Here is a 144179-nt window from a genome sequence, read left to right on the forward strand (position 1 = left end):
AAATGAAAAAAAAACGATGGGTTATAGCCCATCGTTTTTTGAATTTTTGAATTAATTTTTTTATCCTCGTTTTTCATCATTTTGGACCATGGGCTATAGCCCACATCGTACGGCATACTATAGCACAGCGTTTTTCATCATTTTTGAGGATTTGAAAAAAAGTGAAAAAATGAAATGAATTTTTGAATAAAATAAAATATCCTCGTTTTTCATCATTTTTGACCATGGGCTATAACCCATATCGTACGGCATACTACAGCACGCCGTTTTTCATCATTTTTGAGGATTTGAAAAAAATGAAAAAATGAAAAAAGCAACTGCCTATGGCTCAGCCATAGGCAGTTGCTTTGGCTTAGTGGTTAAGATGTTGGCCTTCAGTGCAGGGGACCTGTGTTCGATTACTGGGTGTTACACTCTGATGAACGTGAGTCTATGTTCAACTCTTGATTCTTTCAACTTTACTATCTGAAGGCTAACATACAAATGATCGCTTCAACAGTACAAAGAGGCAGATGTTACTGAGTGATGGTGTAGTAGGGGCTATTCAGCACAGAGAGTTGTTCAAATCCCACACTTCCTAAAGTGTAATGCTAGTTATTGAGCTTCATTTACTGCTATTCTAGCAGTGGCTCACAGCCTCAGCCTGCCTACCTCAAAACTCTAATTGTCGTAGTGGTTAAGATGTTGGCTTTCCACGTGGGAGACCAGGGTTCGATTCCCGGCTGTTACACTATCATACAAAAGAAGACCTCAACAACAGCGCTAAGAAACATCTGATTAATATGAGTCTGTGTTATTTAAACTTTACTGAAGGCTAACGCACAAAAGATCACTTCAAAATTACCAGGAGACTTTGCCTGAGAGTGTCTGACTGATGGTGCAGTGGTCTAATCATCAGGCTTTCAGTACAGACATTCCATGTTCAAGTCCTGTTCCTCCTACAGCTCAATGCTGCAGTAATTTGAACTTTTCAAGGCTTGAATAAAAAAGAAAAACTCAAAAGCACCAGGAGACATCTGCTGATTGCCCAAAGGTGCCTTGGCTCAATGGTGTGGAGCGCTTGACCTGTTGCCTCTGCTACAGACAGTTGGCAGGTTCAAGTCCCATGTCATGACATCAAGGTGCTGGAGGACCATCGGGAGATGGTGCTCTCTCCCCCTGTTTCCTGAGATGTAATGGTTGGGGCTTATGTCTGAAAGAACCCTGTCCAGCTAACCTTTTACCATGAAAATGTCCAATTTAACATAAATGGTGAATGGTGCATGCACAATCTCTGTAAAGCACCTTGGATAAAGGCGCGTATTGTGCATTACATTCACCCATTCATACACCGATGGCAGCGGAAACCATGCAAGGCACCAACTAGCACATCGGGAGCAATTAGGGGTTCAGTGTCTTGCTCAAGGACACTTTGACAGTAACTCTGGGGGAGCCCGGGTTTGAACTGGCAACCTTACGGTTACCATCCAGGCACTCTACCCCTGAGCCACTGCCGCCCCACAAGGCACCTTGGGGCATTCAGCAGATGTCTCCTGGTGCTTTTGAGTTTTTATTTTTTATTCAAGCCTTGAAAAGTTCAAATTACTGCAGCATTGAGCTGTAGGAGGAACAGGACTTGAACATGGAATGTCTGTACTGAAAGCCTGATGATTAGACCACTGCACCATCAGTCAGACACTCTCAGGCAAAGTCTCCTGGTAATTTTGAAGTGATCTTTTGTGCGTTAGCCTTCAGTAAAGTTTAAATAACACAGACTCATATTAATCAGATGTTTCTTAGCGCTGTTGTTGAGGTCTTCTTTTGTATGATAGTGTAATAGCCGGGAATCGAACCCTGGTCTCCCACGTGGAAAGCCAACATCTTAACCACTACGACAATTAGAGTTTTGAGGTAGTCAGGCTGAGGCTGTGAGCCACTGCTAGAATAGCAGTAAATGAAGCTCAATAACTAGCATTAAACTTTAGGAAGAGTGGGATTTGAACATGAACTCTCTGTGCTGAATAGCCCCTACTACAACATCACTCAGTAACATCTGCCTCTTTGTACTGTTGAAGCGATCTTTTGTATGTTAGCCTTCAGATAGTAAAGTTGAAAGAATCAAGAGTTGAACATAGACTCACGTTCATCAGAGTGTAACACCCAGGAATCGAACACAGGTCCCCTGCACTGAAGGCCAACATCTTAACCACTAAGCCAAAGCAACTGCCTATGGCTCAGGGGAGATATGAGACTTTTGAGGTTATCAGGCTGAGGCTGTGAGCCTTCAGTTAATACATCTCTAAATGTTCAAATCCCTGTTCTCCTATAGCTTTATAATGCTGGAGTGTTTCAACTTTACCAACTGAGGGCTAACACACACAATTACCAGGAGATGTTCACTGTGTGTCTGACTGATGGTGCAATGGTCTAATGATCAGTCTCTCTGTACGGACATTCTATGTTCAAGTCCCATTGCTCCTATAGCACAATGTTAATGTTTCTCATCCTCCGCAACACCCATTCTCATACACCGCTATACTTTTAAGTATGTTGCGGTAGAGAGAACGTCATCATTTTGGACCATGGGCTATAGCCCATACGATCATACGATAGCACGCCGTTTTTCATCATTTTTGAGGATTTGAAAAAAATGAAAAAATGAAAAAAAAACGATGGGTTATAGCCCATCGTTTTTTGAATTTTTGAATTAATTTTTTTATCCTCGTTTTTCATCATTTTGGACCATGGGCTATAGCCCACATCGTACGGCATACTATAGCACAGCGTTTTTCATCATTTTTGAGGATTTGAAAAAAAGTGAAAAAATGAAATGAATTTTTGAATAAAATAAAATATCCTCGTTTTTCATCATTTTTGACCATGGGCTATAACCCATATCGTACGGCATACTACAGCACGCCGTTTTTCATCATTTTTGAGGATTTGAAAAAAATGAAAAAATGAAAAAAGCAACTGCCTATGGCTCAGCCATAGGCAGTTGCTTTGGCTTAGTGGTTAAGATGTTGGCCTTCAGTGCAGGGGACCTGTGTTCGATTACTGGGTGTTACACTCTGATGAACGTGAGTCTATGTTCAACTCTTGATTCTTTCAACTTTACTATCTGAAGGCTAACATACAAATGATCGCTTCAACAGTACAAAGAGGCAGATGTTACTGAGTGATGGTGTAGTAGGGGCTATTCAGCACAGAGAGTTGTTCAAATCCCACACTTCCTAAAGTGTAATGCTAGTTATTGAGCTTCATTTACTGCTATTCTAGCAGTGGCTCACAGCCTCAGCCTGCCTACCTCAAAACTCTAATTGTCGTAGTGGTTAAGATGTTGGCTTTCCACGTGGGAGACCAGGGTTCGATTCCCGGCTGTTACACTATCATACAAAAGAAGACCTCAACAACAGTGCTAAGAAACATCTGATTAATATGAGTCTGTGTTATTTAAACTTTACTGAAGGCTAACGCACAAAAGATCACTTCAAAATTACCAGGAGACTTTGCCTGAGAGTGTCTGACTGATGGTGCAGTGGTCTAATCATCAGGCTTTCAGTACAGACATTCCATGTTCAAGTCCTGTTCCTCCTACAGCTCAATGCTGCAGTAATTTGAACTTTTCAAGGCTTGAATAAAAAATAAAAACTCAAAAGCACCAGGAGACATCTGCTGATTGCCCAAAGGTGCCTTGGCTCAATGGTGTGGAGCGCTTGACCTGTTGCCTCTGCTACAGACAGTTGGCAGGTTCAAGTCCCATGTCATGACATCAAGGTGCTGGAGGACCATCGGGAGATGGTGCTCTCTCCCCCTGTTTCCTGAGATGTAATGGTTGGGGCTTATGTCTGAAAGAACCCTGTCCAGCTAACCTTTTACCATGAAAATGTCCAATTTAACATAAATGGTAAATGGTGCATGCACAATCTCTGTAAAGCACCTTGGATAAAGGCGCTACGCGCCTTTATCCAAGGTGCTTTACAGAGATTGTGCATTACATTCACCCATTCATACACCGATGGCAGCGGAAACCATGCAAGGCACCAACTAGCACATCAGGAGCAATTAGGGGTTCAGTGTCTTGCTCAAGGACACTTTGACAGTAACTCTGGGGGAGCCCGGGTTTGAACTGGCAACCTTACGGTTACCATCCAGGCACTCTACCCCTGAGCCACTGCCGCCCCACAAGGCACCTTGGGGCATTCAGCAGATGTCTCCTGGTGCTTTTGAGTTTTTATTTTTTATTCAAGCCTTGAAAAGTTCAAATTACTGCAGCATTGAGCTGTAGGAGGAACAGGACTTGAACATGGAATGTCTGTACTGAAAGCCTGATGATTAGACCACTGCACCATCAGTCAGACACTCTCAGGCAAAGTCTCCTGGTAATTTTGAAGTGATCTTTTGTGCGTTAGCCTTCAGTAAAGTTTAAATAACACAGACTCATATTAATCAGATGTTTCTTAGCACTGTTGTTGAGGTCTTCTTTTGTATGATAGTGTAACAGCCAGGAATCGAACCCTGGTCTCCCACGTGGAAAGCCAACATCTTAACCACTACGACAATTAGAGTTTTGAGGTAGTCAGGCTGAGGCTGTGAGCCACTGCTAGAATAGCAGTAAATGAAGCTCAATAACTAGCATTAAACTTTAGGAAGAGTGGGATTTGAACATGAAGTCTCTGTGCTGAATAGCCCCTACTACACCATCACTCAGTAACATCTGCCTCTTTGTACTGTTGAAGCGATCATTTGTATGTTAGCCTTCAGATAGTAAAGTTGAAAGAATCAAGAGTTGAACATAGACTCACGTTCATCAGAGTGTAACACCCAGGAATCGAACACAGGTCCCCTGCACTGAAGGCCAACATCTTAACCACTAAGCCAAAGCAACTGCCTATGGCTCAGGGGAGATATGAGACTTTTGAGGTTATCAGGCTGAGGCTGTGAGCCTTCAGTTAATACACCTCTAAATGTTCAAATCCCTGTTCTCCTATAGCTTTATAATGCTGGAGTGTTTCAACTTTACCAACTGAGGGCTAACACACACAATTACCAGGAGATGTTCACTGTGTGTCTGACTGATGGTGCAATGGTCTAATGATCAGTCTCTCTGTACGGACATTCTATGTTCAAGTCCCATTGCTCCTATAGCACAATGTTAATGTTTCTCATCCTCCGCAACACCCATTCTCATACACCGCTATACTTTTAAGTATGTTGCGGTAGAGAGAACGTCATCATTTTGGACCATGGGCTATAGCCCATACGATCATACGATAGCACGCCGTTTTTCATCATTTTTGAGGATTTGAAAAAAATGAAAAAATGAAAAAAAAACGATGGGTTATAGCCCATCGTTTTTTGAATTAATTTTTTTATCCTCGTTTTTCATCATTTTGGACCATGGGCTATAGCCCACATCGTACGGCATACTATAGCACAGCGTTTTTCATCATTTTTGAGGATTTGAAAAAAAGTGAAAAAATGAAATGAATTTTTGAATAAAATAAAATATCCTCGTTTTTCATCATTTTTGACCATGGGCTATAACCCATATCGTACGGCATACTACAGCACGCCGTTTTTCATCATTTTTGAGGATTTGAAAAAAATGAAAAAATGAAAAAAGCAACTGCCTATGGCTCAGCCATAGGCAGTTGCTTTGGCTTAGTGGTTAAGATGTTGGCCTTCAGTGCAGGGGACCTGTGTTCGATTACTGGGTGTTACACTCTGATGAACGTGAGTCTATGTTCAACTCTTGATTCTTTCAACTTTACTATCTGAAGGCTAACATACAAATGATCGCTTCAACAGTACAAAGAGGCAGATGTTACTGAGTGATGGTGTAGTAGGGGCTATTCAGCACAGAGAGTTGTTCAAATCCCACACTTCCTAAAGTGTAATGCTAGTTATTGAGCTTCATTTACTGCTATTCTAGCAGTGGCTCACAGCCTCAGCCTGCCTACCTCAAAACTCTAATTGTCGTAGTGGTTAAGATGTTGGCTTTCCACGTGGGAGACCAGGGTTCGATTCCCGGCTGTTACACTATCATACAAAAGAAGACCTCAACAACAGCGCTAAGAAACATCTGATTAATATGAGTCTGTGTTATTTAAACTTTACTGAAGGCTAACGCACAAAAGATCACTTCAAAATTACCAGGAGACTTTGCCTGAGAGTGTCTGACTGATGGTGCAGTGGTCTAATCATCAGGCTTTCAGTACAGACATTCCATGTTCAAGTCCTGTTCCTCCTACAGCTCAATGCTGCAGTAATTTGAACTTTTCAAGGCTTGAATAAAAAAGAAAAACTCAAAAGCACCAGGAGACATCTGCTGATTGCCCAAAGGTGCCTTGGCTCAATGGTGTGGAGCGCTTGACCTGTTGCCTCTGCTACAGACAGTTGGCAGGTTCAAGTCCCATGTCATGACATCAAGGTGCTGGAGGACCATCGGGAGATGGTGCTCTCTCCCCCTGTTTCCTGAGATGTAATGGTTGGGGCTTATGTCTGAAAGAACCCTGTCCAGCTAACCTTTTACCATGAAAATGTCCAATTTAACATAAATGGTAAATGGTGCATGCACAATCTCTGTAAAGCACCTTGGATAAAGGCGCTACGCGCCTTTATCCAAGGTGCTTTACAGAGATTGTGCATTACATTCACCCATTCATACACCGATGGCAGCGGAAACCATGCAAGGCACCAACTAGCACATCGGGAGCAATTAGGGGTTCAGTGTCTTGCTCAAGGACACTTTGACAGTAACTCTGGGGGAGCCCGGGTTTGAACTGGCAACCTTACGGTTACCATCCAGGCACTCTACCCCTGAGCCACTGCCGCCCCACAAGGCACCTTGGGGCATTCAGCAGATGTCTCCTGGTGCTTTTGAGTTTTTATTTTTTATTCAAGCCTTGAAAAGTTCAAATTACTGCAGCATTGAGCTGTAGGAGGAACAGGACTTGAACATGGAATGTCTGTACTGAAAGCCTGATGATTAGACCACTGCACCATCAGTCAGACACTCTCAGGCAAAGTCTCCTGGTAATTTTGAAGTGATCTTTTGTGCGTTAGCCTTCAGTAAAGTTTAAATAACACAGACTCATATTAATCAGATGTTTCTTAGCGCTGTTGTTGAGGTCTTCTTTTGTATGATAGTGTAATAGCCGGGAATCGAACCCTGGTCTCCCACGTGGAAAGCCAACATCTTAACCACTACGACAATTAGAGTTTTGAGGTAGTCAGGCTGAGGCTGTGAGCCACTGCTAGAATAGCAGTAAATGAAGCTCAATAACTAGCATTAAACTTTAGGAAGAGTGGGATTTGAACATGAACTCTCTGTGCTGAATAGCCCCTACTACAACATCACTCAGTAACATCTGCCTCTTTGTACTGTTGAAGCGATCTTTTGTATGTTAGCCTTCAGATAGTAAAGTTGAAAGAATCAAGAGTTGAACATAGACTCACGTTCATCAGAGTGTAACACCCAGGAATCGAACACAGGTCCCCTGCACTGAAGGCCAACATCTTAACCACTAAGCCAAAGCAACTGCCTATGGCTCAGGGGAGATATGAGACTTTTGAGGTTATCAGGCTGAGGCTGTGAGCCTTCAGTTAATACATCTCTAAATGTTCAAATCCCTGTTCTCCTATAGCTTTATAATGCTGGAGTGTTTCAACTTTACCAACTGAGGGCTAACACACACAATTACCAGGAGATGTTCACTGTGTGTCTGACTGATGGTGCAATGGTCTAATGATCAGTCTCTCTGTACGGACATTCTATGTTCAAGTCCCATTGCTCCTATAGCACAATGTTAATGTTTCTCATCCTCCGCAACACCCATTCTCATACACCGCTATACTTTTAAGTATGTTGCGGTAGAGAGAACGTCATCATTTTGGACCATGGGCTATAGCCCATACGATCATACGATAGCACGCCGTTTTTCATCATTTTTGAGGATTTGAAAAAAATGAAAAAATGAAAAAAAAACGATGGGTTATAGCCCATCGTTTTTTGAATTTTTGAATTAATTTTTTTATCCTCGTTTTTCATCATTTTGGACCATGGGCTATAGCCCACATCGTACGGCATACTATAGCACAGCGTTTTTCATCATTTTTGAGGATTTGAAAAAAAGTGAAAAAATGAAATGAATTTTTGAATAAAATAAAATATCCTCGTTTTTCATCATTTTTGACCATGGGCTATAACCCATATCGTACGGCATACTACAGCACGCCGTTTTTCATCATTTTTGAGGATTTGAAAAAAATGAAAAAATGAAAAAAGCAACTGCCTATGGCTCAGCCATAGGCAGTTGCTTTGGCTTAGTGGTTAAGATGTTGGCCTTCAGTGCAGGGGACCTGTGTTCGATTACTGGGTGTTACACTCTGATGAACGTGAGTCTATGTTCAACTCTTGATTCTTTCAACTTTACTATCTGAAGGCTAACATACAAATGATCGCTTCAACAGTACAAAGAGGCAGATGTTACTGAGTGATGGTGTAGTAGGGGCTATTCAGCACAGAGAGTTGTTCAAATCCCACACTTCCTAAAGTGTAATGCTAGTTATTGAGCTTCATTTACTGCTATTCTAGCAGTGGCTCACAGCCTCAGCCTGCCTACCTCAAAACTCTAATTGTCGTAGTGGTTAAGATGTTGGCTTTCCACGTGGGAGACCAGGGTTCGATTCCCGGCTGTTACACTATCATACAAAAGAAGACCTCAACAACAGCGCTAAGAAACATCTGATTAATATGAGTCTGTGTTATTTAAACTTTACTGAAGGCTAACGCACAAAAGATCACTTCAAAATTACCAGGAGACTTTGCCTGAGAGTGTCTGACTGATGGTGCAGTGGTCTAATCATCAGGCTTTCAGTACAGACATTCCATGTTCAAGTCCTGTTCCTCCTACAGCTCAATGCTGCAGTAATTTGAACTTTTCAAGGCTTGAATAAAAAAGAAAAACTCAAAAGCACCAGGAGACATCTGCTGATTGCCCAAAGGTGCCTTGGCTCAATGGTGTGGAGCGCTTGACCTGTTGCCTCTGCTACAGACAGTTGGCAGGTTCAAGTCCCATGTCATGACATCAAGGTGCTGGAGGACCATCGGGAGATGGTGCTCTCTCCCCCTGTTTCCTGAGATGTAATGGTTGGGGCTTATGTCTGAAAGAACCCTGTCCAGCTAACCTTTTACCATGAAAATGTCCAATTTAACATAAATGGTGAATGGTGCATGCACAATCTCTGTAAAGCACCTTGGATAAAGGCGCGTATTGTGCATTACATTCACCCATTCATACACCGATGGCAGCGGAAACCATGCAAGGCACCAACTAGCACATCGGGAGCAATTAGGGGTTCAGTGTCTTGCTCAAGGACACTTTGACAGTAACTCTGGGGGAGCCCGGGTTTGAACTGGCAACCTTACGGTTACCATCCAGGCACTCTACCCCTGAGCCACTGCCGCCCCACAAGGCACCTTGGGGCATTCAGCAGATGTCTCCTGGTGCTTTTGAGTTTTTATTTTTTATTCAAGCCTTGAAAAGTTCAAATTACTGCAGCATTGAGCTGTAGGAGGAACAGGACTTGAACATGGAATGTCTGTACTGAAAGCCTGATGATTAGACCACTGCACCATCAGTCAGACACTCTCAGGCAAAGTCTCCTGGTAATTTTGAAGTGATCTTTTGTGCGTTAGCCTTCAGTAAAGTTTAAATAACACAGACTCATATTAATCAGATGTTTCTTAGCGCTGTTGTTGAGGTCTTCTTTTGTATGATAGTGTAATAGCCGGGAATCGAACCCTGGTCTCCCACGTGGAAAGCCAACATCTTAACCACTACGACAATTAGAGTTTTGAGGTAGTCAGGCTGAGGCTGTGAGCCACTGCTAGAATAGCAGTAAATGAAGCTCAATAACTAGCATTAAACTTTAGGAAGAGTGGGATTTGAACATGAACTCTCTGTGCTGAATAGCCCCTACTACAACATCACTCAGTAACATCTGCCTCTTTGTACTGTTGAAGCGATCTTTTGTATGTTAGCCTTCAGATAGTAAAGTTGAAAGAATCAAGAGTTGAACATAGACTCACGTTCATCAGAGTGTAACACCCAGGAATCGAACACAGGTCCCCTGCACTGAAGGCCAACATCTTAACCACTAAGCCAAAGCAACTGCCTATGGCTCAGGGGAGATATGAGACTTTTGAGGTTATCAGGCTGAGGCTGTGAGCCTTCAGTTAATACATCTCTAAATGTTCAAATCCCTGTTCTCCTATAGCTTTATAATGCTGGAGTGTTTCAACTTTACCAACTGAGGGCTAACACACACAATTACCAGGAGATGTTCACTGTGTGTCTGACTGATGGTGCAATGGTCTAATGATCAGTCTCTCTGTACGGACATTCTATGTTCAAGTCCCATTGCTCCTATAGCACAATGTTAATGTTTCTCATCCTCCGCAACACCCATTCTCATACACCGCTATACTTTTAAGTATGTTGCGGTAGAGAGAACGTCATCATTTTGGACCATGGGCTATAGCCCATACGATCATACGATAGCACGCCGTTTTTCATCATTTTTGAGGATTTGAAAAAAATGAAAAAATGAAAAAAAAACGATGGGTTATAGCCCATCGTTTTTTGAATTTTTGAATTAAATTTTTTATCCTCGTTTTTCATCATTTTGGACCATGGGCTATAGCCCACATCGTACGGCATACTATAGCACAGCGTTTTTCATCATTTTTGAGGATTTGAAAAAAAGTGAAAAAATGAAATGAATTTTTGAATAAAATAAAATATCCTCGTTTTTCATCATTTTTGACCATGGGCTATAACCCATATCGTACGGCATACTACAGCACGCCGTTTTTCATCATTTTTGAGGATTTGAAAAAAATGAAAAAATGAAAAAAGCAACTGCCTATGGCTCAGCCATAGGCAGTTGCTTTGGCTTAGTGGTTAAGATGTTGGCCTTCAGTGCAGGGGACCTGTGTTCGATTACTGGGTGTTACACTCTGATGAACGTGAGTCTATGTTCAACTCTTGATTCTTTCAACTTTACTATCTGAAGGCTAACATACAAATGATCGCTTCAACAGTACAAAGAGGCAGATGTTACTGAGTGATGGTGTAGTAGGGGCTATTCAGCACAGAGAGTTGTTCAAATCCCACACTTCCTAAAGTGTAATGCTAGTTATTGAGCTTCATTTACTGCTATTCTAGCAGTGGCTCACAGCCTCAGCCTGCCTACCTCAAAACTCTAATTGTCGTAGTGGTTAAGATGTTGGCTTTCCACGTGGGAGACCAGGGTTCGATTCCCGGCTGTTACACTATCATACAAAAGAAGACCTCAACAACAGCGCTAAGAAACATCTGATTAATATGAGTCTGTGTTATTTAAACTTTACTGAAGGCTAACGCACAAAAGATAACTTCAAAATTACCAGGAGACTTTGCCTGAGAGTGTCTGACTGATGGTGCAGTGGTCTAATCATCAGGCTTTCAGTACAGACATTCCATGTTCAAGTCCTGTTCCTCCTACAGCTCAATGCTGCAGTAATTTGAACTTTTCAAGGCTTGAATAAAAAATAAAAACTCAAAAGCACCAGGAGACATCTGCTGATTGCCCAAAGGTGCCTTGGCTCAATGGTGTGGAGCGCTTGACCTGTTGCCTCTGCTACAGACAGTTGGCAGGTTCAAGTCCCATGTCATGACATCAAGGTGCTGGAGGACCATCGGGAGATGGTGCTCTCTCCCCCTGTTTCCTGAGATGTAATGGTTGGGGCTTATGTCTGAAAGAACCCTGTCCAGCTAACCTTTTACCATGAAAATGTCCAATTTAACATAAATGGTAAATGGTGCATGCACAATCTCTGTAAAGCACCTTGGATAAAGGCGCTACGCGCCTTTATCCAAGGTGCTTTACAGAGATTGTGCATTACATTCACCCATTCATACACCGATGGCAGCGGAAACCATGCAAGGCACCAACTAGCACATCGGGAGCAATTAGGGGTTCAGTGTCTTGCTCAAGGACACTTTGACAGTAACTCTGGGGGAGCCCGGGTTTGAACTGGCAACCTTACGGTTACCATCCAGGCACTCTACCCCTGAGCCACTGCCGCCCCACAAGGCACCTTGGGGCATTCAGCAGATGTCTCCTGGTGCTTTTGAGTTTTTATTTTTTATTCAAGCCTTGAAAAGTTCAAATTACTGCAGCATTGAGCTGTAGGAGGAACAGGACTTGAACATGGAATGTCTGTACTGAAAGCCTGATGATTAGACCACTGCACCATCAGTCAGACACTCTCAGGCAAAGTCTCCTGGTAATTTTGAAGTGATCTTTTGTGCGTTAGCCTTCAGTAAAGTTTAAATAACACAGACTCATATTAATCAGATGTTTCTTAGCGCTGTTGTTGAGGTCTTCTTTTGTATGATAGTGTAATAGCCGGGAATCGAACCCTGGTCTCCCACGTGGAAAGCCAACATCTTAACCACTACGACAATTAGAGTTTTGAGGTAGTCAGGCTGAGGCTGTGAGCCACTGCTAGAATAGCAGTAAATGAAGCTCAATAACTAGCATTAAACTTTAGGAAGAGTGGGATTTGAATTTTGAACATGAACTCTCTGTGCTGAATAGCCCCTACTACAACATCACTCAGTAACATCTGCCTCTTTGTACTGTTGAAGCGATCTTTTGTATGTTAGCCTTCAGATAGTAAAGTTGAAAGAATCAAGAGTTGAACATAGACTCACGTTCATCAGAGTGTAACACCCAGGAATCGAACACAGGTCCCCTGCACTGAAGGCCAACATCTTAACCACTAAGCCAAAGCAACTGCCTATGGCTCAGGGGAGATATGAGACTTTTGAGGTTATCAGGCTGAGGCTGTGAGCCTTCAGTTAATACATCTCTAAATGTTCAAATCCCTGTTCTCCTATAGCTTTATAATGCTGGAGTGTTTCAACTTTACCAACTGAGGGCTAACACACACAATTACCAGGAGATGTTCACTGTGTGTCTGACTGATGGTGCAATGGTCTAATGATCAGTCTCTCTGTACGGACATTCTATGTTCAAGTCCCATTGCTCCTATAGCACAATGTTAATGTTTCTCATCCTCCGCAACACCCATTCTCATACACCGCTATACTTTTAAGTATGTTGCGGTAGAGAGAACATCATCATTTTGGACCATGGGCTATAGCCCATACGATCATACGATAGCACGCCGTTTTTCATCATTTTTGAGGATTTGAAAAAAATGAAAAAATGAAAAAAAAACGATGGGTTATAGCCCATCGTTTTTTGAATTTTTGAATTAATTTTTTTATCCTCGTTTTTCATCATTTTGGACCATGGGCTATAGCCCACATCGTACGGCATACTATAGCACAGCGTTTTTCATCATTTTTGAGGATTTGAAAAAAATGAAAAAATGAAAAAAGCAACTGCCTATGGCTCAGCCATAGGCAGTTGCTTTGGCTTAGTGGTTAAGATGTTGGCCTTCAGTGCAGGGGACCTGTGTTCGATTACTGGGTGTTACACTCTGATGAACGTGAGTCTATGTTCAACTCTTGATTCTTTCAACTTTACTATCTGAAGGCTAACATACAAATGATCGCTTCAACAGTACAAAGAGGCAGATGTTACTGAGTGATGGTGTAGTAGGGGCTATTCAGCACAGAGAGTTGTTCAAATCCCACACTTCCTAAAGTGTAATGCTAGTTATTGAGCTTCATTTACTGCTATTCTAGCAGTGGCTCACAGCCTCAGCCTGCCTACCTCAAAACTCTAATTGTCGTAGTGGTTAAGATGTTGGCTTTCCACGTGGGAGACCAGGGTTCGATTCCCGGCTGTTACACTATCATACAAAAGAAGACCTCAACAACAGCGCTAAGAAACATCTGATTAATATGAGTCTGTGTTATTTAAACTTTACTGAAGGCTAACGCACAAAAGATAACTTCAAAATTACCAGGAGACTTTGCCTGAGAGTGTCTGACTGATGGTGCAGTGGTCTAATCATCAGGCTTTCAGTACAGACATTCCATGTTCAAGTCCTGTTCCTCCTACAGCTCAATGCTGCAGTAATTTGAACTTTTCAAGGCTTGAATAAAAAATAAAAACTCAAAAGCACCAGGAGACATCTGCTGATTGCCCAAAGGTGCCTTGGCTCAATGGTGTGGAGCGCTTGACCTGTTGCCTCTGCTACAGACAGTTGGCAGGTTCAAGTCCCATGTCATGACATCAAGGTGCTGGAGGACCATCGGGAGATGGTGCTCTCTCCCCCTGTTTCCTGAGATGTAATGGTTGGGGCTTATGTCTGAAAGAACCCTGTCCAGCTAACCTTTTACCATGAAAATGTCCAATTTAACATAAATGGTAAATGGTGCATGCACAATCTCTGTAAAGCACCTTGGATAAAGGCGCTACGCGCCTTTATCCAAGGTGCTTTACAGAGATTGTGCATTACATTCACCCATTCATACACCGATGGCAGCGGAAACCATGCAAGGCACCAACTAGCACATCGGGAGCAATTAGGGGTTCAGTGTCTTGCTCAAGGACACTTTGACAGTAACTCTGGGGGAGCCCGGGTTTGAACTGGCAACCTTACGGTTACCATCCAGGCACTCTACCCCTGAGCCACTGCCGCCCCACAAGGCACCTTGGGGCATTCAGCAGATGTCTCCTGGTGCTTTTGAGTTTTTATTTTTTATTCAAGCCTTGAAAAGTTCAAATTACTGCAGCATTGAGCTGTAGGAGGAACAGGACTTGAACATGGAATGTCTGTACTGAAAGCCTGATGATTAGACCACTGCACCATCAGTCAGACACTCTCAGGCAAAGTCTCCTGGTAATTTTGAAGTGATCTTTTGTGCGTTAGCCTTCAGTAAAGTTTAAATAACACAGACTCATATTAATCAGATGTTTCTTAGCGCTGTTGTTGAGGTCTTCTTTTGTATGATAGTGTAATAGCCGGGAATCGAACCCTGGTCTCCCACGTGGAAAGCCAACATCTTAACCACTACGACAATTAGAGTTTTGAGGTAGTCAGGCTGAGGCTGTGAGCCACTGCTAGAATAGCAGTAAATGAAGCTCAATAACTAGCATTAAACTTTAGGAAGAGTGGGATTTGAACATGAACTCTCTGTGCTGAATAGCCCCTACTACAACATCACTCAGTAACATCTGCCTCTTTGTACTGTTGAAGCGATCTTTTGTATGTTAGCCTTCAGATAGTAAAGTTGAAAGAATCAAGAGTTGAACATAGACTCACGTTCATCAGAGTGTAACACCCAGGAATCGAACACAGGTCCCCTGCACTGAAGGCCAACATCTTAACCACTAAGCCAAAGCAACTGCCTATGGCTCAGGGGAGATATGAGACTTTTGAGGTTATCAGGCTGAGGCTGTGAGCCTTCAGTTAATACATCTCTAAATGTTCAAATCCCTGTTCTCCTATAGCTTTATAATGCTGGAGTGTTTCAACTTTACCAACTGAGGGCTAACACACACAATTACCAGGAGATGTTCACTGTGTGTCTGACTGATGGTGCAATGGTCTAATGATCAGTCTCTCTGTACGGACATTCTATGTTCAAGTCCCATTGCTCCTATAGCACAATGTTAATGTTTCTCATCCTCCGCAACACCCATTCTCATACACCGCTATACTTTTAAGTATGTTGCGGTAGAGAGAACATCATCATTTTGGACCATGGGCTATAGCCCATACGATCATACGATAGCACGCCGTTTTTCATCATTTTTGAGGATTTGAAAAAAATGAAAAAATGAAAAAAAAACGATGGGTTATAGCCCATCGTTTTTTGAATTTTTGAATTAATTTTTTTATCCTCGTTTTTCATCATTTTGGACCATGGGCTATAGCCCACATCGTACGGCATACTATAGCACAGCGTTTTTCATCATTTTTGAGGATTTGAAAAAAATGAAAAAATGAAAAAAGCAACTGCCTATGGCTCAGCCATAGGCAGTTGCTTTGGCTTAGTGGTTAAGATGTTGGCCTTCAGTGCAGGGGACCTGTGTTCGATTACTGGGTGTTACACTCTGATGAACGTGAGTCTATGTTCAACTCTTGATTCTTTCAACTTTACTATCTGAAGGCTAACATACAAATGATCGCTTCAACAGTACAAAGAGGCAGATGTTACTGAGTGATGGTGTAGTAGGGGCTATTCAGCACAGAGAGTTGTTCAAATCCCACACTTCCTAAAGTGTAATGCTAGTTATTGAGCTTCATTTACTGCTATTCTAGCAGTGGCTCACAGCCTCAGCCTGCCTACCTCAAAACTCTAATTGTCGTAGTGGTTAAGATGTTGGCTTTCCACGTGGGAGACCAGGGTTCGATTCCCGGCTGTTACACTATCATACAAAAGAAGACCTCAACAACAGCGCTAAGAAACATCTGATTAATATGAGTCTGTGTTATTTAAACTTTACTGAAGGCTAACGCACAAAAGATAACTTCAAAATTACCAGGAGACTTTGCCTGAGAGTGTCTGACTGATGGTGCAGTGGTCTAATCATCAGGCTTTCAGTACAGACATTCCATGTTCAAGTCCTGTTCCTCCTACAGCTCAATGCTGCAGTAATTTGAACTTTTCAAGGCTTGAATAAAAAATAAAAACTCAAAAGCACCAGGAGACATCTGCTGATTGCCCAAAGGTGCCTTGGCTCAATGGTGTGGAGCGCTTGACCTGTTGCCTCTGCTACAGACAGTTGGCAGGTTCAAGTCCCATGTCATGACATCAAGGTGCTGGAGGACCATCGGGAGATGGTGCTCTCTCCCCCTGTTTCCTGAGATGTAATGGTTGGGGCTTATGTCTGAAAGAACCCTGTCCAGCTAACCTTTTACCATGAAAATGTCCAATTTAACATAAATGGTAAATGGTGCATGCACAATCTCTGTAAAGCACCTTGGATAAAGGCGCTACGCGCCTTTATCCAAGGTGCTTTACAGAGATTGTGCATTACATTCACCCATTCATACACCGATGGCAGCGGAAACCATGCAAGGCACCAACTAGCACATCGGGAGCAATTAGGGGTTCAGTGTCTTGCTCAAGGACACTTTGACAGTAACTCTGGGGGAGCCCGGGTTTGAACTGGCAACCTTACGGTTACCATCCAGGCACTCTACCCCTGAGCCACTGCCGCCCCACAAGGCACCTTGGGGCATTCAGCAGATGTCTCCTGGTGCTTTTGAGTTTTTATTTTTTATTCAAGCCTTGAAAAGTTCAAATTACTGCAGCATTGAGCTGTAGGAGGAACAGGACTTGAACATGGAATGTCTGTACTGAAAGCCTGATGATTAGACCACTGCACCATCAGTCAGACACTCTCAGGCAAAGTCTCCTGGTAATTTTGAAGTGATCTTTTGTGCGTTAGCCTTCAGTAAAGTTTAAATAACACAGACTCATATTAATCAGATGTTTCTTAGCGCTGTTGTTGAGGTCTTCTTTTGTATGATAGTGTAATAGCCGGGAATCGAACCCTGGTCTCCCACGTGGAAAGCCAACATCTTAACCACTACGACAATTAGAGTTTTGAGGTAGTCAGGCTGAGGCTGTGAGCCACTGCTAGAATAGCAGTAAATGAAGCTCAATAACTAGCATTAAACTTTAGGAAGAGTGGGATTTGAACATGAACTCTCTGTGCTGAATAGCCCCTACTACAACATCACTCAGTAACATCTGCCTCTTTGTACTGTTGAAGCGATCTTTTGTATGTTAGCCTTCAGATAGTAAAGTTGAAAGAATCAAGAGTTGAACATAGACTCACGTTCATCAGAGTGTAACACCCAGGAATCGAACACAGGTCCCCTGCACTGAAGGCCAACATCTTAACCACTAAGCCAAAGCAACTGCCTATGGCTCAGGGGAGATATGAGACTTTTGAGGTTATCAGGCTGAGGCTGTGAGCCTTCAGTTAATACATCTCTAAATGTTCAAATCCCTGTTCTCCTATAGCTTTATAATGCTGGAGTGTTTCAACTTTACCAACTGAGGGCTAACACACACAATTACCAGGAGATGTTCACTGTGTGTCTGACTGATGGTGCAATGGTCTAATGATCAGTCTCTCTGTACGGACATTCTATGTTCAAGTCCCATTGCTCCTATAGCACAATGTTAATGTTTCTCATCCTCCGCAACACCCATTCTCATACACCGCTATACTTTTAAGTATGTTGCGGTAGAGAGAACATCATCATTTTGGACCATGGGCTATAGCCCATACGATCATACGATAGCACGCCGTTTTTCATCATTTTTGAGGATTTGAAAAAAATGAAAAAATGAAAAAAAAACGATGGGTTATAGCCCATCGTTTTTTGAATTTTTGAATTAATTTTTTTATCCTCGTTTTTCATCATTTTGGACCATGGGCTATAGCCCACATCGTACGGCATACTATAGCACAGCGTTTTTCATCATTTTTGAGGATTTGAAAAAAAGTGAAAAAATGAAATGAATTTTTGAATAAAATAAAATATCCTCGTTTTTCATCATTTTTGACCATGGGCTATAACCCATATCGTACGGCATACTACAGCACGCCGTTTTTCATCATTTTTGAGGATTTGAAAAAAATGAAAAAATGAAAAAAGCAACTGCCTATGGCTCAGCCATAGGCAGTTGCTTTGGCTTAGTGGTTAAGATGTTGGCCTTCAGTGCAGGGGACCTGTGTTCGATTACTGGGTGTTACACTCTGATGAACGTGAGTCTATGTTCAACTCTTGATTCTTTCAACTTTACTATCTGAAGGCTAACATACAAATGATCGCTTCAACAGTACAAAGAGGCAGATGTTACTGAGTGATGGTGTAGTAGGGGCTATTCAGCACAGAGAGTTGTTCAAATCCCACACTTCCTAAAGTGTAATGCTAGTTATTGAGCTTCATTTACTGCTATTCTAGCAGTGGCTCACAGCCTCAGCCTGCCTACCTCAAAACTCTAATTGTCGTAGTGGTTAAGATGTTGGCTTTCCACGTGGGAGACCAGGGTTCGATTCCCGGCTGTTACACTATCATACAAAAGAAGACCTCAACAACAGCGCTAAGAAACATCTGATTAATATGAGTCTGTGTTATTTAAACTTTACTGAAGGCTAACGCACAAAAGATCACTTCAAAATTACCAGGAGACTTTGCCTGAGAGTGTCTGACTGATGGTGCAGTGGTCTAATCATCAGGCTTTCAGTACAGACATTCCATGTTCAAGTCCTGTTCCTCCTACAGCTCAATGCTGCAGTAATTTGAACTTTTCAAGGCTTGAATAAAAAAGAAAAACTCAAAAGCACCAGGAGACATCTGCTGATTGCCCAAAGGTGCCTTGGCTCAATGGTGTGGAGCGCTTGACCTGTTGCCTCTGCTACAGACAGTTGGCAGGTTCAAGTCCCATGTCATGACATCAAGGTGCTGGAGGACCATCGGGAGATGGTGCTCTCTCCCCCTGTTTCCTGAGATGTAATGGTTGGGGCTTATGTCTGAAAGAACCCTGTCCAGCTAACCTTTTACCATGAAAATGTCCAATTTAACATAAATGGTAAATGGTGCATGCACAATCTCTGTAAAGCACCTTGGATAAAGGCGCTACGCGCCTTTATCCAAGGTGCTTTACAGAGATTGTGCATTACATTCACCCATTCATACACCGATGGCAGCGGAAACCATGCAAGGCACCAACTAGCACATCGGGAGCAATTAGGGGTTCAGTGTCTTGCTCAAGGACACTTTGACAGTAACTCTGGGGGAGCCCGGGTTTGAACTGGCAACCTTACGGTTACCATCCAGGCACTCTACCCCTGAGCCACTGCCGCCCCACAAGGCACCTTGGGGCATTCAGCAGATGTCTCCTGGTGCTTTTGAGTTTTTATTTTTTATTCAAGCCTTGAAAAGTTCAAATTACTGCAGCATTGAGCTGTAGGAGGAACAGGACTTGAACATGGAATGTCTGTACTGAAAGCCTGATGATTAGACCACTGCACCATCAGTCAGACACTCTCAGGCAAAGTCTCCTGGTAATTTTGAAGTGATCTTTTGTGCGTTAGCCTTCAGTAAAGTTTAAATAACACAGACTCATATTAATCAGATGTTTCTTAGCGCTGTTGTTGAGGTCTTCTTTTGTATGATAGTGTAATAGACGGGAATCGAACCCTGGTCTCCCACGTGGAAAGCCAACATCTTAACCACTACGACAATTAGAGTTTTGAGGTAGTCAGGCTGAGGCTGTGAGCCACTGCTAGAATAGCAGTAAATGAAGCTCAATAACTAGCATTAAACTTTAGGAAGAGTGGGATTTGAACATGAACTCTCTGTGCTGAATAGCCCCTACTACAACATCACTCAGTAACATCTGCCTCTTTGTACTGTTGAAGCGATCTTTTGTATGTTAGCCTTCAGATAGTAAAGTTGAAAGAATCAAGAGTTGAACATAGACTCACGTTCATCAGAGTGTAACACCCAGGAATCGAACACAGGTCCCCTGCACTGAAGGCCAACATCTTAACCACTAAGCCAAAGCAACTGCCTATGGCTCAGGGGAGATATGAGACTTTTGAGGTTATCAGGCTGAGGCTGTGAGCCTTCAGTTAATACATCTCTAAATGTTCAAATCCCTGTTCTCCTATAGCTTTATAATGCTGGAGTGTTTCAACTTTACCAACTGAGGGCTAACACACACAATTACCAGGAGATGTTCACTGTGTGTCTGACTGATGGTGCAATGGTCTAATGATCAGTCTCTCTGTACGGACATTCTATGTTCAAGTCCCATTGCTCCTATAGCACAATGTTAATGTTTCTCATCCTCCGCAACACCCATTCTCATACACCGCTATACTTTTAAGTATGTTGCGGTAGAGAGAACGTCATCATTTTGGACCATGGGCTATAGCCCATACGATCATACGATAGCACGCCGTTTTTCATCATTTTTGAGGATTTGAAAAAAATGAAAAAATGAAAAAAAAACGATGGGTTATAGCCCATCGTTTTTTGAATTTTTGAATTAATTTTTTTATCCTCGTTTTTCATCATTTTGGACCATGGGCTATAGCCCACATCGTACGGCATACTATAGCACAGCGTTTTTCATCATTTTTGAGGATTTGAAAAAAAGTGAAAAAATGAAATGAATTTTTGAATAAAATAAAATATCCTCGTTTTTCATCATTTTTGACCATGGGCTATAACCCATATCGTACGGCATACTACAGCACGCCGTTTTTCATCATTTTTGAGGATTTGAAAAAAATGAAAAAATGAAAAAAGCAACTGCCTATGGCTCAGCCATAGGCAGTTGCTTTGGCTTAGTGGTTAAGATGTTGGCCTTCAGTGCAGGGGACCTGTGTTCGATTACTGGGTGTTACACTCTGATGAACGTGAGTCTATGTTCAACTCTTGATTCTTTCAACTTTACTATCTGAAGGCTAACATACAAATGATCGCTTCAACAGTACAAAGAGGCAGATGTTACTGAGTGATGGTGTAGTAGGGGCTATTCAGCACAGAGAGTTGTTCAAATCCCACACTTCCTAAAGTGTAATGCTAGTTATTGAGCTTCATTTACTGCTATTCTAGCAGTGGCTCACAGCCTCAGCCTGCCTACCTCAAAACTCTAATTGTCGTAGTGGTTAAGATGTTGGCTTTCCACGTGGGAGACCAGGGTTCGATTCCCGGCTGTTACACTATCATACAAAAGAAGACCTCAACAACAGCGCTAAGAAACATCTGATTAATATGAGTCTGTGTTATTTAAACTTTACTGAAGGCTAACGCACAAAAGATCACTTCAAAATTACCAGGAGACTTTGCCTGAGAGTGTCTGACTGATGGTGCAGTGGTCTAATCATCAGGCTTTCAGTACAGACATTCCATGTTCAAGTCCTGTTCCTCCTACAGCTCAATGCTGCAGTAATTTGAACTTTTCAAGGCTTGAATAAAAAATAAAAACTCAAAAGCACCAGGAGACATCTGCTGATTGCCCAAAGGTGCCTTGGCTCAATGGTGTGGAGCGCTTGACCTGTTGCCTCTGCTACAGACAGTTGGCAGGTTCAAGTCCCATGTCATGACATCAAGGTGCTGGAGGACCATCGGGAGATGGTGCTCTCTCCCCCTGTTTCCTGAGATGTAATGGTTGGGGCTTATGTCTGAAAGAACCCTGTCCAGCTAACCTTTTACCATGAAAATGTCCAATTTAACATAAATGGTAAATGGTGCATGCACAATCTCTGTAAAGCACCTTGGATAAAGGCGCTACGCGCCTTTATCCAAGGTGCTTTACAGAGATTGTGCATTACATTCACCCATTCATACACCGATGGCAGCGGAAACCATGCAAGGCACCAACTAGCACATCGGGAGCAATTAGGGGTTCAGTGTCTTGCTCAAGGACACTTTGACAGTAACTCTGGGGGAGCCCGGGTTTGAACTGGCAACCTTACGGTTACCATCCAGGCACTCTACCCCTGAGCCACTGCCGCCCCACAAGGCACCTTGGGGCATTCAGCAGATGTCTCCTGGTGCTTTTGAGTTTTTATTTTTTATTCAAGCCTTGAAAAGTTCAAATTACTGCAGCATTGAGCTGTAGGAGGAACAGGACTTGAACATGGAATGTCTGTACTGAAAGCCTGATGATTAGACCACTGCACCATCAGTCAGACACTCTCAGGCAAAGTCTCCTGGTAATTTTGAAGTGATCTTTTGTGCGTTAGCCTTCAGTAAAGTTTAAATAACACAGACTCATATTAATCAGATGTTTCTTAGCGCTGTTGTTGAGGTCTTCTTTTGTATGATAGTGTAATAGCCGGGAATCGAACCCTGGTCTCCCACGTGGAAAGCCAACATCTTAACCACTACGACAATTAGAGTCTTGAGGTAGTCAGGCTGAGGCTGTGAGCCACTGCTAGAATAGCAGTAAATGAAGCTCAATAACTAGCATTAAACTTTAGGAAGAGTGGGATTTGAACATGAACTCTCTGTGCTGAATAGCCCCTACTACAACATCACTCAGTAACATCTGCCTCTTTGTACTGTTGAAGCGATCTTTTGTATGTTAGCCTTCAGATAGTAAAGTTGAAAGAATCAAGAGTTGAACATAGACTCACGTTCATCAGAGTGTAACACCCAGGAATCGAACACAGGTCCCCTGCACTGAAGGCCAACATCTTAACCACTAAGCCAAAGCAACTGCCTATGGCTCAGGGGAGATATGAGACTTTTGAGGTTATCAGGCTGAGGCTGTGAGCCTTCAGTTAATACATCTCTAAATGTTCAAATCCCTGTTCTCCTATAGCTTTATAATGCTGGAGTGTTTCAACTTTACCAACTGAGGGCTAACACACACAATTACCAGGAGATGTTCACTGTGTGTCTGACTGATGGTGCAATGGTCTAATGATCAGTCTCTCTGTACGGACATTCTATGTTCAAGTCCCATTGCTCCTATAGCACAATGTTAATGTTTCTCATCCTCCGCAACACCCATTCTCATACACCGCTACACTTTTAAGTATGTTGCGGTAGAGAGAACGTCATCATTTTGGACCATGGGCTATAGCCCATACGATCATACGATAGCACGCCGTTTTTCATCATTTTTGAGGATTTGAAAAAAATGAAAAAATGAAAAAAAACGATGGGTTATAGCCCATCGTTTTTTGAATTTTTGAATTAAATTTTTTATCCTCGTTTTTCATCATTTTGGACCATGGGCTATAGCCCACATCGTACGGCATACTATAGCACAGCGTTTTTCATCATTTTTGAGGATTTGAAAAAAAGTGAAAAAATGAAATGAATTTTTGAATAAAATAAAATATCCTCGTTTTTCATCATTTTTGACCATGGGCTATAACCCATATCGTACGGCATACTACAGCACGCCGTTTTTCATCATTTTTGAGGATTTGAAAAAAATGAAAAAAACGATGGGTTATAGCCCATCGTTTTTATTTATTTTTTAAATCCTCGTTTTTCATCATTTTGGACCATCCCACTGAGCAATAGCCGGCTATTAGACGTGTGAGCACTAGATCACTGCACTATCACAGCTTGTCTCTTAGTACTGTTGTTGATTACTTAATGCCACTGTGCAACTGGTCTCAAGAGGTAATATTTATAGCATATTGGGCTGACAAGGAAGCAAATGAGTACAACATAATTATAGCTTTTAGTTCTAAAAATATTTATATAAATCTCCAAACATAAAAAAGAAAAAAGCTAATCTACAAGCTCACAACTCATTGCATTTTAACACATGCGTGCTCCACAGATCGTCCAAAGAAACTGGAGTCAGGTCTCCACCAGTTTGATGTAACCGAGTTCTACTTGAAAAATTATGAGTACCGGTACTTCCATCACACTCAAATCCATTCATGCCGCAAATATTTCCACAAATGTTTCAGAACATTTATACGCTTCCACCACCATTTTTACAAAGTAATTCCATGCTTTAATGCAAAATACCAATGATAAAAAAATAAAAATGGTACATTCACTTTTTCGTAGTAAAAGTATAAAGTATAAAGAGGATTACTGAAAACGTTCATGTCTAGTACAGCTGTTGAATGAATGAATGAACACACAATATACTGTATATAGAGAGATAGTCAGTGGAAAGCATGCATTTCAGAAATTTGCCAAATACAGAACAATGTGCGATTAACATCTGCCAACTGAGCAAGACTAACAGTTTCTTGAAAGATTAGAACATTTTTTTAAATGTGGAAAAGAAAAAGGTATCAATACAACTATTGTATATTTAACATCAATACTCGCAGGGTTAACAGGTATTTAAACATAATACAATATCAACAATATTTGCTATTGTCATACTGACCTGACGAAGATCCAGTCTAGGATCGAAATTTTTCTATAAAGTAATCCTTTGCCAAAAGAATGGCGTGAGGGACCTATACCTCCTTCCAAACATTATTTGTATGCCAATAACATTGCATTTGAAATGATAGTTGCCGGTAAGTTCCAACAAGCCAATAATAATACAAAATTGGCACGTTAATTTTGTCTTTCCTTCATTTTCAACAAGAATAAAGACTATAGGGTCAGAAGAGAGAGCATACAGTACATTTGAGGAATTTGCCAGCAAGACTGTTGACCTGTGCTTAGCATCATTTAAAAAAAATGCATCAATACAAGATATGGTATATTTAACAACAACATTACAGTAAAGTGAAATGCATCAAATATAAACTGATGACACGCAGGGCAGGTTTTTAAACATAATAAAATAACAATATTTGCCATTGCAGACAGTGATATGAGGCTGTATACAGTATGGACATTTTTTTGTGTTCTTATGTGCCAGACATATCTCCCCATGGAGATGTCCGCATTAGCTATCTGCACTTTTTTTTCTTCTCATTTCTGGACAAGCTTATCTCCCCATGGCTGACATGATCCTTTTCATGGCTGCTTCTTCTATCTGCACCTCCACTCTTTTCTTCTTAATTTCTGGACAAACAGTAGTCATTTCAATTCCATATACCTTGAGTTAAACATTGTAAGATATGCGTTTATTTTCTTTCTTAACCCATTTTAGGCCCGACATCAACATTTGAATGTCTTCTAAAGCATGAGTTTTCTGAAAAACCTATGTTTCAGTAAGGACCCCCAAAACGCATGTGTAATTGGCCGCTGACCCCCAACTGAAAATATGTTGTTCCAGGGAACCACCCCGGAAAGCAAAGATTTGAGTTAAAAACGTTCGCTCTGAAAGAATATATATATATTCAAAGATTTGCGCCACATTTTCACAATTTTTCAAAACAGCAGATCTACAAGCTCGTAGCGCGGTACTCGGTGCCACGCTATGAGCTTGTAGATCTGCAATTTTTTAACAGCTAAAGTATAAGAATGGGTTAATACCTTCATCCTGCTTGGCCACAAGCACTGCGAGGCTACCAGAGGCTTCCATCACTCTCAGAGCCATATCGTAATCTGTCAACAGACATTAAAGAACTTCATTTTAACGAAATCCCATGACAATATCCGGAGACGAGAACAATATTTCCATTCTTTAACCCATTCTGACCGGGCACCCATTTTGGTGTCGGCATCATGTTATGCTTTAGCTATTGAAAAATAGCAGATCTACAAGCTCATATCGCGCCACCGAGTGGCGCGATACGAGCTTGTAGGTCTGCTATTTTTGAATAATCGAAGAACGACTGACATTTTTAGAATCTGATCTAAGAATGGGTTCGTCAGACCAGTGTGTGTCCAGTGGAAACCTCGTATGAATCTGATCTCAGGTCAGAATGGGTTAACATAATATCGTTACCTTCCTGGCTGGCCTGATTTGATTGAATCCTGTCGGAGATGTCATTTAGCTCGTCGATGAAGTCAGAGAAGATGGCTTTTGTCCGCCCTGCCTCGTTGAAGTCCTTCCAGAAGCTGGCGGAGTCAATGGCAGGCTTCGGGACTGAGGGAAGGGACACAGAAAAGGAAGGGGAGGGCTGTAAAGAAGAGGACCGGGGACTTGGAGGTGCATCGACAGGAGAGTGAGGCTGGTCGGCAGGGTCAGTGGAGCTGGCGTGTGGACCAGAGGAACTCTGTGTCTGTGGATCTGGACTGTAGGTGTAGCCAAGACTCCCAACACTGGACCCTGAGAGGAGAGACCCGTGACATTACTCTGCATCTACAAAGAACCAGTGTTGTTTTTGGCAGCAGTTTTAGTCATAGTCTCTTGAATAGTTAATTTTGTTTTAGTCACATTTTAGTCACCTGGAACGTTTTAGTGTTTAGTCTAGTTTTAGTCGACTAAATATCATAAGGTTTTAGTCGACTAAATCTACGGTTGATTTAGTCGACTAAAATGTATTTTGGCGGGCCTTGATGGCGTCGTAATGACTGTTTTTACACTTGCTGAAAATAGCCGATGTAGAAGCCTTGTACATCGGCTATTTCCAGCATGCAACCAAGTGTAAAATTACTTGTACTGGATCTCTTGTCCACTAGTCGCTTCCAAACATTTTAGTCTAGTTTTTATTTGTTGACAAAATTGTCAGAATTTTTTGTCTTAGTTTTAGTCATCATAGTTTTCATTTAGTTTCCATTTAGTTTTTGTCAGTGAAAAATGGTAGTCGACGGAACATTTTTCGTTAAGTTTTAGTCAACGAAATCAACACTGCAAAGAACTGACCATGGCTTCCTTCCACATGCACAAGCAAATTGTGAAATATGGCAATACAGAAAATAGGTTGGTCTAAGCCTGGTTAAATGGACTTTTCATTTTCATCGTCTACGCAGGCTTTTGTGAACAGCTTAAGTTGCTTGATTCAGTATTTAGATATTTGATATTGGCCTGGGCCGTGGCTCAGCGGTCCAGGCACCTTGGCTGGTAATCCAGTCTGGCAGTGTGCCACGGGTTCGGCTCCCGATCCCGGCGGCATTTACTGTATGTCTTCCCCCCCATCTCTCTCCCCATTTCCTGTCAGCCTACTGTCTGTCCCTCTATAAAGAATATAAAATAAAAGGCGAAAAACACAAAAGAAAATATATATTTGATATTAATTTTAGCTGCCCGCCCCTCCTATACAGACCCATTGTAACTTCATGACACACATTTTCTTTGATAGTGAAATATCTCTTTAAAGAAATGAGATTCTTTGTTTTATATTTTCTCAATTGTCAAACGTACCTGATTAATTCAATGTTTGCTAAATGAAGGTTAATAAGTCAAATCAATCTGCACTTTAACCCATTTTGACCTGAGATCAGATTCTAAAAATGTCTTCTACATCCTGACAGTTTTCTGAAAAAGCTATGTTTCTATGTCAGTCGTTCTTCGATTTTTCAAAAATAGCAGACCTACAAGCTCGTAGCGCGCCACTCTGTGACGCGCTGTGAGCTTGTATATCTGCTATTTTTCAATAGCTACACCAAAAGGGGTTCCCGCCAAAATGGGTTAAAATGCATTACACCACTCTTTTTACTGGCTGATTTGCCCATCAGTTGCATTTATCCTGACATTTCTATAACAACTTCACGCATTTTCAACCTATTTTCATATAATAGATCCTCACTCATGCTGATGATAACACAGAACCATTTTTGTCTACTCGGTCAGTGTCTCAGAGAAAGGCTGTGGACCCGGCTACCGGTGACATCATCGATGGGGAATCCAAGCTAATAGAAACCGAAGGCTTTCTATCCTTGAAAAGTTAGCATTGTATAATGAAAGCCATTGTTCTCAGGTTACTAAGAAAAAAACGATGTGCTTAACGATTGTCACTGGTAAGCGCCTAGGCGGGTTAACTGTTCACAGCCCTCTTTAAAATAAACTGCTAGATAGGTTGAAAATAGGTAAAGTTGTCCTTCAACTATTGAGCAAACTCAAGCCCTCCACACACCGTCTGCGAACGCCGCGCGTTCACGCCTCGCTCCGATACGCCACTGTTCTATTCTCCAGGCGTTGCCGCGCGGCAACGCCTGTGCCGCGTCGCTGCGCACCCGGTGTGTGCAGGGCTTCAGATGGCAACTCTCCATTTCCATTAGGTTATACGGTGCATACTGCACTGGTGTGGAGACAAATTTCCAAATTATCCTGCAGCTAAAAAACAGGCTTCTCTGTCTTTGGTCCAAACTTGTCCTCAATGGTAATCATGCACCCTTTGCTCTCCATATTACTCTACACTCTAGTCTACAGCATAATATTATGCCATGGAATGTCTTCTCGACAGAATGGCAAGGGGGGAATAAATAAAAATGCTTTCTTTGTACATCACAGTTAAACTCCAATTTTGTTATACGATTTAATGAAAATAAATAAATGCATACGCTTAATAAATGATTAATAAAATATTAATATTTGAACTGGGGACCCCACCCCAGCTCTGCTATTTTTGTAAAATGTGGCGCAACTCTTTGAATATATATTCTTTCAGAGTGAACATTTTTAACTCAAATCTTTGCTTCTGGGAGGTCCCTGGAACAACATAATATTTTCAGATGGGGGGTCGGCAGCCAATTACATATATTTTTGAACGACTGACTTTTTCTTCAGAAAACTGTCAGGACTTAGAAGGTATTTGTAGAATCGTCCTCAGTTCTAAATGGTTTAAAACAACATAAATGTACATGCTGGATAGTGCAGGTGATGATGTATTTGAGTAAGAACAATACCCGTCATCTGGGAAGATTCCGACTCCAGGCAGACCGTCACAGGGAGCAACAAACTCTGACTTTCCACCATCTGAAGAGACACAATAGCAACGTTTAGTTTGCATACGTTATATTTGTTCTAAATTGTGAACAACTTGTGAAAAACAAACATCATGCCAAATACTGAACTGGCTTATAATATGTGCTGGTTGCACAGGCATAAGGCTTAAGGCTCATTCATAGTCTGGATTTTCAGTGGTGAAAATCCAGACTATGTATGAGCCACTGGATATCCAATTCACAGGATTAACCCATTTAGACCCGAGGACGATTCTACAAATGCCTTCTAAAAACAGTTTTCTGAAAAACCCATGTTTCTCAAACTGTTTCATGTCAAGGACCACCAGAAATATCTGTAATTGGCCACCGACCCCCATCTGAAAATATTTTGTTCCAGGGGCCTCCCCAGAAGCAGAGATTTGAGTTAAAACGTTCGCTCTGAAAGAATATATATATATCCAAAGATTTAAGCCACATTTTCAACAAAAAAAATCTAAAAAAGCAGATCTACAAGCTCGTAGCGTGGCTTGTAGATCTGCTATCAATAGCTAAAGTTTAAAATAATGGTTAAAACACCAAAAGGGGTTCCCACCCAGAATGGGTAAAACTCACTGGAATGTCTGTTTCATTGGCATCTTCACAATCGTCCTGGCTTTGACACTCATTACCTGGGGAAAGTGTAGTAGATTACATTTAGGTTTTCGCATTTTCTGAGTGTCCTTTGTAGCCCGACGATCAGAGATCTCTGCCTACTGATATATCCTACGATATATATTTAATGAAAATGTCAATGAATGTGCTAAATCTGTGTGGACACAATATCCAGGGGAAGGGGACACACACAAACAAACCTGCAAAGACTTTAGGGCAGTCTTCATATTAGGCCAGTGATATGGTTGGTTTGGGTTACAGTGGGTGTAGTACCAGTGTCGTTTTTGACAGCAAATTTAGATTTTAGTCAGTCTCTTGAATAGTTTATTTAGTTTTAGTCACCTGGAATGTTTTAGCGTTAGTCTAGTTTTAGCCGATCTACAAGCTCACAACGCGTCGTGAGCTTGTAGATCGGCTATTTTCAGCATGCAAGCAAGTGTAAACTGACTTATACTGGATCTCTTGTCCAGTTTTCATTTAGTTTCCACTTTGTTTCCATCAGTGAAAAAAGGTAGTCGACGAACATTTTTCATCTTAGTCGACGTAAACAACACTGGTACCAGGTTAGGTTTGTCATTGTTCTAATCTATCCCCTACATGGAATATACTGTAGATGTCACAAGTAGGGATGCACCGAAAGGGAAATTCTTGGCCGAAACCGAATACCGAATATAGGAAACATTTGCCCGAAAACCAAATACCGAATATGATTAATATTATATATCTTTTTTCCTAACATTGCTGTCATGGCCGTACCTTAAAGCTACCTGATGTATGGCAAAATAAATGGTCATGGCAAAACTTTACTTAAATAATAATTACTATTATGGGTCCATAAAATGTATTCAGCTCTTTTGAATGCATTAATTGCATACACTATTCGGTGATACATTTTCTGCCTATTCGGGCCGAAACCGAAATAGGCCGAAAATGATTTTTTTGCCATTTTCTGCCGAATATTTTCTGCGGCCGAATATTCAGTGCATCACTAGTCACAACTAAGGCTATCATTGGGGGAAGATCTGATTCGTCTCACTATATGTGAGGCAATGTGAAATCCTACCTGAGGTGGAAGCACAGACAGTCTCAAGATCATTTCTGTGAAGAAATAATTTCTCAGTCATTAATCGGTCCAAATCTTCATTCATTAACATTTAAAATGTACTTATTAAAGTACAATATAATAATATAATACCTGTCAATATGAGTCTCTGGAGTCTAGAGAGAACATTCAAGACCGTGAGGGAAAACAATAACATAGTTTTTGATCGATACTATTAATCTGGAGAAGACAGTAAAACCCACTAAAGAAAATACATACATTTATTTTTGTAAAGTCTTCTTCGTCCTCCGACTCTATGGGGGCAATCATGTTCAGGACTTTGAAAGATATTTCATCATCTATGATAAGATAAGACAAGATAAAACATTGTAGTGATCCCAGCATAATTCAGGTGTCATAGCAGAAACAGTAACAAGTTTGAAAAAAAGATAAAAAACACATGTGAGTGCTAAAGCATGGGGTCAATTGCTTTCATATTCCTCCAGTGGTCATCAGGGGTGCCCTTCTACCACTGTAAGACGTTTCGAAATTATATCTCTAGTCGGTGCCATCATTTTGTTTTTGTGGGGCTTAATATTATGATTTTATCTTCTGGAGGTCCCTGGCACAACATTTCAGGGTTCACGGCCAAATACATATTTTGGGGGTCTTTGATTATATTCTGGCACTGAAAATATGCAATGGACCTCTGAATTCCAATATGTATATTTCAATTGTGTAACTTGTTCAATTAAACAAGTTCACAATAACCATTCAACATAAACTAGTTTGTCAAAATGACAATTGTATTCGTTTGTTATTTGTTGTTTTTGTAAATACATAGCGTTTTTCGAAACCTTGTTGATTTCCAAAATAACCTCGAGACCCCGCAGCATTAGTTTACAAATGGTACTGCCGTGCGATTCAAACTGAATTCTCACAGTTCTAACATAGTGTAGCATGTATTTGGTGTAATTCACTGCCATGTCAGCCTCATCCTTCAGTGAAACCGTGTTTGTTGATTGAAAATAAAATGTCACTGGAAGCAATAAACTAACCAGAGCTTGAAGATATTTTGCGCTTGAATCCAACTATGGAAGGAACCTCATCCTGTCTGTAATAGAAACAGGAAATCAGTGTGGGACAACGGTGTGGGACAACACAAACTGACCAGGTTAACGCCAAGGATTTAAGGAGCAAGAACAACTACAGCCAAAAGCAAAGGCAAAGCAAGGCAAGTTCATTTATAAAGCAACATTTCAACAAAGCAATTCAAAGTGCTTTACATAAAAACATTAAACATCCAAACATTAAGACAGTGTTAAGTCATTACGTGTTAAGAAAGACGGATGTGGGGTTTTTTTTTTACATTAAAAGCATGTATTGTGTACACAAAGCTTCATAGAGCGTCGCAGTCCCGCCCCCGACGAGTGGCCCGGAAGAGAATTCCCCATTCATTTTTCCCATTGATGTTTCAAAAAGTATTTATTTAAAGACCTTTTCAGCCTCGGACAAAGCCAACTCTTCCTGTGACAAATCATAACAACAAACAACGTTTTGGGCCGATCAAATGATTAGAAATAAGAAAAAAAGGCCAGGGTACAACACTTTTTTTACCAGCTGCGAAGCAGAGCTGGTCTATTTTCTCTCAGGTTGGTAGTGGCCACCTATCTTAATTTCTCATTGGCTGCCGCAGTTGGTAGTGGCGACCTATCGTCTTGATTGGCTGCCTCGTCGTCTCTAGGCAACCGGACACCCCTCCACTTTTTGCCTCTAGCCGACCTCTCAGCCAATGGGATAGCATTGCAGCGAATGGGATAGCATTGCAGCCAGCAAGTTGCAACAACCCACTAGTCTTTATCACGTTGTTCGCCAATGTTATTTCACCAAGGGATACTAGTCTGCGGACCCCCGCGCCGACCTCCACGGGGACCCACGCTGTACCCGCGGAGCCCCACTTGGTATACCTACAACGTGCGATATATGATGGTTTGGAGAATGGGCTACCTGAGTGTACAAATACAACCAAATGGACCCATAGGAGTCCATTTGTACAGTCTCAGAGTTTGTTATAAAAAGGGTCCTTTGGTTCCATTTGTAGTAGGCTACACTCTCAGAGTTACAGTCACCTGGACAGATCCTGTTGTTTCCACACAAATACTTATTTAATTTCATAGCACAATTCTGCATATCGTTAGCCTAGTAGGATAAATGCATAAGTCATTTTTTATGATTTTCGGATAATAAGGAAAAACACATTTTCTCGCAAGTATGTAAGAGTTTTTAATGCAGATTTTTACAATGGTTTCCTGAGGGGTTAACAAAATGTTTTTTACAAAAAGATAAACATGAGAGTCATTCCATAACAAAAAAAAGTGACTTAGGCCATTTTCAAGAAAATAATCTGTGACTTAGGCATTTTTTAATACATGTCTACTAAACACCTGGGGGTCTATTAGAGTGATGTTAACTCCATACTAAACACCTGGGGGTCTATTAGAGTAATGTTAACTCCATACTAAACACCTGGGGGTCTATTAGAGTGATGTTAACTCCATACTAAACACCTGGGGGTCTATTAGAGTGATGTTAACTCCATACTAAACACCTGGGGGTCTATTAGAGTGATGTTACCATACTAAACACCTGGGGGTCTATTAGAGTAATGTTAACTCCATACTAAACACCTGGGGGTCTATTAGAGTAATGTTAACTCCATACTAAACACCTGGGGGTCTATTAGAGTGATGTTAACTCCATACTAAACACCTGGGGGTCTATTAGAGTGATGTTAACTCCATACTAAACACCTGGGGGTCTATTAGAGTGATGTTAACTCCATACTAAACACCTGGGGGTCTATTAGAGTGATGTTAACTCCATACTAAACACCTGGGGGTCTATTAGAGTAATGTTAACTCCATACTAAACACCTGGGGGTCTGTTAGAGTAATGTTAACTCCATACAGAACACCTGGGGGTCTATTAGAGTGATGTTAACTCCATACTAAACACCTGGGGGTCTATTAGAGTAATGTTAACTCCATACTAAACACCTGGGGGTCTGTTAGAGTAATGTTAACTCCATACAGAACACCTGGGGGTCTATTAGAGTGATGTTAACTCCATACTAAACACCTGGGGGTCTATTAGAGTAATGTTAACTCCATACTAAACACCTGGGGGTCTATTAGAGTAATGTTAACTCCATACTAAACACCTGGGGGTCTGTTAGAGTAATGTTAACTCCATACAGAACACCTGGGGGTCTATTAGAGTGATGTTAACTCCATACTAAACACCTGGGGGTCTGTTAGAGTAATGTTAACTCCATACAGAACACCTGGGGGTATATTAGAGTGATGTTAACTCCATACTAAACACCTGGGGGTCTGTTAGAGTAATGTTAACTCCATACAGAACACCTGGGGGTCTATTAGAGTAATGTTAACTCCATACAGAACACCTGGGGGTCTATTAGAGTGATGTTAACTCCATACTAAACACCTGGGGGTCTATTAGAGTAATGTTAACTCCATACTAAACACCTGGGGGTCTGTTAGAGTAATGTTAACTCCATACAGAACACCTGGGGGTCTATTAGAGTGATGTTAACTCCATACTAAACACCTGGGGGTCTATTAGAGTAATGTTAACTCCATACTAAACACCTTGGGGTCTGTTAGATTAATGTTAACTCCATACAGAACAACTGGGGGTCTATTAGAGTGATGTTAACTACATACTAAACACCTGGGGGTCTGTTAGAGTAATGTTAACTCCATACTAAACACCTGGGGGTCTGTTAGAGTAATGTTAACTCCATACAGAACACCTGGGGGTCTATTAGAGTGATGTTAACTCCATACTAAACACCTGGGGGTCTATTAGAGTGATGTTAACTCCATACTAAACACCTGGGGGTCTGTTAGAGTAATGTTAACTCCATACAGAACACCTGGGGGTCTATTAGAGTAATGTTAACTCCATACTAAACACCTGGGGGTCTGTTAGAGTAATGTTAACTCCATACTAAACACCTGGGGGTCTGTTAGAGTAATGTTAACTCCATACAGAACACCTGGGGGTCTATTAGAGTGATGTTAACTCCATACTAAACACCTGGGGGTCTATTAGAGTGATGTTAACTCCATACTAAACACCTGGGGGTCTATTAGAGTGATGTTAACTCCATACTAAACACCTGGGGGTCTATTAGAGTAATGTTAACTCCATACTAAACACCTGGGGGTCTATTAGAGTAATGTTAACTCCATACTAAACACCTGGGGGTCTATTAGAGTGATGTTAACTCCATACTAAACACCTGGGGGTCTGTTAGAGTAATGTTAACTCCATACTAAACACCTGGGGGTCTGTTAGAGTAATGTTAACTACATACTAAACACCTGGGGGTCTATTAGAGTGATGTTAACTCCATACTAAACACCTGGGGTCTATTAGAGTAATGTTAACTCCATACAGAACACCTGGGGGTCTATTAGAGTAATGTTAACTCCATACTAAACACCTGGGGGTCTATTAGAGTAATGTTAACTCCATACTAAACACCTGGGGGTCTGTTAGAGTAATGTTAACTCCATACTAAACACCTGGGGGTCTATTAGAGTAACTGTTGTTTGCTGTGTATGCAATGTAAAAATGCCCAAGTCACACAAAGTGAGTTAGGCGGCAACGTAAAAATGCTCAAATCACACAAGTGACTTAGGCAGATCATCATTTTTGAAGATTGTGAGCTTTGTGATTGGCTGAGGACATAGGCGATGATCCAGAACGATGCAGCAGCCCCAGGAGATCACCTGTATGCAGAAATCTCAATTTCGCCAAAAAATGACTTAGGCATTTATCCTATGAGGCTAACGATATATAATAAGGCAGCTGGTAATTATGATTATAGAAATAGGATCCGGCAGGAAAGCGCGCTCATTAAAAAAAAAAAAAAAAAAACGTTTTATCTCTATATGAAATAAAGGAGCTCAAGACCTGGTCTCTCACAACTTCATCTCCTCTCAATTATATGACGGTCATGAATTCTTGTTTTAGTTTTTCTTATTTCTAATTATTTGATCGGCCCAAAACATTGCGTTTATCGTCATGATTTGTCACAACAAGAGTTGGCTTTGTCCGAGGCTTAAATGTCTTTAAATAAATACTTTTTGAAACATCTATGGGGGGGAAAAAATGAATGGAGAAATACCCTTCCGGGCCGCTCGTAGTCATGAAAGGGGGCGGGGCTGCGTCGCTCTATAGCATAGCTAGACAACAGACAACAGCTAGACAATAGAAACACAAATCAGGAGGAGGAAATAGAACTGGATAGGACAGACCTCGAAGACAGAACACAAAACATGCTCTAACATGACATGGAACCCGCAAGGCAGAAGGAAGAGAGGAAGGCCTATAGGGCCGATTCATACTACTATTTTAGAGCCGAATAAAAGTCGGTTCGGCTCTGTAGAGCCTACAATGTGACGTCATTTGAGGTTCGGGGGGTCCTAAAGTCGGCTCTTCGGTGCTACTGAAAATCTCTGACGAGCCGAAATCATTTTGGCACTACAGCGCCGAAACAGCGGTAAAATAGGAGTATGAATCGGCCCTTAGAGCGACCTGGAGAAGAACCATGCAGCAGGAGATGAAGGCGCGAGGGCTGTCATGGCAACAACTGGAGCGGAGGGTACAAGACCGAAGGGGAATGAGGAGTTTCCTCAAAGGCCTATGTTCCTCATTAATTACTCTGGACCAGAGTATTTAAGTACAGAGTTTAGCAGGATGTAAGAAGATTATAGAACAGCCAATTTGAGCATTCACATGCCTCTCAGCATAACACTGACCTGCCATTGGAGCTCTGCTTTCTCTGTTTGAATAGAAACGCTCAAATGAGTAAACTGACCTTTTCTTTTCACTGAATTAAGTAGCATACAGACTGTTAGAGCAGAATGCTGCAGGCAAATGTATACTCTGTTGCCTGACCCCATCCACAAATGACATTTGTTATGAAATGTACCTTCAAAGACGAGTCACTGCTGTGGGCAAGTCCAGCTGCTTCATCCTTACCTATCATGAGAAAACAATATTAACAAGCACCCAAAGAGTTTTAACTCAAAGAAAAGTTAAATATTGGTATATATAAATCACATACCGTTGGGCCTTTCCACGTGGGACTGAGGTTTGTGTTCCTGACAGTACAACCTAAGTACAAATGGACAAATGGTCAGGAGTGGATATACAGGACACACTGTAAACACAGACATGGAAAATAAATTAGATGTATACATTTTCACTGGACTCACGATTCGATTACGAGAGACTTGTGAACTATTTAATTCGATTCAATGATGCATCAAAATCTTTGCTCATGGCTATTTTTGATAAATCTGCAGTGCGTGGTTTTTGGAAAAACCTTTGCTTTTGCCATTTTCAACATGGGTGCCAATGCCATATGCAAACAAACACAATGTAATTTTACAGCTAAACATTACACTCTAGAAATTAAGAATTACCACCCGAGTGAAAAACAGTTGCACTCCATAAGAGGTGATGCAAGACATATGAATCAAGAATGCAGAATCTTTTAATTGTGGCTAACGTTTCGGCCCTCTTCCCCTCACTGTTTATGTTTTTTCCCAGTTTGTCCTTTTATGAAGATGTCCTGTTTTTGGTTATATAATAGAAGTATATTTTGTATGTCTCTAAATGTTCTGATGAATTGAAAATGGTGGACCCTATTGTAAACAAGTGTAATGATTTATGGTGTCGACAGTTTTTTGTATCGAGTATTAATAAATACTTAAAAGACGATAAGGCATTTTTGTTGTAGCCGTGAAATAATAATGACTACATGGAATCTCGTTGTGTCTGTGTCTCGAGCACAACTGTAATAGTCTGACCTATCGACTTAGTTCAAGTTTGCTGACGACCCGACCCGATCGGGACAATGTTTGTGTGTTTTACACAAACCCTCAAAGCTGGACATAAATAAGGTTTTCACACAGCATAGCAGGGCACTTAATAAACATGACAGTAGCCTACTCTGGCTGGATGAAGGCGAATTCGTCCTTCATCACGATCTGGATGAGTTCAGGTAGTTCCCCCTTGAGTTCTTGAATTTTTGCACACACCGCACTTGCACACCGGTCACTCAAGGTTTTCCGATGGGGTATGATGGAATCGGCGTCAACCACGCCATATTTAGCTCCTATGTTGATCAGCACTTGGGCCACCTGGAGGAATTCTTTACGGCTGACGATATCAACCAGGCGAATGTCCAAGCAACACATGTCCACGAAATCATTCTCGAACTTTGATTTGACATCCGGTGGTATCTTTTTGCGAATGAAGGAAGATATAGGGCTTTGACTTGGATCCCGCTTTCTCGATTTAGCACAAGCATGTCTTACCAATGCAGATGTGCCCGTTTTGTGGCTATCGTACGCATAAATGTTGTTGCAACTGTTGCATAATACGTGTCCGGCACCTGACTCGTCGGCAGCATTAACTATTTCACTAAATCGGTCCCAAACCAAACTTTTCCCCGTCTTCCTTATTGTTTTTAATTCTCCATTTTTAAGTTTCTGTCTCACTTTAGCTACTTTTGCCTCCATTGTTGTTTGAAAATGCAAGGACCCCGCGGACGCGGTTTATCTAAAGCCAAATTCCAAAACCTCGGCCACTCGGCACTCGCTCACTCACACTGTCACTCCATAGAGTGAGGTCACTCCAGGATGGTGGTGTTACGGTAAAATTGGTGACCTGCTGAAATATGTGACAATTGTGTTGACAATCACATTTGTCAGTGTCTGAATGTAAATCGTTGCAGTTTGTTTATTATTATAGTTCAACCTAGCGGTATTTAGGCCACGTATTTAAAAATACATCCATGTAAGTTATGTGAACATAGGTCCACAAGATCGTCACATATTCCGGCAGGTCAGCAATTTCACCATAACCGCCATGCTGGAGTCAAGTGAGCGAGTGTACTGTCTGTCACTGAGCGAGCGTACTGTCACTGAGCGAGCGAGTGGCCGAGATTTGGGGTATTGGAATTTGGCTTTTACTGCTGGCAGGAAGGTGGCTAATTCGTGCCTGTCTGAAAAATTACTTTTTGCTCTTTGTTGATTATTTATTATGCTATTTATTTTAGGCGTATGTTATGACTGGGTGGGTTGGGAGCTTAGATTATATGGTTGGGAGGGATTCGTGTATTATTACTTACAATTTATAATTGAAAATGGACCCTTGAAGCCTCATGCAACATTGGTGTCAGAATCGTCCCCATCTGCATCGCAATAATGCATCATATAATCGTGTAAATGTAGCGATTATATAATGCATTGCGATCAGTCTATGATTGCGATGCAGATGGACGATTCTGCAGGAATTCTCAATTCTGTATGAATTTAGAGTACACAAGTCTTTGTGTACATACAATATGTGATCTTCTATCTTAACAGATAGAAGATCACTCACATATTGTATACACAAATAATTGTGTACTCTATTGGAAGCATTACATTTATTCTTACGTTACATATACTCACTTAACAATGTCATCATTCAAACTGTCTAAGCTAATGCTCTCTTCTCTCTTATTGCAGACAAGGCAAATGACCTGAAAATATAAAGAAAGAAAAGAGCAAATTTACTATGTTTACCCAGGGTAGGGTAACTGGACTAAGCTCAAGAACTTGTTTACAGCCAGGCCCTGCTCATAGAACATTTCATGGTAGGGGTTCAATGCCTTGTTCAAGGGCACTTCAGCGGTGGTAATTTTAATGTGCCGGTCCAGGGATACGAACTAGCGACCATCCGATATCAAGACCGCTCCGCAAACCGTTCGGCCACCGCTGCCCCCTGCAACTGGCTGCAATTTGTCTATGTGTCCGTAGCTTTCTTGTGCATGCTGTCAGTAGGCTAGGGAAGTAAGTCTGTCAATTAACATTAACATTTTTCACACACTGAATATTTGTCACATTTTGTAAATTCATCTGAGAACCACAAGAAAGTAAAAGGTTCAAATATGGAGGGATGCCTCCATATTTGAACCTTTTACTTTCTTGTTCTCCTTGTTCTAGCAATTTCTCCAAGTTGTATCATGAATTGCAGACAGGGTTTAATTAATTCATGACTACAAAAAAATGCTAATTGTTATACAATAAAAAATAAGAATACAATTCTAATACAACTCTACTGTGACTGCAATGGATATCCTCACTCACATGATCAATCACACAGATTCTAAAGACTATGAAATGGAATAGAATGAATAGACTGGCATCAGCGCAAGTTTGTATCGTTTCCAAGCTGGGTGTATACGACTTTAAATCAGTATCATGATTATTTCAAACTTTGCCTCGATTACTATTAATGAACAATTATCTAACTTTTCACACGTCACCATTGTACAATCAATTATAATACAGGGCTTAAAACACACATTGATTTAATGATTATAAAAAATCTATAAAATGCATTGCTGTATGTGTTTTTACCTTTTTTCCATCACCATGTTGGGATCTTATTTGTCTTATTCATGATATCAGTTAGGGCTAACCCTAACAATGGACCACAAAAATGAATTGTAGGCCTATTCTATAATTTACTTTGAACATAGGCTATGCAATAATGTGTCTAAGTCCATGTGTTTTAATTACATTATATCTCTTATTAGTTATATCAGAGTGTCCACCCTGAGACTGGGAGGTCGGGTTTGATCCCTGGCCGGGTCATACCAAACACCAAAGACTGTAAAAATGGGACCGAATGCCTCCCTGCTTGACACTTATCATCAAGGGTTGGATTGGGATACCGGTAAGTCCCTGCAACATACTAGCGTCATGTCCACTTGTCCAGGGGGTGTACTTGTACATCATGTCCAGGGGGTGTACTTGTACATCAAGCTGCCTCACACTAAGGAAACAGGAGATAGGCTCCTTCTCTAAGGGCCTTAAGGCGCGCCGCGTTCAGACTTGGATGGTTAGAGCAGTGCGATGGTTAGAGCAGTGCAATTACATACAAAGTCAATGCCAAGACGGGACGAACCAAGGTGAATATTTAAATTCAAGTCTGAACGCACCTTTAGGGCTCGGCAATGTTTACTTAGGCTTACATACCTTAGTGCTACACTTTGTAAGTGCTTTAGAAGTATCACTATTTCTAGGTGAAGAGGCAGGTGCGTTGACATCGCTTTTGATTTCTGCAAGTTGGAAAGAGGATAGAAAAAAAAGTTAATAGATAAATACATAAAATTGTTGTATGACAGTGTCAAACATAAGTTGTGAAAATAGCCAATGTTGAAAGTGAAATTGGTCTGTGGGTTGATAAATGTTGAACTAATGAAAAGTATTAACAAGTCAAGAGCTTGTGACTAAATCACATTGGAACACAGGTTCCACCTGACAGCTTAGATAAGTAACATAAGTGAAGAATAAAAAAACATCACTCACTCCTGTGTTTGCAGCAGAACAACCTGAAAAATAGAGATGTTTTTAGAAAATTGAATCTTTGAATTATGTCATGTCATGTCAACAGAAGAACAAAATATATTTTAGAAGATAGATAATGGACTAACACATATTTCCCTTTGATCTCATCCTCAATGGCCTCGGCTCCATGTTCAACAGCACATGGATAATGGTAGGACGACTTGCAGCGTTTCACTTCACATCCAACTGTGGCACACCTTTTCTTACAGCCGGCGGCACAGCGCTAATGTAAAGAAAAGGAACATTGCGTTTAGAGAGCAGATCAATCGGCACAGCGTGAAGTTGAGTGCTGTGTGAAAACGATAATGGACTTTACCAGTTTATTTCCTCGATTCACCTCTTTTTTCACATCCTCCACGGCAAAACCAAACAAGTCATCAAACTCTGGTGAATTCTGGCAATAAATACCAGATGAATACAGCTGCAAAACAGACAAATAAAGAGCAATGTACAGTATCACAGATGTCATTTTAACTTGTAACCTTTTCAAATTAAACAAGTTATTTCTGATATAATCTTTCAATGGTATATTTACAGAAACATATATTTAGTAATTGAGTACATACCTGCATTTCATTGATGCAGGCATGTAATGTACATTTGGTAACATTTCTGTCATGATTCCATATTTATAATGCAATACCGGTATATGTTTCTGACCGACTCTGTAATGGTGCATATCATACAAATGCCAAGACATAAATCAGTAGGTATTTAGTAAGGGAAGGGAAGAGACATTACTTTGTATCACTATGCATAGACAAACAGTTCACACAAAGACAACAACAACAACTTGAAGAAGTGTATTCTTTTCAGTACAAAGATTGTCCGTCAGTGGCCATTAATTAATGTACTGGTTTGCCTGCTACTGCTAGCAATAGTATCACTATTGATCTGGCGGTCCTGTGGTTGCAAAACAACCTTAACACCCCTCACCAGACCCCAGGGTTCACACAGACGTTAATCAATTACCCTCAGTAAAGAAAGGAAAAACCATGATCTATATGTATTAAGTATATATATATATATATATATATATATATATATATATAACATATAACATTTTAAACCATACCGGACCGGTAAAATAAAATTAAGACCAAGACAAATGAAACTAGAAAATTCGCAATTTAAAAAAATTGCAGAGTGTGGTTGCCGCAGTGGCTTACATATGCCCCTCCCACTAGTATTGCCAGCCAATTACAATTTCAAGTCACGCCTTAGATCATGCGTAAGTAATTCGGAGGGGATTTAACCCCCGAAATTCATGTTTTTGCGACAAACGGTTACATTTCTCGCATTTGCGGCGCCCCCTATGGATGAAAATGGAAAATGCTTTTACCCCCCCGGACATGTGATTGAAATTTGGGATGGATTGGACATTCCGTTCGTGATTTATGGCATTTTTTGTGATATAGGCTCCTCCTACTAACTTCGGAAGACGATTACGGCCGAACGATACGCACTTTCAAAATTCTGCGGCTCAGTTTTAATTGGATGGGTCCAGAGATCACGTGTGCCGATTTCTGTGAGATTTGGACAAAATCTGTAGGAGGAAAAGCAAAAAGTGTGTTTTGGACAAAATTCAAAATGGCGGAAAATCTATCATGGCGGAAATGGGCATGGCCTATATGGGGAGATGCGTCATGACCCAAGGAATCCAGGGGAAAAAAGAGTTAAGAAAGAGTTATAAGCCAAAAGGTAAAGTGGGCTGTTATAGCGCCACCATGAGGCCGACCGATAAAATTTTAGGGTTAAATAATTTTAGGGATAATGTTGAATTATCCCTAAAAGTTTTGTAACTATAGTGATTACAGTCTCCGAGGAACAAATACTTGAATGTGAATTTTTGCCTTTTCCCATTCATGTCAATGGGGAAATTTAATTCATTAATAAATTCATATCAATTAAACTATACAACATTTCTCTTAACAAAATACAAGCACACGATTCCGATTTCCGGTCAATTTGACATATGGCTCAAGTGCGTACAGCGTACAGTGTGGGAGGTATAAAGCGTCAAAATAAAGACTACTCCAGTGAAAAAAAATAATAATAATAAAGTGTCACAGTTACAAGAGTCTGGTTGCCCATTCGGGCAACCACACTAATAATGGAAAGAAAACATAAAACAGTCAGTTTACATGTGTAATTTCTCATTCTCTGATACTGAAGTACAAGTGTTCAACCTTCATCTTGTAATGTTTGTATCGATTCTGTCTCTGCGCCCTGTGCTTTTAAGGTCTCAAGCACTGGACTGAACTTTAGCTCTAGTTGCACTTTATATTTAAAGGTAATGATCTGTATCTTGTGATAAGTATGTCTCTTGTTGTTGTTGTTGTTGCATGTTTACTGTATTATGTCTTTTATTATCTGCTGTAAAATGAATTGCCCAGCTTGGGACATATAAATACACTTGACCTTGACGACTCCAAGACCTCATAGAAGGACAATTTCCATCGATGAATGCTAAGGTGAGGTGGTTTCCATCTCATTACAACATTTTCTTTGCTGCTGTTAAACTGGCCAATAGTGTCAAGGCCAGAAAGTCTTTTTTTGACACTCAGTAGGCGTTCCCGCATAATGTCCGGGTATGATGATGATGTTACGCGCATACCCTCTATAACACTCTTCTTATGAAGTGTTAAGCTTAGAGATGAGTCATCATTTAATAATAAAATGTGTGGTAAACAAGGTATATTTATTTCTGACATCATTAGGTCAGACTTTGGCCCAAATAAAAGTACTCCTGAACATTCTCACAACATATGTATTGCACATAATGAACTATTTTCCCATGGCTTTTTGCAGACATAAGGAATTATTCCATGTGTGGCTTTTCACTCACTTTATTATATATTTTTTACTTTACTCTAAGACAGTATGGCACTCTGAAATGAAAGTAATAATAATATTATTGTGAACAGAAAACAGCAAATGGCAAAAAGATGACAGCTTACTGTGGAGCAGAGCTGCATTCGTATATTGTGTAAAGTTTGCAACCCTGCAACAATAGAGGGTATGCTCAACATCATCTGTACGTCTATTCTATTCATGGGTTTAAGCTTTTCTATTATTTTAAACTGTTGAATGAGTTGCTTGTTCATCACCTGTCTCTCCTCTGCAGTATTGATTGGTATGTGCCAAGTACTGTAGTGTAGATGGGTCTTTTTGTCCATGTTATTGTAATAATTATAAATTCACACACACACACACACACACACACACACACACACACACACACACACACACACACACACACACACACACACACACACACACACACACACGTGACACACACACATGTGACACACACACACACACACACACACACACACACACACACACACACACACACACACACGGGTCCTCCCCCAGTAGTGAATTTACTAGCATTGGAAAATGATGGGTACAATTTCAACCATTAAAACACAGAAAGTAGGCCTACATACAGTAAATTGATTGACTTAACAATGTAAGACCCCTCTTCAATAATAACCATTCATTATTTAAGTTCACTTCTCTGTATGACATTGCATGCACTGCCCACACACTCGAGTGGCAGGAAACGTGAGTTTAACATTGTTTAATGCAATTAGATTGCCAGTGAGCTGGATGCAATCCTACCTGGAGGGGAGAGAACAGATGGTGGAGGTGAACGGAACACTGTCCCCTCCCCTCCCAGTGAGCTGTGGCGTCCCACAAGGAAGCATACTAGGGCCTTTACTGTTCCTAATATATGTTAATGACATGACTTCAGCTTGTGACTGCAACTTGTTCCTGTTCGCAGATGACTCAGCACTGCTGGTCTCGGACAGGAACAAACTGCAGGTTGAAAAGACCCTCAGCTCTGAACTCGGTAGAATCTGTACCTGGCTCGCTGATAACAAACTATCCTTACACCTGGGAAAAACTGAATCCATCCTCTTCGGATCAAATAGTAATCTCAGCAAGGCAGATGGCTTCTTGGTTAGAGTGGGTGACAATATTATCACACGAAAAGATCAAATTACCTACCTAGGTTCCATCCTGGAAGCCAATCTTTCCGGTGATAAGATGGCCACCAACGTAATCAAAAAAGTCAATCAAAGAACAAGATTCCTTTACAGGATCTCCTCACTGGTCAGCAAAAACACCTTGAAGACCTTAACAGGAGCCCTCGTACAAGGTTTCTTTGACTATGCATCCACCTCTTGGTACCACAGCACCTCAAAGGCCCTTAAAACAAGGCTCCAGACCTCCCAAAACAAACTGGTCAGGCTCCTACTTGGCCTCACCCCCCGAACCCACCTCACCCCTGCCCACTTTGACAGGCTGGGATGGCTTAGGGTCGTCGACAGAGTACAGCATCTTGCAATGGGTCTGGTCCACAAGATTCGATACACCACCAAGATACCCATGTACCTGTCTAAATACTTCCTTAATGTAAACGAAGTCCACACCCACAACACCAGAGGGAGTGCAACAAACCATGTACAACCCAGATTCGGCACAAACAAGGGACTAAATTATTTTCGCTCCTATGCCACCAAAATGTGGAACGCCCTACCAACAGTCATTAAGACATGTGAATCCCTTGACTCCTTCAAAACCGCTCTCAAAGGGCACCTACGGATGGCTGCAATTCGAAACTGGCCTCTGTAAAATCTGAATCCCCCCCACCCCCCCCACCCCATTTTCCCTCACTGTATATTGTATCTTTTCCCTTTTTTGCTTCCCATATGATGAATTTAGCTACATAGAAATGTCTATTTGTATGTCTCTAAATGTTTGTATGTCTTTAAATGTTTTGATGAATTGAACAATGTGGACCCTGTTGTAAACAAGTGTAATGCTTAATTGGGTCGTCCACTCACAGTTTTTAGCTTAAAATGTACTGTAAATTCTACAAACTGTTAATAAATATTTCAATCAATCAATCAAAAAAGATATGACTTTTCTGTCTGGATGCATGGGCTGTCAAGGCCAGAAAGTAGGCATTCCTGCACTCAGTAGGCATTCCTGCATAAATTCCTGGTTTGATGATGATGTCATGCGCATACCCTCTATTGGGGTGTCTGGGGGTCCTCCCCCCTCCTTTTGTTTTCCTGTGTTCTAGTGAATGTTTGGAGTTTGATACCAAATCCAGGAGAAATTGTTAACTGTGAGTGGACGACCAATAAAGCACTGACTTGTTAGATTCAATTCTATCGTAGCCTATTCTATACAGTGGCAAAAGAAAACGTTGCTAAACGTAAGTAAAGTGAGTAAGTGACTCTCTCTTACCAGACAGTTTTGATGAGCCGTAACATCGAGTTTAGTTGATAGTGGTCCAGTTACCTTCGTCTCCTCACTTCTTTGACAAAGCACGCAAACAACTCGACCATCGTCATCGATCATCCTCATCTCTAGTATCTCTACGGACATGATCAATAGTTTTAATGTGATTACTTTACCACATTATTTACCACGTCATTTCATTTTGATCTGATTTCATCCAAATCGGATACACCGGACAACTGTCAGCGGAAGTAGCTAGGTCCCGTTTGAAAAATGCCATGCTCTGATTGGTGTTTGTTATGGAGATTGATGCATGCTAGTGGTTGGTTGTTTTTTATCATTTTTTTATATCATGGTTTCCGTTTCCGTATCCGAAAAACGCGCGCTGTTTCCGTATCCGCTCATCTGGGCGATGCATCGCAGTAGCGTTAGCGTGGCTAGTGGCTACTGTCGTCAACGTTTATAATTAATATAGTTAGAGAAATTCGAAGTTTCAACACCAAGTAGTTGTTGTGGAATTAGCAAGCTGGACATTTGGACTGGATGTTTCCTTCATCCTCGTGTTGGGCAGGGCTTCTGTTTTTGTGCTTCACGTTCCACAGCCTTTAATAGTGCCTTGAGTTTTCTTTTCGCAGATAAGTAAGCCTGGGACCGAGGCTAGCCTTGAGTAAACTTTTTGTGGGACTGCGACACTCTATTGACTTGAGCGGTACTCTGGAGAGGGGCTGATTCGTTTGGATTCGTTATCTATCAAAGAACAAGATTCCTTTACAGGATCTCCTCACTGGTCAGCAAAAACACCTTGAAGACCTTAACAGGAGCCCTCGTACAAGGTTTCTTTGACTATGCATCCACCTCTTGGTACCACAGCACCTCAAAGGCCCTTAAAACAAGGCTCCAGACCTCCCAAAACAAACTGGTCAGGCTCCTACTTGGCCTCACCCCCCGAACCCACCTCACCCCTGCCCACTTTGACAGGCTGGGATGGCTTAGGGTCGACGACAGAGTACAGCATCTTGCAATGGGTCTGGTCCACAAGATTCGATACACCACCAAGATACCCATGTACCTGTCTAAATACTTCCTTAATGTAAACGAAGTCCACACCCACAACACCAGAGGGAGTGCAACAAACCATGTACAACCCAGATTCGGCACAAACAAGGGACTAAATTATTTTCGCTCCTATGCCACCAAAATGTGGAACGCCCTACCAACAGTCATTAAGACATGTGAATCCCTTGACTCCTTCAAAACCGCTCTCAAAGGGCACCTACGGATGGCTGCAATTCGAAACTGGCCTCTGTAAAATCTGAATCCCCCCCCCCCCCCCCACCCCATTTCCCCTCACTGTATATGTATCTTTTCCCTTTTTGCTTCCTATATGATGAATTCCTGTTCTGTTCTTTAGCTACATAGAAGTGTCTATTTGTATGTCTCTAAATGTTTTGATGAATTGAACAATGTGGACCCTGTTGTAAACAAGTGTAATGCTTAATTGGGTCGTCCACTCACAGTTGACAGTCTTTGTATTGAGTTTGTGCTTAAAATGTACTGTAAATTCTACAAACTGTTAATAAATATTTCAATCAATCAATCAGTTATAAAATTGTGTTTTGTGTTTCATTTTTTGTCCGTTCTATTTTTGTAAAGCAACTTTGTGTCGGCTATATGTAGCCTGTAGGCCTATAATATTACTTATTAACTTATCATGACCATGCTACTATACAACAATAAAATAAAGTTGACATTTTAATTGGATGTGGATATTGGTTCAAAAAAGGTTGAGAAACACTGACGCGTGCGCACACCCCCCCACACACGCCAAATAAGTAATGTAATATAGCCATAATTCAATTACAATTTGGAAGTATTGCATCTTTCTCCCTCCCCCCTGTCTCTCTCTCACACACAAATAGAGGAATATCAGGCAATGAATGAATTATTACAAGTCTTTTATGTAAAAAACAATAGACACGTCACAAGTCAGTGACATACCATACATAATGTACAATATAGCATCTCAAACATTTCATGACGAACTGAAATTAATGAACAATATCTACATTCATAACATGATCCCTCCCGTTCGGGAATAAGTTAGCTCTATACATTGATATCTGATTATTCACATTAGACGACATCTCAAACTGTTCCACATACTGTACACATACAGACTCAAAGAGTAAAATGTGTCCCAAATGCACACTTTGATGCCTGCGAGTATAGCTGGTGGAGGAACACAGACATCTTTAAGGACAGATGATGAGTCAAACTGAAAGAATGAAATAAATACGAGACAAGTGAGACAGATTTGTGACCCTTTTTCCTTTTCCTTCAAATAAATATGCACTTCTAAAGCTGTGGATGCAGTGTGATCTGTAACACTCGAGCAACATTCTTGAAAGCTATAATCAACTCATTCATTTCATCCTTACGTTTCTTATTGGGTTTCGTTTTTACAGTTCAACTCAGCATACTGTATGCAGAAATTGTTCCACGCGGACCTGAAGCTGAGGCACCAGAGCAAGATGGGAAAGAGCCATCCAGGAGAAGTGCCTCTGCATTTCATTTCAAGTCCATACTAATGTGATCGTTATTAGATGCACTAACCGAGATCAGTCCCGCTGGTCCACTCGTACATCTATTACAATCACATGGAATCCGCAGGCTTAAAATAATAACAAATGGGCAAGTGTAGGAAAAGAACATGATCCGATCGAGTCCTGACTCCTGTCACCATCCTGAAATATGGTGCACTAAATCAGTGGTTCTCAAACATTTTAATTCCAATGAACGCCGACGGTCTCCAGACCCCACACTTTGAGTACTACGTATAGGCCTACTAGATGATGATCTACTGAATCTCCTCCCCGTGATCAAATCTGTGAAGTGGATTACACCAGGCAATACAGTATACCCCATTTGTTGTAACTTCAACTTGTGTGTGTGTTTGTGGGCATGTGAAAACAAATGACAGTCGTCAGTGTGTGGAATTGACAAAGTCGTCGGAAAACCGATTGTTGGGATTATGGATTGCGTGCCGGGGTGACCAGTGGCGCATCATGGCCAGAAGGCTCAGGGAGGAGGGAAGACGTGATGATTCAGGACTTGATGTCAGAGAAGCTTGTATAGGTCTCACTACAGCTGGAGGATGTGCTTAAGTTTCCAGACCCACTGCCTTCTGTTGCACACACACACAAACACACACGCACACACACACACACACACACACACACACACAGAAAGAATGATGTCAGTGCAACAGTCACGTAAAACCTCACTCTTTTCTGCCCATATACTGTACTGTGTGTATCGTTTCAATACCTGAGCTAGTAAGGGACTGACAGGACTTTGATTCTCCAATTAGAGTGAGCAGATCGGCGTCAGCAACCCAGCACTCCTTACTCGTCCTCAAGTTACGCACAAACCTGCATCAACACAAACACCAGAAGGAGAAAAAAAAGCACATGAAATAGCTCAAGATTCAAGATTTTTGGTGCAGTTTATAGGCTACTGTATGTGAGCACACAAAAGTAAAACTCTTGTAGTTTTGGCTCCTCAGCATTGTAGGGCTCAGCAATAACAATAACAAAGAAATAATTAAGAATAGCAACAATAGTAAGTAGAAGGTAAAGCATAATATGTATGTACACAGTAGTATATGTACATTAGCACACTTTGAGGCGCAGGTGCAGAGTGCATATAGGTCCTACTTAAGTATATATCCATGTGCGCACTGCGCTGTACAGTATGTGTATAGTCTATATAAGTTCTCACCACTGTCCCTCGTCTCCCTCTTCGACCAGTTGCACCATATCTCCACTCTTGACGGACAGCTCTTCAACACCACCTTTTTCATAGTCAGAGACCACGGTATACTTTCCTACACACTATTCACAGTAAAGGTAGAGAAACAGAAAAGGATTAAATTAGCTCTAGAGTCATAATAGTGTGTGAGCGTGTGATGTGTGTGTGTGCGTGTGTGTGTTGATTTGTGCATATAATGTGAAATGATTTGAGAAATCTACTGATTGATTGAGTTTTAGCATCTCTCTCTCTCCCACACACACTCGTGTGCAGTCACACACTCACAAGCTTCTTAGGTACATCATCCTCAGGGTCAGAGTTAAGAGGCTCCTCTGCACTGGAGTAGCCATCATTCTCCTCTGGGCCATCTAGTGACAGGGAAGCTTTTGTCCAACCTTGTGGAGGAAAGACAGACATGTCATTAAATGAACATAAAAGGGAAGTAGGACAGCGCCATCTTTTCACCAGTTAAGGAAAGATTGCCTTTAGGGAGAAATCCAGTGAAGTAAAAAGATGGAGATGCCTGTCCCACAACCTCTACCAAGAAACCATAACCAAAATAAAGGACAAAAGCATGCAACTAAAATAAATCTGAACTCTTGGCCCAGTCATTTTCAAACAAGAAAGACAATGTGAAAGGCAACCCTTTCTTTTTTCTTTTTTTTTTTAAGATTTCTTTTTTTTGCGGCTTACGCCTTTTATTGGTTTTTGAAGGGACAGACAGTAGGCTGACAGGAAACGGGAGAGAGATGGGGGGATGACATGCAGTAAAGGCCGTGTCGGGCTCGGGAGTCGAACCCGCGGCACACTGCGACTGGATCACCAGTCGGGTGCCCAGACGGTTACGCCACCGCCTGGGCCAGGCAACCCTTTCTGTGTGTTAATTTTCAATAGGAGTGCCCTGTGACGGGATAGGACTGTGAAGGACGGTGGAGGACTTGTGAGGAAAATATCTACGAAAGGTTTAGATAGAAGCAGCAGCCTTTTGGTGAAACGGTGTGTACCCAACACCTAAAACCGTGTGATCCATATATGGAGCCACTATACCTCTCCTCTTTGCCTGCAACAGATTAGAAGTGCTGAGCCACCTGACCTTGCTCAGATTGATGTAAGGAGGACCTGCATCTGAAGAGTTCATTCAAACACAACAAGGATTCAACCGGTGTTGGCCCAACTAAGCGTCATCTAGTGGAACTACTGCAGTCTCATTGGGTCCTTGAAAGAAACCACAGTGTTGCCATATCATATGACTAATATATTCTTCATGCACGACTCTACTCTTTCACTTGACAAAGCGTTGCATTCACACGCTTTCGCCTGTGAATATGTATTTTTTGTCGACAAAAATAGGTTGGGTTGAGAATTTAGACTTGTGTCAGAGGCTCAGAGCCACATGAAACTGTGCGCACACGCACACACACACATGCACCCACAGGCTTCTGGACACTCTAAAGCCTGATTTATTATTGGTGTTGCTTGCTAAATGTTCAGCAAATATATGTTAAGTATTATTCCCAACATTATGTTGTTACCACAGCTAGGATAGATAAGGTCTATGATGTCTGAATACCCAAACTGGATCTGATCACATGCAAATAACAGTGTGACTATGAACAGTCAGTACTAAAGATCTAATTTGAGAAACAAATCAGATTTTCACTACAGCTACACCTGAGATGAACTGAAATGGGTTTGATATCTGTGAAAGTCATGGCATTGAGAAAAAGAAAGAAAGAAAAGCCTGGCAGAATATTATCAGCATTAGCTACCTTTGAAGCCGAATGGAGTAGGGTCACTCCTAATCTCATGGCGTTTGGTCTTATGTTCAGGGCTTGTGGGAGATCCTAGCATGAAGAAAGCAGAAGTAGAAGCAGGCAAGGGATTATTGAAGATGAGAGAAAACGTAAAGTAGTGTTGAATTGGAATTGGACACGGAAATATGATGGACTGTATTAACATTGACAATAATATTTTTCTCATGGCAAGGCGAGCTCCTGCAAGTTTTTACAAATAATTTAGAAACAAGGCCGATATTACCAAGACGCATATACCCCTCGGAATGCTAGGTACCTCCCATGCATTTGCACAGCGACTTCCTTGTCGAGGCAGTTGCCGGGACTACTACAGTCATTAAAACAGTTTTAATTGGGATATGATCTCATGTTGCCATATTTGGTAACCGCTTTAGAAAAGCAATAACTCCTGCGAGGCCATGGTTTACTGTGATTTTAGAACAGATAAGGGGGTTTTCATACAACGTCCCTTAGGTGTTCTAAAATCCATGGAAAAAACCATGTCGTCTTGTGACATATTGCTTTAGTAACTGATCTAACCCAGCACACCCTAACAGAAGATAGATGGAGAGAAATGAAGGGATGTGACACAAGACGGACAACTATAATTCTAAAGAACAACACCCATAATACTGAATGGAAGATTCGAAAGGTGTACATTACACATACGGTGATTATTTTGAGGGAACGATAAGCAATGTGTCAGCAGTCAGTAACAATACATTTATAATGCTCTGACTAAAACTACCGTGATGTCTAGAGTTGCATGGTATACCTGCAGACGGAGGCAGTATCATGGGCAATGTTAAGCTTTTATCATCAGTCGTTGACAACTCTGTGGAGGGAAGCATGCAGGTGTTTGATCTGTTGAACTTCACTTTTACTGCCTTAAATTCATGCTGTGATTCTGGGCCATTAGGAGGACTTCAGCATGACAAAACCACATGACTTTTAGGGGGGGGACATTTGTGTAACCCATTTGGGTGGGAACCGCTTTTGGTGTTTTAAACATTGTTATAATTTAGCTATTGAAAAATAGCAGATCTACAAGCTACGAGCTTGTAGGTCTGCTATTTTTGAAAAATCGTGAAAATGTGGCACAAATCTTTAAATATATATTCTTTCAGAGTGAACGTTTTTAACTCAAATCTTTGCTTCTGGGGGGGTTCCTGGAACAACATATCTTCAGATGGGGGTCGGCGGCCAAATACATATATTTGTGGGGGTCCTTGACATGAAACAGTTTGAGAACCACTGACATAGAAACATGAGGTTTTTCAGATAAATTAGAAGGCATTTGTAGAATCGTCCTCAGGTCTAAATGGGTTTTAATAAAAAAAATATCATATGAAAGGGTAGGGGAAATATTCTTGACATATAAACTGTGGGTGATCTGCAGTTACCTTTCTGAGTTTTGAGGTTACTGAAGCCCTGCAAAGTAAAGCGCTTTTTAGCCACGGCGGCTCTGTCTGTGGTAGGGCTGGTCGCAGCCTCATCTGGCGTAGAAGAAGAGTGGGGGAATAAGGGGAAGTGAAAACATACAAAGGGAAAGAAAGAAAGAGAAAGAGCAGAGTGTTAAAGAGAGCAAAGAGAAACATTGTACATGTAGATGTAAATAGAAGAAGGAAAGGGTGTGTTCAGCTTAACAGATTGTGCCTGCAGTGTGTGGTTAATCCTACAGAACTGAACTCACAGGAAATGAAAATCAAGCTGAATATAGCCGGTGGAGTAAATGTAGCAAAAAGAGAAATCTGGCGGAGCAGCAGATCTGTTGCAGCAGTAAGATTGAGTTGAAGATATTCGGTTTAAGGAGAGTTGCTTTGATGTCCCAATATTACTAGCATTTATAAGTACCTTTTCCTGTTAGCTTTGGAGAGGCGGTGTTAGTGTCAGGATTGCCAGGCTCAGTCTTCCTCTCCTCTCCCCTTTTCAAGCTCTTCTGACCGCTCTTGAAAGGACTGCGGGGTGAAGAGTGATATATTATGTCTGTATGTAAATTAGTGACAAAAGTTTAACATTTTATATAGCCTTTTCCGGTTCATCAGTAGGCCTATACACAAGTATTTGCGTTTTTCTTCCTGTTTCTCAGCTCTTCTTCGATAATAGGCTCTGTGTGCATAACTGTAAGATTCAAGATTCAAGACTTTATTGCCATGTCAACAGAGTTGATTGGAATTTGTTTCAGTGCACTAAAAACATACATACGATACATACACATATTCACATCACATAATCAGACAGAACACGATACAAAAGTACAGACATGACGGGGACCAATAAATAAGAAAAATGCAAAATGTTACAGTCCATGTTGAATAAAAAAATAGCAAATTCATCACAGTTCATCGTTTTACAAAGCAGCTTCACGCTGTAAAGTGCGAGTGAAAAGAGGGTCAGCATTCAGGAGGCGAACAGCCTCGGGATAAGTGCTTTATCACTTTTCACTTTAGAGACCGGAGTCTCTTACCTGAGGGTGCGAAAAGAGAGCAGGCAGGGTGGGAGGGGTCAGCGATCACCTTCTGCATCCTGCGCTTAGTGCGTGTGGTGTAGATAGAGGAGACGGATGGGAGGTCGAGGGCTCGAGGCCAATTATTTTTGACGCTGTGCGTACCACCCTTTCCAGCCGTTTCCTCTCTAAGTCGGTGGTGTTTCCATACCACACTGAGACTGAGAAGACGAGGACACTCTCCACAGTGGCTCTGTAGAAGTGAACCAACGCCTCCCCAGTCACACCGAACTTCTTTAAGAGGCGTAGGAAGTGAAGCCTCTGGTGGGCTTTACTCAAGATGTTACTAGTGTTAACTTCCCATTTCAGCATATAGTGGTGCCAAGGAATTTAAAACTGTCGACCCTTTCGACAGGCTGGTCATCGATAACCAGGGGCATAATCCCCTTTTTCCGGAAATCAAAGATAATTTATTTGGTCTTAGCCAGGTTTAGGATAAGGTTATTCGAAATGCACCAGTCTACGAGGGCTGCCACCTCGGCCCTGTAGGCTGATTCGTCACCATTTTAATATAGCCAACGACAGTTGTGTCATCTGCATATTTAAAAAAAAGAAACAAATTGAGAATGTGAAATAAAGTCATTGGTATAAAGTGCGAAGAGGAGGGCTGAGAGAACACCGCCCTGGGGGGCCACAGTGTTAAGAGTCCTGGATTGAGAGAGCATGTTGCCAATCTTAACCACTTGCTTCCGGTTTGACAGAAAGTCTAAAATCCAGAGACAAAGAGAGTGATTAATACCCATGGCCAAGAGCTTATCAAATAGTTTGATGGGCAAAATCGTGTTAAACACAGAACTGAAATCAATAAATAAAACTCTAACATATGTGGCAGGGGCCTCCAGGTGCTGTAGGATACTGTGGAGGCACAGAGACACAGCATCCTCTACAGACCTGTTAGCTCGATAGGCAAACTGGAAGTTATCCATCTCAACATTGGACAGGCGATTACAGACAATGCGTTCAAATATTTTCATCACGACAGAGGTCAAGGCGACAGGCCTGTAGTCATTCATGCTAACAGCATTAGGCTTCTTAGGGACAGGTATAACCACAGCAGATTTAAAACAAGCAGGGACTTTGCATAGTGTAAGAGACCAGTTAAAAATACCAGTAAAGACAGGAGATAATTGGTGGGCACAGTGCTTTAAAGTAAAAGCAGAGACCTGATCTGGGCCTGCTGCTTTCCTGCTGTTTTGTTTAAGGAGGAGGGTTCTTACCTCTTGCTCACTAATTATAAAGGGAGGGGGGGTAGTTTGTTCTATACTAGCTGCTGCTGCTTCACTGGGATGGACATCTCTGGGCATGTCAAATCTACAATAGAACTCGTTCAATCTATCAGGGAGGAGGGGGTCATCATCTGGGGCTCGGTGGCTGCCTTTATACCCTGTGATGGTCTGCATCCCTTGCCAAACACCCTTGGTGTCATTGGCACGTAGCTTGTCATTATATTTGGCTTTAGCTTTTTTCACAGCATGTTCAAACTCATATCTGGCTAATTTAAAAGCCTCTTTGTTGCCACTCTTAAAGGCTTCGTTTTTCTTTGAGCAGAGGGTTTTAACCTCTTTACTGAACCAAGGTTTGTTATTGCTAAAAACAGTAACAGTCTCAGATGGGAATCCCATCTGAGACTGTTACTGTTTTTAGCAATAACAAACTGTATCCCATCATGGGATACAGAGACTCAGAGAACTTTATGTAGGAGGTAACTGTGTCAGTATACTCATCCAGGTCATTGCATGCATCTTGAAAAACAGACCAGTCAGTTAAATCAAGGCAGGCACGCAGGCTATCAGCAGCCTCAGGGGACCATTGTCTTACAGTCTTAGAGCAACGTTTGTTGGTCTTCAGCTGCTGACGATACTGGGGGATCAGTAAGATAGAGTTATGGTCCGACAGACCGAGGGGGGCACGCACCACGGCATGAAACGCGTGGGGTATGGTGCTGTAGCACTGGTCAAGAGTTTTCTCACCTCTAGTGGCAGCGTGGATCTGTTGTTTATACCGCGGAAGCGACTTCCTCAAGTTAACATGATTCAGATCTCCCATAATAAGGACGGCTGAATGTGGATGGGCATTTTCCAATTCCGTGATATGTGCAGCTAGCTGTCGGGCAGCTGACATTGCTCCAGCCTGTGGGGGGATGTACACAGCTACCAAGATGATTGAAGCGAATTCCCTCGGGAGGTAACCTCGCCTCACCAGGCTTTCCACCGCCTCGGAGTAAAGCCTGGTCTCTGTTTCAAAAGTCCGTATGATCCGGGCTGGAGCCGGATGATGTGGTTACTTCATGTTGTAGTATTGTTTTGTTTGCGACAACTTCCTTTTACATCTCAATAAAAGCTCTCGTAGCCTGTAGCCACTGCGTCAGTGTTAGTCACGTCTGTTTGCTTTACAAAGTTGTTAGACGAAAACAAAAGTTGCGGTGGGGAAAGCTGAAAGCTGTCTCTGATGTACAGCAACTCTGTCCTCTCATACTTCAGACAATCCACTCGTTCAAACGTAAAACACGCAACAAACAAACAAACAAACAATGAGCCAGACCAGCACTATGTCGCCATGCAACGGCGCCATCTTGGTCTTTTACTACTATATACTAGTAGCACTAGGTTTCCAGAAGGATTCATTTTCCAATAGCTTGTTTGATTAGCTCAGCAACAGATTTGAACCAGTCATAAACACATCACCTTCACATGTGTTTTGCAGTTCAAATCTGGTGCCGAGCAAATCAAATGAAGGAATGGGGAAAATGAACCAAAACAGGAAGGGGCTATGTCACCTTCTAACCTAGGACTATGTTTATGCACAGAGAGCCTAATATTCCCTGATAGAGCTTCATATTTGGACTACGTTTATGCACACAGCGCCCATTCCCTGATATAGCTTCATATTAGGACTATGTTTATGCACACAGCGCCCATTCCCTGATAGAGCTTCATATTAGGACTATGTTTATGCACACAGAGCCTATTCCCTGATAGAGCTTCATATTATGCACACAGAATTCCCTGATAGAGCTTCATATTTGGGTTCAAGTCAAGAGTGTGAACTGGTTCGTGGCTGACCTCAGGCTGACAGTTCCACTTGACACAGGAGGGAACTGGAACACTTGGTCTGTCGCCCTCTGCTGGCTGGCTTCAGAATCAGAGAGAGGGAGAGGTGTCACCATACATACTGTACATCCATTATTAAACACTTTCCCCCTTTTCCACCTTTCCACTGGTTGGTTCCCAATGAGAACCAGTTCCGTTCTTTTTGGTTCTTAGTCCATGAGCCCAGAGCTCCAAAATTGGAACGTTAAGTATGTATAGGAAAATATGCAAAATAGAAAATATGAAAAAGCTACTACTGTGGAAGGGTTATCGTTATGTATTAATTTACTTGTATTGATCCTATAAACAATTTAATATAGTTCTAGTTTTTCCTACCAATTTTGGAGCTCATGGACTAAGAACCAAAAAGAACTGAACGTTCCCATTGGGAACCAACCGGTGGAAAGGGGGTCTTACAGTACAAGTACCTATTTCTGCACTTATAATTGTTATGTATGGGGATACACGTGGAGTCACCGGCCAAGGATGATGTAAAGAACTTGAAGAATAGGCTAGCACAGAATCTATGCCATAGCATGCACCATAAACACACTGGGTAACTGGCGCCGCAAGGTCAATGGAACGACTTGTAGAGTAGTCAATGAGAGCTGTCAGATAATCGGAAAACTCCTCCCAGAGCCAGACAAACATTCACAAATCTGCCAGCTGGAATTGCCGGACCAAAAAAAAGTGATGTTTCTGTTCTATCCTTCTTGAGGATATTCACCTCACCAGGAGAGGGTAATTAATATGTTGCTATTTTCCCTGCGGAAACAACCAGAAGGGAACAATCCACTGTCCGCTTAACACTACCCGACCCGTACACTGCCAATATGCATTTGTTGAAGCTGTTGGTGCCATAGCCAGAAAATAAATTCTGTGTGGGTGGGTGATGTTGATGGAGTGTTTTACTTCTATGCCACCTGGAGTCTGGACACCAATTTGTTGATGAATATTGAAGCGTTGTATCATTACAATTCAGTGAATTCACCTATGACTAAGACCCGGCCTCTCCCACTTAAGACACGAGTTCCCACTTGGACACTTTCCAGCCAGGCTCATTCATTCCAATGTAATTATCATGGATTTTACGCATTAAATACTGGTTCATTTTTGGAACCAGACCTTCAAAAATAAAACAATGTTTTATCTTATAGGAAAACTATTGGCGGAGAGGTTTGTCTAACACATGTTATGCTTAGCTGTGATTGGACCATAGCAGTTTGGGGAGGGGCTTAGCTATAGGTCAATTATAGTAGTTGAAATCCTGGTTTAAGCATGGGCATTTGACCTGGAGCTAGCCCAAATGAATGTCATGATAAAGGGGTTGGGAGTATAAATCTAAATCTTCTGTGTCTCCGTTTAAATGTACATACCTCGATAAGCCTCCAGCTGGGTCGTCAGAACCTTGCTGATCACATTAACCCAAGTTGTTTTCACTTCCGCTGTTGGTGCCTGAAATACAACAATAAAATACTTAATCCATAATAGAAATCACACCCGTGTGAAGTGAGGGGCACTCTTATCATCATGACGTAACGTGTCGATTTTCTCCGACACATATGATGTCAATTCTCCATTCATTGTCTGGGAATTTAATATTTGTGTAATACGATAATCTACACTAATATAATATATAACACTGTAAATAACTACATGTGTACTGGCATGTTACCCGAGAGAGCAATGTCATTGTTATTGTTACTATTCTAGATGGTCAATCATACATTATTATGTTTGTAATGTCACCTACCTGAACAATATACACCTCCTCCCGTGAGTTACACCAGATTTCAAATTTCTTGTTGTCACCCTTTGCATTTTCAGTAATACCAACAGCGCTCATCTGATAAAAAAGCACAATAGAATAAAAAATCAACTCAATCTTTTTTTTTTCTTTTTTGCGGCTTACGCCTTTATTGATTTTTTAAGGGATAGAAAGTAGGCTGACAGGAAACGGGAGAGAGATGGGGGGATGACATGCGGTAAAGGCCGTGTCGGGTCCGGGAGTCGAACCCGCGGCACACCGCGACTGGATCACCAGTCCGGTGCCCAGACCGTTACGCTACGGCCTGGGCCAATCAACTCAATCTTAAAAAAACAAATATATTGCAAATGCATAATGTTATCACAGACTCACACTATACACGGTTAAACCCATTCTGAACGGGAACCCCTTTTGGTGTTTTAACTAAGCATTATGTTATACTTTAGCTATTGAAAAATAGCAGATCTACAAGCACGCTACGAGCTTGTAGGTCTGCTATTTTTGAAAAATCGTGAAAATGCGACACAAATCTTTGAATATATATTCTTTCAGAAGATTTCTTTTTTGTACTTACACTAAGGGATTGTTTGAAGCTGTAAGAGGGGGCTTTCTCATAGCCTTCGCCGTTCTCCTCCCTCCTCTTGCAGAAAAGCAGGGCCTTCTCGTGCAGGAAGATGTGTCTCTGCATGGGCTTGAAACGGGCCAGGTCTTTGACCTTCGCGTGACCTTTCTTGTGTTCCGTCCACACACTGAACGAGCCCTGCATCAGCAGCCTGCCCAGGTCACCCATATTACCCTTTAACAAAGGCAAGGGTTACTCACAGAATGTTCTAGCGTTCAACCATTTGCCCACATACTACATCATTTTGTTCAGTGGTGTGCACAGATAGACACCCCCTGCCCCTTTCCCTCTGGACAAATGTGCCCCCCCCCCCCCCCCCCCTTTATTTATTTTTTCTTTATTTTTTATTATTTTTTACAGTGTATGTGGGCCATGGTGACATTATCAATTCTTGATAAAAAGCTTCTAATATATTATTTAGGCCCCAAAATCTATAAATCTCACACTATTAAGGTAACCGGCCGGTTCCACTCGCTGCACAAGGTGCCCTTTTTTTTTCACTTGAGCACCTGCCCCTCTAAATGTCTGTGCACGCCACTGATTTTGTTATTGACTTGTAAAACATTTATCCCAAAAGAAAATCAGTTTATCTCCAGTGACAGAATTAGGCCTCAAGACATCCTGTAGGTCGGAAATGAAACTCATGAGTCTGGTAAAAAGAAAAAAGAAAAGTACTCATTATAAATAATTATGTTTGTTCTGTCAGAGGTCTCTGTCTGTCTTCTGTCCATTCTGTGTCCATGTTTCATGTCCAGTGCCTTGCCTTAATTCTGTCTGAAGCCTAATCTAAGCTTTGTCGCATGACGGTGTCACTCTCAGAAAATTCGGCAAGCAACACCACTAGTGTTGAACTTGAAGCATTAACATTAACACTGACACATACAGAAGTATCTGTGTTAGTCTCAAACTCTACTACAATATTACACTCTTTGTGTAGGCTTAAATCACAAAAACACAACATCATTAATTTAATTTCAGTCTTCCCTTCATGACTGGAGTGGATGTAACCGTTCAGATCAAGGGCTCGTAAAAGGCCTCTTCATACAAAAACAAGAGAGATGTGTTTGGGTGAGCGGTGAGTCGCTTAACACCGCGGCGTGACGTCATGTTGTAGATTTCGGTGGTCACCTTATCACCTAAAACTGGAGTATGAATAGGCCTTAACCACTCACCCAAATCCACTTAGTCGGTCTTTTAAATATAACGGGTCCAATGGTTTGCACCCTCTATCTATTCTATACCGCATGTCTGTCTTCCATTTGCTGTCATGTGTGTTCTGCTTGTGTCTGTGTTCTGAACAGGGGTCATCGCTTGGCTTGTGGTGAACATTTTTGTCAACATAATGTTTTTGCCACGGACATACAAAATGAGTGGACAATAATATTACCAGAAACACATAATAGAGTGTTCAAATGGAACCAAACGGACCCGCAAGGGTCCGTTTGGTTACGGGGGTCCTTGCAATTAAAACATTTGAGAACCACTAGTACTTACTGGACTCCTAATGTGCCATAGTGTCATAATATAAATAGTAGTCAGTAAGTGGGTGTTATGATAAAAATAAGAACATTATAATGGCTGTGTAAAAACAGAAAATCAAAAACTTGCCACAGACAAGACTATGTCTTTGCCAGGGACATGTTGGTGACCCGGTGTGTATGTATGTCTGTTCTGTCTGCAGTTACCTGCACGCTGTCTGACAACGCTGTTCTTCTGTTTCATTATTATTATTATATCTCACCTCATATCCTGTGATGGCGATGAGATGCATGGAGTCATTGACAGCCTTGAGAATGCCCAGGATGGAGGACAGCGCCTCCTGCAGGTCACCAGTCCCCTCACAGCCCTTGCTGTACTTAAGCAGTTCCTGTAGACACACACACACACACACACACACACACACACACACACACACACACACACACACACACACACACACACACACACACACACACACACACACACACACACACACACACACACACACACACACACACACACACACACACACACACACACACACACACACACACACACTTGAAATGTTTATTTATGTCCACATACTGAGAAGTACAGGAATGCCTTGTACAAAGGACATAAACACTGCCAGTGCAGTTTGACAATAGGAGAGCAGCCAGTTACAACGTGCATGGACGGCAAAGCATCGTTACATACAGTAGCCTACAGCTGACATGTCGGTCTGACACGCACACGCACACAAGCACACTCACACGCACACGCACACGCACACGCACAGCTTATGAAAAAGGTAATTCAACTAATCTAACACTAATCTCTTCTACTGCAGGCAGACAGATGATTATTACCTTCAACAGCAGCTGATATTTGGTAATTCTCTGAACTGGCTTCAGTAGATATGAATCCAAGCCAAGTTTGTGCTCCAGCTTCTTCTGACACTCCTGGTTTGACGTGATTCAAGGACAATGTATTAGGATTTAGGACACACACACACACACACAGCAATAGACAAAGACAACTGGATGGTAACCAGGTTATGAGTGGTTGAGGACCGATGTTCATAGATAAAAAGAACACCTGAGACCCGCATGGCGTATATACCTGGAAGAAGGCACAGTCAGAGCATTGTCTCCACAGACTCTCAGAGCGAGGCTTGTTGTGGCAATACTTCTCATAGATCTGCAAGTCTGTCATCTGAGGAAAGAAAGATATAAATAATGCATGATGAGACAGAACTAAACGACTGCAATCATACCGTTCTTTTCCTACAATATATTGTTACGTAAAATGTCAAGCAAAAAAATTGCATTGCACAGATTCGTTGTGTGTGACAGAATCGTGGTATGAACTATGAAGTAAAACAGGGCTGTAAGATGTCTCTAAATGTTATGATTAATTGAAAACGGTGGACCCTCTTGTAAACAACTGTAATGTTTGATGGTGTCGTCCAACAGTTTTTGTATTGAGTTGTGCTCAAATGTACTGTAATTCTACAAACTGGTAATAAATACTTCAATCAATCAATCAAACAAACTACCACCACCCTGTACTCACCCTCTCCAGAAAACACCTTCCAACCATTTCAGGGCAATCTATGTACTGCTCCAACTCCCTCAGAAAAGTTCTGGACAAACAGTAACAGTGACAGAATCAATATACAGTATGACAGATAGATAGTCTGTAAGGAGGGAGGAGGGCAGACAGTGTCAGGGGTTACAGGTACTGCCGCGGGCGAGGAGGAGGTGAGGGCCATTTAAGGTAGAATTCGGAGTATATATAGGCTACAGTATATTTGTGCAGAGCTTTGACTAGAACAGGCTGCTGCTGCAGGTATGGTCCCTGACCGCCAGAGGGCGCTCGCTCACCTCTTGTGGAAGTGGTAGATCTCCAGCATGTTGCCAAAGAGAACGTCCTTCTTGTTCTGCAGGGGAGCCGGGATGAGGTGAGCCATCGTCGGGTTGTCCATCTCGGCGGCGTATCCCTGAGGCAAAATTAATTACCGTATGAAATTGCAGTGTTCATTTCGTCGACTAATACTATGGCGAAGAATATCCGTCGAGACGTCGACTACCTGTTTTCACTGGCGAAAACTGTAAATGGAAGCTAAATGAAAACTAAGCTATGATGACTAAAACTAAGACTAAATATATTGACAATTTCGTCAACAAATACAAGTAATTTTATTGGTTGCACGCAGAAGGTCCGGAGGGACCAAATCATGGCATTAAAAAGAAAAATACTCTACTGAGCAAATATACAGTACAGTGTGCAGGTGCATTCTACTCCTTTCACTGATGTCCACTGGCCTATACGCACCTGTGCAGATGCGAGATGCCTGACTTCTAGGTGTGCAAAAGGTTTTTTTCCTACAATTGGTTGCATGCTGAAAATAGCTGATCTACAAGCTCACAATGCGTTGCGCTGCGATGCGTTGTGAGCTTGTAGATAAGCTGTTTTCAGCAAGTATATACAATCAGTCATTACGAGTACGACGGCATCAAGGCCCGACTAAAATAGACTAAAATCTTGCGCAAATTAAGTCGACTACAACTAGACTATAGCACTAAAACATTCCAGGTGACAATCTGACTAAAACTAAATGAAAACTATTCAAGAGACTATGACTAAAACTAAAATAAATATGTACTGTCAAAATGCAACACTGCATGATGACAGGCACGATATGCCTTGCTTTGTGGCATGTAGTGATAATATCACTATATTATATGATGTATACATATTATATACATATATTATATGATGATATACCTGAAGTACACAGAGTAGCTCCTCCACATATGCTCTCTCCGTTTCCAGCAGCTCATTCATAACATGCCTGCAAGGCAAGAGACCAAATGTTCAGCTTGAGCACAGCAGACGCAGTGAAATTCAAATTGCAATTGATAAATAAATAAAAATCGGCGCTCTTTATCATTGTACATCATCATGACGTAACATGTCAGACACTATGACGTAAAATTCTCCTTTCATTGTCAATGGGAATTTAACGTTAGTGTAAGACGAAGATCTACACGAATACGGGGCTAGCGCCCCTCAAAAATCACACCATGTGTGAAGTGAGGGACACTCTTATCATCATATCTTTCCGGCCAGTCACAATTTGCGTCCTCCCCTTTTTGTCTTTGATGTTTGCGTTTACACGAACACTCAAAACCAGCCCATTCTGACCTGAGATCAGATTCATACGAGGTTTCCGCCGGACACACACTGGTCTGATGAACCCATTCTGACCTGAGATCAGATTCTAAAAATGTCAGTCGTTCTTCGATTTTTGAAAAAATAGCAGACCTACAAGCTCGTATCGCGCCACTCGGTGGCGCGATATGAGCTTGTAGATCTGCTATTTTTAAATAGCTAAAGCATAACATGATGCTGACACCAAAATGGGTGCCCGGTCAGAATGGGCTAGTTATAGGTGGTGGTAGCAAAACGATGTTTATGTTTACACAAACCCTCAAACCTGGACATGGGAGGGGCTTGCGCCCCTCAATAAACAATACAAAATAATAATAATAATAATAATAATAATTTTCATGTGATGTTGTTTGATTGTGGAAGTATTATGATAAATAAAATAAAATCTGTGTACATTCTGAGGACTGCCAGGTTTTCCTCCTCCTCTGACAGGGAGGCGTGTCGGCTGTTGCTGCCTCCGTTCAGGAGCTGCCCGTCTCCCTGGGAAATCACATCACATTACATTACATTACATTACATTACATTACACCACTGGTTCCCAAACTTTTTCATTTCAAGGACCCACAAAATGACACTAATTAGCCCACGGACCCCCGTTTGAAAAGATATGCCAGGGACCCCCATAAGAGAAGATTTTTACGGCTCTAGCAGTGATTCCCAACCCGTTTAATTTCAAGGACCCCCAGTTTGACATGCATTAGTCTACGGACGCCCATTTAATGGCATTTCTATCTCTGGGACCCTCAATTTATATTGTAAAATCAATGTTAATTTAACTCCATTTTTCAGAAAGGGTCCATTTGGTTCCAAACTATCATTTAGCTGGGGACCCCCTGGAAATATCTCAAGGACCCCTGGGGGTCCCCGGACCCCACTTTGGGAACCACTGCATTACAGCATAGTGACCTGAAGCGGAATCAAAAAGGCAAACAATTGGAAGATGGCAACGGCAGACTATGGTGGCAAACTATGGCTAAAAAAAACCCCAACAAGGAGTCTTAAGCTATAGCTACTCTCTACTCACCTTCTTGCAGGTGTCACCGTTCACGGAGTCCTCCTCTGAACAGCTTTTCTCCTGCTGAACTCTGTGCGCTGCGACAGCGGGATGGAGAGAAGTGATGATGAGGGGACAGGGCAATATAGAAGCACACACAGAATGCACAGGAGCACCACACAGTGGCAGTATGAGATGTATCTGATGACGAGATGTGACTGACCAGGGGAGGTGAGAGGGGACTTGATGAACGCCTCGGGCCGGGGCGCCACTGGCTGCACCGGCCTGGTCTGTTTGGCTGCGAGTTTCTTCAAGCTGACCCTCCTCTTGTCAAACATCTCCTGCATGGACACCTGCTTCTGGTACACCTTCTCCACTTGGTCCTGACACAAGGCAAAGCAGGGAGAGAGAGCGTGAAATAGGTGCTTTTATTACTATTAAAAGGGACATTGCACTGCTAGAAGAAACTGCAGTCACTCAATGTTAATAGTATTTATAGTAGATAACAGTACCACAATTTGAAATGTGCACCCTATGGCCAGACTAGGATATGACTGGATTGCTGAATTCCTACAATTCCCATATTGCTTTAGTGGCAGTGTACTAAAGCAATATGGGGGGGGGGGGGGAGGGAGGGTGCTGCATGGATGTGTGACTTTGTAGTCCAGGAAGGAAGTGAGACCACATTTTCATGACAGGTGTTTGGTCATGGCTAAAATATAATGTAAAAAAATAAGCTCTGGTTGCAAAAGGGGTGAAGTGGCCCTTTAAGTTTCTGCCATTTGCTTTTAATTTCTGAGAAAGGAAGTAACTAGAATTTCAACATCATCGGTTCAGAACACAGACTCCATCCGTGAAAAAATAATATATACTGTATATTATCAATATTAGCTTGGAACTAACAATTAATTTAATCGAATCCAGGCTTTGCTTGAGATCAATTCGACAGGCTGATGTTTGAATGTCCCATGTGTTGGGGGGGGGGGGGGGGGGCACTCACCCTGAACTCCTGGTTGAGCACTGCCTCATACTGCGTCCAGATGGTACTGAGGTCCGTCAGCCGGTTCTGCCCTCCTGTGTCCAGGTAACGCTCCAACTCCTGCAAGGCCGACTCCGCCCCTTCGTGTGACTGACATTTGTCCACTGGCTGAGATGCCAGCAGGAAAATGCCATTGTCACACCACTTAGCAGCCTGAGAGAAGAAGACAGGTTGGGAGGGGAAGGAAGGAAGGAATGGGATAATTAATTAGACAAAGGGTTGGGCAACTTTGACGATGGAGAGGGCCACTATAGTTCCACACTCACTCCAGAGGGCCACTATAGTTCCACACTCACTCCAGAGGGCCACTATAGTTCCACACTCACTCCAGAGGGCCACTATAGTTCCACACTCACTCCAGGTCATGTTTGCAATGATGTCTGGAATTGTAACCGCTGAAATCACAGTATTCCAATATTAACCTGAGGGCCACATTAAGTGAAGATATGTGGCCCCCGGGCGGTAGTTGCCCATGTATGATTATTAGACAAAGGGAGAAAGACAACATTAGAGAACTGTTTCTATTTGTATACTATAGCTGTCTAGTACAGTATGTGATGGCCCATTGCATTGGCGGGAAATCAGGAGTCTTGCCCTTGACCTGAGGACAAACTCTACCATGATGCGGTAATACTAAACCATCTAGCCACCGTCCCAAAAGACGTGAGTTCCGGAGAAGATGGACATTCTTTCTTCCAGCAAAGAAATACAAGCGACAGAATTGCTCAATAGTGTATCAATTGGCTAATGCTTATTGTGAACATAATATTTGACATGGAGCATGTGTGGCTTACCAAAGGAGCTCCATGCTCCTTTGTTATCACTTACAATGTTATCCTTTGTTATCAGTTACAGTGGGACTTCAGGCATGTTTTAACTTCACACTTGAAAACAAGGCAGTCATACAGTATAGTCAGAAGGAAGCTTGAGCCCTGTGAGGCACACCCAAACGAGGCGTTAGCCGAGGCGAGTGCTTGTGCCAACATCAGCTCCTTGGCGGCTGCGCTGTCGACTCAGCACCGCCTTGAGTTGCATATTAGGCGAGGAATCAATCAATTTCAAAATTGCACATACTTGACAATGAAAGTAAAGGAAACTATGCCTATAGGTGAGCTCCAGATTGTGATCGAATAGAAAGCGAGGAAGAAGTTCCATGTGGAAAAAGGCCTTTTAGAACTTTCACTAGGTCTGGATTTGATCAAAGGAGACATGTCAGCCTGTGTCAACTACTTGTGTCGACACACGCTTATGTCATACATAGATATAGACCAGAGGTTCCCAACCACTGGTACTTGTACCACTGGTGGTACTTGAGAGCACAGAGGAGCCGCCCAAAAAAGGTGAGTCGCCAAAAAAACTAAAGTGAGTGAGTGGTACTGTACTGTACTGTACTGTACTGTACTGTACTGTACTGTACTGTACTGTACTGTACTGTACTGTACTGTACTGTACTGTACTGTACTGTACTGTACTGTACTGTACTGTACTGTCCCTCCTCCCTGGCCTGTGTGTGTCTGTGTGTTAGGCAGTGCAACAGTGACACTTGGTGGTGAACAAACGCTATACCGCTATGTTTGTGCTCGGATACAGGGACACAGGGACACACACACACACACACACACACACATAGCTGTCTATACGAGTGGTTGCACCACTCAAAAAGAGAAAAGGTTGGGAACCAATGATATAGACGACTGACATCATAGACATTATTGATGAGGAAAGTTCAGGCCGGCCACATGAGATGGGAACCCACACTGCTCCCCCAAGTCTATCCTGAGATCCACATGATTCTATTTCTTTGGATTCATATTATACATGAGTGTACATATCAGTATTACACTTTTAACCCATTCTGACCGGGCACCCATTTTGGTGTCAGCATCATGTTATGCTTTAGCTATTGAAAAATAGCAGATCTACAAGCTCATATCGCGCCACCGAGTGGCGCGATACGAGCTTGTAGGTCTGCTATTTTTGAAAAATCAAAGAACGACTGACATTTTTAGAATCTGATCTCAGGTCAGAATGGGTTAATCAGACCAGTGTGTGTCCAGTGGAAACCTCGTATGAATCTGATCTCAGGTCAGAATAGGATAATGTAGTATCCTTCTCACCCTCTCCAGACTGTGGTGTAGCTCCATGGCCGTGACGAGCAGGTCTTTCTTCACTCTCAGCCTGCTGCCGAGATCCTCACTGACCGCTCTGAGCTCGATGCATTTGGGCTTGATGGAGTCCTCGGCATAGTGGGAGTTCTGGATCAGGTCGTCGCCCTCTTGTGCCAAGGCCAAGCATCTGTCAAACAGCTCCTGAAAGGAGACAGAGCCACGGTGGGTGGGTGAGTGGGGGGGGCATGGGATAGATAGACGTTACATTTAGAGTCAAGATAGTCCGGCAGTCGAGGTGGACGGGTGTGGAATTTGGTATATAGTCTTTTTTACTGGCCTAAAATATTAGGGTTTCTTACTTTCTTGTGACCCTACCGTTAACATGCAGGCAAAAATGTCAAATGTTCCTTTTGCTTTTTAGTACCTACCATGTGACATGTCAAACTAATCCATTCCAAGCATTAGTTTAGCACAAAATACACTCCTTGGGCTTAAAACAGCCATAGACATCATGACAAATGTGATGAGGTCAGCACATTTTGGGAACATTTGGGCAAGTGGCTATGGCTGTTTTTAGCCCAAGGAGTGTATTTTTGCCTGCCATAGGATGTTAATGGTAGGGTCACAACTTGTGACTCACAAGAAACCCCTATAAAAAAAGGATTGCCCAATACTAACAGCCGGTCTGCAAGTGGATTCATGAATGTATATAGACAATATAGGCCAATAAAAAATACTATATACCAAATTTCCCACTTTAAACAAAAGAAGCCTGTCGGCTGCCGGCCTAAGAAGGAGTTTGTATCAATCATGTGCCATTAAATACACTACCTGGTCAAATTACATTTTACACAACACAGTCTGTATAATCATAAAGTATTTGAATGTCACCTTAATATACATTTTTCTGTGACTATTAATGTCACTAGTATTCAGTGACATGACACCCGAGATTCTCAAAATTGTACAAGTTCAGTAATCCCCTGATATGCTATGCCAAGCAGGTTAAAGCTTTGCAATGTATTTACATTTTTTGTTACAATGCTACTTATACAATTGGTGTGGTTGTATTTAGTTTTTGCTCTTCTATCGATACCTTTAGATCCTGTACCTGGCATGGACATGTACTGGTTGCCACAAATAGAATTTCTCCCCTTGAACAAGCAGGCAGACTCTATTAGCTCAGTGGTTGAAATGTCAGCACAGAACAGGAAAGTTACAGAGGGTAGCTTAGTTTAAAGCAGCACAAAAGGAATAAATGGAATACATATTATATGACTCGAGGCTCCACTCTGCCAATACGAGGCAGCTAGGGAGTCACTTCTCACTTACACAGACTTTGGCCTCGTAGCTGGTGAGTTCACGTAGGATGTGCTCAGCATGGGCTGGACTGATGCCCACTTCGGAGAACGTTGCAAGTTTCTCAGCCACCTGGTCCAGCAGAGCCGTCACCTACACGGCATGAAAAATAGCTGTCAGAAATCAAGTGGACTGTCCTAGAATGTACAGAGTGTTGATTTATTACGGGTTAAGTTATTTGTAACACTGAGGATTTTTACAGCAGCATGGATGAAAAACAGATAAAGAGGCTGAACATCTATAGCCATGACAAAACAACATACGTCTCTGTAGTTGAACTCAAAGTGTCGGAGCTGGAGGCATTGTTCCAGCTTGGTCTGATGCCTCAACCAGAAGTCATCAAACGCCCTCTCAGTGTCGTCCAGCTGAGACAGCAGTCTGAAGGAGGTGCAGAGAAAGAGACGTGACGGGAAGCGCAAGACACGTGTGAATGATCAAGAGAGAGACGGGGAAAATTGGCAGCCAAGCGACAAAAGGATCATTTGTTGCTGTCGGGAGGAAACCTCATAACTCAATCTTTTAGGTTTTAGATTGTTTGGCATAAAATTTGTGCTATTGAACTAACACACACGTCTGTGTGTTGTTTCGAAAATATTGAACCAATGGAAAGTAGTAAAAAGTGCTTTGGACGAAACCTCTTAACTCCATTGGACCCTCAAAATGGCTGCTAAAGCAAGTAACTCCACCACCTCTCCCCCTCTCATGGAAGCAATTGACAATATATAAAGTCACAACACCAACTTTGATGAGGCTGTATTGCCTTGTTTAAAAATATATAAGGTTTTCTTTATTTCCTGATTTTTAAAATATTTTTTGGAGTTATGAGGTTTCCTCCCGACAGCAGAGATTATGTGAAAACGGTGGACTGGACTATAATGTGTACATTCCCGTTGTTGCATGTGTGTTCTGTGCATGCTTTACCAAAGCTTTATGTGATATGATATGACTTTGTATACTCAAATCAAGTGCACTCAGTGTTGCCAGAAAATGCAGCTATATGACCTTAAAGCATACTGCCCTAGTGGCAGCTCTTGTTAGGAGCAGATTGATGGGAAGAGAAGAGACAACCGCTCGAAATCAATTACCATCAACAACAACTCACATTCCCTGCTGGATGTGTTTTCCCATTGCAGTGGTAAAACAATCTCAAACTGAATCCATGCCATGGTACAGCTGAGATCATGCAATAAATGACCTTTATTGAACAGAGATAATTTATCTAAAGACTTAAACCACACCATTGACCCAGGGTGCATGTTTTTTCCAGGGAGAATGAACGCACGCAGCAAGTTATCACCTTCACTGTAATTCATGGCAATCTGCCCATTTGGAGATATTTTACTGTGGTGGAGGTGGTGGTGCTAGAGGAAGGACTAGAGCATCGAAGTCTGACGTCAATATCGGTAGAAGTCCACAGGTTCATGTACTTTTTATTTGCATCGTAATCCCCATGGGGGGGGGGTTAGATCGCCTCATATATGAACTGTGATTGAAAAATAAGCAAATCATCCTGGCCGTTTCGAATGTATTGTCTCCCAGCTTTCCACAAAATAATAGCAAATGCTCGATAGTGGGCTCGATAAGGACCCGGCTTGATAAGCCTGCTCGAAAAGGTGATCGTTATCAATAAAAATTAACGAGCTCCATTCCCATGGATATGAAGAATCAACTGGCTGAGAGAAAACGCTAATGTTACTGATGCTGAATTACTTACATTTTTGCTAGAAACAGACTGTATCAAATATGAGTGACTGACTGTCGTAAACGATACAGAGACACCTCCACGACAATATCACCGGGGCAGTTTGTTTATTTTTGGACCACAATGCTTATATGAGACGATATTAAGATGACCCCATGTTATTTCTCCAATTCTCCATAGAGAAAAACTTCCATGAACCAGGGAATGCGCGAGTGACGTCAGGACTTCGGCGCAGGTCAAAATCAGCAGGTCGTTTTTTAGATATGATCTTTTGGACCACAGTGTTGAAGCTGTACGGGTCTTCGTGATTTGAAGTCTGGCTGGTGTGTATAGTTCTGGAATACGCCCCTCCTGCTATAGTGTTCTACAGTGTTCAGTCATAGTCTTTGGAATAAAACTTCATTTAGTTTTAGTCATATTTTAGTCACCTGGAATGTTCTAGTGTTAGACTATAGTTTTAGTCGACTAAATATCATAAGAATTTAGTCGACTAAATCTTCAGTTGATTTAGTCGACTAAAATGTATTTTTTCGGGCCTGGATCTCTTATCCACTAGTCCCCTTCCTAACATTTTAGTCCAGTTTTTATTTGTTGACGTAATTGTCCATATATTTAGTCTTAGTTTTAGTCATCATAGCTCCGTTTTCATTTAGTTTCCATGTAGTTTTCGTCAGTGAAAAAAGTTGGTCGACGAACATTTTTGTCATAGTTTTAGTCGACGAAATCAACACGGCATGTTCTAGATGCCAAGGGTTGTCTAACCTTTGCACAGTCGCGAGGTTCTCCATTTCGTCCTGGTTCATGTTGTGGTCGGGGTCACTCCTCACAGGCTCGTTGATGCCCTCCAGTATTCTGCTGCCTTGACTCAGAGCCACCAACAGGTCCTCCTATACAGACGCAGAGAGAGAGAGAGAGGGATGGACAGTCTTACAGCAGTTGTTTTCAATCAGTGGTCCGGGGACCACTGATAGGTTCCAGGTGGTCCCCAGCTAAATGATGGAGTTGGTAACCAAATTAGACCTTTCAAAATGAAGTGTAAAATGAAATGAAAGCGTAACAATGAAACCAAATCAGCCTTTAGCACTGATTTATGCCAAAAACCAAAAACCTCAAAAACTGAGTTATGAGGTTTCCCTCCCGACAGCAGCATCATGCTCTCACATATTGTGCATTGGACTGACTAGTGGTAGTGTTACCTTCATCCTGTCCTTCTTGTTGGTGTGCACTTCCAGAAGGATAGTTGTGGCCTGCGTGTCGTTGGGCAGTTCAGTTTCAGCCAGCTCTGTCCCAAACGACTGCAGAGACTGAGCCGTTCTCTTCACCATCAACGCAAATCCCTCAATGGCCTGTGTCACGCACGCACACAAACACACGCACACGCACACGCACACACACACACGCACGCACGCACACAGACAGACAGACAGACAGACAGACAAGGGAAAAAGACAGAAGGGTTCTGATTATCAGCATACCGTTACTGTCAGACAGAAACCTTGTATCTCTATTATATGTTTCAACGTTTGTTCTTTTCTTCCTTTCATGAATGAATGCTCTATAGTTTGTCGTACAACAGTGTCACACAAAAGTAGATGACGCTGTTTTTGATACACTCGCTGTCGGTTTCATAGATATTTAACCAATGAAAAGTATTAACAAGAACAAGAAAGGACTACATATTAACTAAGTTTGGATCTATTGGAACAAACAGGTTCTGCTTTTCTATTTCCTGAAAACTAACCCTGGTGGACAAGGTTTCCACCCGACGGCAAAGCTAGCGAGAACAAAAAGCACGGCAATACATCACATACATAAAAAGTAGTAGCTAAGAATGTAACAGTGGAATATCTATAGATATAATGACACTATACACATATACTATAAAGTGCTATGTCTACATTAAATGCTATTCTAGTGCTGTCTACATAAAATGCTATAAGTCTGTATAAAATGCTATCTAAGTCTACATAAAGGGCTATCTAAGTTACATAAGTTGAGCCTTTGCATATGCCTGTAAGGTCGTCGGGGCTAGGGCAAGTGCTATACGGGCCATGATGGAGTCTGAAGAGCTGGGTTTTCAGACTACGGCGGAGGATTGGGAGTGAGGCTGCAGTTGTGATTGCAATGGGAAGTGCATTCCATATAGTTTTGGAGCCAGAACATCTGCAGTGTGTATAGTGTACAATACAGTAGTGGCTCAGAGGGTTCAATGCTGATTTACTGGAGCAGTCATCCGACTGCATGCTGTGGTGTGAAAACCAGTAGCTTTCGTGCTGCAACTCACCGTGCGGTGAGAGATCCACTTCTCGTGGCAGTACTCCTGCGTTCCTCCCAGCTCCTGGGTCAGCTGGCTTCGGTCGATGTAGGAGTGGAGCTCAGTCACAGAGCTTAGCATGATCACCTACGGAATTCACACGCACGGACACAAACGCACACAAACTATGATACGTCGAATTCGAATCAAGCATTAAAATATTCTGTATGTTATTTTTGGGAATTCTTTTTATACTAACAATAGCTAGATTGGTTCCAAAACATATGAAACACTTCAACAGTTTGATTCAAAAACACATTTTGGCAAAGGTTGCCTCTAAACTGGAGTTGATCCGTTCTATAAATGTGCCTTTATCGTCACCAACTGCTGAAGTTACAGTACAGTACAGTACAGTACAGTACAGTACAGTACAGTACAGTACAGTACAGTACAGTACAGTACAGTACAGTACAGTACAGTACAGTACAGTAGTAGTAATAGATGTAATAAAATGTGTGCACAGCAAAAAATCCTAAGTGTTTGTATATATAGACTGGAAAAAAATATTAACCAATCGGACGGGTCCCATTCGGTCATATTTGTCCACTCTCAGGCAGGCTGATTAGAATACATACCGGCACCTTCATCTTGAACTCATCCTTGTTGAACTTGAACAGGATGTCGGAGAGCGCGCGCTGCAGGAGCGTGGTGGGCCTCAGGACCAGGACCAGCTGGAGGTTCCCTGGGAAGGAGCCCTGATGAGACACACACAGGACGGAGACGGAACACTGTTATAACCACGTCTCACATCCTGAGACACACACAGGACGGAGACGGAACACTGTTGTAACCACGTCTCACATCCTGAGACACACACAGGACGGAGACGGAACACTGTTATAACCACGTCTCACATCCTGAGACACACACAGGACGGAGACGGAACACTGTTATAACCACGTCTCACACCCTGAGACACACACAGGACGGAGACGGAACACTGTTATAACCACGTCTCACATCCTGAGACACACACAGGACAGAGACGGAACACTGTTATAACCTCGTCTCACATCCTGAGACACACACAGGACGGAGACGGAACACTGTTATAACCACGTCTCACATCCTGAGACACACACACAGGACGGAGACGGAACACTGTTGTAACCACGTCTCACATCCTGAGACACACACAGGACAGAGACGGAACACTGTTGTAACCACGTCTCACATCCTGAGACACACACACAGGACAGAGACGGAACACTGTTATAACCACGTCTCACATCCTGAGACACACACACAGGACAGAGACGGAACACTGTTATAACCACGTCTCACATCCTGAGACACACACACACAGGACAGAGACGGAACACTGTTGTAAACACGTCTCACATCCTGAGACACACACACACAGGACGGAGACGGAACACTGTTATAACCACGTCTCACATCCTGAGACACACACACACACAGGATGGAGACGGAACACTGTTGTAACCACGTCTCACATCCTGAGACACACACAGGACGGAGACAGAACACTGTTGTAACCACGTCTCACACAGGGATGTGCGCACACAGACGTCAAAGGGGGCTTGCAGAGCCCCTGCCCTTTTACCCGTCCGTAAAACAACTGCCCTCTCCAGACCACGAATGCAGCATTTACTATATGTGAATAAATTTGACTGAGGGACTGCCATTGGATTTTTTTGAATTTTCGTTTCTTGATGTCATATGAAAGCAGGGAATCATAGCTTCAAATTGACATATTGGATGTTCAGTTTGACCCACCAGTTTAGAGATATGGCTTATAGAGTAATGTCTTGCAGAAAACAGCGAATTGAGAAAACAGGCTTGAAAGGTTCACTTCTGTGGTCTCTAACATTACACCTAGCTACATGTTTGGGCATTTATTTCATATTTACATGTCGATTTCAGCTCTGACATTTGTTTCAGACATGCTCTAGTATGTGTATGCTCTAGTATTCTCCTCTGGTGAAAAGCTGGACTTTGCGCGATGGCAGTCTCAAATCTGGTCACATATGGTGAAAGAAATGCAAATGCCAAAGTCAAACCATGAGACTAGTCAGATCTGGCCCAGAATATGACCTGATTTCAACCAACATAAATTCTGCCCATTAAGACGGACGTCCCCCTGGATGGATCAGAGAGAGTCCGATCGAGGCCAGGTCAACTTAAGTCATATCATAACTAGTCAGATCTGGCCCCAGAATAAGCTATATTATTTCAACTGGTGAAGACGTCTGGGACATGACGTAAAGATCATCCCCATATGGGCTGTGATCCGGCCTATAGTCCTGAACGTCACCGGAGTCACCAGAGGACGTCATCGTAACGTCATAACATGACGTCATTTGGCTTGCTGGGCGTCTCACATCCTGACACATTTGATGCACGTGTTCACCTTGCTTATACTGGAAGTCACTCTGGATAAAGAGCGACTATACGAGATGCCTAAATTGTAATTGAAAAATTGTGAATTTGAAAATTGTGTGAGCCAACAGTCTTTGTCTGGAGAGACTATACTGTATAACAGCAGAATAAGACAGAGAGAGAGTGCATTTTCCGGAACCCCGCACCCTACCCCAGACCCTAACCCTATTCTGACCAAAGTCTACAACCACAACTCAGATCAGAAGGAGACATTCTGTCCAGAGACAGAATATCTGGTCTCTTCAGTTAAAATGACCCCCACAGACATACACACACTCCCCTGTCATGTTTATTTTCCTGCACGCACACACGCACGCACACACACACGCACACTATGAACATTTCGAGTGAATGTTCATCTTGGTAAAGAATGTGCCATTTACCGCTCAACAATTCAAACTTAAACAATACAATCCCACCTAAATAATATTTATAACTGAGTGACAGACAACCTGCAAGCGGCTGGATGCTGGTTTTCTTTCCAGATGGACTGCCGGTTGTTAACGCAGCTGTGGTTTAATTAGCAAAATGACAAAGCGGTGCTTTGAGACGAGACCGCATGGCCCTTCTCCCCCCCCCCACCCTGTAGAGCCATGGGAATGCTGGCCTGAGAAGATAGAACGGGAATACCCCCGATAACAAACAACCACTTGAGATGGGGACTCTTAATGGATTTAATAAATCAATTACCGGTAGATGTTCCTTCTCGCTGAACAGACAGAATGAGCAACGACGTCAAAACAGACGTCAGAACGCCTAAAACGCACAGCTTTAAAAGTCTAACCTCTTAACTATTCAACCACAAGGTTTAGACTGGTGGTTTAGTCATTAGTGGTCACAGCCCATTTATTCTTTACGCACCTATTACTAAGAAAACACGCATGCGCAGGCACAGAGAAGCTGCCTGATAAACGGAGCACAGGGCTTGGGTATCTCTAGGGGCTGCATGAGTGAAAACAGTATAGGGTTTTAATTAAAGACGGGTCACGGGTCTATAAACTGCACACCTGCATTTTCGTCCTCATTTGAACTAGACGGCGACGGCGACGGCGACGGCGACAGCTCAACACGTGCCAGCTTTCATTAACGTTCACTTAGCAACCTGCGGCCCCGAATCCCCCCCCCCAAACAGGCAAGGAGCCTCTTCCAGGCAGGGTTGACTGAATAACCCCCCCATTAACCATGTCTGTCAGCCTGTAACGTCCCCCTTGTGGGATTAATAAAGCCTGATTCAATTTGAAATGAGCCAGTGAGCCTCCTGTGTGTGTGTGTGTGTGTGTCCCCTGTGGGATCAGGGGTGGTGATATTCATCTCTCATGGCTCTCTCTGTATCAAACAATCCATCTCTCAACACAACACCCCCCCCCCGGACCCCGGTCTCTCCCGGCAGCAGCAGCCTGTTATTGTCTCTGGCAACACGGCAGTGCGAGTGTTGAAAAGCGTGCAGGTCCGGTATTATACGCCGCAGACACATGTGTGGAAGCTCATTTTGGCCCTTCGATGGTAATGTGAGATCCGTCAGGGAGCTGTCCATCGCTGCGTTGGTGCTGAAAGCACAACGCCACTTGGGAGAGAGGGGGTTGGGGGGGAGGGGAGGGGTGTGTCTGTCTTGTATGGACAAACATGGGAGGGAGAGAGAGAGAGAGAGAGAGAGAGAGAGAGAGAGAGAGAGAGAGAGAGAGACTCATCCATGCTTCCCTTCGTGGTCGTCTGAACGTGAGTGTGATACAGCTGATATAGCAGCGCGGACGAGAATATGAGTCACCCTATATATTTCAGCCAAAGTAGGTTAGTGGGGTGAACCAAGAAACCTGCACACACACACACACACAGCCTCTCAAAGAGCGGCATGCTATTTATTATTACACAGAATTTGGATATTTCTCAATCCTAACTTGCGTCATCCATCACGAGTAAGATGAATATGAACAGACAAGATGAACTAAACTGCATGTGACAACCAGAGCAGCACGGCCTCCTGCCTGCCTGCTCTGGCATATATACAGTACATGTTTATTTTGCCCTCAAGCTACAGGGCGCTATAGGTTGGCGCAGTAGTAAAGTGCCTGCCCACCGCCGTATAGAGGTTGTGTGTGCTCGAATCCACCGCATTACATCCGGCTTTGTGTTCATCATTCTACAGTACGGACACAATTGGCCCGTGTTTGGGGGGGGGGGGGAGGGGGGGAAGCTGCATGCGGGCGGGAAGGGTGATTATTGTCACTATAGCACCTGCAGGGAATGTCGGGCGGGAGGAGTATAGAGAATAGGCTCTAGTCTATAGTCTAGGATCTCTCTAGCCTCCCGGGTTGGGGGCTCTTCACTGCAGTGAGATAGAAGAGACAACACAGAAATGTGTGTGGAAAGAAATCAATTGGCATAACGACGACTCGGGGAATCATGGGGGAGAAAAAAAATCTGTGAAAACACATGGCAGCCTTTTGAGGAAGGTCGGAGGGAGTTGAGGGGATGTGCGTGTGTGTGTGTGTGCGTGTGTGTGTGTGTGTGTGTGTGTGTGTGTGTGTGTGTGTGTGTGTGTGTGTGTGTGTGTGTGTGTGTGTGTGTGTGTGTGTGTGTGTGTCGAGGGGTGGGTGCCTCATAACAGCCCCCAAGGGTATAGTGCAGGGGATATTAGTCTATTATGTTCTCCCTTGCACATGACGTGGAAGCTCTCCGAGAGAGAGAAGGGAGGAGTGTTAACACCTCTCTTACTACATGTTACCCCCCCCCCCCTTCCCCCAGTGAGGGTGTAAAGTGGGTTTTCTCTCAAACCTGCGACTGCTGCACTCAACACCAAGGATTACATACTTTTTCTTGAACAAAGGAGCGAACACACAGGCACAAAGGAGAGCCACAATAGAGGAGGAAGCACTGTGGAAAAGTAAATGTATACAGCATGCTTCACAGACACACACACACACACACACACACACACGAGCGTGCACAAAAGCACATGTAAACTACAATAGTCAAAGAAATACTCAAAACTCACTGCGATACGAAGCAGGGTCCCCTTGACAGCCGCCCATCGGTCCTGCCGGCGGTCGATGACCAAGATGAAGCCCACTCCTGTCGCTGACAGACTGCAACACACAGAGGACCACTGTGGTCAACACATGTACCGGCACAATAAAATACACATACAGTACGTGACACACACACACACACACACACACTGCACGCTTACAGTCCTTGACGGTTTAACACCACGTTGAAAGGTGAAAGACGTCGACCAGACACGTCGGCACTGATGTGAAGGATTCAATAAAAAAACATCATATATAGTGAAATGGAAAACACAAATACCCAGTCAATGAGAAGTTGAGAACACAGAAGAACATCATACTGTAACAATGCTATTGCTAATAAAAATGAAAAACGTCCAAGCGTGTTAAAGTTAAAGAACCCAAAAAGAAAATAATCCACCTGGCTTTCCTTTTGCTCTGTGCACAATAAGGACAAGTGGAGCAGGGAGACGCTGACACAGCAAAGAATCATGAAACAAGTACTTTCATGTCTTCTTCTTCTTCTTCGTACTTATATCTTGCTCAAACAAATCTGACCTTCTGAGACAGGTTGCCCAGACAGTCTCCGACAGAACCATGTGCCAGAACGTCCACCTCATGCCCTATAGCTGTCTATCAGCCTCTACATGCCCCACCACCGCCCCCCCACCGCCCACCGCCACTACACCTGCTTCTCTCTGTGGTACTGAGAGAGACGAGGGTTTTTCACGTTGCACACACACACACACACACACACACACACTGCTGGCGGGGAGCACTCAATGGCCAGATGATCTGCATGCAGCTTGTCAGCAGAATCCCCCTCCTTGGCACACACACGCGTAGAAACACGCACCTCCTATTGTGGACACGCGTGAGCCCTCAACCTCCGCGGGATACAACAACAACACAAGCCTCCGCCGGTCGGCAACAACAACAACACGGTATAGATATACCAAGACCTCCTTCTTCTCAGCAGTGTACAGTAATTCCCTCAAACGACACAACGTCCAATCCAACCAAGCTCTTCACAACCAACGCGGCTGGCAGGAGATGAAATGAAACGAATGTCCCAGAGACCCTGCAGAAGGGGAAAAGGACCTGAGAGGAAGGGAGAGAGAGAGAGAGAGAGAGAGAGAGAATGGAGGGGGATGTGCCTGAGAGGCATATATAGATAGAGCCCTGCAGTGTGAGGGAGAGAAAAGCGCTGCCTTCAGACCATCCCCAGCATCCTCCCAGCGTCTGGTGCTTTGTACCGCGCGCGACACTCGGCCAATGAGAGGAGAGAGCGGTGAGCTCCTGAGGATGGCGGGGTGAGGTGGAAAACGGGTTCCCGGTGGCCAATCAGCGTGCGCGTGTGTGCGCGCGCGCGCGCGTGTGTGTGTGTGTGTGTGTGTGTGTGTGTGTGTGTGTGTGTGTGTGTGTGTGTGCGTGTGTGCGTGTGGGGCAGTGTCTCTTGAAGGTGCAGGCTTTCTCTATTGTGAAGGAGGAGGGTATACAGTGTGGCTTTCAATACCGGCTCATTTCTGTCTGCCAGTCTCTGCTTATTACTACCTCTTATCTCTCTCTCTCTCTCTCTCTCTCTCTCTCTCTCTCTCTCTCTCTCTCTCTCTCTCAACGACACATTCTATGTTGAGAGTGTCATTCCCTCATCCTTTTTTTTTTACCCTCCTGAAATCATTACCCTCCCCCTTTCTTCTACCCCCCCCCCCCCCCCCCCCATCCTAAGTATTCTGCAATTACTCCCATTCAGAACAGAGACACAGGAAGGAGGAGGAGAATGGGAGGGCAAGCTGCATGAGAAGATGAAGCGGGTCTGCCTCCGAGACATTTTGAGCGCTCGCTGAAATAGCATGGCCTTTAACTGGTTTATGCCCAGAAGAACACAGCGCTGGCTGGAGGTTGGCATAATAAGAGAACAGGTCATGTGATGAGATTCATGCATGGCTTTTCTGCCGGCGATGACACGCGAAACACAATGACCCCCGACCGACTGGAGAAGCTGATTGGCTGTTGTTGCAGGTGTCCCAAGAGTTTTAATCATATATGTCACAACGATGTACAATTTTGGATTTGAAAAAAAACCCAAATCGTATTCAAATTGATGTTTTTCATAATACAGATCTCTTTTGTGACATAATTACTTCAATAGTATGGAGAAAAATAAATATGCGTTAAAAAAACATTCGGTATACACATACGCTAATACTGGTGAAAGGATTTAGTCACAAATTTCTATAAATTGATTAATTTAAATATTCATGGAATGCCTCTGGGTCGGTTATAGTGGGGGAGCAACCGTGCACTTGGAAGGTGTCCAAATAATTGGATCTCTCGTCATGGCTGCTTGTGGGAAACCTTCACTCACTGTGTGAGTGTTATGTCAGCTGAGCTGGGGAAAAGCTCTGCCTGAAATGTGTTGCATGAATGAATACACATGCCACGCTGCACGGAGCACGGATAGATCGGTATAATTGCTCAGGTTTAGGCACGCACATACTGATTAACCAACTATTGGATTCATTGAATATTGTTAGTTTAAAAACTGTTTACCCTTTAACACTTTCGAATGCTTGAAATTGATCCAGTCATAGTAGACTACGGTGGAGATCTCTATTGACGAATTCAGAAACGGGTCTCATGGTCGCAGCTTATACGTATTTCCTGTAGCCGACATAGCTGCGGGGCACTACAGTACAGCAGCCTTGTGTTCATAAAACGGAAAGATTGGGTATTGGGTAAGACTGACGTTATGTATCTTTCAGGACCTTTCACTGCTTTGTCTCAACCGTTACTCAATGGCTCTGGTCTCAGCCACCGCGGTAGATGTTTTGACATTTTTTTCTTATGTTGCCACTACTGTTGGAGCAGCCATAAACGACACAGGTTCATCCCGATGTTCTGTGTGTGTGTGTGTGTATGTGTGTGTGTGTGTGTGTGTGCGCCCGCGTTTGTGTGTGTGTGTGTGTGCGGGGGGATTGGGGGCTCAGCCCAAGGACACGTACAGCTGTTAATTAATTTACTGAGTGCGTTTGACGATGCAAAGCGTGCATAAATGGGTAAAAGGATTATGACACAGAAGATCACATGCTTCATGGATACTGTAGTGGGAGAAATTCATTAAACATCAAACAACATTAAACAACTTCAATGTCAAAGGAACCACAATCTGTATAAAATGCTAGTAGTAGTAGTAGTAGTAGTAGTAGTGAATTTCAGTCATCATTAACCATGAAAAAGTATGACATTTCATACAACTAAACAAACCAAAAACCAAAAACCCGGGAAGGCATCTGTGCCATTTTAGATTTTTATCAGACATCTGCTATTCTTGGAAATCTTGGAAGTATGATAACTTACTGATTTAGAAGGCATTTGTAGAATCGGCCTCAGGTCTTAATGGGTTAAGGAAAACCTGAATATTTTATATATTATAATTAATAGAAATATTCAGGTCTAATAATTTCTGGAGGGAATGCATTCGTCCACTATTAAAATAAATGTCTTGTCCTATATGGTGTATACGGGTCCCGCAGACGGCACCAGGTAATACTGCCTTCTTCAAAAACAAAACAAAAACCGGGCCATTTTAGATTTAGACCAGGCAGCACCAGTTACCTGCATGGACCCATACCACTGAACGCAGACGGCACCAGGTACTTACTGGACCCATGCCACTGAACGCAGACGGCACCAGGTACCTGTGCAGTGAGACCCATGCCACTGAACGCAGACGGCACCAGGTACCTGCATGGACCCATGCCACTGAACGCAGGCGGCACCAGGTACCTGCTGGATCCATGCCACTGAACACAGGCGGAAAACATCCAACATCGGTATCATGACCACGTCGTGATGGCCTGTAAAGCGAACACCGTATAGGACGAGCAAATTATTTGAATAGTGGATGAATACATTCCCTCCAGAAATACTTGCACTGCAACTCAGGTTTTCCATAACCCATTAAGACCTGAGGCCGATTCTACAAATGCCTTCCAAATCAGTAAGTTATCACACTTCCAAGATTTTTCAAAAATGTTCAAGAATAGCAGATGTCTGCTAAAATCTAAAATGGCCCGGTTTTTGTTTTGTTTTTGAAGAAGGCAGTATTATGCGTCCGAAACGTTGGTGTCCTCATTAAAACGTTAGCATTGGCAGCTATGAGTGTGGCGGCTATACATTTCTTTCACATGGGTCCCGCAGGTACCTGCAGGTGCCATCTGTCCTGCCTGTTCACAACAGCTTGAAGCTCAAGGCTCTGATGTCGGTCACCTCATTATTCACCTCTAGCAGGAGGTGAAATGAGACATGCTTCAATTTGAACAGGGCGGCGGTGGCTCAGGGGTAGAGTGGCCGGATGGCAACCGCAAGGTTGCCAGTTCGAACGCGGGCTCCCCCTGAGTTAGTGCCAAAGTGTCCTTGAGCAAGACACTGCAATCAATCTTGCACTGATTGATCACAGCTAGACAGCTGTGAGTGGACGCAGACTGTGCACCAAACCAAGAGACACATGAAAAAGCTTTGTTGACAGGATAATTTCTGCAGTGGAATGTATATTATTCACAGCACAGGTTCTTTGCACAACGCACGCACACAACAAACACAAGCTCATCTAGCTGTCTAAATGCATTATTCAGGCCTAAACGGGCAGAACCTCCACGGCTGATTCTATTTTTAAGTATAGATGCCACACTGCAGCCACGATGCAGAGCAGACCCAAAGTGGGGGATGGAAGAAGGCAGTGTTTGGCTGGGTTAAGAGAGGCCATGTTTGGGATTGGAAAGAGAAGAGCGTGAAATAAAGCAGTGCTTCTCAAACCTCTCTCTCTCTCTCTCTCTCTCTCTCTCTCTCTCTCGTCCTCAAGTACAAGACTTTAGGGCTATAGATAAAATAAGAAGTATAAGATAGGGTTAAAGTGGTTAAACGTCCTTTGGTGCGGGCGCCCACTGGCCTAGCGGTCCAGGCGCATGCCACATAGGTTTGAGTCCCGTTCATGACGACCGTTGCTGCATGTCTATACCCCCTTCTCTCCCTCCCATTGTCCTGTCTGTCTTCACAAATAACTATCAATAAAGGCAAAAAGCCAAAAACAAATCTTAAAAAAAAAGAGAAGAAAACTCCCTTTGGTGCTACAGTATATTAACAAATTTCGCTGAGGACCCCTGGAACCCCCTCCAGGAGCCCCCGTTGGTGCCCGGACCCCCACCTTGAAAAACCCTCTGCAGTGAAGAGGTCCTTGAAGGAGGTACGGAGGTACTGTGGCCCCCGGGCCCCGTCTGTCAGTCTGCAGACCGATAATCAATCTCCCCAAAACACAATAAAAAGAAAAGAAACCTGGCCTTGTCTCTGCATGGCCAGCTAATTAAATTAACCCAGGAGTGAATAGACAACGCTGTCCTCACCGCCACAGCCATAGAAAGCTCTTTGGGCTAAAACTGACAGCCCCATCCATTAAAACCAGCCCGACATGCAATGATGTGATATGAAGGGAATTACACTGGTCCTTGTTCTTATCTCCACCTAACCAGGCTGTTCAATGTGGAAGTGTCTTAACGCCCCCTGCTGGCAGACAGCAGCAACAAGGCATTGGAACCAGGGGTCACCAGGGGTCACCAACATGCAGGCCCGGAGTGGAACTCCAAATCAGGCCGGGAGTTATACGCCCTGGCAGGCCACACCGACATTTTGGGGGCCCTTGGGGGACATTTTGGGGGCCTTTGGGGGCCTTTACAGCAATTTCACATGAGAAATGTACCATCTGATGTTATTTATATTATTAACTTCTTCCCTCCATTAACATAAGACACACAATGTACTACAAAAGAAAACAGTCAGACAAAGGTGGGGGTATGAAATCACGGATCATGTGAGAGTGAGGATGTTCTGAATGAGTGTGATGCCCTGGCTGCACGCATACACTCAACCAACCATGTGCACGTGCACATGAACTGAACACACATACGGGCTAAGTAATCACCAAAGCTTGTTATTCCACATAGATTGACAGTCACACAACAACACTGTATTAAACACAACAACCATGACGATGGACAACGAAGTCCTCCATTCTAGAACTTTCCTGTTCTCTAATCTCTACCGTCACCATGTGTCCCGTTGTCCTATATTGTATTTTACGCGGTCACAGCAACTTCAACTTGTGTGATCTTATTTCAGTAACATTAGATATCGAAAAAGTAAAACTTAATCTAGACAGATAACAGACAGACTGTCCTACATGAAGAGGGGGTCTCAAACTTTTTCAGGCTGCCTGCAACCCACCTGCCTGTAACCCACATACCCTCTGTGTGAGAGCACGTTGTTTTTCTGTTTACGACGGGGGGGGAGGGGCAGTGCGCTGCACTGTGCTGCAGCAACACTGCCTGAATTGAATTGGAATTGACTGTGGCTGGCCTGCAGGCCTGAGCTTAAAGGGACACTTCACCCTTTTTGCAAAAAAATATATGTTAATGACGTTTAGAAGCTTTAGAACACTTTCCTGGAGATCTTTATGTGTGTAATATGTGGTTTTAGCTATTTTAGATTGTAGCAGTGAGCACAGTGTCTCTGATGTCATGGACACTGGTCTCACTACCTTCCCGGACTACAATTCCCATACTTCTTTGGTGCACTGCTCCTCCTTGTGGATAGGGGGAGAGCTGTCTTACGAGACAACATGTAGTCCAGGAAGGAAGTGAACCCAGTGTCCATGACATCGGAGACACTGCTACAATCTAAAATATCTAAAACCCCATATTACATACATAAAGACCCCCAGGAAAGTGTTCTAAAGCTTCTAAACGTCATTAACATATTTTTTTTGCAAAAAGGTTGAAGTGTCCCTTTAAGCGCTGTGCTGGTTGTGGCTGGCTGGAAGAAAAGAAGAAAAGCCAGGCCACTAGGGGGCAGGCCACCGGGAATAGTCCCGGTCCTCCACGACGGCCAAACCGGGCCTGCCAACATGTCCGTACACAGACACAAAATGTGTCAGTGGCAAAGACTTTGTCATGATAAGATAAAACGGCGCACATCCTCCGATCTTGGTGCTGAGCCAAACTGTTAAACTAACAGATATCATGAACAAAAGCAAGGGCTCTTTGTATTTTTAACGCTCCAGGTAAATGTATTCAGAATCACAGGAGGCAGGTTGCGACCCCTTAGCGCTTTTGTTCAAAGACTCAGTCTTGTCCGTGGTAAATTGTAGATTTTCTGTTTTATGATGTTCTCATTTTGATCATAACACCCACTTACTGAATGTCAAGTATCCAGGTTTTCTTCAGAATATGAGTATGACAATTATTTATTATGACACTATGGCACATTAGGAGAACACTAATACAAGTGGTTCTCAAATGTTGTATTTGCAAAGACCCCGTTACCCCCGAGTGTGTTCAAGTTGAACCAAATCGACCCGTATATTATGCATGTAATGTGCATGTCATCACCTGTACACCAGATTAGAGGAATTTTCAAAATATGGGTGAAAAAAAAATATATATTTTTGAACTGGGGACCTCCACCCTGACAAGCACTTGGAATTGCAGGAGTTGAGGCATTACATTTAGTTTGTCTCGGATCCACAGATAATTATTGTGAAAATCACCGCGTTGTGGGCTTGTCGATCGGCTATTTTCAATTTGTTTGCCTCTTTCTTCTATTATTTGACATTTTGAGATAATGTTTGACCAGTTTTTATAGTAGGACTATAGTTTGTTGATTATTTTTGATGCAGTAATGGTCTCTTTTCATTTCATTGTTGTTAAAAATGTAAATTGTCACTTTACTGTCATCTGGGGACCCCCCAACATTATGTGGGGCCCTACAGGTTGACAACGAATGCCTTTGCCTACCTTTCCTCGTCTCCTGTGTCATCTCTTCCTTGCTTGCCTTAAAACTAACCATGACGTCTCTAGCTGAGAGTGTGTCAAAATGGAACCATAATATGTCACACTTTTACACACATACAGTTAGATTCACGATTCATGAACACGGCTTCCAGACAACCAAAATAATTTCAGCAGCAATGCAGCTGTGCTGCAGTGCAGTGCAGTGCAGTGCAGTGCAGTGCAGTGCAGTGCAGTGCAGTGCAGTGCAGTGCAGTGCAGTGCAGTGCAGTGCAGTGCAGTGCGCGTGTGTGAGAGTGTGTATGTGTGTGTGTGTGTGTGTGTGTGTGTGTGTGTGTGTGTGTGTGTGCATGTGCATCCAGTGTTTAAGCTGGCATAGAAGGCTACCTGGGCACGCTGGTGAGATAGGTCAGAACATTGTGGAACTCTCTCTCCTGGATGTGTCCGAAGGCAGGGAATTCTGGGAAGATGATGATGGGGCTGCCGTTGTTACCTCTGCCCCCTGCAGGGGAATGGGAGCACAGCAAAAAACCAATATCAGGCGCAAATACCCCATCAACCGCATGTACAGTAAGCCGTCCATAAACAGTACGCTTTGATGTATAATCATGTAAGAGGAAGGTCCAGCAGATAAGCCTATAATGCTGTGTTGTTAAAGCTAAAGTTGTACAGTAGCTTTGCGTCTGGATGTTGACCCCAAAGCTCAGCTTTTCAATTCATAGCTTTGTATCTTTTGTGTCTTTTGCAGCAGCTACAATCGTCGGATGCGTCTTTGCATCGTCATGTCGCTGCATGGCTTCCATTGACAATGAATGGTAGACCGTATCTTTGCATCTCGCCCCGTGTGAACGCAGCATACCGCAAGAGCGTTAACGTAACATAACTATAATCACTGCCAGCAATGATCACCATTAGTTACTTTCAGGATCATTTTGAAACTCTTTATTTCTATTTCCGGCTCCGTGGACTGATGAACCCAGGGAGTTCATTGCATGGAGAGAATACACAGTGAAACAAACAAGAGCGGGGCTTGTCTTCAGTCCTTTAAAAAAAAGAGAAATGATGAGCACATGCTAGTGTTAAGGCTGACTGAGGGAGGGTAAAACAAACGAACAAAAACACAAGAAGAGAGAGAGACTCAGTTAAGCCTATTTTATACCTTGTCATATAGAATGGAGTCACTCAGCTGAACATAGCTGATCTACAAGCTCATAACACCTTGCGATGGGAATGGGTTGTGAGCTTGTAGATCTGCTATTTTTGGTGAGGCTGGTGTTTGTACACATTGGCAGTCACAGAAGCAGACATAGTGGCATGCACACGCACACGCGCACACGCGCACACACACGCACACACATGCACACTCACACGCACACGCACACGCACACACGCAAACATTCCTTCGGGGGAGCTGCTCTGTCAGCCCATGTGATCGGAATATCAATCCGTCTGCTTTTCCCTTTGCCATCGCTATAGCAACAGCAAGTGCACGGTCATGCTTTTATAGTCAGATAGCGCTGATCTTTGTCTCGAGAATGGATGCAGAGAGCAGAAAACAGTCTGCTGCAGCCCCAGGATCACCCCTGCCATTCCTTGTGAGATTGAATAATATCCTTTGTGTGTGTGTGTGTGTGTGTGTGTGTGTGTGTGTGTGTGTGTGTGTGTGTGTGTGTGTGTGTGTGTGTGTGTGTGTGTGTGTGTGTGTGTGTGTGTGTGCGTGCGTGCGTGTGTGCGTGTGTTCCGTGGGTTATTTCTGTGTGGTTTGAGTGGGAGAGTGTTCTTGCAGCTGTCTGGTGATCTCTGTACAGTTGATTTAGTCACCGTGGTGAGAGAAGCACAGACACACGGCAATGCAATAAAGGACCCTGCATGGTGCTGTGCAGAAGGTACATGGGAGCTCAGCTCATAGAAAGGAAAAGAGGAGATCCGCACATACCGTTTTAACCCCATTTAGACCTGAGGACGATTCTACAAAATGCCTACTAACGTCCTGACTGTTTTCTGAGAAACCCTATGTTTCTATGTCAGTGTTTCTCAAACATTTTCATGTCAAGGACCCCCAAATATAATATGTAATCGGCCGCCGACCACCCCCAGATGCAAAGACTTGAGTGGAAAAACGTTCGCTCTGAAAGGATATATATATTATTCAAAGATTTTCAAGATCTTTCAAAAATAGCAGATCTAACAAGCTTGTAGATCTGCTATTATTTTCAATAGCTAAAGTAAAACATAATGCTATAACACCAAAAGGGGTTTCCGCCCGGAATGGGTTAAAAGCTCCCGAAACAATTACAACAGAGCGGAAAACAATACCACGTTTCGGCCTCAGGGGCCTTTGTCACGTATCCTTTCTTAAATTCGTATTCATTATTTTGGATCCTGCACCCGTTGAAATGTGTGGATGTGCGTGCACCTCTTGACCATTAAAGGAGCTCAGTCAGCACAACAGCACTGGACTAGAAACACAAAGCAACTGATAAGAGGAAAAGGGACACAGGACATAATTTGAATAGCAAATCATGAACCGCTAACCGCCGTGCTAAAGCAAGCGGGCCAGTGTCACTGTTATCTAGATATCGCACATAAAAATGATGCCGCCATCATGATCCTTGTCCTGAATGATGTGATGATAGAACTGTACAGCATGTACAATTGTATTGGAGCAAAAGTGTTTTTCCACTCTAAACAAGACAGTGTGATATCACTGCCAGATACCACGTCGTTGACATCAACCAATCCGATACAAGGTTGGTCAAGTGGGCTTTCCTCAACAGCCCAAAATTATTCTTAAACTACTTTTAATTATTTTTATTTTGTATTTTACCTAGCAAGCCGGCTAACCTATACTGTAACTATGAAAGTATTTATTTAAAGGCGGTTACGCCGCGGACAAAGTCAACTCGAGTCGTGACAAATCATGACAATAAACACAATATTTTGGACCAAACAAATAATTACAAAGAAGAAAAACAACAAAAAAAGTGTTTTTTTTGTACAAGGCTTAAAAGGTCTTTAAATAAATACTTTTTGAACAGTCTATGAGGAAAATAAACAGGGAATCATTTCCTGGGCCCTGGTAGGGGGCGGGACTGTGACGCTCTATAATAAAGAGGTTATGGAATCACAGTGGATTAAAAAAGAATATACCAAATGTATTACATTTTGATTAAAAGGGAGTTCAAGATAACAGAAACAGTGGCAGTATGTCTTGTCATTCTCTTTCACTGTGAAATCCAACCATCAAAATTGAATTTTCAAGGTCTTGGATGTCAAGTTGTAGACTAAGCCCTGAATCACTACCATTAAAAACATATGTCAGGCTAGTCAAGTTGCCCAAGTTACTGAGAATGTTGCCCTACCCACATTCTGTCACCTATTAAGGGACAGATCAAAACTGAAAGCCAGTTGGTGGGATAGAAACAAAGCAGAATGGCCACTGTCATACAAGCAGACAGTCAGGAACTATTAGATCATATATAGTTAAGGTCCTTTTTCGGAAAATCAGCGGAAAAACGCAGCTACAAATCCGAAAAACGCAGCAGTGTGCAAGAGGTCCTTTATACATTCAGAGGAATAGGAAGTGAGTCATTCAGTCAGTAGACAGACAGACAGACAGACAGACAGACAGACAGACAGACAGACAGACAGACAGACAGACAGACAGACAGACAGACAGACAGACAGACAGACAGACAGACAGACAGACAGACAGACAGACAGACAGACAGACAGACAGACAGACAGACAGTACAGAGGCAGAAACATACTCAGCTACAAATCAAGAAAGAGGAAGCCAATTGGGCCATAATTACTAACCTGAAAGGAAGGCAAACTGCTTCCTGAGGTCTGGGGTGATGTCAGCAGCGCAGAGAGGACTGTGGTCCTGCTGCATGATTTCATCTGTGGGGAGACGGAGAACACATCCAATGTGAGTGAAACATCATCACTGCTGTCTGGGACGTGCGGAGAGACGCATTGTGAGCTTGTAGATCTGCTATTTTCGGTGGCGCAACCCGGCAGCCTTTATCTATACTGGAGATGCGGTGTATAAGACATGGATTTAGAAACAAATTAGTTCGACGCAAAATGCTGCGTTCAAGTTCAGGGGGGGGGGGGGGGGGGGAGCAATTCTAGAATGCTGCCTTCCACTCTATGGCATGGAAAGGAGTGGCATTTTGCATTTCTTTCACCATGTACTAAATGCTGCATTCGTGGTCTGGAAAGGGCAGTCGTTTTACAGACGGGTAAAAGGGCAGGGGCTGAAGCCCCCTTTGATGTCTATGTGTGCACGTGCCTGACCGCTGTGCCGCAGGGAGCTTGTTGTCAGGAATGCAGTGGTTCCCAAAGTGGGGTCCGGGGACCCCCAGGGGTCATTGAGGGAGTTCCAGGGGATCCCCAGCTAAATGATAGTTTGGAACCATATGGACCCTTGTGGGTCTGTCTGTAACTCTTGAGAGTGTACAAATGGAACCAAATGGACCCTGACGGATCAGGGTCCATTTGGTTCCATTTGTACACTCTCAGAGAGTTAAATTAACATTTATTTTTACCATATAAATTGGGGGTCCCAGAGACAGAAATGCCATTAAATGGGGGACTAATGCATGTCAAACTAGGGGGTCCTTGAAATGAAACGGGTTGAGAATCTCTGCTAGAGCTGTTAAAAACCTTCTCTTATGGCATTATCTCTTCAAATTAGTGTCAATTTGGGGGTCCTTGACATGAAAAAGTTTGGGAACCTCTGTTCTAACGGACCAGAGGACGACGTGCAGCAGTGTTGTTTTCGTCGACTAAAACTAAGACGAAAAATGTTCGTCGACTACCTTTTCCACTGAAGAAAACTAAATGTAAACTAAATTAAAACTATGCTATGGTGACTAAAACTAAGACTAAATATACTGACAATTTCGTCAACAAATAAAAACTAGACTAAAATGTTAGGAAGGGACTAGTGGACAACAGATCCAGTATACCGGTAAGTCATTTTACACTTGGTTGCATGCTGAAAATAGCAGATCTACAAGGTCACAACGCGTCGTGCTGCGACGCGTTGTGAGCTTGTAGATCGGCTATTTTCAGCAAGTGTAAAATAAGTCATTATGACGGCAACAAGGCCCGCAAAAATACATTTTAGTCGACTAAATTACCTGTAGAGTTAGTCGACTAAAATCTTATGACATTTAGTCGACTAAAACTAGACTAGCACTAATACATTCCAGGTGACTAAAATGTGACTAAGACTAAGTGAAAACTATTCAGGAGACTATGACTAAAACTAAAATAGAAATTTACTGCCAAAAACAACACTGCCGTGCAGCACCGTGAAATCTCAATGAAAGGTTTGCGAGATCAGGTTCAACTTTAACGCCAAGGCAGCCGATATCTGTGGAATGTGTTTCAGCATCAGGTGTATTTATTTTAACCAGTGATGAACTCCAGTGAAACAGGAGTGTAAACACAAAAGATAAACAGTAAGAGGTTCAGCAGTAATGTGTGTAAACTAAAGGCATGATAGGAGTAGGACAGCCCTAAACTAACCACAAACATCAAATGAGAAATTAAATAATTGAAATATTGCAATAACACCAGCATACAGGTCAGTTCTGTTGTAGTGAAATACAGAGATTTCCACTGAAATACCAGGAGACACATTTTAAGTATAGTGTAAGTTAGGTCAACTCCAGCACAGTGAGCACACACACACAAACACTTCACAGACACGATGCTATAGCGTTCACATTCACAATCACATGCATGTATTGCGTTCACATTCACAATCACATGCATGTATTGCGTTGTCAGCTGCATACCTCGATGGGGTGCATACTTAGTTTAGCTGCCCCGTGGGAGGTTAGGTTTAGGGTGAGGGTTTGAGATAGGTTGTATAGTTGTAGGACTAATGACTGGTCTAACCAATGACTAGTCTAAACCAAAAACTGTCTAAACTAAGTACTGCACCCTACATGGATCACATAGGCCTACTTTCACTTAAGATTTAAAAAATGCAGCTAAAATGAATATCAGATATGTATAAAATATCTAAATACGGAATCGAGCAACTTAAAAACTGTCCTGGGTGTTCACAAAAGCCTGAGGGTGGACAATGAAATTACCCAAACTTGTTTTGAAAGTGAAATAGCCCTTTCATGAAAATACATCAATACACCAAAATATTGTCAAACAATACTCCTACTGTTTCTTTTTTTCAATATAACTTTAGTCCTGGACACGCTGTTGTGTTTAAAATCCAATAGCATAGTGCAAGCACTACCAACACACATATACACACAGTCAATCAGTGTGCGTGTGTGCGTGTGCGTGCGCGTGCATGCGTGTGTCTGTCTCTCACTCTCTCGTTGACTGACCATTCCTGCATCTCCAAAACAGCAAAACATGACACAACTCATGCCCACGGCTATAAAATACAAGCCCAGCCAAAAAACTGCTAAAAGTCCCACGACAATTATTGAAGATGAGAGAACAGAGCCAAACAGATCAATGCAAGAAGACAGGCCGAGTAGAGAGCTACCCAGTAAACTGAGTAAAGGATTACACACACGCAACACGCACACACACACACACACACACACATACACACACACGCACACGCACACGCACACGCACACGCACGCACACATGACCATCTGTCCTGTTCTCAGAAGCAGGACATATGGGAGGAGTTCATCATTACTAAAGAGTTCATCATGACCAAGTCCAAGTTGAGCCCTTATAGACACATGTCATGAACACACGTGGGTCTCTCATGACCATGCACACATTATACTGTGCATATCAATGGTACTGTATAACAGCTTTTTCTTCATGTCTTTTTATCCCACGATTTTTTGCAACCCATGTTTTCACCCAGTGTCAATTATCTAATGTAATCCTGGGCGCTATACACTTCCTCAGCGGACTGACCTCATGCTTCCTTCTATGCATGAGGAGTCCAAGCTGATTCTTTTCGCCTGACAGAGGGGGAGTTTCCCCCGGCCAGAGACCATGGATTACTGCATGTTTTTTTGTGAGGGTACCTATACCCTATAGGGACACGGTGGAGAACATGCAAACTCTTTCGCCAACCCTGCCTCGGTTATATGGGCACTGATAACGCGGAGGAGAGAGCACGCCCCCAGCGCCCACAGCGTAACCCCAGCGGGAATCGAACCCCCAGGACCTTCTATACCGTAGCTGTGCGGCAACAGCGCTACCGACTGTGCCCCCCAATGGTATACCAGCTTAAGTCTACAAAGATTCAACCTAGAAGAGGTCAAAGCACTCACGTCCTTTACAAAATTATTTCCCATCGACTGCATTTTCCACAGAGCTGTGGAAAATAATGAATGTACACTAATGTAAAAGCAACGACCTGTTGTCGTCAGTGGTTCTCAAAGTGGGGTCCAGGGATCCTCAGGGTTCCTCGAGGGGGGGGTTCCAAATGGACCCTCGCGAGTCTAGTCACACTATACTAGCCTGCTGTCATCTACAAAATTCACCGTAACACTTCAGCAGAGGAGGACGGGAGGAGGGGGAACAAGGAGGGACAGGCGGGGGCCAAAGAAATGTTCACAACAACCCCGTAGTGGGCGGGGCTGTGAAGTAAACATGGACGGGGTGTGGCCTGGAACGCCAATGTTGACTTTTCATTAGACTGTTTGCTCTAGTTTTCCTTTAACACTCCAACCCTCCAACACTGAGTCAACAACACACGTCTGCCATGCTGCAAAACACACAGCTTCGTTGCTTTATAATAGTCTATAGTTCATTTCTGCCGCACCAATTCTCTAAGCTCAGTTGGCTTAGTTCATCATCCATACTTAGACAGGACCAATAGACATAAATAAATAAAATGATTACATTTGTGAGTGTGTCCCAAGCAAACCGATGGAGTCAATAGAAAGACGGAGAAATGAAATAGCGCGACAAACCGATAACACACTAATTGAGTCTATATTCCCAGAATATCTCCTGGATGTGTACCGGAGAAGTTTAACAATTCGCCGCATCGAACTTTCTTCATCAATGTCTTCATCGTTATGCTAACATGCTGTCTACATCAGTGTAGTTATGTAGTATGTCAAACCCACAGATGTTATAGTTCATTTCCAAAGTGATCAAATTATTTTGTGCAATTAAATGGTCAGCTAGATGATGATAAAAAGGTGAGTGTGTGAATACCAATGATAGTACCAATGATATTTCAGGATATTGTTTACTTAATGAATTACATTGTTTCGGGACTTTAGCATTCCTACTTCATCTAGTGTAAACCCTAAATAACTATCCTCTCTCTCTCTCTCTCTCTCTCAATTCAATGCAATTAAATTTAAATGAAGGGTGAAGTAATATATCACCTCTAATACTAAGCATGTGTTGTATGGAGAATATAGGTTGCTACTGTTGTAATATCCTAAGTACTGGACCCTCGTCTGGTTCTGACAGACCGGTCTTGTGTGTGTAGTCTGTCTGGGTGGCGTGTGACGACCCGGTTGAATCATTCCTTGGTCCGGCGGCGGACAGACGGACGGGCCCGGGAGAACAATATCATGACACCAGACAGTATCACGCTAAGACGTTCACAAAGTTTATTACATACATACAGAACATATATAGCTTTTGGATCCTCATGGTCCTAATGACGTCACTAACTAGACATAACAATCTAGCTGCCTGCAGCACGCTGACCTTGCTGTCTAAATGGCTCCACTCCCAGGAGCCAACTATAAAGTATGTTACAGTTCAGGCAGTACACAATACATATCTAGTACATTTGTATCCACGTACAAGTACATTGTACGCAGCATAGGCACTCAGATCATGTCATACTACAACAGCTACCTTCAGGAAGGAGATATGGTGTACCAGCATACAATAAGGTCAGACTAAAGAGGTCCTTTGTCCACCAGTCGACCTTGAGGCTTAATCAGGAGTTGTAGTAGTCTTCATGTCTTTATGTATGTAAATTGTCTTGTTCTTTGTGTTATGTCAAATGTGTGTATATGTGCCATGCATACTTGGCTGCTGGGTCGCAAGACAAATTGCAGTGTGAACTAAAGTACTATATCCTATCATATCATATCATATCATATCAGTAAAACTAAAATGCACTAAATCGCGGTGAGCCGGGAAAACTGGCGAGTTCCCCGGATACCGTACCTGTGCTGTCCCGTGTCGGTGCTCCTGCCAGGGAGTGGTGACGTACGTCACGGCATAGCGGTGCCAGCCCAGGGCAGCTCCTCCAAGGCTAGCTTCGTACTGTATACTGTATACCGTACTCTCTACTGTATACAGCTGCAAACACGTCACCCAAGAATGTAAATATACTGTATACACTGCCTGTCCGTACTCCTTATAGGCCAAACGTTCTTCTGCCTCTTGTCTTTTAAGTTTCCTTGGTTTTCTCCTTGCAGGAACAGCCCCGTACGCGTTCCCCTGGGTCCTCCTCCCCCCTGTGACTACACTACAGTTCAAACAGACCAAAATGCCTCTTTGGGGCTCTTTGTTTGACAACGTTGAGACTTATCAGGTGACAGCCTTGGCCTCAGGGTATCACTAACTCAGAGACTGCCCTTTCTCTCTCGCGCACGGACGCACGATCACACGCACGTGCGTACACACGCACTCGCGCGCGCGCGCACACACACACACACACACACACACACACACACACACACAGTGTACACATGCGTGCCGTGTACACACAAATAAACAGACAAAGCTCAGTTTCAGAAATAAGTCAGATGTGTCTCTGTCAGCTGGTTGCCAAGTCTCTTAACCACTTTAGGCCCTACTGTATACCTCTACTTCCTTGTGCGATAAACAGCAAAAACAGCTGATCTATAGCTTCGCATTGTGATGCATTTTATGTCCTTGTGGATCTGCTATTTACGCTACGTTTAAAAGTTTATAACATCTTTGTTGGAAATATATATTTCTTTGTGTCGTTTTCTTTTGTTTGTTTTTTGGTTAATGTTTGGCTAAGTGAAAACTGAAAACAGCGTCGATCGAGTCAAGTCGGGGCACATTTATTCGTACAGTCCTCAATCACCACTATACCAATCTGAGAACCCATCGGCAAATAAAAGGAGAAACAGCGCCCTCATTTCCTTTAGTATAACAGTCCGTCTCGAGAGACTACTGCTATATAAGTGCCAAAAGGCTTTACAGGAGAGACTACTGCTATACAGTCTCTAGATCTGCATATATGGAGCCGGCCAGCAAACTCTACATCTGACCTCAAACCCTTAGATCTCAATATACTGTATAAAGCTGACCTGTTCTGACATTCCATATGTTGATCCTTCCCCACCCGTCCTTCCTGATTTGACATCCCGCATATGTTGATCTGACCTCATCAAACCCTGTACAGTGTACTCAAGACACGCTCCATATATGGCAAATACAGAATTTATTCCATTATGTTGATCTGACCATGCCAAAGCTCAAGCACTCGCCCAGCAGTCTGCCATCTATCTGCCCTTTAGGGCGAGGTCGCTTCTCGCCCTCAGGGGGTCTTATTGGTAATCTTACCCTGTGAAATACTGAAGGCCCGAGAAATGAACTTTTAAGCCGTTGAAAAAGTTTTGAATATTAAGTGGACAGCCAGCCTAAAATGAGGTGACTCGCACAACACACAATCATTTTGATCACTTTTATATCTGTAATCTTTTTCCACTTCACTTCTGCAGAAAATGTGTTCTGTAATTAAGGTCACAAATAGCGAATTAATTTAATATATACCCTAACATCGGAAATCACTATAACTGCTATTGTTAAACGTCTTCCAGACATTGCCAGTTAAGAATTTATTTTGAGTCACAGAGGCTTAGCGTGCGTGCGTGCGTGCATACTAGACAATGTTCTGTCGTCAGAGCCTGTCATTAATCATGTTAAGCCTATAAAGCTAAAGGTCGCTCCACCCTGTATCAGCATTTGACACTACTGAATAAACTGACAGTGCTAGTTAACAGATATTGATTAGGAACTATTGACCGATTGTCATTTGAGAAACAACTTCCCGCTATAGTCTATAGCTGGGCCTGCCCTAGGCTGAAGAATGTCATGGATAGCATCTGCCAAGAAGCCAAGTGGGCCAGAAAACAGCTAGACGGGCATGTCTGTCATGTGTTATGCTGCGACTCCGCGAGACACCTGCTACTGCGCTGGGAAATGCCTGAGGAGGTGAAATGGACACAAACAAAGCCCTCAACTGTCCGGTCATCTGCTCGGGGGCACTCACACGTTCCACACATGGCATCAAGTTCGCTTAGAAAGCCCCAGCGGTCTCTCCCGTCTCGCCCATTGCAGCCTCACTCAGCCCCACCTCGCCCCCCAGCGACTCCCACACATATCAAATCAAGGAAAACCACCAGCAGCTGCGCTTCCTCCACCGCTCCACCGCAACAACTGATCTCTGGGTAGATGCTCTCCTGTTACTCCACTGGCATACCACAGGGTGAAATAATCAGTGTTGATTCAACTCTGCTGCTCCATTACTGACAATAAATACCACAGTGTGAAATCAGTACCCCTACTGACAAATACCAGTGTGAAAAAAAAAATGGGTGTTGATTAGGGCTTTAAGCAACTAGGTTTATTTTATTTTTTTATTTTTTTACTTTTTAAATTCATCAATTTCTCTCTCCATCCGCCTTTTAACCCATTTAGGCCAAAGACGTCAAAATAAAAAAAAATCTCTTCAAAATCATGATAATTTTCTGATAAACCTCTGTTTCTATGTCAGTGGTGCTCAATATTTCATATCAAGGACCACAAAAATGATATGTAATTGGCCACCGACCCCCATCCGAAAATATGTTGTTCCAGGGAATAGCATAGCTATAGCTCATACGTGCTATGAGCTTGTAGATCTGCAATTTTCATTTTTTTTTTACATCGTCCTCTTCGTTTAGCCCATCATTCTATCTTTCAAACTAATGACTTCCTTGCATACGTGGTAGCATCTTTGTTTACGGTCATCTTGTTCACATAGTTTTGTGCTTTGTTAAGAGCCCTTAAGGCTCTTGGTGCTGTGAATAGTGGATAGGGCAATGGTATCAGATAGTGTTTCTTACAAAAGGATCCAAAGTATATCTCTCTGTATCACGTTCTCTCTGTCTGTCTCTCTCTCTCTCTCTCTCAAAGCCTCAGCTAGTATCGGTGATGTCACAAAACGAGAGGACAGAGCTGTTGTGGGAGAAACAAGTAATTGTATTCGTCTCACTGGACTATGAAAGGCGGAGGCACCCAAGAGGCAACATCCTAAAACAGTCAAACTCTGCTAGCTCACAGCCAACAGGGTTCAGGTTCAGTCAGACAACTCAAGGAGGATGTAATATATATTTATTGAATATAAGATAATCAATGCAATATATTTATTATGGTTTGGCGATGTATTGGATCTGCTTTTTAGGTACTCAGGTCAAGCGCATCAGTCCCGACCATAGGGACTCTGAATCCCCCGTACCTAAACAGTAGATCCAAAACGACAGGTGGTAGCTGGGGTGGAGGTGGGTGAGCACTTTGTATACAGCAGCGCACAGTATACAAAAAGGCAGCAGCAAGCAAGCAAGCAAGCAAGCAGGAGGATGAATGCAAAACCTTCGGTTAAAGTAGCCGGTATGAGAGATTGGGTGAGCGTGTGATTGGCTGAGTGAATCATGTGGATGAGAGCCTGATGCTGCGGTGGCCCAATTAACGGCCGGCGCGCTGACTGAGGTTCCCTGACTGAACTTGCTCTGCGCATGTCTACGACAGGCGCAAATGCTCATTTAACCTATTTAGACCCGAGGACGATTCTACAAATGTCTTCGAAATCACGACAGTTTTCTGATAAACCTCTGTTTCTATGTCAGTGGTTCTCAAACTATTTCATGTCAAGGACCCCTAGAATTATATGTATTTGGCCTCCAACCCACATGTCAAAACAGTTGACCAGGGACCCCCCAGAAGCAAATATTTGAGTCAAAAACGTTCGCTCTGAAAGGATATATATTCCAAATGTGCGACACAAATTACAAGCTACACAAACTACAAGCTCGTAGCGCGGCACTCGGTGCTGCGCTACGAGCTTGTAGTTTTGCTTGTAGTTTGAGCTTGTAGATCTGCTATTTTCCAATAGCAAAATAGGTCAATAATGTTGTGTGCTGCTGTGGTGGGCATGCATTTGATTGTATTACTTTAAACAGCTGATGGTAAGTGCTCCAGTAAGTGCAACAGTTACTATTCTATTCATGCAAGTACAATTTCAGCCATAAACATAGCTAAATGACAAATTGTATCTGCAAAGTTAAATCACAAGAGTCAATATTGGAGGGGTGACAGGAGATCTCAAGGTGCTGTAATGAGTGATGTTTTTCAATCATGTTAAAGCTCTGTATTCTGATAGCAATTATGTGTTTTTCAGTGTTTTCCAGGTGGGTTGACTTGGAGACCTAAAACCAATTATTTCTGAACAAATAACACTCTAGTCTACAGCAATGATTGCTATCAGAATATAGAGCTATTTAACACTTTTTCCAAAAGAATATCACTTTCAGTGCCTTTGAGGATACAGACAGCTTTGTGTGCATTATGGGCTGCTACCTGTTAGCTTCTGTACTGTATTTCTGGGAGGCATACTATCATCCGACTATGTCCGAGGTGCGCTGCGGGTCGGGAGAGGGTTGCGGTTAGGTTTAGGTGTCTGCCCCGGGGGAGGTTAGGGTTAGGGTGAGGGAGGAGGTAAGTTGTCGTTCGGACCAATGCTCCGTCGGATGAAAGTACTGCACTCTGTATTTCTCCCAACATGTCAGTCTTCACTGAGAGGAGCTGGTTTCGTATACAGGTCAATAAGGTCATGCATAAATGTCTCACTGACAAAAAATTACCACATGTTTGTCAAAATATTTCTAGTGAAAATCATCTTTCACACACAAGCACGCACACACACACACACACACACACACACACACAACCACCTGCTTCATAAGGCCTAATGGGACTTTAAAAGGCTTAACCAGAGGGATTAGCGTCGCCGACTCCCCCGCAATGCTCACATTTGTGTGTAAGGAGTCAAACATTAGTGGGTCACAGTCACACACACACACACACACACACACACACACACACACACACACACACACACACACACACACACACACACACACACACACACACACACACACACACACACACACACACACACACACACACACACACACACACACACAGGGACCTTCTGCCACTACTGACACAGATTAAACTGTGGGAGGAGGAGTCAGGAGTGACAACAGAGAAACCAGGAAGGACTGGCTGAAACTCAATCCCACTTCAAAGAAACATGCTTCTCAATTGTTTGTTTTTTTTAAAGCGGGGTGTGGAAAACATAGCTGGCTAATATACTTGAAAACAAGCCCAAAAAGAAGCGGCTATGGTACGGGCCTACGGATATTTGATAATAACCGTAGTTGTGAGCTTGTAGATCTGCTATCCCCCCCCCCCCCCCAAAAAAAATAAATAATAATAAATAATAATAAAATAAACAAAATAATAATACTAATAATAATGATAATAATCTTCAATAATTTGAGTTATAAATGTTGGAATATATTTTTGAAACATTTTAACAACACAAATCTTGTATGGGGTCCCTGGCACAATTTACTCTGGGGGTCCTTGCCACGATAACGATAATAACATGCACTGAAACCCCCCAAAAAAACGACTTTATAGAAAAACAAGCCCAAAGCCGTGTATAATAAGCGGACATGGGCTTGCGATAATAGGCGAACATTCAGGGAAAATAGGAGAACATTCAGTCACAATGGCCGAACATTCAGTTAAAAATAGGCAAACATTTTGCGGAAAAAAGCAAAATAGCAAAGATATCTACAAGTTCACAGCGGACCGCAGTGCGACACATGCTTATAGAATAGACCGATGGGGGATGGGGTGGGAAACGGTGGGGGTTAAAAAGGGCTTAGAAGGCAAACAAACACCCGGGGCGGAGGGCAGAGATGAAAGCACTACAACGGGAGGTGGGCGACGGCGGTGAGACAATATGGGGGGTTAGAGGGTTTAGCCAAGGGTGACAGAGTGCAGTTTGACTAGATGTATAAATCTAAATGTTAAACCGTGGCTCCAGGGTAGACTATACTATAGCTGCTTCTTCACAAAACAATAATCGCTCTGCGCAACGGAAAGAGATACAGCAGACCATAAAACAAGCAAATGTACTGCTATACTGCTTCTGTCCTGCAAAAAAAACTCTAGCAGATAGGCCTTTCAGCCTGGCTGAAGCGAGAGAGAGAGAGACAGAGACAGAGACTCTGAGAGAGAGAGAGTGATAAGAGTATTTGTCATTAAGACGGAAAAGCAGATTGAAGTCTGGGGAGTATAGGTCAAGGTTGGGAGTGGGACACCTACTGTACAGCCAGTGGCAGCAGCGTGAGAATCTGTAGTAGCGCTCCACCTCCTCCAGAGAGATCCTCATGAAGCCTCCACTCTGCTCCATCGGCTTTAAAACCACCTCCAGTGCTCTCCCTGCCTTCTCCTTCTCTTTGCCCTCCACATCACCGTCCATCATTGCGCCTCCACCTGCTTCACCTGCTTCTCCATCGCTCACTGACCCAGATGCAACCACCGGGCAGCCTCCTTTACCTTCCCCCCCACCCTCTCTCTCTCCCTCGCTGCCGGACAGAGGACGCGAGGGCCCTTTAGTCCCAACGAGCCAGTTCATCTCCCCCTCCTCCTCCTCCTCCTCCTCCTCCTCCTCTGGCTGTTCGTCCGAGTCCACCACCACCACGCTCACCTGACCAGCCTGCAGACTCAGCGCGGAGTCGCCCTCTACACAAAACCCAGAGTCTAGTTCAACCTCAGAGAAGAATCCAGGGTCCGTGGTCTCGTCCTCTCCTCCCATCCCGCCGTCCCAGTGCGTCTCTTCTCTACCCCACTGCGGTCGCCCTGCTGTTCCCCCTTCGCTCCTCTGCCCCGAGTAGTCGTGTTCCATGCAGCACTGTCTACGGGAACCATTTGACTATCATTCTGATGGTGGCCCTCTAAACACACTCCCTCTGTGTCCCTTCCTGTTCTCAGAGTGACTGCTGTTGCGCTATAGCCTGCAGGATGACACTCAGAGACTGCGTTGGACTTCCTCTTTCAACCTCAGATTACCTGCCCCAGAGACAAAAGCTACTAGTGTAGCAATTGCGACCCCACCCTCCCCTTGACAAACCAACTAACCTTATCCTCCCACTATGGGACAATTACACTGGAGCCCTCCCACTTCCATAGTATTTCCCTCACTAAGCCTGACGTCCCAGGTATATTATGTCATGGACAGGAGAAAAACAAGACCAGTGTTCGTTTAACTCTTAATACTTTCTCCTCACATGCTCCTCTGCAATGCTATACTTTTAACCACGTTGCTGTCGGGAGAAAAAACTCATAACTAAATGTTTGATGTTTTTGGCATACATCAGTGCTATTGAACACCCTTCACGTCGGTGTGTCGTTTCGAAAATATTGAACCAATGGAAAGTAGTGAAAAAGTGCTTTGGACAAAACCTCTTAACTCCATTGGACCCTCAAAATGTCTGCTAAAGCAACTAACTCCCCCATCCCCCTCTCATGGAAGTAATTATTGTCAATATATAAAGTCACAGCACCAACTTTGATGAGGCTGTATTGCTTTGTTTTAAAAATATAAGGGTTTCTTAATTTCCTGAAAAATTTATATTTTTAATTTCCTGAAAAATTAAAAAATTACCAATTTACCTCCAGAATAGGGCTGCTATATAAGTTTGGCTCATTAATGGGAGCTACAGCTCCCCCGTAGTTTCCTGGTGATGTTCATTTACCTATAGAGAATACACCAACAGAGAGTCTGGACTCTCAGTCTGTCTTATCTCAGCAGATCTGGACTGACAGTACAAAGCCTCCATTCTGACAGGGCCATTCAAACCACTGTGTGCATCCCCATTTAACCATTCATGGACTGCGTCTATTCAAAGCCTCTGTTCTTGTTTACACCACTCAAAGCCCCCCATTATTTAAAAAACTCTCTCAAAGAAAGACGTAATTCTAATCCGACCTCTCAAAGAAAGACACTGTGTTCTGAATGGAACATGGCTATTTGGAGTCCTTTTGCAACGGGCTTGGTTAAAGACGACATTATGTAAGCTTGCTCATATACTATTGCTATTCTATTCAGATCTGCCTTTATCTGCTCATAGGGGGGACTTGGTAGCAACACAGTCTAAAAGGCTATATAAGCTAAGTGAGTGTATTCATGCGTGTGTGTGCAACTGTGCACGCATGGGTGTTTGTTATGTGTAAAATGTGTTTGCTCTATAGCAAGGGCATACATGAGGTTATCAGTGTCATAAACCAGAGAGTGGGCTGGGGGAAAAAAGGCACGTACAGCTCATTGATTAACCCCAAGTCTAGTCTGGTGACTTGAGATGTTTTACCAAGAGAGATATGGTACATTAAGCACATTGTTTTAAAACTACACATCCACTGCTTAACTGCCTATGTACACCAATTGTTGTCAAAAGAGTCAAATAATGGCCAATATAATATGAGCCAAAGCCAAACCTAGCCTGGATCCAGCCCATAGTCTGCTCTCCACGCAGTTTTAGTCTGATAATCAGGCTATAGGCTAAATCCATAAATTGGCACTCATAGCCAGAAATGTATTGACAGCATCAGTTTATCAGTTACACTGGGCTCCATTTAATCTATTCTACAGTATTCTACAAAGAGAAAATGAAAGGGGGGTGGGGGAGCCCACTGGCCTAGTGGTCCAGGCGCATGCCACATATAGGCTCTGGCCTGACAGCGTGTCGCGTGTTCGAGTCCCGTTCATGACGACCTTTATTTGCTGCATGTCCCCCCCCCCCTGTCTCTCTTTCCTGTCAATCTTCACTCTATCGATAAAGGCAGAAAAGCCCAAAAACAAAAACAAAGTGGGGTGAAACATGCACACAAAATGTGGCCTTGGATGCAATTGCAGATAAAGCATTTTATTTGCAAAACATGGCTTATGTTATCGGCATGCATGGCTCACAGCTGGAGGTTATAGACAGCCAGGTTGACAGATAAGAGTGAAGAGGTGTTTATCCACGTCAGATATTCCACCAGGTCTGACTGAAGAGGGGTGAATTAATCAAAGCCTGATCAGTACAATCGTGCCCCCAACATCTCCTACACATGTGTCACATGCAAATAGTTCAACCAGCCATCATGGAGATACGTTTATTGCAGCGATGACATTTTTGTGTCAAGAACAAAAGGCTTGTTGAAACGTCAGTCAGTCAGTCAGTCAGTCACCCCCGGCAAATAACATGCAGACTGAAAATAATGATTTAGTATCTAAAGAAGAATGACTTTAATAGTTTCTCAAAATAACGAGTTCAAGCTTTCTTAAAAGTCATTATTTTGGGTATAGGCCTGCTAACTCATTATTTTAAGTATTATCTAAAATAACGAGAAACGTTTACAAAATGCCGGTGACTTAGTTCCTCAATGGAATACGTTAATAGTTTCTCATTATTCATAAAGGCTCCCATTGTTTTCTTTTGACATACTACATCAATATTTAAAGAAAGCTTCTCATTACTTTGAGATACTAAAGGGCCAAGCACTATAAATAAATATAACTGCAGTGTTCACGACTGCTGTAGCCAGTTCAGTACTCAGAATTTGGACTTAAGTAAAAGTAACAATACCACAGTGTAAAAATACTATAATTGCTGCAAATAAAAGTCCTGCATTCGAAAGTCAAAGTACAAAAGTATTAGATACAAAGTATAAAAATATACTTAAAGTAGCAAATGTAATATTTTATTACTTTTTTTCCCAAAGATTTTTCTTTCTTTCGCCCTTTTGGCGAGGTCGCTTCTCGCCCTCCAGGCGTCTTACTGGTAACTAAGACTTTTACAGGAAAAACAAATACAGAAGCACGTCACATTAGCGTTGAATGGCTTTCCATACTGATTTAAAGCAGCAGGAGGCTGATCCTCTCCAGCATGTTTTCATATCATGGCTAATGGCTTTAGCAGAGCTATAGAGAGAGGGAGAGAGAGAGACATGAAGCACTTTCACTGCTGCCCTTTACATTCACTGGAGACTTAAAAGTCACAGACACAAAACCACATGTGAGACCGAAACACGTATGTACACACAGGCACAACTGGCAGGAACTTAATTATGATAGCTTGTATAATACGCAGTGACAGCCAGGGACAGAACAATGCAACCAACGACCTTGGTGGAGAAGGCTGGCGCACACATAAACCAGAGTCATGTCCAGAGCAAGGCTGCAGATATTTAAAGCAACGACAAGGTTACCCTCCTACAGTAGTGCATGCGTATATACACAAGCAAATGACACGCGCACGCATGCGCGCACTGCGCACATACAGATAGAAGGCGAAAGGACAAAAAAGAACAATCACAGACACATACAGTATAGGAACAGTTGACGGACTCACGCTGCTTTAGTGGCACCAGGGACATCCCTGCCGCAATATCACATCTAGAAGTGCTCCTCCTGAGCTTTCTCAGCATGGTTTGTCTCCCTCACTGGTAGTTGTCCCCTGGGAAACAAACCTGTGCTATTGTAGCCCGCATCAAAATGGCTCTGAAAAAGCTAATGCTGTAACTTTTCCACAACTCAAAAAAGAAAGGGGATGATGGTCAGCAGTTTCTATTACTCCTCAGTCTGTACCAACCCAATTTGAGCTCTTTTCCTTGAGAAGATACTAACGGGCATGCACGAGACAAGAAGAGGATTAATGCAGCTGTTCAGATCCCTCTGACAAAAACTCGGAACTACTCTACTGATGTGACTACCGTTTTCAGTGGCTGTTGCTTGCATCCGAGTTTCCTGACACACAGATATTTCTACGCACACGCACGCACGCATGCACGCACGCACACACACACACACACGCGCACACACACACAAGTTGGGAGTAGGGGGAAGCCCACAGGAAACCCTGTGTGTGTGGTGGTGCTCTGGGCAGACCGCCCTGAAGAATTCCAGCCAGGACTGGAAAAAAAAACACACGCACGCACAGACGCACACAAGCAGAAATGATGCGTTTGTATTATTAAGCACGAGCGCGCACATGCTCACGCGTCAAACTACACAAACTCTATAACAGTGCAGTGAGTGCAGTATATAATATTCACCATCCCAGGCTATCCAGGAGCTCTTGCGACTGCCGGGGCTGAAAGGGAACGAAGAAGAAGAAGCCAGTCCCGAGAGGTCCAGGTTCTGGATCAGCTGACTGAGCCGGTTCATGATCCGGTATGACGCCTCGCCCTCGCCGGCGCCGGCGCCCACATCCCGCAGAAACTCAGGCAGGGACATGACGAGAGAGAGCTCCACTATATACCAAGTCTCACACTATACTCAAAACAGGACACGCTCTGTCTCATCCAGAACCAACGACCCCCCCCCCCCCCACACACACCACCCCCACCCCAACCCCCCGCGCGCATGCAGGTGCTGCTCCGCTCCGGAACACACTAAACTAATAGACTTCCGAGGTGCATTTCATCCACTTGGAGGTCTAACAGAGATGGGCATGATGATGATGATGAGGAGGATGAGTAAGAAATCCTCTTTCTTCCTCTTTTCTTTTTTTTTTTTAGCTTTTGTCTGCAGGGAACGTTAGCCGTGCCGGGTCACAAGAGAGAAAGACCGATCCTCTCTCTCATCACAACGCGCCGATTTCCAGAGCAAATCCAAATCAGAGACATCTGGTCCATCTGGTCCTCCAGATCCCCCCGTCTAAAACAGAGCTGAGTCACTCTCTCTCGATCCAACCAACCTCACACCTCGACTACACGGCTGTTCTCGCTGGAGGTGCGGGACCCACACACCCACACACACACACACACACACACACACCTCAGCCAGACTGCACTGCCGTATTGTATAGCTCTAGAGCAGCATCCTCTACCAGGCGAGGGAGTGGTGAGGGGAGGAGGAGGAGGAGGGGAAAGAAAGGGGGGGGGGGCAGCCGTTGGAGGAGCAAATCCCCTTATGCTGCCCGGGCTAATTATACCGAGCTCTCCGTCTCTCAACCTCCTGGACTAATCGTTTTCTCGGCCACTTTGACACCCTTTCCCCTTCCTTATATATACACATCTCCATGTCTCTCACTCTCACATCCACGAAAAGCAAGCGCACATGAAGCATCCTTTTAGGAATCGCAGTTGCAGGAGCAAAGTGAAAACTGGAAATGTATAGGAATGAATAATTAATTGTAGTGTGCGGCGTTTACACTTGTACAGAGTTCCGACTCTGCTCAATGTATGTCAGCGGCAGGAGAGGCAAGCAAAGAGCATTCAAGTTCATAGAATAGCCCCGAGATAAGGAGGTGGCTCGCTGCCAGTCAGTGTGTGTGCGTGTGTGTGTGTGTGTGTAATTGTGTATGTTTGTGTGTGCCTGCGTTCATGGGAATAGCGGTTTTGTCTGTGGAGCGAGAGCTGGCATGCAATAGCCTCCTGCTTTTGTTGCACAGGGCAAGAATAGAGATGAGGGAGGAGGCACTCTCTCTCTCTCTCACACATACTGATGAGGCGACTGCAGAGGCGGAGGAGAGACGACACCTTAGCACCCTCCTCTCTCTCTCTCTCTCTCTCTCTCTCTCTCTCTCTCTCTCTCTCTCCCCTTCCTGCTCCATTTCAGCGCTCGTTAATCATGTGAGCGTGACTCCCACTGTGAGCTGCACCTCCTGTAAAAGTCACGGACCTTTTAATGACACTCAGATCCCACACTCACTCCACACACACACACACTTAATACATGTGTGCATGCATTGCAGACGTGTGCACTTCTCGTGCCTTGAACCTTTCCAACGCTTTTAAATTGACGAGTCTCAGGTGTGCATGTGCGCTCACCTCCAGCTACAGCAGGGCTAACGCATATATCTCTTACACGAACCGCAGACAAGCAGACAGTCCCTCGACTCCACTCCTACAAGAAGGGACCCTACTGTATTCCAGGTCTGCCTGCTGCCATGAGCGGTCTAGGAAAGCAAGTCAGCGTCTGAGAATAAATATACTAGATATATGATATAGTTGAGAACTGGGCAAAACCGCAGACATGTCGTATAGCATAATCATTGCTGTAGTTAATAACATTTCTATAGAGAACAATTAACACCATAGAGAGAAACTTTGAGCAACATATTCCAAGCAATAAACCTTGTAGTGATGTTGATATTGGCTACTATACTACGATATTTACCACTCTCCTGTGGAAATACGTACATGAGTAGAGGTTAAATCTTCATAGTCAGGCCATAAAACTCGGGAGATTCCAGGAATAATTTTTCATGCTGCTCTAAAAACGGCTTTGCCCTGTAAGTACAATACAAGACCTCTTTAGCAATAATATGCTTAGAAGCAAATTTTGTATTTGCGGGGGAACCATACTTTGTGAACACATTGTGAGACGCGAAGTTGAAACATAAATGAAATGGCCGTTCTAATGCAGCAATGCAGCCAAGCAGCCATCTGGCCACGCGCGCACTCTGGTTGTGTGTGACCGACTGGCTGAAGACCAATATAACTAACGACCTGCTAGATCCATCTGGCTGTACATACACCTGACCTGCTTCTACTATGTGGGTCACGGCGGCTCACCTGCTCAGGTGAACGCTCTCCACCATATGCCACGAATCTGGATAAACATTTCCCTTCAACCTCAACATATATGTTGGCACTTATTAGTTAATATATGAATTCTCCATTTTGGCCATCTACACAAACTCCTGAACTTAGCGTACATTAGGTATTGCACGCCAATACAAGCATTGTGAGATGCAGATGTCACGATACATAACACAAGAAGCAAGATAAATGGAAGTCAAACACTCAAGACACCAACTAGATACATTCATAATATATGAAGCTATGAGTTACTGGCCAGTCCAAACCCTGAAATCTGGAGACCACGAAGAAAACAGGACCAGTCTGTAAATTGTAGATGTCCTTCCTATGGTCCTTTATTTATTTTTTTTGTCCTTCCTTGGCTCAACAGTATCAGCAGGCTTTAACTGCATTCACGCTGATATATGCGCAAGCTAGCATGCACGAACGCACAGTCGCACACACAGTACAGAGAGAAAAACCCCTTTTTAATATCCCTTTAGTAAGCATGCCCTAAAGTCCAACCATTACTAACTATACTGCCAACTGTAAACGCCTAGCGTAGTTATTCTCTGTTCTAGATGTGTCACTTTGAATTGACTGGAAGTAGGTCAATTGGCCTCTTAAGCAAAGCAAGGAGATGCTCTCCGTTCAAAGTAGTCAGAGATTTGCTTACATGACTGATTTGACTGATTGCTTCTACACTAATAACATGCATTTTAAAACTGCTTTTAATATTTAATAATCATATTGTCTATGTCCCTCAACGTTATTTCTAATGGTTTGAGCCTCAATCACCACTCTGATATAACCAGGCCTTGTCAATTCTTTCTGGACTTTGAAAGCAGTTTTAGCTGCAGTACCACACTGTCCTGAGGTGGAGAGGGTGCCGATACTATGCAGATTATTTAATATTTGAGTCATTATAATACTCATGCTAGATAAAACCAGGCTTGTTTCCATTCCATGCCAGCTTGGAAAATCAACAATGGTGGACATTGTAAACAAAGTGGAAATGCAAATTTGCAACTGAAGACTGAAGAAAAGGAGGAATTATACAAAGTAGGGTGACATTGATGACATCACGATGAGACCAAAATCAGTCGAGCTGTTTCTGAGAGCAATTTCCATTAAAACACCCATATGATATGAAAGCCTGATTGTTCAAAATTGGTTATTTGTGGGGATAGAAAACACACATTGGAGCCCCAAAAACACAAAAGAAATTGAAAAAGTTGAATTTTATGTTATAGGTCCTTTAAGTTAAGGCTGGCTAGCTATCAGCCTGGTCCTTATATTAGCTAACAGGTTCTCAGACACAGTGTGAAGCATTTTGGAGATCCACAGGCATAATAGCATCATGATGCCATTACAAAAATATGGGCTACATAATTATGGAAGAAATGTGTGTAATAAAACGAAATTAACGGCTAGAAGGTCAATTCTAGCAGTTAACTTAATTGCAGTCACCGTCTCTGTCTCGTGTTATTCTAGACAGAGACTGACTATAGAGATTGACTATAATACAATCAAATAAATCTGTATACAAGATCATTTCAGATTTCAGGGAGGGAAGGAAATACTAAATTAACTGTTAACTACATTAACACTTTTCGCCGGGGCCAGTTGGTAAAGGGGCGAGTTGTCTGGTATTCGATGTGTCATAGGCTAGCCACTGACATCACAGACTGACCACAGATGGAGCCACGTTGTACCCCTTGGGCCTTGTGGATCCCGAGATCGACATGTTTCAACGTGTATGTGCTGTGGCTCTGCAGGAAAGCTAGCCGTCTATAAGACGGTCCATGTGTGTCTGCATGGAGCTAATCCGAGATCTGCATGATTTTTTTAATCGCACAACAAGCACAGAGTGGAGCACGTTTTGTTGCAGACTTCCGAATGACACTTCCTCTAATGCCCTGCGGAGGTGAACAGCCCTCCAGCTTATGCAATGCAGCCTATGATGCATGATGTGCACCTACTCTGCAGTATACAAACACCCGTTTCACACTCATTTCACACCGCCTCTCCGTTTCTCTCCCTCTTCATTCGCCTTTCTCCTCCTGAGTTATAGTGCCATAACTATTAGTTATAACGGCCAAGGTTAGTGTTCCGTCTCTTCTCTCATTAACAGTCTGGTCCCATCTCCATTCTCCATCCACTCATAACATTTGCACCAAATCCCATTATGAATGTCATGCAGCATCAAGCGACCAATGCAGTTCTATGTTTAGTTAGGAGGGACTGCACTGCCTCTGCATGCGTATTCATGCAGAATAAAATCATGCTGACAGGACTTCTTTGAATTAACTTGTTTTTATGCAGGCACTGCAGGAGGCTAGCAATCTGGAGCGAATCTCGCAAAAATGCTGGAGCAAATCAGCGCCAAATGTCTTTTTCCACATCTGTTTTAGACTTTTTGGATCCCAACAACATCCCAACATGATTCAATTTATTTTGCAGAGTCATCATTCCCAGTGACATCTCTCTCGTCATGTCTCTGTATAACCACCCTGACGCAGGTCTCTCTCTCTCACGACTCGGTGACTCGTTTGCCATCTCTGGTGTTGAGGAACAGTGAACAGTGCCCTGAGGCAACCCTGAGGCACTGCAGTAGCCTGTAAACTATGCTCGCACACCGCAAAGGCATAACTTCGGAGAAGTAAAGCATGTCACGTAAAGGTTGACGGATTAAATTATATTCATACTGACAGCGCAACGTTCACACCCCACTGCTCTCTCTCTCTCTCTCTTCCTCATATGTACAGCTGTGAATGCAATATACAGTAGAATGTGTTAATTGAATGAACACTTATGTAAACACAAATTACATCTGGGAAAACGATACAATGTCAAATCGGTACCTAAACACATCAACTCTGATGTCGTTGGGGGAGCAGCTGCAGTCCTTCTATAAACGAGGTCAACATCACTAAACAAACATGGAAATAAAGATAGCCTAGTCAGGCCTGGGCCGTGGCTCAGCGGTCCAGGCACCTTGGCTGGCAACCCAGCCTGGCAGTGTGGCCGCGGGTTCGACTCCCGATCCCGACGGCCTTTACTGCATGTCTTCCCCCCCCCCCATCTCTCTCCCCATTTCCTTTCAGCCTACTGTCTGTCCCTCCATAACAAATGCGAATGCCACAAAAAAGAAACATTTAAAAGATAGCCTAGTCGAATTATAGTCATTTCGGGGGACGTGTGTCTGTCTTGTGTGTACTGTATTCAGGCCTGAGAGTCTGTGTCTGCAGGCACTGGGTGGATAAAGAGAGAGCCCTATAAGTGGATGAAGTCAGATAGAAAGCCGTCCATTAGGAATCATATTAGTGGGATTAGATTAATAGGAGGAAGATGGAAACACTGGCCATCTATCAGAGAGATCATAAATCCATAGACTGTGGTTAAGAGTGCCAGGATATGACTTCCACAGTACCGGGTTCACCTCACTAGATTGAGGCTGATGAATTGACTACAAAGGACCCCAATGGAAACAAGCCACTGTATATGGATTTCTTGGTTTTAAAATCCTCTTATCAGACCTTGTATTGAACTGTACTTTCCTATGCTTTAAAAAAAAATATTTAGATTTTTGCAAATGGCTAATAAAGTATTCAATCAATGAATCACTTAATTTAGTGCCCGTAGCAATAAAATAACACTGCTGTACAAAGCTAACATATAGAAAATATGCTGATCTACAAGCTCACAATGCTTCAATGCATTGTGAGATAGCAGATCAGTTATTTTAGATGTGTGTTTTACAATTCTCGCACTGCAGCTGCCAGTGACTAGCTGTTCAGAACTGTGATAACTGGTCAAATTCTAATCATTTCAGGTAACTGTAAAAACGGTCATTGCAGCTCTGGTCAAAACACAACACACCGAACCTAACAGACCTATAGTCTAAGAGGTGATGTCATTCTATTATGTGGGTCTACATTAGGTAAACTGCCCAGCGCCCAGGGATACATAGATGTAGGTCACACCTGTCTCCAATGTCTGCTTTGATCACCCCAACATATCACATATATCTGTGTTCACCCTACCTGGCAGACATCCATGGAGCTATAACTTTCACTACAATGGCATTTAATTTCGCCGCGAGATGAAACGATATATACTGTGGTGTGGGTCGACGATCTAATGTTTCAGTACTGTAATACGAACACTGAACAGCCTACCGGTATATATTGTTTTTCTTTTCTTTTTTTTTACACCAAAACATGTGTGTCATGCAAAGTAAACATATAGCTTAAGGGGGGTTAATGCTATGCACGGCATGAGCACCATTAAAACATTGGCGTTATGTTATTTCAGTAACGGTACCGAATGACTCACGCCCCTGGGTTTTTTATGTCGTGTCACCACAAAGCAAATGTTTTGACATCCAATCGTCCAGAATGCAGGCCACATAATCTACGTTGTTGACCATGTCCTTCATTCTCTTTCGGAAAAACAAATACTGTATTGTATGACATGCTGTGCTAATCACTACGATGTAATATATATATATGAATGAAGGTGAGGTGAGGTATATATATGAAAGGTGAGCCTTGCCGGTTGGAACCTACCTATGTTTTGGGTGACCGTCTTCAGTCTGTCCAGCAGCTCACCCAGGGCCATCTCCTCCGTCTTCATCCACAGGATCATCCTCCACAGGGACAGTGGGAGTCCCGCCGTCCAGCCGACAGACCCTGTAGCGGGGAGAAGAGACAGCTTGCCCACTTGCCCCAACGTTGTTGCTACTGTATGGCTGGTGGAGGAGGAGGACGACTGCCACAGTCGCGACGAGCCTGAGCCAAGAGGGGAGGTCAACTATAGCCCTGGAGAAGGGTAGCTGTAGCCCACAGTGTGGATGGATGGATGGATGGATGGATGCAGCGACTGGGGAGTGTGGGGGCAGACAGGAGGAGGCGCCCGACCCTCACTGCAGATGGTTCTGGAGGGAATTAAGAGAACCGAGAGGGGAGGGAGGGGGGGGGTTGTGTGGCTGCGTGATGCCCAGATGCTTATGAGAGATGGATGCCTCTGTGAGGAGAGAGGATGCTGCGGCTGATGCGGAGGTCGGCGGAGCGGTGGATGGATGGATGCTGAGGCTGTTGACGGTCTCAGCTGCTGTGGCGTCTCCTCCTCCGCCAAGCGAGGAATGTTAAGCAGGGGATGCTGGTGATGGAGAGAGAGAGAGAGAGAGAGGGGGAGGAGTGAAGGTGGGGGGGGAAACGGACTGCCGCACCGCTCGTTCACGCATAAACAGTCTAACCCAAAACGTGTGTGATGGTGGCTATATAACCAAGGTGGAGGGGTTCTGGGTGTCAGCTTTTCAACGGTGGCAGTGTCACATGAGGAGAAACGGCACAGCGATTGTGTGGAGAAGAGCCCGAGTGAATATCACGGGCCATTGGCTATGCTGCAATGCCACCATGTGGACACACGTGTCTATGACATGCTGCATTGTCATCAGGAAAATAAAGGCCATTTTCACGAAAATATAACAGGTTTTGGTTTCAACCCGCACACAGTCACTTCTGCCTAAATGGAAAGCAATTCCTGGATCATATTCACATCCACTGTCCAATATTCAAAACGAACATCCTATAGATGTTGTTCGTTAGCAACATTCATCCACAGCCCTTAATATACAATTCATATTTTTCACCCAGTGTCAATTGTCGAATGTAATCCTGGGTGCTACACTTCCTCTGCCAACATGGGGGGGCCAGCGGACTGACCTCATGCTTCCTTCTATGCATGAGGAGTCCAAGCTGCTTCTTTTCACCCAAAGAGTATTAAAAGGAGGGTTTTCACGTGACAGGGGGGAGTTTCCCGGGCCGCAAGTAGCGGAAGGAACACGTTATTCCGACCAGTTCCTTTCTCCTACATCAGGTGCCCCGGCTGGCCAGGGGGGAGGTAGTTTTAGAGACCAGGATTCATCTCATTCCGGCCAATCAGAATTTGCGTCCTCACCGGCCTTCGTCTTCAAACTTCTTTCGTGTGTCATTATCAGATGTCCAGCTCAGTAGCGTACATGCACCGTACAGCCACGGCCTCGTCTCAGCTGGTCCCACATCGAAGAGGCCGCGGCCTCCGAGGGTGGTTTATATAGGGGACAGACCTCCGAAGGTGGTTTATATAGGGGACAGACCTCTGAGGGTGGTTTATATATAGGGGACAGACCTCCGAAGGTGGTTTATATAGGGGACAGACCTCTGAGGGTGGTTTATATATAGGGGACAGACCTCTGAGGGTAGTTTATATATAGGGGACAGACCTCTGAGGGTGGTTTATATAGGGGACAGACCTCTGAGGGTGGTTTATATATAGGGGACAGACCTCTGAGGGTAGTTTATATATAGGGGACAGACCTCTGAGGGTGGTTTATATATAGGGGACAGACCTCTGAGGGTAGTTTATATAGGGGACAGACCTCTGAGGGTAGTTTATATAGGGGACAGACCTCCGAGGGTAGTTTATATATAGGGGACAGACCTCTGAGGGTGGTTTATATATAGGGGACAGACCTCTGAGGGTAGTTTATATATAGGGGACAGACCTCTGAGGGTGGTTTATATATAGGGGACAGACCTCTGAGGGTGGTTTATATATAGGGGACAGACCTCCGAGGGTAGTTTATATATAGGGGACAGACCTCCGAGGGTAGTTTATATATAGGGGACAGACCTCCGAGGGTAGTTTATATATAGGGGACAGACCTCCGAGGGTAGTTTATATATAGGGGACAGACCTCTGAGGGTGGTTTATATATAGGGGACAGACCTCTGAGGGTAGTTTATATATAGGGGACAGACCTCCGAGGGTAGTTTATATATAGGGGACAGACCTCTGAGGGTAGTTTATATATAGGGGACAGACCTCCGAGGGTAGTTTATATATAGGGGACAGACCTCCGAGGGTGGTTTATATATAGGGGACAGACCTCTGAGGGTGGTTTATATATAGGGGACAGACCTCTGAGGGTGGTTTATATATAGGGGACAGACCTCTGAGGGTGGTTTATATATAGGGGACAGACCTCCGAGGGTAGTTTATATAGGGGACAGACCTCTGAGGGTGGTTTATATATAGGGGACAGACCTCCGAGGGTAGTTTATATATAGGGGACAGACCTCTGAGGGTGGTTTATATAGGGGACAGACCTCTGAGGGTGGTTTATATATAGGGGACAGACCTCCGAGGGTAGTTTATATAGGGGACAGACCTCTGAGGGTGGATCCGCCGGGAGAAACTGTGCGCAATGGGTCTGGTCCACAAGATTCGATACACCACCAAGATACCCATGTACCTGTCTAAATACTTCCTTAATGTAAACGTCCACACCCACAACACCAGAGGGAGTGCAACAAACCATGTACAACCCAGATTCGGCACAAACAAGGGACTAAATTATTTTCGCTCCTATGCCACCAAAATGTGGAATGCCCTACCAACAGTCATTAAGACATGTGAATCCCTTGACTCCTTCAAAACCGCTCTCAAAGGGCACCTACGGATGGCTGCAATTCGAAACTGGCCTCTGTAAAATCTGAATCCCCCCCCCCCCACCCCATTTCCCCTCACTGTATATGTATCTTTTCCCTTTTTGCTTCCTATATGATGAATTCCTGTTCTGTTCTTTAGCTACATAGAAGTGTCTACTTGTATGTCTCTAAATGTTTTGATGAATTGAACAATGTGGACCCTGTTGTAAACTAGTGTAATGCTTAATTGGGTCGTCTACTCACAGTTAACAGTCTTTGTATTGAGTTTGTGCTTAAAATGTACTGTAAATTCTACAAACTGTTAATAAATATTTCAATCAATCAATCAATGCGCAGACATGAGACTAATGAATTAGAGCGACAGAGAGAGAGAGGAGTGTGTGTGTGTGTGTGTGTGTGTGTGTGTGTGTGTGTGTGTGTGTGTGTGTGTGTGTACAGGGTGTGCGTCAATTTAACAAAGGTGCAGACGATCAGAAATCAGCAGAAAGTGATCGACGTTTGCGCTACTCTATGCCAAATTGAAGTGGACTTTCTTGGACCATAGAGTATTGGGCATTTGGGGGACTTGTACCCAGACTTTTTTTTCCTCCCTGGAAATAAAAACGTCTGGGTTTACGAGGCTAGGAGACGGCTGCAAGGCAAACAAAGCTTTCACCGTTGAGAAGATTCTGGCTGACCGGCCGTGGGGCAAAGCTTATCAAACACCCCTGTTAAAACCACAGTTGCAGTTCAGCAAAGATGCTTTGAAAACGCATAGAAGCCACAGAAGCTCGGCTTGAAGTGAAAGAGTAGATTCATATTACTTTACTTACTTTGTCCGGGACAGTCGTCTCACTCTCAACCAGCTGTGTGGACCAACTAAGTGCTCCTTGATGTCCTTTCAGGGACCACTTCATTGAGGGAGGACCCTGGAGCATAGGCCTACCTGCTTTGGAGCACAGCAAACTCACAAAAAGTGTCCTCGTTTTTAAGTTACATTTAGACCCCGAGGACGGTTCTTAAAATATGTCTTCTAAATCCTAAGAGCTTTCTGGAAAACCTATGTTTCTGTGTCAGTGGTAGAGCAGACGTAGAATACGCACATCAACAGGCTGGGTGCTGGGCTAAAGAAACTTCAGTAGATATTTGATGGAGCCCGCACACCACAGGTAGCCTACAAGAAGGACGTTCTTTTATGTCAGAGGTAGGCTACTCAACCTTTTTCATGTCAAGGACCGCCAGAATTATCTGTATTTGGCCGCAGACCTCCATCTGAAAATATGTTGTTCCTGCAGGGACCTCCCCCCACGCCCCAGAAGCAAAGATTTGAGTTAAAAACTTTCATTCTGAAAGAATATATATTCAAAGATTTGCGCCACATTTTCACGATTTTTCAAAAATAGCAGACCTACAGCCCTGCAATGAAAACAATAAACCATCAGAAACAAGATTTCTTTTTTTAAGTTTCTTTATTACAAGCAGAATGACAATACAATGCTTTGCCCTCATTCGCTACAGATAGGCTGGCAAAACGTCAACAGATGAACATACATTTTTTATCATCATACAAAAAAAAAAAGTTCTCAAAACCGGTTTAGTAATACAAACTGCTGTATCGAAGGTGTGGGATGCAGCTTTCTTTTCAGTTCACTGCCTTTTTGACAGCACAGTTATAATTATTTTCTTATTCCCCCCCCCCAAACCTATGCCAAGCTCAGGGGTGACATGATGAGCACCTGCTGTTGTGCTGATGGGACTTCTATAAAAAAGCAGTTTGACATTCTGATCAGCAGTATAGAAGGCTGGTGCAATAAACCTTTTTTTTTGTCTGACACCTATAGAGTTCATTCCTAAGTCAAGTTATTTTGGTCACACTTTTTCTCGCCCCACTACAATCGTCTTTAGAAAAATAAGTGTGAGAAACCAGTGTAACATTTATAAACCTCAGTACATACGATATACGATAGACCTTTTATTAGGGGAATAAACTAATCTTGTACTGTAGAACAAAGTGCAGTGTATATAGAGCTATTGGTTATTCTCTATAACATCTTTATGTATCCATGTCCTCATTTTGGTTACAAACTCGAAACACACAGTCTAAATAAATAGAGTTAAAATATAGTCTTCTTCTCCGGGATACAAAACGTAGCAAAAGAAATCTCACCCCCCCAAAAATAATAATAAAAGAAATAAAAAAATAACAAAAAATTAAATAACAATCCGATGGACAGCCATGAGAAAAATGATGATTTCCCCTCATCTAACAAATGAAGTCTGATCAATGACAAAAAATATATACACTCTTCAACAATACTGAACGTCCTAATCACTCCATTATAACAAAATATACCATACAAAGTTATTGTAGTGGGCTTTGACATATTACATACAGTATATATATATATATATATATATATATATATATAATGTATGACATTTAGAATAGCTCTGGACATAATGATGACAACACAGTGAGGTTGCACACTGCCATAATAACAAGCACCAATGGCGCTCTCCAACACCTCTGAGGTCATATAGGTTGTGCCGTCAAATTAAATTAGTATTGTTTTTTAAAACACTAAAGCCCCGTCCGTGCTGCACAACTAAAAAGCACTTTGTTGTGCGCTGGTGTCGTACGTGCACCGTCCGGAACGCCAAGTGCAATGTGAGGTTGTAGTATACATCTGTTGGTGCGCGTAGGGCTTTCACTTCTAGTGATTTTCACTAGTTGACTAGTTGCCTATAGTATACTAGTCGACTAGTCGTTTAACTACCTGTTATGTAGGACTAGTGAATTTACTAGTCGACTAGTTGAATAGTCGACTAGTTGCTTAAAGCCCTACGCGACAGTGGCACGCAACTGACTAGAAATCCAGCATAACACTTTTATGTCTGCGGGCTGGGAGTGAAAACTATAAACACGTCTGAACGTCTGACATCTTCCAAGTGCCCCCCCCCCCCCCCCCCTTCCCTTCTAGCCCCTAACAGAAGGTGGATATGTCATCTATACAAGTTTGCAGTAGGCCATGCAATGCATCTCGTCTCTGGATAAACGTACAAAGACGCTTCCGAATGCGACATTCAATACTTAGTCACTCGGTAATGCAACAAGATGAGACAAACAACAACCAAAAATAAAGGGACTTCAAATGTTTAAAAAAAAAAAGTAAAGCGGTACATCCATGAGCTACAATCTTTAGCTGAAGGATATGATGGATAAATCAGTTAAACATTCTAGAGATTTGATTGTTACACCGCTGATTCAAGTCTCCCTCTCTCTCTTACAACAGGCCCGCCCGATATTAATATTCACCTCCAAAAAGTATAAGATCCATCCATTCAATATCTGTAACTGCTATGAATAATCTTAACAGTGCAGAACAAAAAAAAAAGAAAAAACGGTAGTAGTCAAAAAGAGAATAAAAATAAAATAAAAAACATGACATGATAAGCATGCATTCTATAGGACATAACCATGTGAATAACACAGAGCATGGCAGCAAGCAAGAACTCAAACAAACAAAAATAAGCACACTGCCAACAATGACCAACAGCCCATGAATTAAATACCCTATCGCACCTTGGACTTCCCGACATACACACACACTTCACGTGAACTAGCTCCAGTTTCTGTCCGTTAGAACATTTTCATGTCAAGGACCCCCAAATTGACACCAATTAGCCCGCAGACCCCCATTTGAAAAGACATGCCAGGGAACCCCCATAAGAGAAGATTTGTACTCTAGCAGTGATTCTCAACCCGTTTGATATCAAGGAGTGTACAAAATGGAACCAAATCGACCCCGACTGGTCCATTTGGTTCCAGTTACAGACCCCATAAGGGTCCATTGGTATCATTTAGCTGCAGGGGACCCCCTGGCTGGAACTCCCTCAAGGACCCCTGGGGTTGTCCCCAGGGACTGTCTAAAGAGGACGAGACGCGAAGACCGCACGGGCGACGCCATGTTGCTCCATGGAAGGAAAGAAAAATGCGCAGTTGAGACCAAGGAAGCTGAACGCGGAAGAGTTGGGCTGCATATAGCCCATTGCGCATGTTTCTTTCCTTCCATGGAGCACCATGGTGTCGTCCCGTACGGTCTTCGCGTCTCGTCCTCTTTAGACAGTCCTTGGGTGTCCCCAGGACGCCACTTTGGGGAACCATTGCCTAAACACTGCTGTCGTTACCATGCATAGCCACATGGCGGCGAGAGTGGATACAATATGCTCATTGTTCGGGGGTTGGGGGAGAGAGAGAGGAGGCATGGTGATATGCTTGATGATGAATGATGTGGAAGGGCTGAGGGAACAGCACAGAGAAGAATAGGTCAGTGTGCAACGGGGAGATCCTACAACGCTTTCCCTGGGCTGATAAGGATGGAAACAGAAAGGGGATAGAATGGAGATGGGCTAAAAGAAAAGGAGGAAAAAAAAGAAGAAAGAACACGAATAGTAAAACGTATACACCCTCAGAACAGCTTTTACGTAATTAACCTTAGCCCCACTGGAAATATAAACCCGGTGAGAAATAAATAAATCAACTTGATGAATTAAGGCAGGGTGGCTAGAATACTGTACATCCCTCGTGTGACCTCCCCCCCCCTTCTCGTCAGCTGATGGGTGTGTAAGGCTTAAAAATACACCACTAGCGCTAGCTCCACTTTTCCACTTTTGGCTCCTAGCCTGCTTGCTGTGTGGTAACTGTAAGGCAAAGGTGTCTCATGACGGCACAGACATATGGAACATTATACACGCATGCACGCACGCCTAAAGGGTCTGCCGCGAAGGCTGCAATTACTTGGCCAGACCACATACATAACATAACGTACATTTTGCAGAGAAGCAAAACAAGTAGTCGACAAGAGAAACAGGCATAAAACAGAGGTAAACCTATACAAAAAAGGCCCAAATGTTGACATTTTTGATGTAGGACAGACCTATAGTGCATGAAACGACACATTCAATATATGGTTCCCCATGTGTTCAGTGACATAGTCTTAAACAGCAGACGTATTCAAGTAATTTCAACATGGACAGCTGAGCTATAGAAACTTGAACGAGAATGATATGGGGATATGACGGGACGGAAATGGAAACGGAGACGAGACCAGGACAAGACGTCGGGGCAATGATATCTAAAGGGACGACCGGTCAGGACTGGAGAGGCCCAAAAAAATGCACATAGTGAACTCGGTGTAGAGGTTCCATGCTTCTGCTCTGTGTGTGTGTGTGTGTGTGTGTGTGTGTGTGTGTGTGTGTGTGTGTGTGTGTGCGCGTGTGTGCATGTCAGTTTGTTTGGCTGTATTTTGTACAGTGTTGGTTACACCTCTTGGGAAATCTGTAGACACAATTCACATACAGTACGTGTAGTTTCAGAGTGACTGTGTGTGTGTGTGTGTGTGTGTGTGTGTCTGTGTGTGTGTGCGTGTGTGTTCACACGGAGGTCTCTGGCCCTGGAGCATAGTAGGCGAACCCGGCCCCCGATAGACGGAGCGTGTAGGGGCTGAGAGTGCACAGGTCCGCCGCCCCTGCCCCGTCGGCCCAGTGGGCCAGTAGCAGTTTCTGGGGAAGGGGCTCAGACGTGCGGAGCGAGAGGGCTTCTGGGACCCCGAGGTGGAGGTGGGAGGACAGTGGAGTCAACTCTGCCGTGCCACCCTGCGCCAGCTTCTCATAGTCCTAGAGGGGAGAGACAGACCCCCGAGACAAAAACAAAGCCAGTGAGTGAGGGGACAACAGGGCACACCCTGACTTGCTGCACAATGTTTGGGTACAGTAATGCGGCGCGACAAGGGTATATTCATAAGATCGGACAAGCATGCAATCTGCAGATGGTTTGTTAAAAAAAATAATGAGACTATTTCAAAGACACGGCAACCATTTTGTCCTAGGCAGCAAAAGGTTTCATCAATGAAATGGAAAACGTACGAATGAATACCCGAAAGAATTTGTCGCGGGTTAGGTCATGTCTAGTACATCTGGTCCCAGGTACAGTAGTTGTCTGGTCTATAACCAAATCCTCTGAAAATACCCCCTTGCATTCAGCTATGGAAACGAGATCCATGCATGCTGTTCCATCTCTCAGCACCAGATGTCATCCGTGATACTAGGTCAACAATGAGAATTTGGAGAACCTGGGGAAGGCCAATGGTTTAGGATCAATGGGTACAAGTACTTCTTTTAAGTCAAAGTGTTACAGAATTTAAGTTTTCTTTAAACGTGTGTTTCTGTGACATCTGTCTCAGAGTGGGCAGTCTTAGTGATCTGGGACAGCCCAGCAGTGTCTATAAAAAGCGCACACACACAAGACTCCAATTCACCAAGTGCTGGCTCAGAAATGTCAACTAGGTCATGCTGTAGGACCCAAAGTGCAGAAAAGCTCTATCCTTTTTTTTCCCCCAATGTTTTTGTAAAGCTGTGGGCAAGGATCCAAAAAGACATTTCGAGGATTTTCTCTGGATCATGCTAATTCTCATCTCACATGCAGCAAGAAGCACAGCATGGGTATACAGAAGAACCAGCAGTGCAGTATTAAACGGAGATAGTTTTTTTTTTTTAATCCTTGAAGCCAGTTTTGAGCGAGGGGAAAAGCTCCGGAGCACAGCAAAACACCCAGACGAAAGTGAGCCAAAAAATAAGCCCCCCCAAGCCCCCTCAAAACACCCCCCGACTCATATATAGCACACCACGACTGCCCCATGCAGAGCCGAAGCGGCACGCAGAACAACAGCGGCATTAATACCCCCTCCCCTTCCATTAGAAACGGTTCCGTCCGTGTGCCGTTACCACGGTGACCCTATAGCCCACCTGGGGGGGGGGGAGGGCGGGGGGGAGGGCGGGGGGGAGGGGGGTGTTCTAGGGCTTTGCTTTGCAGGGTGTCGTCGTGGAGTTATAGGTCCTAGGGGACTTTTGTCCACTGTCCCCCTCGCGGGTCCGAGTAGGGCGCAGCGGGTCCCTCTCGCTGTCTCCCCCTCCGGCATCGGCGAGGCCAGGGGGGGCCACACAAACCTCCAGGGCCCCCGGTGTCCTTACCTTCTGTGGGGATGATTGTGATGATACAGGTGAGGAGGAGGTAACAATGGACCCCTCGGTCGAGGGATGAAACAATGGCATTGAATGTGTGTCTTCTTAACCCATTTTAAGACCTTTAAAATTCATTCTTTCATTTTGACCGGAGATCAGATTCGAAAAAATGTCTTCTGCATCCTGACAGTTTTCTGAAAAAGCTATGTTTCTATGTCAGTGGTTCTTCGATTTTTCAAAAATAGCAGACCTACAAGCTCGAGCTTGTAGATCTGCTATTTTTCGATAGCTAAAGCATAACATAATGCTAACACCAAAAGGGGTTCCCGCCCAAAATCCATCTCAAGATAACCGTCTTTCAAGGGCAAATCAAATAATTCCCCCATAATAAATCTCTTCATTTCCCCCACTCCTTTTAGAACTAATGACTCGAATGGTCAAGCGATGCATTTACATTTTGTACTTTTCAAACAAAGCTATAACTTACAGTTATACAGTACTAACTGTGTGGCCTGTTTCACAGATGGAGAAGAAGCCCCTGTGCATGTTTGATCATGCCTGTAAAAACCAGCCAATTAATGCAATCATAGGACAATTCTCATCCTACATAAATCAAGAATCACGTCCAAGCACGACCGACACATTAATGACGAACATGCACATGTACACTAGCAATATGCTAAATATGCTAATATGGCCCGAAATATGTTAGTGTGTGGGGAATAGGACAGAGTTCAGTGCGGTGAGTTAGTAGTAGTAGTAGTTTGACGTTATCGGAGCTGTCGGTGCGTGTGCGTGAGACAGTGATGAGTGATCAACATTATCAACATGCCACCATGCATACAGAGAAAAGGTGCTGAAAATAGAGAAGAGTCACCTCCTCCTCCTCCAACTCCTCCTCTCTCCCGTCTCTGTGGGGCCAATCAGAAACTCATTCTGCTGGAGGACTGAGAAAGCATGAAGATGGTGGACGGCTCCACGGTAAGGCACGGGCGTTTGGACTGCCCGTTAGTGAACCGAACACAGATGGCGGGAGTTGCAGGGGGAAGAGGAGGGGGTGAAAGACAAAAGAAAACGAAGAGAGGAACGCAGACAGGAGCGGTGTGTACAGGGAAGGGGAAAGGGGATAAGGGGCGGTGGAAGGAGGTGAAGGAAGTGGGCAGGTGTTTTTTTTTATTTTGGTGGTCCATTACGGTGCAGAGAAAGGGGAGGAGAGAGAGAGAGAGAGAGAGAGAGAGAGAGGGGGGTGGAAAAAGGGAGGTAGAAATCTGTCAGACTCGTCACCTTTTCACTCGAGGTGCAACTTGCTTCACACGAAGCAGGTGTAGCTAATTAAGCAAGAGGAAACCACATGTCACACACTAGTAGACACTACAACGTCACACTGTTCAGCTCGTAGCTATCGAGGAGGCTATCGGTGTTCCTCGCTGTGTTATATGTTATATTATTGAGCAAACCCTGGCCCAAAATGTCAAACTGTAAAAGAAGATAAGAGGGACAGGGAAAGATAGAGCGACAGTAGCAAAGAAAAAGTGTCAGTAGGACAATTACAACTTAAGAGCTCTTAAATACACACACAAAGTGATGTGATTCACTAGTTAGCATAAGCATCTTTTAGTAGGCAGTATTGGGTTAATGGCTAAGCAAAAAAAAAGCACGTGGTTCTGGTTCCACCAATGCACTGCACTCTGTCGCTCGAATTAATTAGTCTCATGTCGCGCAGCTGCGTCTAGATTCTCCCGGCGGATCCTGCCGGGAGCTGCCTATGCCATAGAAAGCATAGGTGGACCCCAGGCTACCATTTTAAAAGATTTTAAAATAGTTCAAATAGCTGCCCTACAAGCTCATAACGTGTCGATGTAGATTAGTTTTTTCTTTTTTTTTTTTTTTAATAGTAATAAATGGCAAATAAGTTTAGGGATAAAAGATAGTGCCCATATAAAGTGTTGAATTAGGAGACTTTAAGGACGCTACCTGTGCACGCTCGGTGGCTGTGGGGCAGACGGCCCTGCAGAGCACCTTCTTGATGACGTCGGGCAGCAGGCTGATGATGATGAGGAGGATGATGCTGAGCCACGCCGGGCCGCTGGACAGCATCTGCATGAACACGTAGTACATCCTCTGGTAGTTCAGGAAGGGCCTGTAGGGCGGCGACACAACACAGGGGGACAGAGGGGGGGTCTCAACACCAGTGTTGATTTCGTCGACTAAAACTATGACGAAAAATGTTCGTCGTTTACCTTTTTCCACTGACAAACTAAATATATTGACTATTTCGTCAACAAATAAAAACTAGACTAAAATGTTAGGAAGCGACTAGTAGAGATCCAGTATAAGTACTTTTACACTTGGTTGCATGCTGAAAATAGCCGATCACAACGCGTCATACAGTGCACAAACAATCAACAGAAAATAATAATAAAATGCAGTCACTCTCAAATTTAAAACACCAGTGTGGTGTTCTAGAAGGCAATGAAGGCCTTACCTTGAGCATAAACTGTGCTTCCCATTTGATGCTACAGTGGATCTGCAGTATAGTATCAAGGTTATCTACTTTCACACCCAACACAAAGATGTATAGATATATTTAGATATTGCTGCACAGTGCACAGTGCACACCACCAACCATGTTGTCATTAAAGGAGAATTCCATGCTAGAATGCTTTCTTATCTTTCTTACCTTTCTTTGTAGTTGTTACGTCCCCACCAAAGAGGTCCAGGTGTTTTTTTGTGCAAAAACTCCTTATTTTCCCTACCATAAGCCCTCAATGAAATGCATTGCATTGAATTGGAATTGAATGGGGCTATGGGGTGTTATGCTAGTTCGCTTATTTCCATCGAAAGAAGTAGTAAAGTGTGCCACTTGGGATATTATTTACATTATGAAGAGAGGATATATACAAAGAAATTATAATTTTGAGCGATGGAAATAAGCGAATTAGCACAACACCCCATAGCCCCATTCAATTCCCATTCAATTCAATGCAATTCATTTAGGGCTTATGGTAGGGGAAATAGCCAATAAGGAGCTTTTGCACAAAATAACACCTGGACCTCTTTGGTGGGGACGTAACAACTACAAAGAAAGGTAAGAAAGCCTTTTAGTATGGAATTCTCCTTTAAGTACAGTATAATAGGTCCCATGGTATACACTTGTAATTAATTCCTTGTCTACTGGTCCTGTCAAGTGTACAGGGACTGAGTCGGATATACAGTACAGTACAGTTAACAGTATGGGGTCAGTTTATAATAAGGCTTCAATATTGTCTGCCAGCCTTATAGGTTGAGGAGCATGTCACTTGCTCACTTGCCATAGCAATACGGTCAAATTAACTTCATTGGTCGGGAAAGGCGTCCCATATAAAAGACATTCACTGCACAAGCAACGCACATATACACATGTGCAGTTGTGCACACTCTCCCTCTCTCTCTGTCTTGCCGTCATTTTCTCATCTATCATCTCTTTCCTCTCCATCTCTCTTTCTTTTTTCGTACCATGTTTCCAGAAGTGATTAGAGCGAGAATTTGGGAACACTTCTTCTTGACTATTTTTTAAGTACTGCAGATAGCATGTCGCTTTAGACAGACGCTAGGTTTGACATTTACCTGCTATCCTAGTTACTTTGTAGTATTAACTGACTTATTTACACTCTATGCTTTTACCCCCGTCATTTATTGACAAAGGTTCCTGCCACTTACTCCAATCTTCTCTCCTCAATTTGATTTCCCAAATCAATCCACGCATTTTAAAGTACATTGACCGCATCCGTATTCTGGGGGAAACCACAGAAAATAGCTAATCCACAATTCAATTGGCTATTTTCTGCTAAGTTATTTTAAAGTGTAGCGAAAACACTAGTACAGAGTCCTGAGGAACTCCCACTCAAAACAACATATGGGGTTTTAAGTGTTTACAATGAAACGTAACTTTAACAAATATTACAAGACAATGTGTTGGATTATGTATGTCTAGCCAGTTTCAAGTCTTCATGTTGATTTTCATACCCATACCATAATGAACTGAATACACGTCTTCCTCGAAAATCAAACATACCACAGTATGCTTTAGAGTTTAGACGGCAGTAATATGGTTGTCAATAATGTTATTTCTATATGTCTGTTGTTCAAACTGTGACGTTGTACTGTAGCACGGCCTGGTTAAACAGCCTATCTATAAGAACAAACTCTATAGCCAAATTAAGATCTGCGCTGAAATTGTTGGTAGGCCTGTTGAGGTCGTCTTACATTCATTTAAAGAAGCCCAGACCACTGGCGAAGAGTATCTCCTCTGACCCCTTACATGTTTTAAATGATGAATATCAACGGTTGCCCTCCATGTGGCGGTTTAGAGTCCCTAAATATAAAAAGAACAGGCTAAAGAACTCTTTTGTACACCAGTCTGTTCTGCTTTTAAACCAAAATCAGATATGTTCTACTGTTCTTGTTCCTGTCTGCTTCTGTGATTTGTGTCCTGTAATGTATCTTTTGTAATGTATTGTGTCTGTCTTGTCTGTATCTTGAACGGTGACGTCATGGACGCAAAACAAATGTCAGTGCAAGCGGACAATAAAGTTGTATCGTATATCGTAAGTATACTGTGAATCAAAGGGCTAAACGTATCAAATAATTATCACAAGAACCAGGCCACAGATAAGACAAGACACCACTAAAGAGGACAATATACCAAATGATTCCTCCCCAGAGCAGCGAGAATATGACGTAGAAAAGTAGGGACCCCCAGATGACAAAGTGATTGATCCAGGTCCAGTGGTGTGTGTCCAAGGCAAGCTGCAACACAGAATGGCACACATGAGGGTAGTAAACACAGGTTGAGTCAATGAAGTCAATGACAGTCAGGGCCTAAGGGGGGGGGGGGGGTTACTGCTAACTGAGCGGCTATAGTGAATCAGTCAATCAATGATGTCCCACACAGACACCGTCACGGACACACGCACACACACACACACACACCAACACGTGCCTGCATACAGAGCACTCACATACGGTACCAATACTTGCTTTCAAACGCATGGGGATTACATAATGCGTCATCTCTTCCGAACAGAGTCACACTCACATAATGCACTGTACGCACAGTACACACAGATGAGATGCACACGTCACACATGCACTGATAATAACACACAAATAAAACCCATAATGCACCTTGAGGGTGACGGTGAACACCAGCACAGTGAAGACCAGAGTCCCGAAGGTCCAGTTCCCAAACATCTGCATGGGGGGGAAGGGGGGGGGGGAAGAGAGACGGAGAACTGGTCGTTACACACGAGGTCATGACGGAGCCCGCCGTCACTTCTGTGACCATATGGCTGCCGACTATAGCTCACTGCTTTAATATCTACGAAGGGAGGATGGTGTGCAGACAGCCAGGCAGCATCGCATCATCCCTTACTAATCCACCCGGAGAACAACCATTCTTTATGTGGCAACCCAATCATAACCAAATAGGTTTTCCACTATCCTATAATATAGACCCGGTTTTTCCATCCATATCTTCCTTGCCGCTGAAATGCAGAGATTGGTTTTTTTTTTTTTCGTTTTTTTTACCCCACCCACAATGTTCTCAAAGCAGACATCAGGAATGAACAGATGGAATGGGAATAAGGGGGAGGGGGGAAGGGGGGAGGGGGTGATGGGGCTAGAGAGAGAAACTAGGGGATTGATGTGAACAACCGCGCTGGTTGCCGGTGCCATGCTGCCGTCTCGACTTGAATTCCTCCTTAACCCGTTCTGACCTGAGATCAGATTCTAGAAAATGTCTTCTACATCCTGACAGTTTTCCATTCTGACCTGAGATCAGATTCTAAAAAAATAATTCTTCTATGTCAGTCGCTCTTCGATTTTTCAAAAATAGCAGACCTACAAGCTCGTAGCGCGCCACTCGGTGGCGCGCTATGAGCTTGTAGATCTGCTATTTTTCAATAGCTAAAGCATAGCATGATGCTAACAGCAAAAGGGGTTCCCGCGCAGAATGGGTTAAGCTTCTTTTTTCGTGAGAGAAAATCAACATGATGGGGCATCAACTATAGGGCCGGGCAATATATCAATATTGTGATATGAGACATAAGATATGGTCTGACATTGTGGGAAATATATTATTGTGACGAGGCGCGTTATAAGTGTTGCCTTGCTATAATAAAGATCGCACCTGTGTTATCATTACATCGTCCTACATTGCATTCCGTGCTCAGCCAATCAAATCGTCACAAATGTCATTCCGGCCAACCACGTTTGGCTGGGCACAGGAGGGAGGGGCTAGCCCCCTCAATAATAATAATAATAATAATAGCTCAGATTTATTTATCGCTTTCCTAAGTACCCAAAGTTGCTTTACAATATAAAGAAAATACGATTTACTATCTACCAACTATCTCTATACCATTCTAGCTGTTCTATTGTTTGTCTTTACCCTCTTAGCAGTATAAGAATTGATGATTATATATAGCCATAATCTTTTTCTTTTGTGTGTGAAAGCATTAATAGTTATCACCACAGTATCTTCACAATATCGATATTGAGGTATAATTTGGTAAACAAATATCATGATATTTAGTGATGTCCGGGTTGCGCGGGGCCCGGGGTAATGTTCCTGCACACCACTGTAGAGACTTAACCCATTCTGACCTGAGATCAGATTCATACGAGGTTTCCGCCGGACACACACTGGTCTGATGAACCCATTCTGACCTGAGATCAGATTCTAGAAATGTCAGTCGCTCTTCGATTTTTCAAAAATAGCAGACCTACAAGCTCTTATCGCGCCACTCGGTGGCGCGATATGAGCTTGTAGATCTGCTATTTTTAAATAGCTAAAGCATAACATGATGCTGACACCAAAATGGGTGCCCGGTCAGAATGGGTTAAAAGGCCAATACATACTCCTTCCGATGTCAGAAAATGTTCCGGTCCAGAACTATCGTTCAGAGAGTCAGAGGACATCGGGAGGTGCACGGGTTAATCCGCAGGGAAAGGTTCTGGGACCGCCCATCCCAAGTTCAGACCGACGACAATTTTAAATGTATATCAGCGCCCTTTTCCGAAGAAATGTTCGGACGTCGGAAAGGAGCGTATATTGCGCTTAAGTGTCTCTCTGGGGACTGCAATACAGGAGGGCATTGGCAATTACGTAATTACGCTTAACGACACATTGGGAGAAAAAAAAGAGAAGAAAATCATGATATTTGATTTAGTCCATATATTGCCCAGCCCTACGCAGACCACCACAGATCTAGAACTGTCCATGAACATGAGCGCATACAGTACAGCACATACAGTCTGTGGCGATGGGGAAAGGCTCAGCCACCCATGAATACTGTAGCAATGACATCAGAAACCGACCCAATGCAAGATTTGATTACACACGCGCGCGCACACACACACACACACACACACACACACACACACACACACACACACACACACACACACACACACACACACACACACACACACACACACACACACACACACACACACACACACACACACACACACACACACACACACACACACACACACACACACACACACACACACACACACACAGCACACATAGATGCAGAATCTGAATCTACAATGTTATACTCTACACACTACTACTACCACAAAGGAAATATAAGAAGATGTGTAGAGGGGGGGGGGGGGGAGCATCTAAGGTATCTACTATGTTAGTGGTTGTACGTACGGTTAGGTACTGTGCAGGGGCTTTGGAAAAGGGCTTGGGGGGGAATAATGGAGCACCATAGAACTGCTATAATACTACACATTCAAATGAGGAGTGCCAACGCGGACGCTTTGAAGTGAGAGCATGGATGGAAGTGGATGGAGGTGGACGGTGAGAACTGAAAAGCTTTTAAAAAACGGTACGACAGGAACTCAGGGGGAGCGCGTTGGAGGACAGAGAGAGAGAGGGAGGGGAGCGAGAGAGCTGCTGGGGGGCAGAGAGACAGAGAGGCTTACCATCTGTGTGTTGGTGGTCATTAGCTGAGAAACAAGGAGAGAAGCAAAATAAAGAAAGGGTAAGCGAAGGAAGAAGAAGGAGAAAAAGAAGAGGAGGAAGAGGAGGAAGAAAAAGAAGAGGAAGAGTGAGAGGAAGAGGAGGAAGAAGAAGAAGAAAAAGAAGAAGAAAGGGAGAAGAGAATCAGGACAAAGGGTGAAATAAATTTCAGGATGTTTCAACTTAAAAAACAACACACAACAAACAAACAAATAAACAAACTAAAGAAATAAAACTAAAAAAAAAGACCAAAAGCCAATCAAAACAGTTGGCATGGTAACAAATTAACAATACAGAGAAAAATGCTATTGCGTTGTCGATATGAATGGAAGTCCAATGCTGTCGACCTATACAGACAGAGGAGGCTCAAAACCTCCCCATATTTACAGGACTGTAATTACTTGACGAGACTTTGACCACAAGAGTGGACTTGCACTTCATTCCACCCTCATGAGAGAATCCAATGGAGATGGATGAGTGTTCTTAAAGACAGCACTTTGTCAGTGTCCATTATCCTCTTTTATCTCACCTAATGGATATACCTCAAATACCCCACGTGTACCAAACCACATGATAACGGCTCTAATTCCAAAATGGCCGACGCAGACGCTGACAAAACTTTGTTACCAAGGAGACACGAGGGGGTGGTGGGTGGGTGGGTGGGTGGGCGGGCGGGGATACGGGGCCCCAGGCTCACCTGGCCATTGCTGGTGAAGGTGGTGTTGTCGAACAGGAAGTAGGCACCGAAGAAGAAGATAACGGCGCCGAAGACGCCCAGGCACGTCCAATACAGGAAGACAGGCCAGCGCAGTAGGGAGTTCTTCGCTACGTCCCTGAGAAGAGTCCAGGGGGGGGGGGAGTATAGAGTGCAGGGGTCAGTCAAGGAATGTTTTATTCTTTATTATTAGTCTTTTTTGTGAGTATACTCTTGATAATCAGTTCCACACAGACACTCTTATCTAGTACCGTTATCTATCTTTATCTTTTTTAAATATATGTTTTTTATCCCATGATTTTGTAACCCATTTTTCACCCCTGTGTCAATCATCTAATCATTCTAATGTGATCCTGGGCTCTACACACCCTCCACCAACCTAGTCCCCATATATGGGGGACAAGGGGAGAGCAGCGGACTTGAACTCATGCTTCCTTCATGCCTGAGTGTCAAAGTTGCTCCTTTACACCTGACAGGGTGTGACAGTTTCCCCTCCATCAGGCGCCCCAGCTGGCCAGGGGGAGGCAGTTTAGTGACCAGGATTACTATCTATCTTTATCTTAAAGGGCCACTTCACCCCTTTTGCAACCAGATCTTATTGTAATGATGTTTGGAATACAAGAAACACTTTCCCGGGGTTTTTATGTGGGTAATTGGTGTTTTTAGATATTTTCAAACTGTCTGTGATGTCATGGACACTGGTCTCACTGCTTGTGTTGCATGGAGATGCAACGCGTTGTGATCTTTGTACATCGGCAATTTGCATAGCGTGACACACAACTACCGCTAAGTATAGAGTATAGACCAGGCTTTATTTCTTGTTGCATCGATCTGGGTTCCGTTCTCAGCAGTCGCTTTGTAACGTTTGGACACACTTTCCTCTGAGCTCACTTGTACAAAGAGGGATCCCTCATGAGCGTCTCCGCGTTGACGTGCTGTTCGAACAGACTGTAGAAGAGGATGGGAAGCGACGTGAAGCTGATGTTGTACAGCGTCAAGTACGCAGTGTCGTACAGAGGCTTTGACGAGGGATAAAAAATAAGCACAGCAGAGGTGAACGACTGAGAACTCTGGAATAATACAAACTCATTAATGAGTGTTAAAACACAGCATTTCAAAAGATAATGTAAGTATGAACCTTCAGTATAGTTGCCTACCTGCTGCGAGAACCCACAGAAGAACTGATACAGGAACTGAGGGAATATGAAGCACACGTTCTGGAGAGATGGCGAAAGAGGACAGAGAAACCATTTAGACCCGAGGACGGTTCTACAAATGCCTTCCTTCTCTGAAAATCTCACGTTTCTATGTCAGTCGTTTGATATTTTCATGTCAAGGACCCCCAAATATTATCTGTAATTGGCCGCCGACCCCCCCCATCTGAAAATATGTTGTTCCAGGGACCCCCCCCCCAGAAGCAAAGCTTTGAGTTAAAAACATTCGCTCTGAAAGAATATATATTCAAAGGTTTGCACCACATTTCCACGATTTTTCTAAAATAACAGACCTACAAGCACGAGCTTGTAAAAAAACGTCTAAAAAAAAAACGTCTCATGGATGAATTTCGGTTCATTTACACACACGCCACGCAGGGCTGCCCTAAAGGTAGATTCTAGATCTACCAGTAGATCACATGACATGCCCCTAAAGAATACAGAATTTAATTAATACAAAAATAAACTATTGTTGGCATCTGCCACTTGAATTAAGGTGACTTGATTGGTTGACATCAAAAGGGGCCTGTCAGCTCAAACCCACAGTGCAATATTTTGTTTTCAAGAGTGCTGCTGTGCACAAACGCGTCTGTAGCATTACAAATTTAATAAAATAAAAAAAACCCTACCTATTCCATTACTCCCCCTCTATTTCCCATTCCAAGTGCCTTTGTCTTTTATGTAACGCCAGCGCTGCTATTCCAAAGCCCTCAGGTACATATTTAAACTATTTTCAGCAATGGTATAATACATTTTTCAAGGTTGGACTTTATTGTTACATCTTGTGTGCAGGTACATAAGAGTAAAACCTGTTTTTGTTTGGCTTCCTTACAGACAATGCAGCGGCATAGATAGCATAATATTCAAAACAACAACAAAAAACACAGCAGGCACAGCAAACTAGGGCTTTCACTTCTAGTGATTTTTACTATATTGACTAGTTGCCTAGTTTACTAGTCGACCCATTGTGTAAAATTATGACATAATTTACATATTATTACATATTATTTTTAAATAATATTTGTACATTTAAAAACTGTACATTGATGACTATAATATAGCATTCTAGCTGATCTTGAGGCCTACAAAAACCGGGGCCCCCCCTCTTTTTTCAACTAGTCAACTAGTCAACTTGTACCAGTAATTTACTAGTCGACTAGTTGAATAGTCGATTAGTTGCTGAAAGCCCTACAGCACCGGTGGGTAGATCCTGTTGAGCTGGTCATTTTGAAAGTAAAACTACCTGTGGACACCCCTGATGTACAGGATATGTACTGTACACAAGGGTGACAAAACATCAACAAAAAACATAAAATAAAATGTAATCAATCAATTTGGATACTGCCCACAAGGATCATCAGAGCGAGTGAGTGAGTGAGTGAGTGAGTGAGTGAGTGTGTGAGTGTGTGTGTGTGCGCATGCTCGCTCATGTGTGTGTGTGTGTGTGTGTGTGTGTGTGTGTGTCGTGCGTGCATGCGCGCGTGTGTGTGTGTATGTGCGTGCGTGTGTGTGTGTGATTTCCACAAGCACCTTATAGAAGAAGTATTGCACGAGCTCAGCAATTCGAATGTAGTAGTAATGGCCGTGAACGAGCAGCATCTTCTTCAGGTGTTTGAACTTTGGGATGGCATAGTCGCTGTTCCTCGCTGCCTGGCGACCCTCTTTACCCATGATGCCTGGAGAGGAGTGGAAATTAAATTACCCAAGGGTTGTTCACATAATCTGATCAGCAGTGACTGACTGTGTATATGGCTCGGATCAAATGTAAGTACAGAGGTGAGCGTTTCCTCTCTCCTCGGCTCCAAATAGGATTGTGGGATGAGCTCACCTATGCCCACGTGCGCTTCTAGGATCATGCTGACATCATTGGCACCGTCGCCGATGGCCAGGGTGATGGGATGTTCTTTTGAAGCTTTGATTAGCTTCACAATCTAAATGTAGAAACCAAATATATATACATGCAGTAAACAGTATGAACTTGTGAACAATACAAATACAAAACCACTTCATTACGCTCTGGGGGCAATTTGATTTATAGACATTCATAAAAAAAAGAGTAGTGATGCACCGAATATTCGGCTGCAGAAAATATTCGGCAGAAAATGGCTAAAAATGCATTTTCACCCTATTCGGTTTCTGCCCCGAATAGACAGAAAATATATCACCGAATAGTGTATGCAATTAATGCATTCAAAAGAGCTGAATAAATGTTTTATGGACCCATAATCATACTATAATTCTAACAATGTCTGTCTGTCTGTCTGTCAGAAACACCGCATTATCTCCTCATTGCCTGCACCAATCACTCCCTTTTCACACAGGCATTGACCATATGAATATGGAGGTCTTAACGAAGCCCTTTTTTCGATTTCACACATTAATTATTAATAATGAATTTATTAGTGAATTAAAAACGCACCGGGCGCAGTACCCCCTACGGCCACAAGGGGTAAGGGCTAGTAGTGATAATTATTTAAGTTAAGTTTTGCCATAAGCATTTATTTTGCCATAAATCAGTTAGCTTTAAGGTGCGGCCATGACAGCAATGGTAGGAAAGAATATATATAATATTAATCATATTCGGATATTCGGTATTTGGCCAACTGTTTCCTATATTCGGTTTCGGCCAAGAATTTCCCTTTTGGTGCATCCCTAAAAGAAACACAATTGTAAAGTTATGGTTGGGACCTATGGGAAGTATAATCACATGTACTTAGGCATGTAACGATATATCGTATATCGCGATATATCGATATTATATCCCGACGATATGTATCGATTTATTAAAAATAAAAATCAATTTTCAAAAAAAAGGCAATTATCTTTGCAATGTAGTTCAATAAAAATTGTGCAAAAGCTTTGGGGGGGGAAGATAAATCATTAAAAAAAATAAAAAATTGGTCATTTGTCTGGAAAATCATTGTGTTGAAAATATCGTGAAAAATCGTATCGTGAACCTCATATCGTGATACGTATCGTATCGTGAGTTGAGTGTATCGTTACATGCCTACATGTACTACATGTGATTATACTTCCCAAAGGTCCCAGGACTTTATTTCACAATCACACTCTATACGTGACACAGACGGCTGACTCAACATTTTAGGTAGGCCTATATCGAAATATTTGCTTACAACATAGTAGCTTTCTCTTGTCAAATACTAAACTTAAACTTGCCGTCTGTGAGTAAAACAGTTTGTCATAGTTAAGTTTGTTTTTAGGTTGCCTCTACTATGACAACATACAATCCCAGAAGGTGTGCTGGCCAATTACAACGCAATTGTCCCTCTGGCCTATGGGATGTATACTATTAACTAGCCAACGACTCAAAAGTGCCTCCAGGTTATGGGGTGAAGATGATCGACTAGTTCCATTCACCAATGCAGCTTAGTTGGAACTTTCCTTCAAAGAATTCAAAGCTACAACCAAAGTCAGGGAATAATTACACAATAAGCAGAAAATGAGAAATCTTTGCCGGTAACTACTCCAGTTTGTGAACGTGTCCTCAAACATAATGTATAGCTACTCTGTCTGTAGGCTACTGTATGTGAAGGAAAGGGGTCGGGAGGGACAGCGTCCTGGATGCCATGGATCCGTTGTTTTCTCAGAATGAAAATAGAAACTTGTTAAAATGGCTCTTCAAAAAATAGTATACACCCCAGTAACAGTCAAACACCAGCACTAGCAGAGTTTATCCAGGAATCTGATTGGCATTTTGTTTCGGAGTAATCAGAAACCCGGGAACCAAACTGATATGTCGAACGGTTGCCAACTGACTCTTGGGTCAACCAACCATCCCCAACACTAAATGACTTCAGCGTCATAAGGAAGAACAACTGATGTAAAAGAAAGAAAACAGTACTGGTTTCATCAGCAGTGTTTTCGTTTAGAATCAGCAAAAAGAAGTGCAGTAGTAGTAGTCGTTACCTGTGCTTTCTGCAGGGGAGCCATGCGGCAGCAGAGCACGGCGCTACAGTTGCGACAGACCTCCAAGAAGATCTCCCTGTAGTTGTAACCCACACGCTCTGGGTTGGATTTCAGCACCGCCGACAGCGTGGCCCCGTCGATGATCAGGCCAAAGTCTACGCAGTCTACCGACAACCTGAAAACACACGGCCGCGACACGAGACAAGGTCAACAAGCAAGCCAAGCTTTAGACAAGTGGTTAAAAGCTAAAGGCAACACAGACGCGTCCTCGGGTCTAAATGGGTTTTAAACAGACAAAGCCACCTCTTTAGCAGTCGGCAGTTTTTGCATATTATGATCGAGTACTGTACGGGTTGGGTGTATCCATAATATGCGCTATACGGTGACGTAGCTCCGTTGCAGTGTTGTTTTCGTCGACTAAAACTAAGACGAAAAATGTTCGTCGACTACCTAAAAATAAAATAAAAACGAATCTATGATGACTAAAACTAAGACTAAATATACTGACAATTTCGTCAACAAATAAAAACTAGACTCAAATGTTAGTAAGGGACCTGTGGACAAGAGATCCAGTTTAATGCTGGGTTGCATGCTGAAAATAGCAGATAAACAATCTCACAACGCGTCGCAGCGCCAAAGTGTAAAATATGTCATTACAACGACATCAAGGCCTGTCAAAACACATTTTAGTCGACTAAATCAACTGTAGATTTAGTCGACTAAAATCTCATGACACTTAGTCGACAAAAACTAGACTAACACTAATACATTCCTGGTGACTAAAATGTGACTAAGACTAAGTGAAAACTATTCAGGAGACTATGACTAAAACTAAAATAGAAATTTGCAGCCAAAAACAACACTGCCTCCGTTGGGCTCCGTTACCCGGACATGGAGGAGCGCTGCTGGAGCACCGTCCGGCTCAGCTCCAACAGCACGTGGTGGAGGCTCTGCTCCTCCGTGCGCTTCTTGGTGAGCTCCAGGACCCGCGTGCTGCGGCGGAACAGCTTGCTGGCGTAGCAGGTGGCCGCCGCCGTCTCCATCTTGTCCCCGGTGAGGACCCACACCTTGATGCCGGCCTTGTGGAGCGACTCGATGGTGTCCGCCGCTTTCTCCTGGAGCCTAGCCGTGGGCAGTGGCACAACAACAACAACGCGGCAATTAATAGACCTGAGATCAGATTCTAAAAATGTCTATTACAGTACATCCTGTCAGTTTCATTATTAACCCATTCTGACCCGAGATCAGATTCTGAAAGTGTCTTCGATTTTTCAAAAATAGCAGACCTACAAGCTCGTAGCGCGCCACTCACCAAAAGGGGTTCCCGCGCAAAATGGGTTAAGTCACTCATTTCATAGGCAGCGGTCGATGGGTTAAGACGACCATGAATTCAACTTGTCCACATTTATTTATATATAGATTTTTTCTTTGTCATTTTATGCTTTATTTATTAGATTGGAAGGACTAGAGAGTAGGGATGTGCTCAGCAAATCCATTTGTAGTGTAGTTTTTTTTTTCTTTACCGACGACACGTCAAAAATGAAGGGAACCGAGCACATTTTCTGTAAAGCAAAACCTTGTCAGAACAGATTACGAGCATATAAAAGCCATTTCAAATGCTTAACATCAATATTAACAGTCAATAAATATAATATTCTTATTTCAAATGCCACAAAAAAAAGTAGTGAATTTTGAGTCCTTGCCTTATGCATCATTAAGTAAAGAAATGCGTTGAAAAAAAACTGGGGAAAGCCGTGGTTCATTCGACTTCGCCAAATGGACTTATGCTCTAGTGAATTCTGATGGACTTTCCATGCGGATGTGTTTTTTTTTGGGGGGGGGAGAAGGTAATTTATTTTCCCAGTGAGTGACACATTGGAAGCTACAGTATACTGTCACATTATAACGCTTCTTTATAGCTGCAATTCAGCGAACTAAAGAACCTTGAGCACTTCAGGAAGCAGAAGGATCGGTATCAACAAGCGAGCTCTGACTGCAGTGGGATTTTACTTTAAAACACTTTCCCTCCCATTCACAAGTTACACGAGGTGAATGGCTGTAGAACAGCTTCCCTCCCTCCCTTGTTTAATTTGCGGGGTTTTTGTTTTCACGTACATCCCTAGTAGAGAATCAGGAAACCAAGGGCAGAGACAAGAGAGAGTCGCACTTAACCCATTCTGAACGGGAACCCATTTTGGTGTTAGCATTATGTTATGCTTTAGCTATTGAAAAATAGCAGATCTACAAGCTCATAGCGCGCCACCGAGTGGCGCGCTACGAGCTTGTAGGTCTGCTATTTTTGAAAAATCGAAGAACGACTGACATAGAAACATATCTTTAGATTGTGGGGGCCTAAATAATATAGTAGTTTTTTATCAATATTTGATCAATGTCACCATGGTCCACACACTACAAAATTACAGCAAATTGCCAAAAGGGCAGGGGGTGATCTAGCACCCCCTAGTGTCTATCTGTGCACGCCACTGAGAATCAGGAAACCAAGGGCAGAGACAAGAGAGAGTCGCACTCAAACTCGTGTCCCCGCAGCCCACATGGTCCATGCACCGTACCAGACGAGCCACCAGACACCCCCCGACTGCCGATAATTAATCCTCTCCCGTTCAATGAGATCACTTGTTTCATCTCAAAGACAACAAGCTGTCAACGTGCTGATCGATCAGTTCGGGGGAGAAATCGTTACTCAATTGAGCAGTGTTGGAATTAGTATTGGTCAAAGAAAAAAAGGAAAAATCGCTGGGCAGAATTAAAAGAAAAAAGGTCACGTAAATCCGAGATGGAAATGATTCCCGTTCTTCCCCCGTGACAGAGTTGTGGCAATACTTTGGTTACAGTATGACTCGCCCAAGTCTCTGCCGTTAACAACCCATTTAGAACGATTAAAAAAAATGTCCTTCTAATCATTAGAAGGACATTTTTTTAAATCGTTAGGTAGGTTTTTTTTCAGAAAACCGAAGACATTAGAATCTAATGTCTTCGGTTTTCTGAAAAACCTATGTTTCTGTGTCAGCGGTGCTCAACCTTTTTCACGTCAAGGACCCCCAGAATTATTATATGTATTTGGCCTGCGGACGGGTTAATCCGACAACCATTATTTAAACCGTTCTCTCCCTCTGGCACTCTCTCTCTCGAACAACAACAACAAACCTGTCTTCCACAGCCGTAGCCCCCAAAAGCACAAAGTCCCTCTCGATGACGTCATAGGCCTGTGCCAGCCTCTGCTCCCTGTCCTGCAGGGCCAGTTTGGCGTCGGTCAGGTGCTGACAGGCCTCCCCGTATTCCGTCGGAGACAGCCTCCGATAGGCCACGCACAGAGTCCGCAGCCCCTCCTGTGTGTTGAAGCACAGTGACGAAGACAGACGGTGGACGGTAGAATCGGGGGAAGCAAGATAATTGGTCGTCCCGTATAACGTTACGTCGGTTGTGAATGCTCTAATGACGACGGGCGACGTCCGTGTTATATATACTCACCACGGCATTCTGCTCCACGCGCGCTTTCACCTGCTCAACCTTTCCGGAAACCACTCGCGGAAAGATGGACGAGTCTGCCCCCTTACAGAACAGCAAATACTCCCCTGAGGATACAAACAGGCAAACGCATAAATATATCCAAGGACATGCATACGATATTTGTACAGTACATAACGCCTGTGTGTGTGTGCATGTGTGTGTGTGTGTCTCTGACCTGAGCTAGACTTGACTATGACGCTCATTCTCCTCCTGACAGAGTCAAAGTTCAGTACATGTAGCAGCTCAAACCTGAGGAAGGAGCAGAATTCAAAATGAACAACCATCGCCTCTTCAACAGGAGACAGTAGCCAGAGCCAGATTCTCATTACAGGGGATACATCGCTGCGGATCAAAGTTTAGACTTTTATAAGGTCTCAAGAGATGGCAGTTTGTCTCATTTTGAAGGGAATAAGGACTATTAAGCGTGTGCACGGCGGCATGTGCGTCGGATCCGTGTGGAGGCTGTCGAACAGACAAAAGAAAAGAATAATAATAATTGGTTAAAGGACCACTTCACCACTTTTCAACCTATCTTCATATAATTGGTCCTCACTAATTCCACACATTGTTTCATGATAAAATGCCACCATTTTTTTCCTACTCGGTCTGTGTCTCACTCTCTGATCGTCTGCACCTTTGTTAAATTGACGCACACATGCACACCCACACACACACTCCTCTCTCTCTCTCTCTGTCGCTCTAATTAATTAGTCTCATGTGCAGCAGCTGCGCACAGTTTCCTCCCGGGAGCTGCCTATGCCATATAGAATAGAAAGCATAGAAATAGAATAGAAAAGAAAAGAAAGCATAGAAATAGAATAGAATAGAATAGAATAGAATAGAAATAGAATAGAATAGAAAGTATAGGTGAGTTCCAGCTTACAGACTGAGTAGCAAAAATGTTTTTGGCATTTTAGTGAGGACCAATTATATGACGGTAGGTTGAAAAGTGATGAAGTGGTCCTTTAATGGATTAAAGAAAGACGTAATTTCACGTTCTGGCACAGGCGGGGGGAGGAGACATTAACGTAATTCCGCGTCCCTGCCTTTTATTGTGTTAAAAGTGGTCAAACACTGAACGAGGTCTGTGGTAAATTTGTTTCAGGGGAGTCAAGTATACTTTTCCCCCCTGTGTCCCTCACAAAAAACATGCAGTAATCCTGGTCTCTAAAACTACCTCCCCCTGGCCAGCCGGGGCGCCTGATGGAGGGGAAAGGAACTGGTTGGAATAACGTGTTCCTTCCACGCGCTACGTCCAGCCGGGGAAACTCTCCCGTCAGGTGAAAAGAAGCGGCTTGGACTCCTCATGCATAGAAGGAAGCATGAGGCCAGTCCGCTGCCCTCCCCAGGTTGGCAGAGGGTGAAAAGATGTGTTGCAAAATCGTGGGATAAAATCTTGTGCCAATGGGATAATAAAACATAATTTTTGAGGGAGCCCTGGCCCCTGGCCAAGATAGCATACAGCGAACATCGAAAGCACATATAGCAAAACGTACAGTAGAAACTCACAGAATCATATGCCCAGTAATTGACAAACAAAAGGAAACCAGAAATCTATCTAAGGAAGCAATTACACATTCCAATCGAATCTCCCACCATAACCCTTAATGACATTTTGGAAAGTCATAATGGGGTGGTTCCAGGCCGCAGGGGCAGTGGACATAAAGTAATACGATAATTAACCCATTTTGACCCAAGGCCGATTCAAAAAAATGTCTTCTAAATCCTGACAGATTTCTGAAAAACCTATGTCAGTGGTTCTCAAACCTTTCCATGTCAAGGACCCCCAGAATGATCTGAATTTGGCCACGGACCCCCATCTGAAAAGATGTAGTTCCAGGCACCCCCAGGAGCAAAGAGTTAAAAACATTCACTGTGACAGAATATATTCAAAGATTTGCGGCACATTTTCACCATAAAAA

At 43.2% G+C, this 144179-nt stretch overlaps 2 protein-coding genes and 1 pseudogene across 4 annotated transcripts in view; all 3 read right to left on the reverse strand.

Moving 5' to 3' along the window:
* Positions 1-24626: 24626 nt before the first annotated feature.
* On the reverse strand, positions 24627-41609 carry phf11 (PHD finger protein 11). The gene is made up of 16 exons (XM_083776254.1): positions 41488-41609; positions 41363-41385; positions 41030-41112; positions 39458-39528; positions 37060-37109; positions 36925-36974; positions 36752-36774; positions 31958-32013; positions 31179-31258; positions 31053-31075; positions 30921-30955; positions 29819-29874; positions 29168-29237; positions 26325-26648; positions 25910-25981; positions 24627-25495 (listed from the first exon to the last, which is right to left on the reverse strand). Exons 9-16 carry the CDS (start codon positions 31227-31229, stop codon positions 25419-25421), a joined length of 708 nt encoding a protein of 235 aa, XP_083632380.1. The 5' UTR covers positions 31230-31258; positions 31958-32013; positions 36752-36774; positions 36925-36974; positions 37060-37109; positions 39458-39528; positions 41030-41112; positions 41363-41385; positions 41488-41609; the 3' UTR covers positions 24627-25418.
* Positions 41610-48693: 7084 nt separating this feature from the next.
* Positions 48694-103307, reverse strand: mcf2lb (mcf.2 cell line derived transforming sequence-like b). Of its 2 annotated transcripts, XM_083777228.1 has the most exons (33): positions 103117-103307; positions 91528-91611; positions 88096-88210; positions 79855-79945; positions 75035-75154; positions 74430-74546; positions 73342-73491; positions 72908-73032; positions 70707-70821; positions 70417-70536; positions 69094-69285; positions 66938-67129; positions 66161-66320; positions 65968-66035; positions 65338-65423; positions 64497-64563; positions 63593-63708; positions 63282-63351; positions 62829-62921; positions 62576-62668; positions 61990-62115; positions 60201-60422; positions 59612-59704; positions 59235-59313; positions 57832-57901; positions 54118-54221; positions 53667-53759; positions 53039-53098; positions 52240-52314; positions 50756-50865; positions 50441-50553; positions 49988-50091; positions 48694-49844 (listed from the first exon to the last, which is right to left on the reverse strand). In XM_083777228.1, the coding sequence occupies exons 1-33, from the start codon at positions 103274-103276 to the stop codon at positions 49765-49767; spliced, it is 3663 nt and encodes a 1220-aa protein (XP_083633354.1). In that variant the 5' UTR covers positions 103277-103307; the 3' UTR covers positions 48694-49764. The 2 variants fall into 2 exon arrangements, with proteins under 2 accessions (XP_083633354.1, XP_083633355.1); XM_083777229.1 differs by lacking the exons at positions 53039-53098; positions 53667-53759.
* Positions 103308-121837: 18530 nt separating this feature from the next.
* The window catches only part of LOC310867018 (phospholipid-transporting ATPase IH-like), a 64920-nt pseudogene continuing 42578 nt past the window's right edge, over positions 121838-144179 (reverse strand). Inside the window, exons 14-29 of the transcript XR_014571065.1 lie at positions 142433-142506; positions 142219-142322; positions 141895-142076; positions 139615-139851; positions 138730-138904; positions 136631-136733; positions 136333-136478; positions 134746-134805; positions 134480-134607; positions 133571-133706; positions 132837-132860; positions 130023-130088; positions 129541-129644; positions 126831-126996; positions 124701-124868; positions 121838-123512 (exon numbers count right to left, since the gene is read on the reverse strand). The product of XR_014571065.1 is annotated as a phospholipid-transporting ATPase IH-like (transcript). The remainder of the gene's footprint in view (positions 123513-124700; positions 124869-126830; positions 126997-129540; positions 129645-130022; positions 130089-132836; positions 132861-133570; positions 133707-134479; positions 134608-134745; positions 134806-136332; positions 136479-136630; positions 136734-138729; positions 138905-139614; positions 139852-141894; positions 142077-142218; positions 142323-142432; positions 142507-144179) is intronic.

This window comes from Protomyctophum parallelum (genome assembly GCF_964188405.1).
Source record: "Protomyctophum parallelum genome assembly, chromosome: 11".
Taxonomy (NCBI): Eukaryota; Metazoa; Chordata; class Actinopteri; order Myctophiformes; family Myctophidae; genus Protomyctophum; species Protomyctophum parallelum.

Bases quoted from the DNA above. Each gene is read 5' to 3' on its own strand.
- phf11 (XM_083776254.1), bottom strand. From the start codon at position 31,229: ATGATTGCCCCCATAGAGTCGGAGGACGAAGAAGACTTTACAAAAATA. The intron at 30,956-31,052 runs GTATTATATTAT...ATTTCTTCACAG, and splicing joins CCAGAGACTCATATTGACAG to AAATGATCTTGAGACTGTCT. The intron at 29,238-29,818 runs GTGAGTTTTACC...GTGTCTCTTCAG, and splicing joins CCAATGAAACAGACATTCCA to ATGGTGGAAAGTCAGAGTTT.
- mcf2lb (XM_083777228.1), bottom strand. From the start codon at position 103,276: ATGATGGACGGTGATGTGGAGGGCAAAGAGAAGGAGAAGGCAGGGAGA. The intron at 59,705-60,200 runs GTAAGTACAAAA...CTTTTTTATCAG, and splicing joins GCTTCAAACAATCCCTTAGT to ATGAGCGCTGTTGGTATTAC. The intron at 50,554-50,755 runs GTGAGTGTGTGA...TACTGTGAATAG, and splicing joins ATGATGTACCTAAGAAGCTT to TGTGTAGGAAAGTATACCGT.